Here is a 144,179-nt window from a genome sequence, read left to right on the forward strand (position 1 = left end):
GCTGCTTCCCTTCAACACTCCCTTCCCTCTTGTTTGCCTTAGTGTCTTTTCCTTAGCTAGAACAGTTTTTTGCTCCTCCATTTCTTCTAATTTCTCTCCTTATTGCTTTAGTATTCCTGTTTCCCCCCTTTGCAAGTTTACTGTCTTTACCTCCCCCCTCCCAGGCAGCCTCCTTTATCTCTAGCGTCCCTTATCTCTCTCCCTGATCGGCAAACGATCACCGGCTTTGTTTCAACACCCACTTCCCTCTTTAAAAAAAAAAAAGCATGATCTGCTTTTTGCCCCTGGGCAATTTGGCTCCAGGGACCTCACATTCGCTCCATAAGACACACAGACATTTCCCCTTACTTTTTAGGAAGAAAAAAGTGCGTCTTATGGAGTGAAAAATACGGTAACTGTCCAAGGGTCCTTCACCTTTTGACCTTTACATTAGGAAGGACCATAGCTCAGTGGCAGAACACCTGCTTTGTATGCAGAAGGTCTCAGGTGCAATCTTTGGCATCTCCAGTTTGGACTGAGAAAGCTCTGCCTGCAACCCTGGAGGCTGCTGCCAGCCAGTGTAGACAGTGCTGGTGCTAATTGGACCAAGGGTCTGAACCACCATGTGCACATTACGGGAAAGGACCATTGCTTAGTGGTGGAGCAGGTGTTGGGCATGAAGAAGGTCCTGCGTTAAATACCCAGCATCTCCAGTATGGACTGGGAAAGTCCCCGGCCTGAGAACTGCTGCCAGCCAGTGTAAACAGTACTGAGCTAGACAGAGCCATGGTCTGACTCAATGCAAGGCAACGTGTGTTGCAATGACAGAAAACGCAGCTGAAAAATGCCCTGGGGAGGAGATTCCCGCCCCCTCTTTGTTCCTCTTACAGATCTGTGTGTAATGCAGACGTTGGCCGAAGGCCGGCGATTCCACAATCACTCCAACCAATTCTTCATGCTTGCGCTGCCAGCTCCCGCATCACCCTGAGAAAACGCCTTCCCTTGGCATGCCATTGCACTTTCTTGGCATGGCGACCCCTTCCATTTCGTTAGAGCTTTTTGCTTTTTCAAAAAACGAAGAAGGAAAAAATCTCCCTCGTATCAAATCGCAACCCCAACATCATCTTGCGGTGAGAATTCAATCCCTCCTTTCCCTCTTTTGTTTATTCTGTGGTTCGTGGAAGAGCCAGCGTCCCCTTCTCCTTGACGCTCCCGGCATCCCATAGATGATCCACGCCCCTCTCTCCGCAGAGGACGGCAGAGCAGAAATTAAACGCTTTCGGTTTGCGCTTGTTTGCAAAAGCCGAGCTCTGAGAACAAATAGCTCCCTTCAGCCAGCTGCAATAATCATATTTGTTTGCGCTTGGCACGTGTCCTGTCGCCTTCAGGGCAAGTTCGCTGGGGCTCCCGAGACTTTGGGAAGGATCTGGAACCAAGGGGGATGGACAGAGGGTTTTTCTGCAGGGACAAGCCTCTCAGGATGGCTTCAGGACAAGAGTACGGAACTGGTCTCCCTCGATACGCTGCGTGGATCCCTGTGAAGGTGGTGAAGGTCCTGTGTGAGTGCCTGGAGGCGATTGGAGGATGGATGGTGGCTAACAGATTGAGGTTGAATCCTGAAAAGACAGAAGCACTGTTTTGGGGGGACAGGAGGCGGGCGGGTGTGGAGGACTCCCTGGTCCTGAATGGGGAAACTGTGCACAGCCTGGGAGTCATTTTGGACTCACAGCTGTCCATGGAGGCGCAGGTCAATTCTGTATCCAGGGCAGCTGTCTACCAGCTCCATTTGGTACGCAGGCTGAGACCCTCTCTGCCCACGGACTCTCTCGCCAGAGTGGTGTATGCTCTGGTTATCTCCCACTTGGACTATGGCAATGCGCTCTATGTGGAGCTACCTTTGAAGGTGACCCGGAAACTACAACCAATCCACAATGCTGCAGCTAGACAGGTGACTGGGAGCGGCCACCAAGACCACATAACACCAGCCTTGAAAGACCTGCATTAGCTCCCAGTACGTTTCCAAGCACAATTCAAAGTGTTGGTGCTGAGCTTTAAAGCCCCAAACGACCTCAGTCCAGTATACCTGAAGGAGCGTCTCCTCCCCCATCGTTCTGCCTGGACACTGAGGTCCAGCGCCGAGGGCCTTCTGGCGGTTCCCTTGCTACAAGAAGCCAAGTTACTGGGAACCAGGCAGAGGGCCTTCTTCGTAGTGGCACCTGCCCTGTGGAACACCCTCCCATCAGATGTCAAGGAAACAAACAACAATCTGACATTCAGAAGACATCTGAAAGCAGCCCTCTTTAGGGGAGCTTTTAATGTTTAACAGACCACCATATTTTAATACTTTGTTGGAAGCCGCCCAGAGGGGCTGGGGAAACCCAGCCAGATGGGCGGGGTATAAATAATAAATTCTATTCTATTCTGTAGTTCATGCATTGAACATAAGAACATTAGAACAGCCTAATGGATGAGGCCAGTGGCCCATCTAGTCCAACTTCCTGTTTCCACACTGGGAAACCCGCAAGCAAGACTCGAACGTGAGGTTTTCAGCAACTGGTCTTCTTAAGCACTGCTGCCTGTGACCCTGGAGGCAACGTGGCTGGTAGCCAATGATGCCCTGCTGTCCCATCAGCTTGTCCAATCCATAGCACATCATGTGCTCCGAAGTCCTGAGTTCAATACCCCACATCTCTGTTTTATTATCATTATTTTATTATCTGTATGCCGCCCACCTGACTGGGAAGCTTCCAACAAATTGCTATAAACACAATAAAACATCAAACAGGAACAAAACATCAATATCAGGAAGGGTTTCTGATTGCGGCGGGGGAAACTCCTGCATGACTTCTCTTTTTTTTAATAAAAAAATGATATTTATTAGAGTTTCAAAAAGGGTTACAAAATAAGAAAAAGGAAAAAAAAGAAAAAATACAAAGTACAGGAAAAAAACAGTTAAAAACATATCAATCTTTTCATGTCTTGTCTTTCATTTGCTTGTTTCCCTGACCTCCTCACACCTCCCTTTTTTTGTATTCCAGTTCAGTTAGTTGATTCAGCAAATCCTTTCCCTCCTTGTTTTTATCTTACTCCTTTACCTTAATGTATTGTAACTTTGCATTCTCACCTAATAACAGTTCATTTTTACATACTCCTTTATGACATTGCTGCTAAAAACCACTTAACTTCATTCCGACATCATTCTAACATTCATTAATTTTGCAGTATTTAGGTAAATAGTCTTTAAATTTCTTCCAATCTTCTTCCACCGACTCTTCTCCCTGGTCTCGGATTCTACCAGTCATTTCCACCAGTCCCATATAGTCCATGACCCTCCTGCATGACTTCTCAAAGAGCTTGTTGGATCGTGAAAAACTTTAATAACAATCTCATTTTAAAAAACAATTCAGAGACACAGAGATGGCTCCTCCTCATTGCATTTCAGGAGGGAGACGGAAATCGGCGGGGGGGGGGAATCTGTGCAAGTAAATTTGATGTCAAGACTTTCAGAAAACCCCATCCCTTCCCATCATAGTGGGGGAGACTGTGACCAAGAGGCCTATAGCACCCGTTCACATTATTATTATTATTATTATTATTATTATTATTATTATTATTATTGTTATTGTTATTGTTATTGTTATTGTTATTGTTATTGTTATTGTTATTATAAGTAACTTCACAGTCTCCTCTCTTATTGTTCTTTACCAGGCGCCGGCAACCTGCAGCCCGTGGGCCACAGGCAGCCTACAGGGGTTGTTTAAATGGCCCACAAGCCCCCCCCCGAACCAAGCCACCTGCTCGGCAAGTCCCCCCCCCCACTGCTCTAAACTGGTACAGCGCAGAGCAGGGACTCGCTTCCGCAGCGCTGAAAATTGCGTCTGCGCATGCCCCGGAAATCGCATCTGCACAGACACGGGAAAACGCATCTGCGCAGACACGATTTGGATTAATCTCTGCAGGAGTGAACTGGTCCAGGTGAGGGAAACCTTGCCGATCCCTGTTCTTTACCATTAAACCAGACAAACCTTAGAATAGAGGGTGCTCTCAAAATTGGCTGCCATTTTATGGCAGTCAGTGTGGCGGAGTGCGTTGAGTGTTAGTCTAGGACCCGTGAGACCAGGGTTCGAATCCCCTCTCAGCCAGGAAGCTCACTGAGTGGTCTTGGGCCAGTCACTGCCTTCTCCCAGCTTAACCTACCTGACAGGCAGTGGCGTAGCGTGGGTTGTCAGCACCCGGAGCAAGGCAAGTAATTTGCACCCCCTAACCCGTGGATTTGCGCCCCCTAACCCTAACCCCCAGATGTTGCGCCCGGTGCGGCCGGCCCCCCCTGCACCCCCCACACTACGCCACTGCTGACAGGGTCATTGCAAGAATTAAAGGAGGAGGTGGAGAACCGTGTGCGCCACCTCGATGGTGATGGTGGCGATAGTTTTCCCTACAAGACCCTGGAAAGATACAATGACCAAGGCATTGTGGGTAAATAAAATGGTGGCCTTCCGAAGGAGCCACAGAACTTATCTCTGCTGTAGCTCCCACTGCCAGGGAGACAAAAGACGCCCACTGCCATCAGCCAATGGCACGAAATAAAACAAATGGGTATCTTGAATGGGTGTTCAGAAATACCTATTCTTTCATCTGCACAATCTTTTTGGGATGGATAAAAAGTGGACCAAAGGGGAAGCAAGAATAAATATTGACAAAAGAAGAATGGCAGACAAAATTAATGGACTACGCAGAATTGGATAAAATGACAGGAAGGATTTGAAACCTACGGGACCAGAGATTTACAGAAGATTTGAAACAAAAAAAATTCCTTCCAGTAGCACCTTAAAGACCAACTAAGTTAGTTCTTGGTATGAGCTTTCGTGTGCATGCACACTTCTTCAGATACACATCTGAAGAATCTGCATGCACATGAAAGCTCATACCAAGAACTAACTTAGTTGGTCTTTAAGGTGCTACTGGAAGGAATTTTTTTTGTTTTGACTATGGCAGACCAACACGGCTACCTATCTGTAACTAGAAGATTTGAAGAAATAGACGAACTATTTGAAGAGCTACTGTAATCAACAAATTGCGCTAGTAGGACTACAAGAAGTTTTGTAAGGAGAAATATTTGAAATATTGCAAAAAGAGAAAGATGAGAGATATTAGTTATGAGTTTTAAATGTAATAGTGAGAATAAGAAATATTAATCAAGTAAATAGATTGGAAAATTTCCAGATGTGATTGATGGAAGTAAAAAAAATTGTATAAGATGTTAAAGTATGTTTAATTATTGTTGAAAATGATATGTTGAAAATTAATTTTTAAAATTTTAAAAAAGGAAAGTGGACCAAAAGGGGTGCCCTATGGCTCAATTCTACCTTCGCTTCAGATGTTTTTAAGTAGACCCTCAACAGTCGTCCATCAGGGATTTTGCAGCAGTGAATTTCTCAGAAATTCCCGGTCCCTTCCACCTCTGTGATTCTGCAAATGCACACCCCTAAGTCAGTCCAGACGAAGCTGCCTGAGATGGGCACGTGGCCTGACTCTGTACCCTTCGTGTGTTCCCCTCACAGAAAGCAGATTCCTCTGAGCTCGCAGGCAGCCCAACAGTGCCCCCTGTCGCCGGTCATCCCACCCCACAGCAGGCTGTCATCTGGAAGGAGCCTTTGGACTTTGCTACGGACAGAGACAGCTGTGGAGAGAAAATGCGCCACGTCAGGCCCGAGGCCTGCTGGGTATTTGCTTGCTTTCTTTAGGCACAGAGTCTGAGGGCTGCGTGGAATTTGTTTGGGACGCATCCCTGGACATTTGACCTGCCTCTTGTTGAGTGAGGAAACATCAGCTCTGGGCATGCTGGCGATGATCTGCTCTTTGGGAAATGTTCAGCGGAGATGTTGAACTTCCTCCCGGATGGACACCAGAGAGAGGTTTTGGGTTTAATGGCCCAGATGGAGTTACTCATAGCGGAGCTTCTTGCAAGGGTGGGCAGGCAGTGGAAGGGAGGCCGGGGGGGGGGAGAGAGAGAAAGTCCCAAGTATTTAGCTTGCATTGTACCAGTGGGGTTGTATACCTATTATTTGAGCGCGTTCCGCCAGACCGGCAAGAATAGAAATTCTGTGCTGGGGGACACTGAGAGACGGAGAGAAGCACCTTGCCCCAGGGCAACGAGGGAAAGCCACTTCCGCTTACAAAAGAGGTGGTATTGCGAGCTACACGCCCCACCACCACGCGTGCGGCGGCTAACTCTCAGCCTCCATGCGATTGAGGGAATCCCCGGCAGCGTCATTCCCTGGCCAGCCAATCAGCTGTCTCAGGGGGAGTGGCCTGCTCTATTTAACGCAGGTGCGGCTGGGGATCTCCCTCTTTTGCCGCCCGCCAGCTGTTCTGGTTTTTCCCACCCTCCCGCCCTTTAAGGTTTTCGTTCCTTGACCTTGCTATGGACCTTGGTTGGTCACCGTTGAGGGGCCTGGTAGGAATTTTTCCACTTGGCAAATTGGCACCAGCCACTTGGTTTTCACCTACCCTCGTAGCAAATCGTCACAACTTTCTTGGTATTGGTGGTTAGGCAGTGATATTGGTATTGTTATGTCGATGGAAGAGGGAAGGTAGTCCGATAAAGGATTCTGGGGGGCATGGCCCTGTCCAAAGCCTGGGGAGTTGAGGGCCTAAGGCTCACCCCCTATCAGTGACTCTGGCGGAGTTCCTAGTTTATGTGCATCAGCAGGACTCCCCTTACTGGTGGTTAACCCTTCCAGGACTTCAAGCAGACGGCTGAAGCTGGATAGTTGGTTAGGACCAATGCCTAAGCCAATACCACTCATCACCTGTAACCAATAAAGTTGTGGCTATATTTAGCCCATTAACCTTAAATAATTGTGTCATGTGTCTTCATTTCCACTGGGGGGGGGCGGGAACTCGCCACGCAATGCTTAGTTCTCCTTTGGGCCCATTAGGCCCATTTTACAGATGGGGATCACTAAAGCCAAGGAACTATAGCCATGGCAGGGGGTTCTTACGCTGCCCAAACTGAAAGCAGTCCTTGCTCACAGCATGGATTGACTTTGTTTTAACAACAACACAATCAGGTGTTGTCTTAATTATATTTTGGGTTTTTGAGAGTTTCAAAAAATGCAGTTCCTTATACAATATCTACATGCCCAAGGCTGCAATCCTGAGGGCATACACGTGACAGTAAATCGTATTGGACTCAGTGGGTTTACTTCTGAAGTCATATGGATACGGTGGTGCTTTAAGCAACCCTTTAAGTCCAGCTGGTTTAAAATGGTATCTGACAGAGCAAGCCTGTGCATTGTTTACTCAGGTGTAAGACCTGCTGAGTTCAGGGAGGCTTTCTCGCAGGGAAAATGTGCACAGGATTGCAGCCGGAACTTAATACAAGTAGCTCTATTCAAGTCTGTATTCATAATTTCTGAACTTAATCCGCAACTCGCTATGTATCAGACACGTTGAATTTGAAGTCTGCTTTTCTATGCAAATAGTGAATTGGGGGCAGAAATGCCCAGCTCTGGAGGCCATTATACATACAACACAATGGAGCTCAAACTGTGTGTATTATTGTGTAAATTATGAATATTTAGACCCCGTCATCCAAACAGCGCTCACTTTCAATGGATAAAAAGTATGTACTCCAAAGGCATGTGGAGGGGGAAAATCATTAGAGCACGCTTCCTCAACCTTGGCCCTCCAGATGTTTTGGCCTACAACTCCCATGATCCCTAGCTAGCAGGACCAGTGGTCAGGGATGATGGGAATTGTAGTCTCAAAACATCTGGAGGGCCGAGGTTGGAGAAGCCTGGATTAGAGGCTTGGGACTATACTCCCAAGGGCCTGTTAAGTTGCAAGTAGATGTGTTTTAGTTGTTATAGCCATCAGTTTAGAGGTTAAATAAATGACATGCATTGTGTTGGACTGAAAAATCCTATTTTGCGCAGTGCAGTCTTTGGATCGCCTGAGTGCAAAACTGTCCTTTCAGTTAATTTTTGTGTGGGTGGCGTTCTCACAGAACTTGTGGTTGATCTCTCATCCAGGTGTAGAAGCTGTTCAATAGTGGAAGGGATTCCCTCAGAAGATTGTGGACTCCCTTTCCTAGGTGGTTTTTAAGCAGAGGTTGGATAATAATAATAATAATAATAATAATAATAATAATAATAATAATAAAAATAAAAATAAATTATTTATACCCCGCCCATCTGGCTGGATTTCCCCAGCCACACTGGGTGGCTTCCAACAGAATATTAAAATACAATAACCTTTTAAACATTAAAAGGTTCCCTAAACAGGGCTGCCTTCAGGTGTCTTCTAAAAGTCTGGTAGTTGTTTTTCTCTTTGACATCTGCTGGGAGGGCGTTCCACAGAGCGAGTGCCACTACCGAGAAGGCCTTCTGCCTAGTTCCCTGTAGCCTCACTTCTCACAGGGAGGGAACCACCAGAAGGCCCTCGGAGCTGGACCTCAGTGTCCAGGCAGAACAATAGGGGTGGAGACGCTCCTCCAGGTATACTGGACCGAGGCTGTTTACGACCTTAAAGGTCAGCATCAACACTTTGAATTGTGCTTGGAAACATACTGGAAGCCAGTGTAGGTCTTTCAAGACCGGTTTTATGTGGTCTCGGCGGCCGCTCCCAGTCACCAGTCTAGCTGCCACGTTCTGGATTAGTTGTAGTTTCCGAGTCACCTTGAAAGGTAGCCCCACATAAAACGCATTGCAATAGTCAAAGCAGGAGATAACCAGAGCATGCACCACTCTGGCGAGACAGTCTGCGGGCAGGTAAGGTCTCATCCTGCGTACCAGATGGAGCTGGTAAACAGCTGCCCTGGACACAGAACTGACCTGCGCCTCCATGGACAGCTGTGAGTCCAGAATGACTCGCAGGCTGCGCACCTGGTCCTTCAGGGGCACAGTGACCCCATTCAGGACCAGGGATGGCCCTCTGCCAGGGATTCCCCATTGCTGGAGGTAGCAAGGCTTCTGAATCCCAGTTGCTGGCAACCACTGGATCGGAGAGTTGCTCCTCAGCTCCTGCTTACTGGTTTCCCACTGGGTCATCTGGTTGGCCACTGTGCTAAGACTAGACGGGTCATTGGACTGACCCAGGAGGCCCTTCTCATGTTCTTAAATAGTAGGGACAGTTCCTGGAAAATAGGGGCTACTGGAGCACGTGCAGTTCAGAGACCCCACCCCATCTAATAGCATCATCGCTTTAAAAAGAGATGACTCCTTTGACCTCCCCCATCGGCCTTGTCTATCAAGTTCCTTATAACCTCCATCCGGCTGCTGTTTCCATATCCCAAGCAGCGAGAGAGAGTTTGTATACAACGCTGTCAACACCCGTACGAGTGGGCGGATTTTCCAAATCATCAGTAACCCGAGTGGCCCTCCGAGCCCGAATTCTTTCTTCCTCAGTGTCAACAGCACACGGCCCCGGGGGTATCCCGTTACAAATGATCTCCCGTCCACTTGATGGGCAGAAGGGAACCCTGTCAGCGGTAACTGTGACAGGCTCGGGTGTTTTTATAGGCGCGGTAGTTAATAGGCTGGATAATGTGAAAGATTATCCCCTTTAACCCCAAGACGTCGGGGGCAGTGGCAGTCGAGGGAGAACCCTGTCACAGAAGCGCCTTTAAGGAAGTGGTGGCCAAAGAAACTTCCGCTCCCAAGTAAGAAGGGGCGAAATTCCCCGTTTCAATTTCACCCAGTTTCTCATTTTTCAGATCTTAAATTAGGTCCTTCACGTTGCCACGCCAGTTTTGTAGCCATTCATTTATTTATTTTTTTTAAAAAAATGTGTTTTATTGCTTATAAATGTAGTGCAATATGCAACAACAATAGCAGCCGGTCTGTCGCTTCTTCTCATTCCATTCGTTTATTTTTAAAGTCCTTGTGAAAGTTCATCATCATCATAATGCGAGTTTTCCCCAATACAGTGGTACCTCGGGTTAAGTACTTAATTTGTTCCGGAGGTCCGTTCTTAACCTGAAACTGTTCTTAACCTGAAGCACCACTTTAACTAATGGGGCCTCCTGCTGCTGCCGCGCCGCCAGATCCTGATTTCTGTTCTCATCCTGAAGCAAAGTTCTTAACCTGAGGTACTATTTCTGGGTTAGTGGAGTCTGTAACCTGAAGCGTATGTAACCCGAGGTACCACTGTATACACATTTTTCCCCAGGGTGGCGTGGTGGTTAGAGTCCTGTGCTAGGACCTGGAAGACCAGGGTTCAAATCACCATTTGGCCATTGGGTGACCTGGGGCCGGTCACTGCTTCTGTCAGCCCAACCTGCTTCACAGGTTTGTGGAGATTAAAGGAGAACTTGAGCTCCTTGAAGAAAAAGCTGGGATATAGATGCAAAAGCTAAATAACGTGCGCTTTTTGTAAAGCGATTTCCCCGGGTGCAATACATTTTTCTATGTCAATGTCACAAAGTATATTCACTGTTTGTGCACACTTGACCCCAGTTCAATGCAATCTGTCTTCTCATTACTTGGCCTTGTCTCTTCCCATGGCTAGCAGAATTAAGGGAAGCCAACTATGGAGGTGCAAATATTCTTAAATTGCATGATTTGCACAGGATGTGGAGCTGAGCTTTGGATATTTTGTGATGGATTCAAATTACAAGAAGGGAGATTCCAAGTGAACATTAGGGGGGACTTTGTGCCAGTGAGAGGTGTTTGACAGTGGCACAGTCCCCCTGTGGAGGTTGTGGACTCTCCTCCTTGGAGGTTTCTAAGCAGAGGTTGAATGGCCATCTGTTGTGGATGCTCCAGTTGAGATTCCTGCATTGCAGGGGGTTGGACCCTCTGGGACCCATCCTACCCTACAATTCTATGATTCTGAGAACATAAGAAGAGCCTGGCTGTTGGATCAGGGCCAATGGCCCATCTGGTCAACCAGAGCCAGGGCCTTTTCAGCACTAGCCCCGGACTGGTGGAACGCTCTCAGTGGCGTAGCGTGGGGGGTGCAGGGGGGGCCAGCTGCACCGGGCGCAACATTTGGGGGGGGCGCTTGCACTCGCAGCTCTCTGCCCCTACCTGGCTCACTCACTCTCTCACACTGCAGTGCTGGCTGTGCGAATCCGATCCGAGCTGCCGGGTCGCCGCCCACTGTGGAGGGGGAGGGTGCCAGGCATGCGTTGCGGTGCGGAGCGGAGAGAGAGCGAGGGAGGGACTATCTGGGGGAGGGACAGTGCAGCGGCCGCCCAGCGCAGCACTGAGTGCAGGAGAGAACCACACCCGACCAGCCCAGGCAGCAGCAAGAAGAAGCTGGCAGCGGCGGCAGGTTAGGGGTTAGGGGCGCAAATTACTTGCCTTGCCCCGGGTGCTGACAACCCACGCTACGCCACTGAACGCTCTGCCTCATGAGACCAGGGCCCTGCAGGATCTGATTTCTTTCCGCAGGGCCTGTAAAACAGAGTTGTTCCACCTGGCCTTTGACTTGGAATCAACTTGATCCCCTTCCCCTCTTTCCTTTTTCCTTTCTCCTTCTATGATGGAACTCCTATTTGGGGACTTCCCTGGCTTTTTCCTGGCCCACGTAGGACCAGTCTGGATAGTTAGCCTTGGTGAAGATTTGACGTTTTCATCCTCAAAAAGTTTTTGATTTGCGTTTCTACTGAAATGAGGCTTCATTTTAATGTTGTATTTTAATCTTGTTTTTAAGTTGCATTTTAATCAATTGTTTTTATACCTGGTGTTAGCCGCCCTGAGCCCGGTCTTGGCTGGGGAGGGCGGGGTGTAAATAAAATGTATTATTATTTATTATTAGTCCAGCATCCTGTTGTCACAGTGGCCAACCAGATACCTATGGGAGGCTGACAAATAGGACATAAGATCATCAGCTACTCTCCCCACTTGTGGTTCCACCTGGCATTCAGCAGCAGAACATGGACTTATCCTCCAAACATTTGTCTAATCTGCCTTTTAAAGTCTTGAAAGTTGGTAGCCGTCACTATCTCTTGTGGGAGCAAATTCTACCAGGTAGCCATGCACTGTGTGGTAGGGCTCCACAAATATTTTAGCCGAATTGGCTTTTGAAAGCATCTAATGGTGAGTTTGATTTTTATTTTAAGGGGGGGGGGCTACTGAAAATTCATCAAGAGTTAAGTGTGAATTTCTTAATGTGCGTTGCATGCAATTTTGCATGATTTTTGCAAAGCAATTTCCCCATCTAAGATGTATTTTTGGTGCGTTGTTTTCATGAATACTTGCATTTTAATGCACACTTTATAGCCTAGTATATGCGTTTATGTACACATTAGCTGGGGGACGTGGGTGGCACTGTGGGTTAAACCACAGAGCCTAGGACTTGCCGATCAGAAGGTCGGCGGTTCAAATCCCCGCGACGGGGTGAGCTCTCGTTGCTCGGTCCCTGCTCCTGCCAACCTAGCAGTTGGAAAGCACGTCAAAGTGCAAGTAGATAAATAGGTACCTCTCTGGCGGGAAGGTAAACGGCGTTTCCGTGCGCTGCTCTGGTTTGCCAGAAGCAGCTTAGTCATGCTGGCTACATAACCCGGAAGCTGTACGCCGGCTCCCTCGGCCAGTAAAGCGAGATGAGCGCCGCAACCCCAGAGTCGGCCACGACTGGACCTAATAGTCAGGGGTCCCTTTACCATTACACATTAGCTGGAGAATGGCATTGCAAAATTCAGAGAAGAGCAGATTTCGAGTAACAGGAGTGTTTGGGTTCACATATTGTTTTAGAAGATGCCAATTCGGTAGCCTTGCCTTCCATTTCTCCTCTATGCCAAGGCTCTTCTCTCTCTCTCTCTCTCTCTCTCTCTCTCTCTCTCTCTCTCTCTCTCTTTCCTTCCTTCCTAAGATCTGGGTATGCTTTAGGATAATTAGGTAATGAGGGTTGTCAATGGCTTGGAGCCGGTTTCTGCACTCTTTGCCAAGGCTAGTGGAGTGGGAAAGAACTAGGAAAGAGAAGATGGGGATAAATTTGTCCCATCAGGTTTTAATAAAAGAGCCTGAGGCCGGGTGAGAAATTGGTGGGGCAATTGCAGCAACTCGCTTGATGTCATCCCAAAGCCATCGCCTACAATTTGAGGGAGTTGGAACGCTCCCTTTGATACAATTTTTGGACCTCCCTCGACAGGGTGGGAGAGAGGAAAGTGTGGGCATGCAAAACGGTCAGGGTCACATATAGTCTCTGCTTAAGAAGAGGGGGTGCGAAAGGAAATGGGTTTGCTCCCGAAATTTCTCAGAATTCACCTTTGTCACTTTATTATTTTATTTATTGCAATTATATACAGTGCAACCGCCCTGCCTCATCTATCTAGCCTTTCTTGGTGCTACAGGACCGCCTCTCCTGGTATGTCCCGCAGAGGACCTTAAGGTCCACAAATGATAACATTTTGGAGGTCCCAAGTCGCAAGGTGGTTAGATTGGTCTCAACTAGAGCCAGGGCCTTTTCAGCACTGGCCCCGACTTGGTGGAACGCTCTGTCACAAGAGACCAGGGCCCTGCGGGACTTGACATCTTTCCACAGGGCCAGCAAGACAGAGCTGTTCCACCTGGCCTTTGGTTTGGACTCAGTCTGACCCTTATATTTCCCTCCCCTTATGGTTTTGATCTATGGGCTACTTTTAAAATGAGGCTGCATTTTAAATTGCATTTTAACCTCTATTTTAAATTGGTTTCTGTTTTTGATTTTTCCCCTATTATGTTTTTACTGTAATTTTACTGGTGTTAGCCACCCTGAGCCCGGCTCTAGCCAGGGAGGGCAGGGTATAAATAAAATTTATTATTTATTATTATTTTTATTCTGGCCTCCACTTCTAGGCGATCTCTGCTACCAATGAGAACCTCAGCATACCAAACCAAACTGTGCCTGGACACAAGCTACGGGCAGTGGTCTCCCCACTGGTGCCGGCCATGGTGCCAGCCAAGCTAACTTCCAGAGGCAGGCAGACTCTGGAGATTGAAGCCAATCTAAACTGGAAGAAGTCTGTCTGGAAGAAGACTGTCCTTTAGATACAGTGGTGCCTCGCAAGACGAAAATAATCCGTTCCGCGAGTCTCTTCGTCTAGCGGTTTTTTCGTCTTGCGAAGCATCCCTATTAGCGGATTAGTGGATTAGCGCTATTAGCGGTTTAGCGGCTAAGCGGCTATTAGCGGCTTAGCGGCTTAGAAAAAGGGGGGAGGGAAAAAACTCGCAAGACTCGCAAGACGTTTTCGTTTTGCGAAGCAAGCCGATAGGGAAATTCGTCTTGCGTAGCGCCTCGAAAAACGGAAAACCCTTTCGTCTAGCGGGTTTTTCATCTTGCGAGGCATTCGTCTTGTAGGGCACCACTGTAGTCTGGGCCTATGACATCTACGGAATCTAAAGCAGAGATGGGTAATAACTCTCCTGCTCACCTAGAAGTGGCTCAAGACTTGTTGAGCATTTGGTGAACCCTGAGAAAGCTCTCCTCCTCCTCTGCCTCTCCAAAGGCCCCAAAATTTACCTCAGATGGCACATCCTTCACCACCCAGTGTCCCAGAATCCCCAGTAGGAAACAGACAGACTTTTCATCAGGGAAAAGGCAGGCGGGAAATTGAAACTGTGCCCATATATAGACAAAAATAGCGAACCTTTTCAAAACTGAAATTAGTTTCTTTCAAAGCAAGTGGGTTTTTGTTTTGTTTTTTAAACCCAATTCTTTGAGAATTTCACCTCTTTCTAATCGCAAAAGGTAAAGGTAAAGGGATCCCTGACCATTAGGTCCAGCTGTGGCCGACTCTGGGGTTGTGGCGCTCATCTCGCTTTATTGGCCAAGGGAGCCGGCGTGCAGCTTCCGGGTCATGTGGCCAGCATGACTAAGCCGCTTCTGGCGAACCAGAGCAGCACACGGAAACACAGTTTACCTTCCCGCCGGAGATGTACCTATTTATCTACTTTCACTTTGACATGCTTTCAAACTGCAAGGTGGGCAGGAGCTGGGACCGAGCAACGGGAGCTCACCCAGGCTTGGGGATTTGAAACACCGACCGTCTGATCAGCAAGTCCTAGGCTCTGTGGTTTAACCCACCCACGTCCCTAATTGCAATATTTACGGGCTTGCATTTAAAAAGTGTGACCCTTCTTTATTTCCTTTCACCCACGAAAGATCTCGAAGGAGGATCCCCGGTGGAAAAAAATATCCATCTTGACTCAAGCGAGGAGGTCCTCTTTGGAAAAAGTCACGTCACGTCGGGAGATATGGAGCCTCCCTCCCTCTCTTGGTGTTTGTCCTCCCACCTGCTCCAGGAGGTGCAAAATATTCCATGGTCTTTAACAGAGGCATTCTCCACAAAGGGAGAATGGGCTGGAAATCTCTTTGGGGGAGAAGTCTGTCATTACCGACGTGCCGAAGGGATGGAGTAGGAGGCAAGTTTGGCAGGCAGTTCAAGGGACAGGAGAACAATAGACCAGGCACGCAAGTGGAAAGTCTATTTCATTTTATTCCCTTCTCTCTTTTTTCCCCTGGTCTTGGGCTGCCCCGAGCGTTCTTGGGGGCTCGAAACACAACTGGCGTGCCTTAGCATCAAGGCAGGAGTGATATCACCGCGCTGATTCATCTCTCTGCAGTTGTTCCGAATCTGAATGGAACTAGGGTTTCCCATCCTCCGAGGATTTGGGCTAGTCAGACAGGATTGCTTGGTATGCAGGGCACTTTGCCAGCCCATCACAAGTGTTTGCGCTGCTGGCTGCTTCGTTCCCGGACCTTCCCCCCCCTTCTTTCCAGAGAACCCTCGCCTTGCAAGCAATATTGGATAATCTTTAATTAGAGCTCTTTACCGCTCTGTGCTTCAGAGAGAGGGGGAGGCTGCCATGACTTGCAGCGTAAGCCTAAGCTGTCTAATCAGAAGGCCTACTGAATCAATGAGGTTTCCTCCTGGGTAAGTGGGGTCTCCTTTCTTGTAACTTGAATTCATTGGTTTGGGTGCTACCCTCCAGGACAGGAGAAAACAAGCTTGCTCCATCTTCCATGAGACAGCCCTTTGCTTGGCATCCATCTGTCTCAGGAGACAATGAGCCTTTGTGGGTGAGGTCAAGCTGTTGGAGGGTTGCAGCGCCTGCTGTGGCTGTAGAGCTCAATGTGGGAGAGTGAAATATACTCGGAGTTGAGAGTGGATTTCATGCTCTTTATTCAGCTCATAGTGTTGAGGAGGAATGGAAGTTCCCCCAGAATGTCTGCTTTATATACATTGTTTACACAATGGGCCCCAGATGATTGGCTTAATTCCAGGATTCTCCTGTAGGCCAATCAGGTTGCGGATTCACTTCCACCTGCAGCTGTCTTGGGTGGCTCCTGTGGACCAATCAGACTGCAGCATTCTGTGTCCTATTGTTCTAGGACCAATCAGACTGCTGCATTCTGAATCCTATTGTTCTAGGACCAATCAGACTGCTGCATTTTGGATCCTATTCAACTCAGTACATAACAGAGAGACCTGTTTTGTTGCGGCTGGAGCAGATGGAGACGTCTGGTTGTGCTGCTTAAGTTGCAGCATGTCCTTCCTTCTCTCTGTGTTCCTCCCAGTGGTCATTTGAAAATGGCTAATGTATATCCTCTCGTCTTTCCTAGACTGAACTCCTTCAACCTTGCCTCCTAAGGCTTGGTTTCCAGACCCTTGATCATCTAGGTTGTTATCCTCTGCACACCTTCTGACTTGACAATATCCTTCTTAAATTGTGGCACCCAGAATTGGACTCAGGACTCCAGGTGTGGTCTGACCAAAGCAGAATAGAGAGGGCCTATTACTTCCCTTGATCTGGACACTATACTTCTGCTGATGAAGCCTAAAATAGCATTAGGGTTTTGGGTTTTTTGCTGCTGCATCACACTGTAGACTCATGTTTTGCTTGTGGTGGACTTCAGAATTAAAAAACAGTTAAGCAGAGTCACGGTAATAAGGTGGCCCTGGAATCAAACATCTCAGGTGTCGCAGGTCAGGTACATTCTTAGAATTCACTGAAACCTGTACAATGAGGAAGGATTTCCACAATTTAGGGACTGCCGCAGAGAATGCTGTCTTCTGGTCCACCACCACCCAAATTTCTGAGGGAAGGTAAAACTAGCAAGAGGGTCCCTTCTGCTGGTCTTAGCACCCGGGAGGGTCTGTAGGGAAGGAGGCAGTTTTTCAGATATCTGGGGCGTACGTTGTGTGCCATTTTCTGCCCCAAAAGATGAAATTCATTCGCACAGCACAGAGCTTAACTCTGGAACTTGCTCCTACAAGAAGCGGCGAGATGGTTTAAGGTGCTGGTTTTAACCTTTAAAGCCCTATACGGCCTAGGACCCTCGTACCTACGGGACCACCTCTCCTGGTATGTCCCATGGAGGACCTTACGGTCTTCAAACAAAAACGTCTTGGAGGTCCCGGGCCACAGGGAGGTTAGGCTGGCCTCAACCAGAGCCAGGGCTTTTTCAGCTGTGGCCCCAATCTGGCGGAACGCTCTGTCACAAGAGACTAGGGCCCTGTGGGACTTGACATCTTTCCTCAGGGCCTGCAAGACAGAGCTGTTCTACCAGGCCTTTGGCCAAGGCACAGTCTGACCACCTCTCCCCTTCGGTAATCCTCACAGAACTCTAGCCCAATGGTTGCCATTAATTTGACTCTGAATTGATTTTAGAATGAGGAGTTTGGATTTGATATCCTGCTTTATCACTATCTGAAGGAGTCTCAAAGCAGCTAACATTCTCCTTTCCCTTCCTGCCCCACAACAAACACTCTGTGAGGTGAGTGGGGCTGAGAGACTTCAGAGAAGTGTGACTAGCCCAAAGTCACCCAGCAGCTGCATGTGGAAGAGCAGCGACGTGAACCCGGTTCACCAGATTACGAATCTACCGCTCTTAACCACTACACCACACTGGCTCACTGAATTGATTTTAGAATGCATTTCAATTAATTGATTGTGATTTTATGTAAACTGTGTTATTTTTACTGTTGTTAGCCGCTCTGAGCCCGGCTTGGGCTGGGGAGGGCGGGATATAAATAAAAAATTATTATTATTATGGCCAAAATGGATGTCTTTGAAAGAGGATAGATAAGTTCACAGAAGAGAAGAGCATCAGTAGCTACTAGCCACAAGGGCTATGTTATGTCTCCACTGCATCTGAATATCAGTTCTAGGGAATCACAGTGCTGTGGCACTCAGGTCCAGCTTAGCGGCTTTCCAGAAGAGATGCCTGGTTGACTGCCGTGGCAACCGATTGCCAGACTAGATGGACCTTTGGTCAGATCCAGAAGCACTCTCCTTCCCTCGACGCTACCAACATCTCAAGCGAGAGCCTCTCATAAATCGAGAAACTTTGTCGTTGCTGCTCTCCGCTGCTAACCCCCGCGGGAGCATCGACCCTTTTCGTTCCCCGAGAAAAGCATTTCAGCTTAGATAACATGCTTTGGATAGTTTGATACTGAGCGTCAGTGTTTCCAATTACATCTCCCCGTTTTTATCTCCTTTGTAGAATCTATGCAAACCCTCCCGCTAATTGGATCCTTATTTTCCATTTTTAAAAAAGAAGGAAAAGATTGATTTATTTATTTTAAAAATGCAATGTTTACCCTTCATATTGTTCCTCGCATCTCAGCTGAGCTCCTTGTTATCTTTACTTCTGAAAGATACATTTAGGTTTTATTGGCACAGGCCGGCGTTCAAACCCTCCAACTATTCATCAGAGACCCCGCAATTTTCCATAGTAAATTTGCTAGACAATCAAACACCGATCAACGTTCGTTTACTTTTTTCATCCCATTCCACATACTTTCAAAGATGGGTGGCGGGGGAGGACAGATTCTTACCTTTCATTCGCAACATGCCCTTAGGATTGGTTCGTATCTGATGATATTCCAATGGCAGCGTGCCCAGACGCTTTCTTTTGTATATCATACTTGGCTGTCTCCTCCAGACTGCGTCCAGGCTATCCTCTGATCTCTCAAAGGTTGTTCAACAAATTCTATAAGGGAGACGAGTTATGTTATGTGGAGAGATCTGACATTAAATCAAGGGAGTCGAGATACAGCCTGGTGAGTGATTCTGCAATTTAGTATCCTCTCCAATATGCATATAAAGCAAAACTGACTGTAACATCTGAACTTGAGCAGTAATTGTGCCAAACAAATTCAAGCGCATGCGTGCGCATGCACACAAAGCGCGTTGTGGGAAGGAGAGGTTGTGTTTATTTCACACCCAGAATGGTGCACACACAATTGTCTGCAGAATTCTGCACATTCTTATCATAGAACTCCTCCATCTCCTCCAAACCACTGCAATGCAGGAATCATAGCTAGTTCTCGTATACTAGACCACACCTCCCCAACTAGGGATGGGGGTAGATTTGATTTTCATGAGAAACTGTTGGGAGCAGGTGCCTGGAGCACGTCAGCAATAATAATAATAATAATAATAATAATAATAATAATAATAATAAAAAATTATTTATACCCTGCCCTTCCCGGTTCAAAAACCGGGCTCAGAGCAGCTAACAACTAATGTAAAACACCTGAAAACACTTAATTATAAAAGCAGCATAAAATACAGTATAAAAACATGAATAACAATAAAAATCAATTAGATAATCCCCAGGGCTAGCTGGCTGATTTGGTCCTTCTTGGGCAGGGGTCTGCAACCTTTAAGACAAAAAGAGCCACTTGGACCCGTTTCCGAAGGAAAAAAAACTGGGAGCCGCAAAACTCGTCATTATAAAAATAACTTTTTTGTCACTTTTTTTTATTTCTTTGTTTGACCCCTCAGAATTACTCCTCCTCATAGAAATAAACGTTAAATTAACAAGTTACCTTTTGTGTGTGTGTGTGTGTGTTCTTCACTCCACTTCAAAACAGTGACCAGTGTACATGCCCCCTTTTCAATGCGGTGACCAGCGTACATGCCCCTTACAATGTAGCGGGCGGGCGGGAAGGTGACGTCGGGGCGGTGCGTGACTAACGCACGCACCGCCCCCATGCAACGTCACAGCCAGTACAGTGCCCACCACAGTGGGGAGTGTCGGGGCGCACAATGCGCCTCCTCCCCTCGCTAGTTTCCACCCCGGAGCCGCGGCAAAGGTGTAAAAGAGCCACATGCGGCTCCGGAGCCGCGGGTTGCAGACCCCTGTTCTTGGGCCAGCGAGGAGGCCAGGGGAGAATTAGCTGTAGGATCTCAGAGTGGGTGGTCTTCATAAAAGGGGAGGGGGAGGGAAGAGAAGGGAAATAAAACATTAGGCTGAATTCAAATTAAAGGCCAGGCGGAATAGCTCTGTCTTACACGGAAGGAGGTTAAGGCCTGAAGGGCCCTAGTCTCCTGGGACAGAGCATTCCACCAGGTCGGAGCCATCACTGAAAAGGCCCTGGCCCTGGTGGAGGATAGTCTGACTTCCTTAGGGCCCAGGACCTCTAAACTATGGTTATTCATGGACCTTAAGGTCGTCTGCAGGGCATACCAGCAGAGGCAGTCCCGTAGATACGTAGAAATAACTCACACAGCTTCAGCGAAGTTACGTAACTCTTTATTCAAAGAAACATGACAGCTCAGGAGACCAGGCCAAGAGAGCGCAGCAGCTCTCCCCAGTAGATCTTGCCCCAACGAGGCTGTTGTGGGGACGGAAGATCCCTAGCTTCCCAGCGCTGCCTAAGTCCTCTCCTCCCCTGGTTCCTTCCCAACCAATCTGAGTCTCTGCCGTCTTGCCTGTCTTTACTCCGCTCTCTTCATACCTCTTTGTGTTCTGGGAAGGGAGCGGAGCTGGTCGCAGCAGGAGGGAGAGACAGCCTGGCTTCTTCACCAGCCAGACTCATCTATGCCTCTCGGCCTCCCTTCTCTCCAGCCTCCGCTTCTGCCTCTAATTCTAGACTGCTCTCTGCCCCAGCCTCTCCCAGCTCACTAAGGACACCCCTAATGATAAGAAAAGAATATTTTTTATATGCCACGGCTGCTGCCAGGTTGTTGATAGCTAAAAATTGGAAAGGGGATATCGTCCCCACAATAGAGGATTGGTTAAACAAATTGTATGAATTTATAAGGTAAAGGGACCCCTGACCATTAGGTCCAGTCGTGGTCGACTCTGGGGTTGCGGCGCTCATCTCGCTTTATTGGCCGAGGGAGCCAGCGTACAGCTTCCGGGTCATGTGGCCAGCATGACTAAGCCACTTCTGGCGAACCAGAGCAGCGCATGGAAATGCCGTTTACCTTCCTGCCGGAGCCGTACCTATTTCTCTACTTGCACTTTGATGTGCTCTCGAACTGCTAGGTTGGCAGGAGCAGGGACCGAGCAACGGGAGCTCACCCCATCACAGGGATTCGAACTGCCGACCTTCTGATCGGCAAGCACTAGGCTCTGTGGTTTAACCCACAGCGCCAACTGGCTAAAATGACAGCAGCCATTAGACGTTAGTCGAATCAAAAACTTAAGAAGGAATGGAACTGCTTAGAAGAATCTATGACAAAATATCGTTCCAAAACCAATTTAATGATATGCATGGAGCGAATGCAGGCTGTGCAGCTATCCCAGAAGCCAGAACAGCGACAGGGACCGCTGCGCAGTGCTCCCTCTCACTGTTCTAGCTTCTGGTATAGCCACGCTCTGTCCCTTCCCCCACCTCCCGGAAAAGCCCCCAAGAGCCGCGCTCTCTTTAAAGAGCCGCGTGGAGCATGTGTGCGGCTTTCGGGGGCTTTTCCCCGAGGAGGAGGAAGGGCAACCCGTCAGTGACAGGCTGCCCTTCTCCATCCTCAGGGAAAAGCCTGCAAGCGGCACACACACGCTCCACGCGGCTTGTGAAAGGGAGTGCTGAGCAGAGCCTGGGATGCATACAGGCTTTGCTCAGTGCTCCCTTTATTTTTTTATTTTTTAAAAAATAATATTTATTAAAGTTTCAAAGAAGTTACAAAAATGAAAAGAAGGGGAAGAAAAAAACAAAAAATACAAAATACAGAAAAATAAAAACAATTAAAAACAAATCAGTCTTTCCATATCTTGTCTTTCATTTGCTTGTTTCCCTGACCTCCTCACACCTCCCTTTTTTGTATTCTAGTTCAAGAGTTGTTTCAGCAAGTCCTTACCATTTTTGCTTTTATCTTGATATTTTATCTTAATATATTGTAGCTTTACATTTTCACCTGTTAACAATCCATTTTTACATACCCCTTTGTAACATTATTGCTAAAACCACATAACTTCATTCCAGCATCCTTCTAACATTCCTTAATTTTACAATGTTTCTGTAAATAGTCTTTAAATTTCTTCCAATCTTCTTCCACCGACTCTTCTCCCTGGTCTCAGATTCTGTCAGTCATTTCCGCCAGTTCCATGTAGTCCATCAACTTCATCTGCCATTCTTCCCGGGTGGGTAAATCTTGTGTCTTCCAATACTTTGCGATGAGCATTCTTGCTGCTGCTGTTGTTGCATACATAAAGAAAGTTCTATCCTTCCTTGGCACCAATTGGCCGACCATGCCCAGGAGAAAGGCCTCTGGTTTCTTCAGGAAGGTATATTTAAATACCTTTTTCATTTCATTATAGATCATCTCCCAGAAAGCCTTAATCCTTGGGCACGTCCACCAAAGGTGAAAGAATGTACCTTCATTTTCTTTACATTTCCAACACATTATCGGGTGCTCAGTGCTCCCTTTAAAGAATATTTTTTTTCTTGCATTCCCTCTCTAAAAACTAGGTGCGTCTTATGGAGCGAAAACTACAGTGCCCAATTCCCACTTTCCAAAGCAATGTGTGATCCGGAACACATCTATGTTTTTAGATCTGCCACACACACACACACCCACTGTTCCTGGGCTTCTGCCTGAGGTGACTACCTCACCAAGGCTAATGGGCCCTGCCCCTGGCCATTGGCTATGGCATGATGGAATCTGGAGCCTCACAAGATCTGGAAGGCTACAGGTCCCTCGCATCTCGCATAAGGATGTGCAGGTGGGCCTGTTCTGTGCATCCTCGCCTCTGTTGCATACGCCAGAGTGCCTTCCTTCCTGCTTAAGCCTCCATTGTATCTCAACCAGGAATATTGTTTGCTGGGTGAAATGTCAGGAGATTAGCGTTTGCCTAGTTGAAATTGGGAGGGGAGCAGCCAGCGGACAGAGGAGAATTCCCACCAGATGGCACGGCCGTGTTTCGGGGACAACGGCCCTCCAGCAGCTCAGACCTCTAGGCTCTCTCGCTTTCCCAAAGCCAAGGCAACGTTGGACATTGTGAGAAGGTCCTCTTTTGCCTCCTGATTAAAACAAGCAGAGCGTTTTCCTTCCCTTATTGAATTCAGTTAGCAAACACTCTCCCAAACAAAATCTCCAAGCCGGGGACCATTGAGGCCTGCACTGTCTCTCGCATTTGCCAAATGGATTAAGCTACTAAATTGCCGGCTCCGTCAAATACTAAAGGGTTTTAATGCATTGGGAAAGGGATTTTTTGAATTATTATGATGTTGTTTTCCTTTGTGAGGCCTCGAGATCTTGTTCTTAAATCCCCCTTTTTCATTAGGAAAAGCAACAGGGCCTTAAAAAAACCCAAAACAAAACCGCCACTGATTTGGGGAACTGAGTTATTGCTCTGGAAGGTTCTTTTAGTGCTGCATTACAAGGAATAATCCCACATTCCACAGCATGTTGGGAAATACATTTAAAATAATATAAGTGAGGGCAAAGATCAGATCAGACATTGTGCAGAATTTACATAGGGCAAAAGAAAGGAAAGGAAGGCAAGCAGTAAAACCAGGCCAGAGAGACAATCAGCTTTGGTTTGGATTTTGCTATGAAACTATGTTTTACAGGGACATTTCTGGAAGGCTGAACAGTCTCTCCAGTGAAGGCTATCATCAACTGCATGGTGCAAATGGATACATTCCAATTAACTAGGGGCAGAGGCGGAAAACCAAGGGCCACAATCCCTTCTGGGCAACTTCCCCGAGGCTACAGGTTAGTGGTTGGTGGGGCCGGAGGCAGGACAATGAAGATCATGTTTGCCTTTGAACAGCAGGCTGGTATCCACAGACGTTCGAACTCAGCTCTGTCCTCCATCTAGGCAAGGAAGAGGCACCTTCAGAGTCCAAGGATGCCCCCCAGCCAAGCAAAAACCCTCAACGAGGGTGAGAAGCATTGCCAGTAAGGTTGCCACCCGTCGCTAGGAAAATGGGATAGGACCGTTTTTGTGTGGGATGTGAAACACAAGAGCAGTCAAGTACAACATTCCTAGAGTGAACATGTTTGCACATGGGGAGGGATGTTTGTCCAGCCAGCAGGTAAACTTCCTGTTTCCTTCTGGGCTGGGACAGACGTCTTCTGCATGTGACTAGAGGTGGGTGTGGCCTCACCTGTGCAGGTAACAACAAAAACACAGGGCAGGGCAGCCATATCTCTCTCTCTCTGACTACATTCGTCAAAGAAGCAACATCTGCTTAGCCAAAGATGCTCTCTTGGCTTCCAGCTTCCAACCAAGAGAGGACAAAGGGCCTGTCTCCTTATGAGATAGTTTCCAAGTGTATGTTATTTTTCTCAGCTAAGTCTGCCTTCTGGGATCCGATTGTGAACAGAATGTGAGTGAGTAAACTCTTTTAATACTTTTACAGAAGACTGTGTTGTGTCTTATCTTTTATGAGGGAATAAGGGGGAAATACCAGAACAGTTATTATAGAGGCTTTAGCGAGCCTGAGCAAACGCATCCGCTGTGAGTTTAAAAGGGGGAATGTTACTCTGCTAAACTGTGAACTTGTTTACACAAGTTGGAAAGGCTAAAATCAAACAACATATCCTCTCCTGCATCGCTGAACATTCCCACATTTTGAACAAAAGTGTGCCCTGCCTGGTTGCACTTCAAACAGGACGCCTTTTCCCCCCAGAATGAAGCTTGGCCAGCCCAAAATAGTGGTTGTGTCTCTGTTGGTGTGGCTGACAAGGAGCCCAGGCTGGCATGAGCAACAATAGAGCAAAGGCGGAAGGAGCAACCCCCTCTCCCTTCCTCGTTCCCCTCCTTCCTTCCCTTTCACTGGTGCTCAGCCACCACCGCTGGTCTAGCATGGTGCAGGGCCACCGCTGCTTCACCCATTCCATGACCCCAACGTGATTTCTCCTCCTTCCTCTTGCCTCACCCTCCACGCTTGAGTCTCTTCTGGCGTCAGCATGGGCAAGAGACTAAAGCTGCAGCTCATTGTGCCTGTGGGAACCAGCCATCTACCCTAACGCATGCCCATCTACGTGAGTCATGGGCTTTGAACTCAGGATGCAAGGGAGAAACGTGCTAAGAGGAAGGCATGCTTGGCAAATCCTCACCGTGATCAACTCCCACCCGGAAACCAATGTCCCCACTGTGGAAGGATGTGTGGATCCAGAATTGGCCTCCACAGTCACTTACGGACTCACTGTTGAAACTGTGTTTATGGAAGACAATCTTACTCGGCTACGAGAGATCGCCAACGAAGAAGAAGACGTGAGTTGAGGGGAAGAACAGGGCTGGTAAGGTGGTAAGGGAGGTGGGAGGCTTAATGTGGGGAACCCCCCTCCACAAAGGGGAGGGAGGATTTGGTGTTGTGAAAGTGTGTGTGCCCCCAATTCCCACCCCCGACCTGTCCTGTATTTTGCCCAACCTTTTGTGGCAACCCTAACTGCCAGCATGGGATATGACTTGAGAAGAGATGCGAGGGCCAGACAGAAAGCCCTGGGGGGGCGGGCGCATCTGGTCGCCAGCCCCGACGTTTCCTAGCACAGACATCAAGCAGACCTCCCTCCTTTTAATTAATCCACTATTAATAGATAAGTAGCAAATCAGGCTCACTTCCCTTCATGGAGTTTTGCAACAACAGGTCTCTGGCCTGTTCCAGTTCTATGAAAACTGAGAGAGGGTTACAGGAGGGAGCAGATTAAGTTGCCATCCTTTGGGAAGGGTGCGACGGCTGGCAAAGATCAGTTTCCTCTGCCCTAAGCACTTTTCAGAGAGAGGAAAGGCGGGCAGTTTTTCAGCAAAGAACAACAGGCCTTATCTTGACCCGAAAATATTATTCTGAAATCTCCCCGGATTGTTTTGCTAATTTCAAAAAAAAAGACAAGAAAGACAGAGAAGGGCGGATGATCAAATAGTGAGCGATTCTTCTTCGTCTGCCAATATTTTTAATAAGCAACTTAGTCAATGTTAGCACAGCTGTTTGTCCAGATCGGTTCTCGGGATGACTCACTTTTGGAAGCGGGCGGCTTCCCGGAGTTTATCTGCTCTTTTTAACACGTGCGGCGAATATATGTCCCTGTCTCCCGTCGCCCAGAAGAGCGAGAGGTGCTACTGGATCCAAAGCACACAGGCTGCAAGGCCGAGGGCGAGGGAAAGTGGATCGGAGCAAGTAGGGAAGCAGAAGGAAGGGATCTGGCTGAGGCTCAGTCTCTGGATTTCGACGGGACGTCTGAAACTGGGTTGCGTTTCTCCAGAGGCCACCGTGGCTGCTTTATTCATGGGGAGCTTTGCATCACCTGGTTTCCCCTCTGAGTTGTTGTTTCCAACGAAGACGATGACTTCCTGAAGCCGCGCCAAGAGAAATCTTAGCTACAGAGGAGTTTTCAAACGAAACAGGAAGGAGGAGTCTGGGCGTGGCGAAGAGCGGAGTGGGGACTTGGCTCCTTGGTAGATGCTGGCTGAGGATCCAGAGATGATTCAAGGCTAAGAAGGGAGAAATGTGTGGACGCAAGAGGTAGCCCTTGTGGAAGAAAATGCAGGCGGGCAATCAGAAGAAGTTGCGCCGGGGGGATTTGTGTAGTTGTTAAGAGCGGTGGACTCCTTATCTGGTGAACCGGGTTCGCTTCCCCGCTCCTCCACGTGCAGCTACTGGGTAACCTTGGGCTAGTCACACTTCTCTGAAGTCTCTCAGCCTCACTCACCTCACAGAGTGCTTGTTGTGGGGGAGGAAGGGAAAGGAGATTGTGAGCCGCTTTGAGACTCCTTCAGGTAGTGATAAAGTGGGATATCAAATCCAAACTCTTCTTCTTCTTCTCACATAAACAGAGAAGGGCGTAGCTCAGTGGTAAGGCATCTCATTTGCATGCAGCAGGTCCTAGGTTCAATCCCCGGTCTCTCCATTTGGGATGTGTATAGATGGTAAGGGAGGATATTTTTATATTTTTATACTTTTCAGGTTTATACATTTCATTAATTTTACAATTATTTTAACATTTCAAAGCTTGACTTCCTCCCCCTCTTTCTGCGGTTCCTTAAATTTATTTTCACTATCTTCTGCCTGGGACGCGGGTGGCGCTGTGGGTTAAACCACAGAGCCTAGGACTTGCCAATCAGAAGGTCGGCGGTTTGAATCCCCGTGACGGGGTGAGTTCCCGTTGCTCGATCGCTGCTCGTGCCAACCTAGCAGTTCAAAAGCACGCCAGTGCAAGTAGATAAATAGGTACCGCTCCAGCAGGAAGGTAAACGGCGTTTCCGTGCACTACTCTGGTTCACCAGAAGCGGCTTAGTCATGCTGGCCACATGACCCGGAAGCTGTACGCCGGCTCCCTTGGCTACAATAAAGCGAGATGAGCGCCGCAACCCCAGAGTCGTCCGTGACTGGACCTAATGGTCAGGTGTCCCTTTTTATCTTCTGCCTACCCAAATTCATTTAATTTGCTGATTTAATTATTTAATTCAAATACTGGATATACTGCTATGACACTGCAGGTTATTACAATAATCCTGCCAATGTTTTCCATTCTTTTATAAAAAAATTATTATCTTGATTTCTTATTCTTCCAGTAAGTTTTGCCATTTCTGCATATTCCATCAGTTTTTGTATCCATTCTTCCTTTGCTGGGACTTCTTCTTTTTTCCATTTTGGGGTGAGTAACATTCTTGCTGCTGTAGTAGCATACATAAATACATTGCTATACAATTTACATAGTTCTGTCCCTATAATTCCCAAAAGAAATGCTTCTGGGTTTTGTTTTGTTTTTTTACAAACATTTCAAACATCCTTTCCAATTCGTTATATATCATTTCCCAGTAAGTTTTAACCTTACTACAAGACCACCCCATAAATTAAAAAGAACCTTCTTTCTCTTTTTCTTTCTAAAATCTAATAAATATCTCCTCTCTTAAAGAAAAAAGAGGATATATTTATTAGATATTATCCTCCCTGCCTCATGTTTGCGAGCAGCAGAGTGTATCCCTTTGCAGCTTAAAAGGGGAAGTTTAGATAGGCTAGATTAAGACTTTCGGTTTAAGTAATTCAGGATGCTTTAAGACAGACTGGGTTCTCATGACATTTCGTCCTTTTCTCCCCCTTAAAACAATAATCACACAAACGGTCTTGTAAAAGGTAACCATAACATTTACTCAGAACACTTGCTGAAGAATAACAGATAGCAGCAGCTTTGTTTAGGCAGGCTTAAAATGGTTTACAGAGATATCCTTTAGCTTAAAGTGGTGTCTGAGCTATGGAGCTCAGACCTGCAGATGTTCTGCATTGCTAGCATGAGGTGAAAGAGCAAAGAGGAACCTGCCCAGGCAGGTGAGGAGATTGTATGTATGGCTTTGCCCTCTCCCTGACAGGGCACAGTGGGAGTGTCTCTCAGAGTCCTCTCTGGGCTGATGCTGGAAGCTGGAGATACTGAGACATGTCTGCTCTGTGGTGGAACCCAACCTGTGACTTGGGGCTTCCCTGGAAACCGAAAGGTGAAGCAAAATCTGCTGGGGTATTAATGCTCAGAGATGCTCCATCCTATGATCAGGGTGTGGGTGGGTGGGTGTTTAAATACAACCATGTATGCTAAAGATACCACGTTGACTTCCATTCAAAGGAAACTGAGCCTTGGGTAAGTGTTGGAACCCCTGGTGTGTCTTGTCACTTGGCGATTGGGGTGTATAAACATCATAGGAACTTAAGACGTTGCCCTACACTCACTCAGACCACCATTCATCTAGCTCTATATTGTCTATACAATATGGCAGCGATTCTTCAGGGTTTCAGGCAGGGAACATTCCCAACCCTTCCTGAAATGTCGGATGTTTACGGTGCAGTCAAACCAATAATGCATGCTTGCTAGATAGGCATATGATAGGAGCTGAAGTGCAGAGTTTTCTTGTAAGTTTGCTAGAGAGGGGGAGTGTCTCCTGATACAGACATATGCCAACAACATCAATAGAAGAAGAAGAAGAAGAGTTTGGATTTGATATCCCGCTTTATCACTACCCAAAGAAGTCTCAAAGCGGCTAACATTCTCCTTTCCCTTCCTCCCCCACAACAAACACTCTGTGAGGTGAGTGGGGCTGAGAGACTTCAAAGAAGTGTGACTAGCCCAAGGTCAGCCAGCAGCTGCATGTGGAGGAGCGGGGAAGCGAACCCGGTTCCCCAGATTACTAGTCTATCACTCTTAACCACTACACCACACTGGCTCTCAATAGAATACAAAAGGCCAGTTCTGAGTCTTCAGACAAAGTTTTGCACTCCCTAATGGCCACACCCCAAAACTGAAACAGTACATCTCTTAAATTCAGGATAGTGTGGGAAGGAATATAGGAACCTACAAAGCTGCCTTATATTGACTCCAACCACTAGTCTAGTTACCTCAGCATTGTCCACACTGGCCAACAGTGGCTCTCCGGTGTTTGGAACACCTTTATGGGTCATAACTACAGATACAGGGTAAGAATTGGGGACCATTCAAACCAGCCTCTCTTCCACAGAGCCACAACCATTCCCTCAACTGGTGTGGCCACCCGTCTCATGCCATTCCCTCATTTGACCAGAGCCACATGGTGGCACGATTCCGTTCCTGTTCCCAGGTCACCGCTTGGAGACCTTGCGAGCGCCTGGCCTAAGAACCTTTTATGTTTGGAATCACAGCTGCAAATCCTGCCTGCATTTAGGCTCCTTAAATCCCATTGATGTCAACAGGGTTTAAGGAACTTGTGCTGAAGACTGTGCCCCAGTTCCCTAATGGCCGGGCTGGCTCTGTTCTGACACACGGACAGGAGGGAACTTCACAAGGCTTGAAATCCTGGCCCAAATCTGTCCTTTGAAGCCAAGTCCCATTACGCATTCTTTGCGGGCTACGATTTCCTGCATTGATTAATCAAGTCGTATCCCACCCACCCCCCGGGCCGGCCACTGTTTGAAGTGTCAGCTGTGTAGTATTGATTAATAGGTCTTCTTCTCTATACGGAAAAGAGCGAGCGGTCCCAGTCTCGACAGTCACCAATGAAAATAAAACCCACACTAACTGCTGCTCTCAGATTTATCTGGAGAATTCAGAAGGGGCTGGCAGGGTGTGGCAGAGATGGGGATCTCGAGTGACAATCGAAACCTGTAAGGAAAACCAAAACAAAATCAAAGTTGGATCCTTCCCAACAAATGGAATAAGCCTAACACGTTGAAATGTCGAAGGGGCAAGTGGAGGGGGGGGCAAGGAGGGAACGGCAGACGTTATACTTTCCAGGAGTTTAGAAAAAAAAAGGACAGGTTCTTTCCACAGTGCGAAGGGGAAACGGGTTTACTAAACAGTGTGACATAACTTGTTTGCCCAGCGCTGAGGCGACAGCTGCTTTTATTACCCTGCGCTACCTCGCAGAGTACACCCCCCCCCTCGAGCCTTTTCGAGAGAGGGGCTGGAAAAAAGGATAACGTTTGCGTGGAGCTGGGTGGCATCACCGGGAGCAGGGAGGGAGCCCCAAGCAAAGCAGACCCACCCGCCGTGTGGAGCGTAAACAAACCCCGCCGAAAAGGGAAGGGTGAGGTGGGGGGGGGAGAGAGAGCGAAGGGAAGAAACGCCATCTCCCTTTGCTCCATGCCAGCGAGACGTTGGGCATAACGTCGACTGACATATGGCAGGTACGCCCAAGTTGAATTTGCCTTCCCCATGGTGGTCGCAAAGCCGGTGGAAAGATGGCAGCCTCATCAATGCCTCCTTGTTTGGGTCCCAGAGCTTTTTCTCTTTTTTTGCAGAAAGTATGCACACCAATTAACGGGGGTTGTCGAAACAGGCAGATGTCTGCAGCTACAGCCTTTGATGGGACGCGGGTGGCGCTGTGGGTTAAACCACAGAGCCTAGGACTTGCAGATCAGAAGGTTGGCGGTTCGAATCCCCGCGACGGGGTGAGCTCCCGTTGCTCGGTCCCTGCTCCTGCCAACCTAGCAGTTCGAAAGCACGTCAAAGTGCATGTAGATAAATAGGTACCGCTCCAGCGGGAAGGTAAATGATGTTTCTGTGCGCTGCTCTGGTTCGCCAGAAGTGGCTTAGTCATGCTGGCCACATGACCCGGAAGCTGTATGCCGGCTCCCTCGGCCAATAAAGCAAAATGAGTGCCGCAACCCCAGAGTCGGCCACAACTGGACCTAATGGTCAGGGGTCCCTTTACTTTTACCTTTACAACCTTTGATGCCATTAGAAGGGCCCATCGTAGAGGATTTGTCTCACATCTCAAAGCTTCCAGGTTTGAGTCTTGGCATCTCCAGTCGAAAAGGATCTTGGGTAGCAACTTTCTCTGTCAGGAGACAAATCAACCAAACTGTTGGGAGCTTTTGATCCAGATGTGGCAAGCTGCTGTCCTCCAGAATCTGGGAGCAAAAGTCACTTCAAACCAATGGTCCGTAGCTCAATACTGGCTACAGTGAGAGCTGCCAAGGGACGTGGGTGGTGCTGTGGGTTAAACCACAGAGCCTAGGACTTGCCGATCAGAAGGTCGGCGGTTCGAATCCCCGTGACAGGGTGAGCTCCGGTTGCTCAGTCCCTGCTCCTGCCAACCTAGCAGTTCGAAAGCATGTCAAAGTGCAAGTAGATAAATAGGTACCACTCTGGCGCGAAGGTAAATGGCGTTTCTGTGCGCTGCTCTGGTTTCGCCAGAAGCGGCTTAGTCATGCTGGCCACATGACCCGGAAAAACTATCTGCAGACAAACGTCGGCTCCCTCGGCCAGTAAATTTGGATATTTAAGGCCACTAGTTTAGATACCCCAAATCTATAACAAGGGTCAATGGCTTTCCACAGTTTCAGACTGATTTTATTTAGTAAGGGTTGCATCCAGACATTTCTACATGCAAAGAACTTTTTCTTCCACCAGAAGCATTCACCCAGGCCTCAGCTGACAATACTGGAATCTAGTGTTGATCTAGATTTTAGAAATAGTGGTCCCTTTTAGGGGGAGGGGTGTGTTATATCTCTTCTGATGTACAGTGGTACCTCTGGTTAAGAACTTAATTCATTCCGGAGGTCCGTTCTTAACCTGAAACTGTTCTTAACCAGAGACACCACTTTAGCTAATGGGGCCTGCCGTGCCACCGCTGCACAATGTCTGTTCTCATCCTGAAGCAAAATTCTTAACCCGAGGTACTATTTCTGGGTTAGTAGAGTCTGTAACCTGAAGCGTATGTCACCTGAAGCGTCTGTAACCCGAGGTACCACTGTATAAGAATGCTGCAGTTGGACGCAGCAAAACTTCTGAATGTGTCTGAAACCGCAGGAAGGGAGAAGGCTCTTGTGTTCAAATCCTTGCTGGTTTCCCACAGGCATCTGAGAACAACATGCTGGACTAGATGGGCCATTGGCCTCATCCAGCAGCCTCTTCTTATGCTCTAGCTTCTATTCTGTTTCAGTTTTAGATTAGTTGTAAATTTTGTACTATAATATAAGACACATTGAGCTATCTTTTTATTTAAAAAAATGACTAATTCATATAAATGAATGAATGAATGTAATAATGTTTCTGCTACTGCACCTGACCTCAATTTCAGGGTACGTCAATGGATTCCATCAACAAATGAACTTTTTTTCTGGGGGAACGCATACCCCTAATCATTTTGTGCACCTAAATTTGGCCTCATTGAGGGGCAGTGTTTCAATATGAGTCGGAAAATGAGAGTACCCCTAAATATTTTTTAAGGAAAAAAAGCACTGCGTATGTGTACAAACTTCCAGCTGCTTTTTAAATGAAAAAAACCCAGCATCTTGAGAACTGATCCAATCTCTCTCCAGCCATTCTGATGCTACGTTCAGTAAAGATACAGGAAAGATTACAGCAGGCATAGGCAAACCCCAGCCCTCCAGATGTTTGGGACTACAATTCCCATCTTCCCTTGCTAACAGGACCAGTGGTCAGGGATGATGGGAATTGTAGTCCCAAACATCTGGAGGGCTGGAGTTTGCCTATGCCTGGATTACTGCCTTCGCCACAATCACTCTCACCACCCTCTATGATTTGGGGAGGGCGCTGTCCAAAGTGGGGACCTTTTCATACTCGTGAACATGCATTTTAGAAGGTGTGAGTTTCTAAAAGACACAGGGAGCCTCTGAAATTGCAGGGGGCTCCCCGCTTCAGTCATTTATTCTCCAGTCTACGGAAAGTCAGGCAACCACTGCAGAGAAGTGAAAGAATGAGAGCATGAGAGCTGTGGTTGTGTCCTGATTAGTGTTGGACTAGGACCTAGGAGACCAGGGTTCAAGTATACAGTCATGACATAGGAATCATAGGAAGCTGCCTCATACTGAGCCAGACCATTGGGTCATCTAGCTCCGTGTTTCTCTACACTGACTGGCAGTAGCTCTCCAGGATACCACGCAACGAGTCTTTCCTAAGCTCACTGAGTGACATTGGGGCAGTCACTGCCTCTCAGCCCAACCCACCTCAAAGGGTTGTTGGGGTAGTGATTGAATGAGGAGAACCTAGAACTCCTTTGAGAACTCCCATCATCCCTGACTACTGGTCCTTCAAGCTAGGGATGATGGGCGTTGTGGTCCAACATCATCTAGGGACCCAAGGTTGAGAAAGGTTGCTCTAGGGCCAATCCACAGCCAACCAATGTATGAGGCCTGTGGAAGACGCTCAACCATCTCAATGGTTGCACCAGGGCTGCGGAACTCCTCCAGGTATTACGGGACTACAACTCCCATCATCCCTGAACATTGCTGGCGGGGGTTGATGGGAGATGTAGTCCAAAGCTTCTAGTGGCACCAGGTTAAGAAAGGCCATAGACATTCTACACAGCCCTCTAGATCAGGGATGGGGAAGCTGCTGTCCTCCAGATGTTTCTCCACCGCAGTGTCCATCTTCTCTGACATGCTGGTTAAGGTTGATGGGAGTTGGAGTCAGCCAGAGGTTCCTCATCACTGCTCTAAGGTGGTAGCCAGCTACATAGACCAACCACCACGAGGAACTGAAATTCATTAAAGGGTTGAGTGATCCTGTTCCCAGCCTGCACTGGAAGGACTTTTGTTTTGTTTTAAACAAGCACATTTGTGGTTTGTGAAATAAATAGGGTGTTTTAACATCTCGGCAGTATGAGGCCCATATGGCAAAAGCCACATTAAGGGAGAGATGGGTGTTGTGCGTCTGTTGTCTTAGTCAAAGAGCCAAAGTAAACAAAGGCATCGCAATATCGGCCTGGATAAAGGCAAGACAGCAAATGACAGAATCAGGCCTGGATTAAGGTTTAGGGTAAGTACACTGCAGCAACGAAGTCTCGATTTAGGGTCAAAATGGCCTTCACTTTCAATGCATAAATGGATATTTGACCCAACTCAGTCTCATTATGCAGATGAAGATCAGCTGTTGGGAGTTGTGGGGAACCTTTGGCCTTCCAGAACTACAACTCCTTTATGATCATACTACATAGACAGTTGCTCTACCGGTGGAAAGCACTCTGTTTTTGGAGACTTCTAGAAATCTTGGAAGACCCATGGGACCCACACTCCCTCCCCACCCCAGGGCCATCATTCCACCTCAGCAAGATATCAAGACAGGCTCCATGATATAATTTAAAATACATTTATTGTTTCATTTGTTCTCATTTGTTATACAAAGATGTTAAATAATTTAAATACATTCTCCACAGTCACTCAAGAATCAGATTTATACCTAAACAAAGCTGTACATATGAGGTAGAGAAAAATAATTTAGGCTCCCATAAGACATTAACCACCCCAAACCCGCCCCCTGGAAAATATAATAATAATACATACTACAAATCCTTCATATGTCAGAATTTGCTCCTCACAACCCTTCCCAAAAGGAACTCAGTTTGCACAACAAGTCCCTGTTCATGCTTCCTAGATGAAAAATGGAATCAGAGACCATTAATGAGCTAAACAATACTTTTTTTTTTACTAAAAATCGATACACCCAAAACAGAAACGGAGGATGCTGATCCAATTCAGATGGCAATTTTTAAAACTTAATCATTCATACCCAAAGGCTGGTTTTGTTTGTTTGTTTCCTATTCAGGGAGATCACCTCTCCGTGTCTTTCTCCAAACCAATAAATAGAGGCTAAAACGATGAACCTTAAAATTTAAGAAAAGTGCTGCTGAACACATCTCCTGCAAAGTTCTCCACCTCCCCTTTTGCATTGGCTTAGGTAAACAGGAAGCTCTCTTACGCAGACTCAAACCTTTGGTCCATCTAGTACAGTGCTGTCTACATGGACTGGCAACAGCTCTAGAGCATTTCAGGCAGAGATGTTTTCCAAACCTACCCTGAGATGCTGGAAATTTGAGCCTGGGAGCTTATGCATGCAAAGCAGACACTCTACCACACAGCTACAGCCTTTTTGACACCATTTTAAGACTCTCTGCCCCTACAATCTCCACTCCAAATTGTGACATGCAAGGGAAAGAGATCCTAACAATTTTTGGCAGGGAAAGAAAACCAGTTGACATGGGGGTGCCATTTTGGCAGTACTTTTAGCTTCAAAAGGGAAGCATTGTACTTCCCCCTTTCTTCACATCTCCAAGCTTGGAAGTAAGACCCTAACAGGGCCTCTGTTCATAACCCTTTTATTACGGCACCTGATAGGACGTTGACAACTTTCTATGCACACCACTGACTCTTCCACCTTCGGCCTAGCCTTCCCCAAGTTGGTGACCTCTAGATGTTGAACTACAGCTCCCATTGTACCTAACAATGGGCAAAGCTTGCTAGGGTTGGTGGGAATCGGAGCCTCAATACCACCTAGAGGTCCACAAGTCAAGGGCTGCCTCAGGCAGTCATAGAAGATAGAACCTGGTGTGGTGTTTTGTGGGTTTGAATGTAACACTGGAAAACCTACCACAAAAGGTGTCTCAGTTACGTCAGGTTGGGAAAAGTAGTTTTGTAACTATATTATTGAATAGTAATTTATATAAATAATGGATGCACCCCACTAGAGGAAGAATGTCGGGAAGACAAGGTTGATTGGGCAAGGAGAACCTATTATTATTATTATTATTATTATTATTATTATATACATTTATTTATAGCCTGCCTTTTCTGCTGATAGGACTCAATGTGGTTTCCATCAAGATTGAGAGAGAGGAATAGGAAATCAATGAGATGCAAGATGGCCACCACAGCAGTCCAACTCATGTACAATCCACTGGTGCTGTGCTCAACCAAGTCTGCTTTGTGTGCAGAACATTCCAGGTTCAATTTCTAGCATCTCCAAGAGGAGCTGAGAATGTCTGCCTCATCTGAAACCCTAGAAAGGGGCCACCAGTTAGGATAGACCATGCTGAGCTAGATGGACCAAGGTTATGACGTGCTATGTTATGACTTGCCTATGTTCCAGCCTTCTCCATGAATGCCCCTAGCTTGCCCTGGGCTAGCACAGCTGTGGCAGGTTCTTCTCCATTCTCTCCCCTTCCTTGGTTAGCTTTCATGTGGAGTCAGATTTACACTTTGCCTGGAAAAGACTGGCAGTCAAAGTGTACTGTCGCTCCATGTTTGACAAAGGAGCCAACCCTTATGATTGTCACAACAGAACCAGTTGCCTTAGATTGAAGCAGCAAAAAGTGTTCTAGGAGACCAGGAAAGTGTCTACCTTAAGGCATAACCAATATGTTAAAACAACACAAGATCATTTTCAGCTTTGGGTCAACAACTTACTTTTGGGCTACAAATAGGAACAGCCCACTGCTAGGTCATGGAACAAAAAACCCATTAAGAGCAGATATTTCTTGGACCCAATGAGAATTTGGCAGATGATGAAAAACCCATCTCCATGAACACCATGATCATGACCCAGTACAATTCAATAGGGGAGCAAGAGTCTCAACATGCCCATTTAAGTCAATTGGTGACTGCATGGGCGATCACAGGTTCTTTGCAACTTCAGTAGGTTCAACAAAACACATTCTCCTGGGTTTGTGTCATTTTGTCTTGCAAAAAAACACCCTAACGCTGACTCTCCTGGCTTTCCACAAAACTGCCATAAATATGCAGAAGGCAGATGGTCACAAGGGCACTTGCTACAAGGCACCATGGCTGAGCAAAACATCCTCTGCAGTGTGTGCACCCATATTGCATATATATTACTACAAAATATCGTTGTGTGTACATTAGGAGCATTTGCTAAACATGTTAACTTATGAAACAGCCGCAAGAGATTAAGCAACAAAGAGAAGCAAAATGGAAGGTGTAGAATACAAGGGATCTGCTGGCCCTCATCTACTAGAGCAGTGTTTCCCAACCTTTGGTCTCCAGCTGTTTTTGGACTACAACTCCCATCATCCCTAGCTAGCAAGACCAGTGGTCAGGGATGATGGGAATTGTAGTCCAAAAACAGCTGGAGACCAAAGGTTGGGAAACTACTAGAGGACACTTTCATTAAAACAATGGAATTTAATGCCTCTCTTCACCCACCTGGTACCCTCCAGATGTTGTTGGACTGCAACACCCAGCTGTGGCTGATGTGAGCTGCAGTCTAACAACACCGAGAGGTGGGTGAAGGCTGGATTGAGGACTCTCCCTCCCTTGTTCTGTTTCATAGGGAGCATCTAAAGAACCAACACGGCTAGCTAGTTACGCAGAACCCGGCGGGCTTTCGACTTGCAGTTCCACAAACAACAGAAACTCCCTCGCCCATCTCCAGGACACAAAAAGGTTTTTTCAGAAACCAAGGAGAGTCGAGAGCAGTTTTGAGATTCAGCTCAGGGGTTAAACTCGAAATCAAAAGTCTCACTGGACACAAGCCAACCTTTGGAAGCTTCTCCAAAGGGTAGCGTGTTGGATCCTGGTCAATTGTCTCTTCACCAACATTGATAGCAGGGGGAGCCAACATATTGTCCTCATATTGTGTAGAGACTCATAACCCTCACCACACTCAGTCTGCATGGGCCAATGGTCAGGGCTGGAGGGGAGTCTGAATCCTACATAGTACACAAGACACCATATTAGTTTCCCAGAATTTAAGGCAAGGAAAGCACTCACACTAGCATCACGTTTACTGGGGAGGACAACTTGTAATATGGCCTTGGGTTGATGAAAGCCCCATAAAAGCTAGCCCAATCTCAAAAGGGGAATAATAATAATAATAATAATAATAATAATAATAAGTGTATTACACCTGCCTATACAATTCAATGCATGTGCCTCAATACTATTTATATATATATATTTAAAAAACCACAGGAGAATAAACCTTACTATTTACAATATATATATATAATCTATATAACATGAAAGCAATAATATTTGCATTAACATAAATACATTTTTAAATACTTACAGAAACACCCGGGCTTCAGTGCGCGAATTATTATACAAAGAGGAGTTTCTCCCACTCAGTAGTTCACTCACTCCTTTGCCTCTCAGCTCAAAGGCCACAATCCTACACACGCTTTACTCAGGAGGAAGTCCTATAGAATTCAGCAGGACCAATTTCTGAGCAAAGGTGGGTGGAAGAGATGCTCTGCTTCTCCTTTCTTTGCACAGCTGCACATAAGACAATGTTCACACATCAGGGTAAGCCATGGTTTACTGTGCATAAGCCAATTGTGTTCATTTTACACCTCCCTGCAAGAGGTGAGGAATAACAAACCATGGTTGTTGGCTTGCATTCATTCAAACCAAGGAAGAGGGTTTATTTTGCTCCCCAAGCAAACCATGATCTGTAGCCAATTGTGGTTTGTTTGAGTGAGATACACCATGATCCCTGGGTTTAGATATAACACCAGGCAAGGAGTTCTCTGTATGCAAGAATAGGTGTGTTCATGCAAGATCGCTGACTGTGGTTTACTGTGATGTGTGATCTGGGACAATGTTTCAACAAGACAAACATGTACAAAAAAAATGGGGGCCACATTCTCTGAATGTACACCTGCAATTTCACTATTCTGCCTATCTGAAGTCCTAAAAAGTTGGCCTTTTACTATTGCAATGCTCTCAGTTCAGAAGGTTGAGACATTTTTACCCACAAGGGAAATCCATCCAGGATTTGGAGCCTAAGACATTTTGATGTTGGAGGCAGAAAATGCAGAACTTCTCCTTCCCCTTTACTGGGGGTAAAATTACTAACCTGAAGCTGCAATCGAATGCACACTTACTTGTGTAAGTATCTCAGTAGGGCTTACTGAGGAGTAACAATTCACAGGATTGTCTTTAACGATACACTCAAATTTGCCACCCAGTTAGAGGCTGACCCACTTTGAGATGCAATATAATTTAGGGCTGTGATCCTAAGCGAGCCCAGAGATCCGCTCCTTTTTAAATTGCACAGGACCAGTGATGGATTCCCCCACGTTTTGAGAACCTTTTTGCAATAGAATGCAGGCATTTTGCAGGTTCCCAACTCCAATTCAAACTGGCATATCAATATTTGCAGCAAAGCTACAGTCAGTTACAGCGCCATCCTACCCATACGGGAAAAAGCTCATTCACACTTGCGCTTTCTGGTGAACACAACATTTAGCCAGATCCCCAATGGCAAAATACAGCAGTGGCATACAATTACAAGGGTTTGATTCCTTACAGCTAGGTTTATCACCAGTGGCAATCCATTGAGTGAAACTAGCTCAGCATTGTCTGCCTGGCAGCATCTCTGCCAAGTATCAGACTGGAAATTTTTCCAGCCTGACCTGGAGATATTGAGGATGGAACCTGGGATCTTCTGTAGGCAAAGCTCTGCCACTGAGCTACAGCCATGAAGACTATCACCTAGCCAATGGCACTTGAGGTGGGGCTGCCCCTTCTTCCACTTAACTTAAAGCCAATTCATTGCATGCTGGTCTTAATCAGGATGGTTTCACTCTAGAGGAACCCCAGCAAATGCAAGAAACGTGTGTGTGTGTGTGTGTGTGTGTGTGTGTGTGTAAGGATGTCTGCCTTTCGTCAGCCAACCTGGGCAAAGATCCAGAAAGCAAGGTCATCTACAGCTGATAAGGGGGACAGGCCCAGGAAGGCACAAGGCTACCCCAATCATGGGGGCTGCACAGGGCAACAGAGTTGTGGACAAAGTTGTTGGCTCGGAAATGGGGGGAAGAAATCCCCTCGCTCCCTCTTCAACACAGATCAGTGTCTTTGGCAAAAAGTTTCCCAGATTATACACTTGTTCTTGCCAATTGCAAGTTGGGAAACACTCCCTAGGGAGAAAAACATAAATGGTGGCCCTCCCCAACTCAACACGCTCAAACAGGTTTCACCTGGGGCAGCAAAATAGTTCAGTCTGGCCCTGCCCCCAGTTTAGAATGGAGCTCAACTGTAATAGTTAAGGTACCATAGGGAGATCAGGCATGGATGAGTCAGTACCCATAGCCCAGGCATAGGCAAATTCGGCCTTCCAGATGTTTTGGGACTACAATTCCCACCATCCCTGACCACTGGTTCTGTTAGCTAGGGATCATGGGAGTTGTAGTCCCAAAACATCTGGAGGGCCGATTTTGCTTATGCCTGCTCTACCTCATATCAAATTCTTAAGAATCAATTCCTATATCTGTTTGGTTCTATCCCATTTTTGCATCTGGAAATACATATTTTTTTTCCCAATCTGGAGATGGGCAAGAGCCAAAGGAAAATTATGTTCCAAGTCGCACATCAAACCCAGGGGGCGTAAATTCAGGTCACTTCAATGAAAAAATTGTGGACTGGCCTAAACTTTCCTCCCTGACTATTTGCGATCCGTTCTTCCAGTGAGCGAGGACTGAGCTGAGTAGTCCAGATCCCACACACAAGAAGAAAATCTGGAGAATGTGGCATGCGGCATGCATCTTAAATTTTGTCCAAGAAGTAATGATTTGGATAAAGTTATGTGGGCGTGCAAAACAAGGTGGGGAGGAGAGATCAAGCATGCTCAAGAGAGGACTGGACATAATACCACATTGAAACCATAAGAAGGTACTTCTGAAAGACTTAATAAATAAATGTTCCATATTTATATTTAGGCATATATATATATATATATATATATATATATATATATATATTTATATATATCCACATTGAATAATAGGTTTCTATTCAGCCTTTTCTTAAACCAATTTGCACAGAACTTCAGGACTGGTCCATCTGGTGTGACACCCAAGGAGAGAGTTCAGATTGAGGAGTCTGTTGCATGGAGAGCCACCAGGGCAGAGAGGGAGGGGAATATGTGTCTTTGAGGTTCAACATCTGTTGCAACCGGTCTCATCTGGCCTTCCAAAAGATGGACAAGAAGTACCGTCTTCCAATTTTGCAGAATCCTGGGCCAGCATAAGTAGGCCTTGCCTCTTGACCACCCTCAATCAGTTTTCCAATCTGACAGTATACAAAAGCCAGTCAAATCCATCCCCTCCCAGTAGATGCACAATAATATAGCTTAGATACGAGGCGAGTGGCTACTATTTTTTATTATTTTTTTAGAGAAGCGGCAGTAAAGGGGAAAAAAAGATAGAGAGGGCATCCTTCGAAGATTGGACAGCCCCAGGCACACAAACGGAAACTATGCAGAAGGTTTTTTTCTTATCCAGCTCCCCACTGAAAACCAGGTCAACAGGTTAAAAAAAAATAGTTTGTTTTTTTAAAAAAATGCTACTACTGGAGAATCAGAAATGCTTAACGCCAATTATCACTGCCTACAGTAGGCACTTTGCCAAGTTAGCTAGCCACTTCTGATCCAAGTAGTATTGTTGAAGGAGGAAAATTGTCGCAGCCCAGTCATCAGATTTGTAACGTTCCAATTCTAAAAAGCAATGGAAGAATCGCAAGTAGCCCAGAACACCCTTTGGTTTTGGTCACTGCTGTTGGGTCTTCTCTGGCTTCCCTTCCCCTCTTGATGGTCGCCAGTCAGTCACTCAGAACCCAGTATTTGCACTGCTGTTGTATTTGATTTCTAACACACATGATGCCTCAATCTAGTGGCTTAAGGAGGGAAATGTTACAAAGATCTTTACAGAGATCTGTGCCGGTATAAACCACTATCGCTGTTGAGTGTAACTGGAATGAGATCCGAAGAGACGTAGAGTAAGTTGGGTTGTGCGATCCGGTCAAGAACGGCTTATGAGGAAAAGTCAAAGCAGCATTGCAGCCTATAAGGCAACAGGGTTTCTCCATAAAACCAGGAAGGCAACTTGCCTAAACAGCATGTCCAGAAGTTAGGATTTCAATACGTACTGGAATTTAAGGCAGCATCCACAGGGTGAGTTTTGAAGCAATAAGAGGTACAAAATAAAAACAATAATAATAATAAGGAGTTATAGAGTGCTGGTGTGTCCCTGGGAAGGTTTAAGAAGGCCTCTAGTGGTTTTCATCATTTACAAAAGTAGATCGTGAAGGTGACAAGAAGTGAGAGGGAGATTGAAGTGGGGCAATGCAATGGGACGTCTTGACATCTGGAAGGAAATCTCACAATGTCTGCTTCAAAGTGGAGGTGGTCAAACCAAACCCTCCACGTTGAGGAACCACAACTGCCTTCCATCAAGCAGGCCACATTGAAACATCCTATTTTAGGAGATCCCAGTATGTAACTTTTTAAACCTTGACTCTCCTCCTTTCAAGAGGTGCTGAAGTCCGACATCACCACCCCTTCCCCTTGATACACTTTTGGTATCGAATTCTTCATAAAATGGGGTGGTGCTTTTTCCCGTTCCTCACCATGGATCTCAAGGCAGCCATGGAACAAATAGGACAATCCAGATTACAGGCCAGAAGGTTCTCTAGCCAAAAGAGAATGCCTGATGTAGCCAAAGTTTCGTGAAGGGCAGTGACGAGGGAAAACCGCTAGGAATCCCATCTCAGTCGTCACCACAAATTATTTTGTTGCATTTTTCGCAACAGCGCACAATTGACACGGACTCCATGCAATAGGCACTTGTCTCCAGAAGCGTCAGCTGGGTTTGCAGAGAAGGGGGCAGAAGGTCAAGGAAACAAGAAGACAAGAGTTGGGGGGTCACCTGTACCCTACAAAGTGCTTACACCATCTTGGCATCGCTTCTCAAGTCAACCGTGAAAAACACCCTTTCAAACCCTGTTTCACCTCCCTGGGTGGGCCCTCTCCCGTCATCAGCAAAGGCAATCGGCTGGTGTGCAAGACCCCTCTCGTGCGCTACATCAGTCCTTGCACGTGTAGACCTCCTCCCTCTGCGTACACTGTTTGCACTCCACGTAGCAGCACCAGCGGACCTGGCACTGGCAGGGCCTGGTCACCACGCGGCTCTGGGTGTTGTGCCCCCGGCCACAGCAGATGCTCTCACAGTTCTTGTCTTTGTAACACTTCCTGCCCGACGTGCCGGGCGAATAGCGGCTCACCAGGCAGAAGCTGGGCGAGTCGTCAATGTAGACGAGGTCCGTAGTCCGTGGGATTTGGTCGCCATGGCCCGGGATGGACTTCTTGGGCGGGGAGATGTCCCCCTCGCCCGTGGCCTCGTTGGTTGTGCTGCCCACTTTGAGGGCCATCTCGTACCTCTGCTTCAGCTGCTTGCCAATCTCGTGGAACGGGGAGAGCTGCCGCCAGCACGTCCGGACAGTGCAGGATCCAGAGACGCCGTGGCACTTGCAGGTGGTCTCGACACCAGCTTTGATGACCTGCAGGTAAGGAACTGAGTGTTAATGACGGGCAAGGCAAGCGAGCCAGCAGCAAAATGGTGCTGCAGGGAGCGGCTGAGTTCAGGCTTCCAGGCAAATGAATTGTGCCCTCTTTCCTTTTAAAAAAGAGCGTTTCTAAAAGCTAAAAAGACAAGCGTTCTCTGTTAACATTGACAAGAGGTTCCCAGAACTCTACACATGAGAAGAGGAGCATAGCCTTGGCTAGATCACGTCAATGAGCCATTACGTCTAGCATCCTATTCTTACAGTCACCAACAGGGTTGGATTTAGGTTGGATGAGGCCCTAAGCCAGGGATCAGCAAACATTTTCAGCAGGGGGCCAGTCTACCGTCCCTCAGACCTTGTGGGGGGCCAGACTAGATTTTGGAGGGGGGAAATGAACGAATTCCTTAGCCCCACAAATAACCCAGAGATGCATTTTAAATAAAAGCACACATTCTAATGTAAAAACACGATGATTCCCGGACCATCCGCGGGCTGGATTTAGAAGGCAATTGGGCCAGATCCAGCCCCTGGGCCTTAATTTGCCTACCCATGCCCTAAGCTACTGAAGGTAATGGGGCCCTTTATATGTCCAACTGTCCCTGTCAACAACAAATTGTCACAGTTTTTTGTGTTGAATATATGCTATATGGCAATTTATGGACCTAATAGGTTGTTATTGTTGTTTAGTCGTGTCCGACTCTTCGTGACCCCATGGACCAGAGCACGTCAGGCACTCCCTAAAGCCATTTGCACATGCAGAATGTAGGCACCCTATATACAGAAATGAGCAAACCAGTGATATTTTAGGGAGCAGGCTAGCAGGCGGGGCACATGACTTACATCATAGGAGCCTACACAACACAAAACACTGTTGCTGCATGTAGGTTTTTATTTTATTTGTTTTTTATCTTGTATTTTGGAAATGTACATCCAGTTTCTTTTCCTTTAAATTTTTTGGGGGTCCCAAGAGAGTGGGGCCCTAAGCTTGTTTAGCTTATACGTAAATCCAGCACTGGTCACCAACCAGTTGTCTCTGGGAAAGCTCAAAAGCAGGGCTTGAAAAGTTATCCTGCCCCCAATGTCTTGACTATTCATTTAATTGGTATAATTCGTATGATTCCCATTCTCTTAGAATACTTGCTCCTCTTTTGTAAGAAATGAGTATTTTTGTGGGAGCACCCACACTTTGGATGAAATTCAAAGACAATTCAACTAATTCATAGAGGAGAGGGCTGTCAGTGGCTCTGCCTCCACGGTCAGAGGCAGCAATGCTTTTGAGTACCAGCTGATGGAAACCGCAGGAGGGCAGAGGGCTCTTCTGTTCGAATCCTGCTTGTGGGTTTCCCATAAGGGGCATCTGGTCAGCCCCTGTGAGAAGAGGAAGCTGGGCTAGATGGGCCCTTGGCCTGATACCAGAAGGCTCTTCTCCTCCTCCTCTTCTGATGAAGCCAGCAAGACTGGGATGGGCAAACATGGATATTATCCTGACCAGGGTAACAGCCTCCCCTTTCATGGTGCCCCTCAGATTTGTAAGACACGCTTGAACAGACATACCTCACCGGGGGGGCGGGGGCGGGAGGTGGAGTGGAAGGGAACGAGAAAGAAAGAAAGAAGGGGTCAGCTCTTTGGGGGATTAAGGAACTTAGCAACGCTCCGGAGAGGTAGTCAGAAAGTTATGCTTAATGATACTTTGCTGAGAAACATGGGCAAGAGGCCGGGGGGGGGGGGGGTTGACGGAGAGGCAGATTTAATTAAAACATCACTTAACTCCGGCCTGGTGGAACAAAATCAAGTGTGCTAACACTCTGACTTTTCATTAATGGGACACAAAAGGGAGAATTGCAATCGAGGGGAGTTTTGGTTTTTTTTCAGGGGAGGGGGAAGGTACCATATGCAGAAGAGAAGGGGGGGCATTGCTGGAATTATACAGCAGCTCGTTTTTAATATACATGAAAATCATTCAGCAATCTTAGAACATGGGAGGCCTGGAGGGTGTGTGTGAGAGAGAGTAGTCTTTGGTTTCTCCTGCTTCTTTCTCCACTATCCCATTCCCAAGAATAGTTGAATGAACTGGGATGGATCTGGCAGGAGCCAGGGGGGACACTTCCATTTTCTTTTTTTAAAATAAGCTGCAGAATTCTTAGGCTTGTTTTTTTTCTTCCCCTCACCCAGAAAGAAAAAGAAGGAGATTGGCCGAGTCCTTCTGGCTAATTACCTCAACCCCCTGTGCCAGACAAGCTGGCCTTGTCACCAGGGTTGAGGTCATATCGTAAGCGCTTGAGCGAGGCATGAAATGGGTGCAAGAGGGTCAAAGAGGGCGATTCTTGCACTCTTCTGGGGCAAAGAGGTGGGTGTGAAAAAAAGGAGAAATGAAATCCTCAACGGGAAGCAAATTTTTAAAGCGGTGGCAAAGGGGTGGGCTGGACGGCAAGCGTGGCATTGGAAGACTTGCGTCACTCAGAAATTCTCCAGCACGGGGTCAGGAAAAAGGTTCCCCTTGTCCCCAAAGCAGCAAGCAATCTCGCCTGCCAATAGCTTAAAGGGTCGGGAGGGAGAAACCCGTCTACTGACCCTCAGGAGAGCTGTTATGATCAGAAGCGCAGCAAGTGTGTGTGTGTGTGTGTGTGTGTGTGTGTGTGTGTAATGGAAAACACAACATTCCAGACCGCTGAGAGACCACCAAGCCAGGGCAATGGAGAAGACACTTTCACAGGGCCCAACAGACCAGCCTATTTCTAGAGTGTATTTCTCAACCATCACAAAGATGGGGAAGACCATTTGATGCAGCTCACCTTTAACGGCAAACCTACCAGATCTGCACTCCCCGAAACAATACAAGAACCAAACAAAACACAGCCATGCTTGGAAATGCACACTTCTCCGAATTTTGCAATGCTGTTTTCTAGCCAAGTAACATCCATAGAAATGCGTATGTGTGAGGTAAAAAGTGAAAACTTACAAAAAATGCATTCTATTCCAGGAAACAGCTTTGCAAAAGGGTCGTTTTAGGCAACGTTACGAAGAACGGGTGGTTCTAGGAGAAATTTGCACCCAAAGGCTGGTGAATTTTCAGGACTTAAAAAATAAATTGCATGCTAATGTGGAGAACCAAATTTAAGCTTAGAGAAATTGACATAGACTCCCTAATTATCACCTGGGAGTCATACAGTGGTACCTCTGGTTATGTACTTAATTTGTTCCGGAGGTCCGTTCTTAACCTGATACTGTTCTTAACCTGAAGCACCACTTTAGCTAATGGGGTCTCCCACTGCTGCCACACCGCCGCCGTGCAATTTCTGTTCTCATCCTGAAGCAAAGTTCTTAACCCGAGGTACTATTTCTGGGTTAACAGAGTCTGTAACCTGAAGCGTATGTAACCCGAGGTACCACTGTAGTTGTGTGTGAAGTTACAGAGCCACAGAATTCCTCAGTCCCCTCAAGAGACAATGCCCAGGATTCTTTGAACAGGGAAAGTTCTGTTAACAGATAAACATTTGAAGTGGGATGGGACCTGGCCACTAAGTAAGCAGAGCAAGAGGCCAACAGGGCATGGTTCACCAAGCCACCATGGGCCCATCGCATGGCAGCCGCAGGTCTAAGGAAACAGATTTGGAATGGAGAATTGTGCTGGAATGGCAGCAAAGCCTAGGACAGCTCTTCTATCTCCTTTGACTGTTTCTTGCACCCCTAGATTAGAATTTAATCTGCGCATACAGCAACCATCTGTAAATCACCACTGCTCAAATTCAGGGTTGATCTTGGAGGGAAACTTAGAATAAACTCTATTGAGCGCTTGTTATCCATCTCTCTGGCTAGTCATGGGCTGGGAGCTATGCGGGATTATCCGAGGAAAGTCTATTCATACATCCATCTGGTAATTTAACCAAGAGATGTCCAGCCCACTTGGAAGCATCACTCTGTAAACTTCAGAACTACAAACTTGCCTTTTTAATACCAACAAAGAGCCAAAATCCTCAAAGTACACACTACCACTCCCCCCTTGGCCTGCCATACTCCCACAGAAGTGTGGGGTGACAGGTATAGGGTCACCTGGGTCCTAGTTTCACAGTTAAGGAGCTAGGTGGGGAGGAACCAGCATGGTATAGGGGTAATAGCATCAAAACTGGTCCTGAGAGTCCAGAGTTCAAATCCACATGAAGCCACAAAGCCCACCAAGTGAGCTTGAGCTGGTCACTCTTCTCACCTAGCCTACCTCATATAGGACATGCTCTGCATCCACACAAGTCCTGAGCTTTGAGGCCAGCCTTCCCTATCTGGAAGATGCTTTGGCCCACAATTCCCATCCATCAAGACGCTTTGGCCCACAATTCGCATCCATCCCAGCCAGTGGTCCAGAGCACTCTTATTTACCATCCCAGGCCACCCATCTGCGGCCACATTTTTCTTTCTATTATCAGATCAAAATGATCAGACAACAGCAAAGGTTGCTAGGTTTATCGAGGGTGCAATGAGATCAAGGGCCACTATCTGAACGATAATCTTGGTCATTTGATTGCCTTTTTTACCCATTGTTGTCCTTTTAATTGTATATATTGCTTGTTTTGTGTTGCTATGGCCGTTGGCTAATGCGAATAAAGTTTATCTATCTGGAGGAGGACACCAAGCCAAGGAAGGCTGTGCCAGGAAGGGAAAAAAATAGGACAGAAACCCAATCAAGATCCTTGTCAGAAATGCCAACTTTTCTGTTCTGCAAGAACCTGCAGATTCTAGATCTGCCCTGCTCAATGTGCATGCACAAAACATTTCCGACAGCTCTCTGTCTCAGAAAAGCTGCACAGACACCCATGCCCACCCCAAAGCCATTCCCATAGCAACACTCCTGCGAATCTTCTCAGGTCTGATTAACACACTGCTCAAACCCAAATCTTATTAGTGTCAGCTTACCATGATCAGTTCCCCTCCCCTTTCTCCCCCCAACCCAATGGAGGCTCTCTTGGTTTGCACTGAAACAGAATCTCAGCGACTTCAACCAGCTTATAGCAGCCTTTAAGTTTGGGGTGCAACTGCACTTGTTGCGAAAGCCTAAGTGGCAGCAAGGCCTTTCCGATACAGGACGCCACTTTTTTTGGAGAGTTACACAGCAGGGCCAGGGTGGAAATAAGGTGAATGATCAGATTCTCAAGTTGTTGGAGTGCGATCCCTTTCATTCTCCCCACTTGAACTGCAACAGATTTCCATAGTGCTTGTTCTTTTCCTGCAAGAAATCCCATTTGGGAACACTACAAAGTTCTCTCCAAAGTAACACCTCAAAGGCAAGGGAAGAATTGGCCTTTGATGCAAAACCTGACCTGCCAACTCTGGCTAGACCAGCGGTTCTCAACCTGTGGGTCCCCAGATGTTGTTGGACTACAACTCCCATCACCCCTAGCTAGCAAGGCCAGAGCTCAGGGATGATGGGAGTTGTAGTCCAACAACATCTGGGGACCCACAGGTTGAGAACCGCTGGTCTAGAGAGTGGGAGAGCCACATTGACCAACAAGATACCTGCAAGCAGGACTTGAGCACCTGTGATTCCTAGGAACTGGAATTCAGTAGCATTACTGCTTCCAACCTTGGAAACCATCATGGCTAGAATCCATTGATAGCTTTCTCCTCCATGAATTTGTCTAAACCTCTTTTAATGCTATCCATGTTGGCAGTATCAGGACCACAATAACCCAAGGACTGCTTCTCTCCATAGGAACCTACCCAGACCCTGTGATCATCTTCTGAGGCCCTTCTTCATGTCCCTCCTCCTCGAGAGGTCCAGAAGGTAGCAACACGAGAACAGGGCCTTCTCTGCAGTGGCTCCTCATCTGTGGAATGCTCTCCCCAGGGAAGTTCGCATGGTGCCTTCATTATACACCTTTAGGTGTCAGGCAAGAACCAGACCTTTGGTTGATCTGCCTGACATGCTATGCCCTTTTAAAATGTGGCTCTTTCTTGGGGAAGGGCTGTTATTGGGTTGTTGTTTTTATTTTAATTGTATATATTGTAGTTTTTCTGTTGATCTTTTCTGTGAACTGCCCTGAGACCTCCAGGTATAGGATGGTACAGTGGTACCTCAGGTTACATACGCTTCAGGTTACAGGCTCCGCTAACCCAGAAATAGTACCTCGGGTTAAGAACTTTGCTTCAGGATGAGAACAGAAATCGTGCTCCGGCGGCGCGGTGGCAGCAGGAGGCCCCATTAGCTAAAGTGGTGCTTCAGGTTAAGAACAGTTTCAGGTTAAGAACGGACCTCCGGAACAAGTACGTAACCAGAGGTACCACTGTATATAAATCCAATCATTCAAGAAGAAGAAGAAATAAATAATAATAATAATAATAATAATAATAATAATAATAATAATAATAACTATCGCCTCCATCACTCACACAGCCTCACCTTCATGCCGACCAGGTTGTTGTGGAAGTCCACCCTGGCTCGCAGGTCCTTGTTGGACTTCTTTCCCAGGAATTCTTTGACAAACTTGTTGCTGTACTTGAGGTTGTCGCCGCAGCCACCCCATTGCCAGGCCTCCCGATTCTCTAGGTCGGGGGCCTCGTCGCAGGTGCATCGCTCCATCCGCCCGGCGCTGCAGGCCTTGGCCATGGCATGCGTAAGTCCTGCCGAAGAGATGGCATAAAGGAAGGCTGTCTCCTTGAAACCTGCAAAGGACAATGGCAGTGTTACCCAGAGGAGGGTGGCACCAGTTAAGCCTACAGATACACACACACACACACACACACACACACACACACACGGGTTTGGGTTCACATCTTTTAAAATCCTCGTTGTATGTCTCTAAGGAGCATCTCCACCTCCATTGTTCAGCCCAGACACTGAGGTTCAGCTCTGAGGACCTTCTGGTGGTTCCCTCACTGCAAGAAGTGAAGTTACAGGGATCCAGGCAGAGGGCCTTCTCGGTGGTGGCGCCCGCCCTGTGGAACGCCCTCCCATCAGATGTCAAGGAAATAAACATCTATCTGACTTTTAGAAGACATCTGAAGGCAGCCCTGTTTGGGAAGTTTTTAATGTTTGATCGCATTTTAAATATTCTGTTGGGAGCCGCCCATAGTGGTTGGGGAGGCAACATGGGCGGGGTATAAGTAATAAATTATTATTATTATAATCCTTGTGGCCCACAGAGTTTGTACGGAAGCATTAGGCCAGTGTTTGCTGAAAATGAAATTCCATAAGCTAGAAAAGGCTGACTAACGTAGGTCTTCTAATAACTGAAGGTGAGACGTTTATGCACTGTCTAGCTTCTGCCCCCCTCTAAATGGCAGACAAAACCAGAATCATGAAAAAAGAGTATTCTCCAAGCACACAACAGGAACCAGCTTTTGCTTAACATGGTGAGTCAGGTGACGTCTCCTCAACCTTTTAATCCCCTGGGAGATTAGGGGAGAGGGGAGCTTGTTGCAGCAGGAGAGGGAGACGCCTGTGATTCCTCACCAGCTGGACTCCTCCCTGCCTCTTGGCCTCCTTCTCGCCTGCTTCAGCTTCTGCCTCTGATTCTGGGCTTCTCTCTACCACAGACTCTCCCAGCTCACTAAGCCCTGTTGCCTCTGCAGCTTCTGATACCTCCTCCTCTGAATCTGTTCCCTCTTCTCCCTCTGAGCACTCAATGTCACCCCACCACCAACCCCTGAGCTGTGAGAGCCCTGAGAGCCAGACACAGACACTTGGTGTGATGGCCTGGGAATCCAATTCAGAGGCTGAACCGGAGGAATCCCAGCCTGCACAGGAGTCCCCGCCTCCAGGGCTGGCTGAACTGGGGCAGGGCCTTGATTCTGAAGCGCCTGCACCTGTGCCGGATCCTCAGGAGCAGGCACCAGGTGAATCCACTCTGGCTCCAGAGGTGGTTGAAGACTCAGTGCCTACAGGTGAGCCTCCCCCAGGGCCCAGTAACCCTTCAGCCTCTCCTGAACTGCAGAGGCTCAGGGCAGAGAGGCGAAGGGAACTGGTTTCTCCCAGGAGTGCTCGCCTTAAGGCCAGGAGAGGCGGGTCTCCTGGGGGCCGGGACCGCCCCTGGCCTCAGAGAAGATAAAGGCCAGTCAGCCCGGTCCCAGGTTGCGGGAGCAACATCGTTGAAGAGCTGTTTCGGTCAGCATCCAGTCCTGTTTCCCCCAGAGTTCCTGTCCTTGCCCAGCTTCCCGCTGTGGACCCCGCTTCGCCTGTGGAGGACTGTCTGCCGACTCTCAACTCAGGTCCTGGACCTCGCCCCACGGTAAACTCCCCCCTGGACCAGCACACCTGGAGGGCCACATCTGGCCCTCGGTCCAGAGGCTCCCCCACTCCCGTTCCTTTGCCTCCCTCCTCCGACTGCTCACCTCTCTTCAGAAGGCTGGCCCGATAGCGCCCCTCGAGGGTGCAGTTCCACCGTTCAAAGCGGAACTGGTACTGGCACTCGAGGGCACTCATGCTGATGGCCTCCATCAGGGTCTCGGCCACACCGGGATCTCGCCGGCACATCCTCCGCTGCTTCTTCTCCAGTTTCAGGCGGTCACAGACTTTGTAATGGGCTTTGACGGCAGCTTCCTCCATTTCTGAAGTCAGAGGGAGGATGGTCAGGGGTTCATTCCCAGTCAACCTTTGGAGAGGAGAAGAAGGCGACCCACGTCAGTGATCTTGAGGCTCAGACACAACACAGCCACAAGCAACAACCTCCCATCATGTATGCCATATCCGTGAATGCCAAGGGGTGTGTAGTATCGCGCCCGCTATTTCCAATGTCCAAGGCGTGTGTGCCATTCCTTAAATAGCCTTAACAGCACCATCCATGTTCAGCCAATTGGTGGTAAAGAAGGATAGAACTTTCTTTATGTATGCCACAACAGCAGCAAGAATACTTATTGCAAAGTATTAGAAGACACAAGATCTACCCACCCTGGAAGAATGGCAGATGAAGGTGATGGACTATATGGAACTGGCGGAAATGACTGGCAGAATCCGAGACCAGGGAGAAGAGTCGGTGGAAGAAGATTGGAAGAAATTTAAAGACTATCTGCAGAAATATTGTAAAATTAATGAATGTTAGAATGATGCCGGAATGAAATTAAGTGGTTTTTAGCAGTAATGCTATTAAGGAGTATGTGAAAATGGATTGTAAACAGGCGAGAAAGTAAAGCTATAATATATTAAGATGAAGGATTAAGATAAAAACAAAGAGGGAAAGGATTTGCTGAATTAACCAACTGAACTGGAATACAAAAAAGGGAGGTGTGAGGAGGTCAGGGAAATAAGTGAATGAAAGATAAGCATGGAAAGATGGATTTATTTTTAATTGTTTTTATTTTTTCTGTATTTTGTATTTTTTTGTCTCTTTTTTATCTTTTTATTTCTGTAACCTTTTTTTCTGAAACTTTAATAAATATCTTTAAAAAAAAAAACAGCACCACCCATGCACAAAGAGGAAGGCAGCAGCAGGCTTGTGGAAATGCAGAGGTTTGAGTAAAAATGAACCAAACCCTTGGAAAAACGGGTTTTTAAAAACCCAGTAATACTAATAATAATTTATTATTTATACCCTGCCCATCTGGCTGGGTTTCCCCAGCCACTCTGGGCAGCTTCAAACAGAACACTAAAATACAATAACCTATTAAAACATTAAAAGCTTCCCTAAACAGGGCTGCCTTCAGATGTCTTCTAAAAGTTTGGTGGTTGTTTTTCTCTTTGACATCTGGTGGGAGGGCGTTCCACAGGGCGGGTGCCACTACCGAGAAGGCCCTCTGCCTGGTTCCCTGTAACTTGGCTTCTCGCAGCGAGGGAACCGCCAGAAGGCCCTCGGCGCTGGACCTCAGTATCGGGGTAGAACGATGGGGGTGGAGACGCTCCTTCAGATATACTGGACCGAGGCCGTTTAGGGCTTTAAAGGTCAGCTCCAACACTTTGAATTCCGAGCATCTCCAGGTTGGCTGAGGAAAGACTTATTGTTTGAAACCCTAGGGGTGTCAGTGTAGACCAGGACCCCCAACATTTTCGGACCAATGGGCACATTTGGATTTTTGAACAAGTTTGGTGGTTATTTTTCTCTTTGACATCTGGTGGGAGGGCGTTCCACAGGGTGGGAGCCACCACCAAGAAGGCCCTCTGCCTGGTTCCCTGTAACTTGGCTTCTCGTAGCAAGGGAACCGCCAGAAGGCCCTCAGTGCTGGACCTCAGTGTCCGGGCAGAACAAGTGAGGACTAAGCATCCTTAGCAGCCATGAAATGCAATTGCTGGGATGAAAAGCCTGATGCAAAGGGAGATGATTAGGGAATGGATTTGAGTGGTTGGACTATTGTATAGCAGCACTCCACAAAACAGTTGCAACTTTAACGTAACTAAGGTTTTGCATGGCGTGCCCCGTTTCAAAACCAACCTCGTTCAAAATTAAAAGCTGGATTTCAAGCTTGCATGCCCCTTCTTGCAGTGAAGTCCCAATTGCCCAGTATGAAATGTCTGCATCAGCCTTCCCCAAGCTAGTGACCACCCCCACTCCAGAGGTAGTTGGCCATAACATCCCTGGACATGGGCTGCACTTGCTGGGGCTGATGGGAAACATAGTGCAAAACATCTGGAGTGAAGAAAGTTGGGTGGGGGGGAGAAGCCAGTGGTTCCCAAAGGGGACAGTATTATCCCCTGGGGGAGTGATGGGATTACCTGCGGGCACTGGAAATGCACACGACCATCAGACTTTGAAAAGCTGGTACCACTGATTAAGTTCCATTTTGTCAACTCAATTAAACTAAGTAGCTGTAATTAGATTTAATAAATGAGCAATTCCTTGTTACCGTTTTGCATTTTATTTATCTTCCTTAGTAGGTCGTGCAAGCTGCTATTCTGAACAATGCTCTTTATAGGGTAGAGGGATGAGTTCATGGAACCAAGGGCGCAGTGGCCACAAAAAGATCGAGAAACACTGGTTTTTAAGCTCTCTAAAGCAGGAAGTGCTAAGGAGCCACACATACTGCTATGGACTGAGTTGAAGAAAATCCAAAATGCAGCAGTCTGATTGGTCCTAGAACAACAGGATTCAGAATGCAGCATTCAGATTGCTCCTAGAACAATAAGATTCAGAATGCAGCAGTCTGATTGGTCCTAGAACAATAGGATCCAAAATGCAGCAGTCTGATTGGTCCTTGAACAATAGGATTCAGCATGCAGCAGTCTGATTGGTCCTAGAACAATAGGATCCAGAATGCAGCAGTCTGATTGGTCCTAGAACAATAGGATCCAAAATGCAGCAGTCTGATTGGTCCTTGAACAATAGGATTCAGCATGCAGCAGTCTGATTGGTCCTAGAACAATAGGATCCAGAATGCAGCAGTCTGATTGGTCCTAGAACAATAGGATCCAAAATGCAGCAGTCTGATTGGTCCTAGAACAATAGGATCTAGAATACAGCAGTCTGATTGGTCCTAGAACAATGCAGCAGTATGACTGGTCTGCAGGAGCCACCCAATCCAGCTCCAGATGGAAGTGAATCCACAGCCTGATTGGCCTACAGGAGAATCCCGGAATTAGCCAATCACGTGCAGCCCATTGTGTAAATAATGTATATAAAGCAGATACTTTGGGGGAACTTTCATTCCTCCTCACCCCTACGAGCTGAATAAAGAGCATGAAATCCACTCTTGACTCTGAGTATATTTCACATACGCAAAAAAGCAACCATATTTCAACCATCTATTCCACCCACAGAGCAGTCCTTTCTGGAGAGCAGCCTGCTAGCTCCCCTCCCCAATATCCCAGTACCTGCAGCCCACCCAGATCCTGACACGGCTTAAGGGCCCGACTAATTTTTGGGAAGGAAGCCTTCGAAAACAAACAAACCAACCCACCAGGAACACGGGTCCCTCCCTGTTCCTTCTCCCAGAGCTGCTTCGCAACACATGGCCCGGGCTGTTCTCTCACAAAAACGTGCAGCGAAGTGTAGCCAGGACAGTGTTCCCAGCGCCGGGTGACAACATGCTGGATGGGGACCAGGCTGGCACTGGCACTGGCTGTGGGGGGGGGGGGGAAGAGGTGAACACAAGCAGCAGAAACATCTGTTGGCACTGCGAGCAGGACTGCTGGCCAATCACCCAAGATCCTGGCTCAGGCTCTCCTCTAACCAGGTGTCAGGGAGGGTGGAAGCTGGAGAGTCAGGAAAAGCTGCCGTAAAGTAGCTTGGGTACTTTTCCCCAGCGCTAAAAAGAGGAAACACACACACACACACACACACACACACACACACACACAGAGAGAGAGAGAGAGAGAGATTCACTTCTGGTGCCAGAATTAGGGATTGGCTAAAACTGCCAGGAACTAAGGATGTTGAGGAAGAATCCTGAAGTCATGCTGGATTCTGGTCCTCAAGCGAGGTCTTTGGTTCCGTAAAGAGGCTGTGATCCAGCATGTTCACAAAGGAGGTGGTGGATCAGGCCAAAGACCTGTCTAGCCCCGCATCCTGTTTTCACAGTGGCCGACCAGTTGGAAGCCTGGAAAGCTGGGCCCAAGCCATAGCTGTCAACTTTTCCCTTTTCTTGCGAGGAATCCTATTCAGAATAGGGGGGGGGAGGGAAACGTTGACAGCTACGGCCCAAGCACAGGAGCCTTCTCCCCTCCCAGGGTTTCCAGCAATTAGTATTCAGAAGCGGAATGTCTCTGACAACAGAGACAGAACATAGTCATTGTGGCTAGTAGCCATCTAGAGCTTTCTAATCCTCTTTGAAAGCCATCCAAAGTCGGTGTCAGCCCCCTGTGGAAGGGAGTTCCATAGTTTAACTCTGGGCAGCATGAAGAAGCAGTGTCCGGAATCTCCCAACATTCCGCTTCAATGGGTGGCACCACTGGAGAATATCCACTTTCTCCTGTTCATGCAGAATTTTAATACACGGGTGGTGCTGTAGGGATGCAGGTGGTGCTGTGGGTTAAACCACAGAGCCTAGGACTTGCTGATCAGAAGGTCGGTGGTTCAAATCCCTGCGACGGGGTGAGCTCCCATTGCTCGGTCCCTGCTCCTGCCAACCTAGCAGTTCAAAAGCACGTCAAAGTTCAAGTAGATAAATAGGTACCACTCCGGCGGGAAGGTAAGCGGCGTTTCTGTGTGCTGCTCTGGTTCGCCAGAAGCGGCTTAGTCTTGCTGGCCACATGACCCGGAAGCTGTACACCGGCTCCCTCGGCCAATAAAGTGAGATAAGCGCTGCAACCCCAGAGTCGGTCACGACTGGACCTAATGGTCAGGGGTCCCTTTACCTTTATCATGCCCACCTCCCCTTTAGTAGTCATTTCTCCAAACCCCCAAAGCATTGCAGCCTTTCCACATAGGAAAGGTTTTCCTGTGTTAGGTTAATCTGTGCCTTTTTGATCTCTGGGCTAATTTATTGCAAGTAGTTCTGTGCCAACTATCCTGTGGTGCTTTGAAAGGGTTCAAACAACCCCGATAATTCTTCAACACAGCTGAGCCACCATCTGAAACATCAAAACCAAAGATTACTCCCCCTTCAAAAGATAGAGAGGGAAACACTCTCCATGGTTGTTGTGGACAAAGGTTTTGTGTACATAAGCAGTACGTTTTTGCTATAGGATTTTGATATTTTGTGGCCCAAGGTACTTTCCCTTTTTTTAGAAAGTGTTCGCAAGGACAGGAATTGCAAGCCAGATCCATGCCCAGGGCTTAGGACATTAGTTAGGAGTAGCCTCTGCATGGCACCCATATAATCCCTTAAAACTCTTTTATGCAATTTACGAAAAGGATGGGGAAAAGGTGGGGGGGTCATGTGCGGCCACTGTGTCAAAAGAGACCCAGCTGAGCCCTTTGGCACAAGCTCATCGGAGTCCCCATCTGGAATGCCAAGAGCAGCAGTGTGTCCTGAACGTGCGACCGACACGCAGCTTGCTTTGGTGTTCAAGGGGATTCAGACAGAAAGAGGTCAGAGGGATTCGTCAGGACAAGAGCTGCTCTATCAAAGAGTCAGGAAACCTTACCCAGCCCCAGGGCCACCTTCCCTTCCAGGCAATGTTCCAAGGGCCACATGCGAGGTGTGGAAGGGTCAGAAGCAAAGCTGGGAGGAGCAACAAGGGTTGATTTACTTAAACGTGCCTGTAGATCTAGGAAGCAAGAGGCATCATCAGAGTTCAAGGGGACATTATGGACAAGTAAAACAGTTACTGCAAGATTAGGAGCATCATGCTGCTACAGTCTTGGAGTTCTGCAGAATTAAGGCAGCCTTCACCATTCTGGATAGAACCAATAGGAATTGTAGTCAAAAAAAACCTGGAAAGCACCATGCTGGCATAAGCCGGAGTGATGGAATTCAACAAATTTGTGGCATGCACCTATTTAAGAGGGGGAACCAAATTTGTCACTAGGGGCATCTTTTTTCAATAACGCAAGAGATTCTTGGTTGCAGCAATCCAACCGATTTGCATTCCAGCCCTGCCAACAAACTGGAGAGAGAAGACCCAGCTACAGTGAGGGACTTGGCTGTTTTATCCAAAGACGAATCCTGCGTGTGATGCCTCCTGGCTTTGGCCATGTACTCCTGGGAGAGCAACAAGAACTGTTGTCACGCAGAGCTGCTGAAAGCTTGCTTGATAAATCACTGAAGATAGGAAGGCTCAAGTCCTCATCGCTAGAGGGAGAGGCCAGGCAAGAAGCATGATTTGCCAACAGGAATATAGGAGGCTGCCTTAGACCACTGGGCCCATCAAGCTCAGCAGTGCCTACACTGACTGGCAGCGGTTCACCAGGAAATGCCAGGGCTTAACCTGAGAACTACTGCATGCAAAAAGCAGGTGCTCTACTCGTGAGCTACAGCCTTTCCCCAACAGCAGTGGGGAACTGAAAGGTTGGGAGGGGGAAAGAGGATAAGACTAGCACTGGCTCATAGGCACAATGGCTATGTTCTACCTCCATTGTCAGAGGCTGTATAATAATAATAATAATTTTTTATTTATATGCCGTCCTACTCAGCCAAGGCTGGGCTCAGAGCGGCTAACAACAATAAAAGTAACACAGCATTCTAAGATCAATTCATTCTAACTAGAACACAAAAAAGGGAGGTGTGAGGAGGTCAAGCAAACAAGCAAATGAAAGATAAGCTATGGAAGAATTGATTTGTTTTTAATTGTTTCTATTTTTCTGTATTTTGTATTTTTTGTTTTATTTTCTTTTATTTTTGTAATTTTGTTGAAACTTCAATAAATATTTTTTTTTAAAAAAGATCAATTCATTCTAAAATTAATTCAAAATCAAATTAATAGCAACCATTGGGCTAGAGTCCTATGAGAACTACCAAAGGAGGGGGTCAGACTGTGCCTCGGCCAAAGGTCTGGTGGAACAGCTCTGTCTTGCAGGCCCTGTGGAAAGATGTCAAGTCCCGCAGGGCCCTAGTCTCTTGTGACAGAACGTTCCACCAGATCAGGGCCACGGCCGAAAAAGCCCTGGCTCTGGTTGAGGCCAGCCTAACCTCTCTGTGGCCCGGGACCTCCAAGATGTTTTTGTTTGAAGACCGTAAGTTCCTCCGTGGGACATACCAGGAGAGGCAGTCACGTAGGTACAAGGGTCCTAAGCCGTATGGGGCTTTAAAGGTTAAAACCAGCACCTTAAACCTGATCCTGTACTCCACCGGAAGTCAGTACAGCAGGAAGCAGCAGTCATGGATCTCAGAGATGCTCACCTCCTTTGTGCTGGGACATGAAATTCAGAGTTTGCTCTCCTCAACAAGTCTTTTGGGTTTAGGATGGGGACTCAAGATACAGGACGATTCCACCCCCCCCTCACTTGCAGATATCAAAAGAATGCTTCCCCAATTACACACGAGTTTTGATGTGCCAAGTCCCACCCCACAACATCAAAGAGCAAAAACACCCATTTAACAGCCAGCTGGGCTGACAGGCCTGATGAGATGCTGAGGAAATATTGCATTCCTGTCCCAAACCTCCCACTCTGGAGGAGTCCTCCTAAAGAGTAAGCTTTAAGAAAATCCAGAGAAGAACAACTTGGCCCACATTCACACCACACATCTAAAGCACTATGGTACCACTTTAAACAGTCTGTTTCCCCCAAAGTATCCTGGGAGCTGAAGTTTGTTAAGGGTGCTGGGAGTTGTTGGGTGAGACCTGTTCCCCTCCTCAGAGGTACAATTCCCAGGAGTGATTTAACCATCAATCTTCCTAGGGAACTCTGGGAATTGTAGCTCTGGGAGGTGGCCGGGGGAGGTCTCCAAACAGATCCCTTGAAAAGGAGAAGCGTTTGGTGCTTATTCAAGTGCTGTTTCTTGGGCTAGTTCTGCTCACTTAAGGAAGACACCATGCATGGGGGAGCTGAGGCTCCAGGAGCCCAGATGTTGACGGACTACAGCTCCCATCATCCCTGACTACTGGCCACACTGGCTGGAGCTGATGGGAATTTGAGTCCATCAAGACTTGGAGGGAATGGGGTCAGTTACCACTGCAAGACATGATCTTTGATGACATAAAGCAGGAAAGGGCCACATTCCCTTCTAGGCAACCCGCCAGGGGCCACCTGGTGGTGGTGGGTGGGGCTAGAGGCAAAAGTGGGTGGAGCAATGGATGCAAATTTGACTTTTGCACAGTAGCTTCTCCACACATTCACACGGCTCTCTCCATCCAGCCAAGAGGCATCCATCAGAGTTTCAAAGACACATTCCAATCAGGGGAAAACAGTCAAGGAAGGAGAGAAGGAGGACCAGTGAGGCGTGTGGCTTAGGGAGAGTTCCAAGGGCCAGACAGAGAGCTGCGGAGGGCCGCACCTGGCCCCCAGCCTTGAGGTTTCCCAGGACAAAGGAAAATGAACCATTTTACTCCATGGCAAAGCAGAGTCCACAGCAGAGTTTGGCATGCCAAGAATTCTCTGGTTCAAACTGCTGGCACCTTCAGGCAGTGGAACAGAAAAATGCATCTCTGTCCTGAGACCTTGTAGAACCCATCGGGACAAACAGTCCTGGGTTCAAAAAGTCTGAATTTGTTAAGGCCATCTCACAAGGACAAATCTGCATTGTGAAGGGAAAGAAAGCACTGCTCATACAAGATCCTTTTGCTGGTAGATTTCTGGACTGAATGCCTACAGCCACTTTGCACTAACTATGCGCTTCCTTCCTGGACAACAGCATGGTGCAGTGGTTAGAATGTCAGACTAGAACCTTGGAGAGCAGGGTTCAAATCCCCAGCTGTCCAGGGAGCTCCCTGAGTGATCTGGGGCCAGCCCCTCACTCTCTGCCTAATCTACCTCTCACAGGGTTGTTGTGGGGAGACGGAGAATGTTGCACACCACCTTACAGGAAAGGTGGGATATGGAGGCAATTAAGAAATAATAAGATGCACAGAAAATATGGTTTGGCTAAGAAGGGCTCCCATGGGAGTGTTGCATGAATGCAGCCTCCTCTGCCATCATCACTTCTTCCTCCCCCTCTTCTGGTTTCCTTTATCTCAGAAAAACTAAGCCAACATAGCTGCAAAGCTGCCAGAATTTGATTCTCATTAGAGCTGTGCAGAAATCCGTCCTCTCAATTTCCCCAGAGCTTCCTTCCCCATGTGAAAAGCAGCTTCCATTTTTCTGCCTCATTCTTTGGGTGCTTAAAAAAATTCACCGGCTAAGGGGGTTCGAGCTTCCCTGATCCCACCAACCCTAATTTTAGCATTCCATTAACTGACACGTCACGTTTAAGCCTCAAGGCAATTTGAAAGCATGCAGCAAAAACAACTAAAAGGAGGGTTTTGCAAGCCAACACAAGGAAAAAGCACCCAAGGCAAAGAGACCAATAGAATCATGGAGTTGTAAGGGACCCTGAAGATCATTTAGTCCAACCCCCTTCAGTTTGTTTCCAGAAAGTACAAATAGTGGGGGGGGGGGCTGTCTTCCATCAGTGAAGATGCTGTTCCACAAAAGCAGGGGCAGCCACACAGAAGGCTCTGCTCTGAGTTGCTATGGAGCTGGCTCCTGGTATTTTAGTGATTTTTAGGAAATTCTGCCGCAGGTGGACGAGACTGGGGCGTATGTTTTTCTTTCCAGTAAATATTACCAAATATTATTTCCCAATATTTCTTCCCTGGCTACCCGCACTTCCTGATTTTAAGAAGTCCCTTGGAAAGAGTTAAGAACAGAAGAGCCAGGCTGCCACCATGGCCACTGAAATGGAATTTCTATTGCCCATTATCTATGAAGCCAGTGTAAGGTATGGAAAAAGTATCGTCTGACCACAAAACTTGTAAGAACCAGTTTAAAGGTAAAGGTAAAGGGAGCCCTGACCATTAGGTCCAGTTGCAGACGACTCTGGGGTTGCGGCGCTCATCTCGCTTTATTGGCAGAGGGAGCTGGCGTACAGCTTCCGGGTCATGTGGCTAGCATGACTATGCTGCTTCTGGCAAACCAGAGCAGCACATGGAAATGCCGTTTACCTTCCCTCCAGAGCGGTATCTATTTATCGACTTGCACTTTGACATGCTTTTGAACTGCTAGGTGGGCAGGAGCAGGGACCGAGCAATGGGAGCTCACCCCGTCACGGGGATTCGAACCGCCGACCTTCTGATCGGCAAGTCCTAGGCTCTGTGGTTTAGACGACATCGCCACCCGCGTCCAAGAACCAGTTTAGAAGGACCCTAATATTCACTGTCAAGCTGGAAATGACTCCTGATACAGTACAAGGATGGCTCTGCGTGTACAGTAAAGAAAAATGGGTTGAGTAAGCATTTCCAAGGACTGTGGTTGGATGAGAGGTGGTGGGGTGATGGGGTGACACAAAGTGACTGGGAAGAGACCGAAACTGCCAAGATGACGTATGTTTTCCTATATAGTGTGTTCAATAATGGAATGCTCCCAGAGAATTATGGACTCTGTTGTGTAATGCATTACTGAATAAACTCCGACCAACTGGTGTGAGCTGCCTCTGTACTTGAATCTGCATGAGAAATTTATCCTGTACCACCTAGATGCCTGTGGGAAATGAGTTAGCTCAGGAAGTCTTCCCTTGGGATTTAATCAAAGCAGGGGCGCCCGGGAACAGTGCCAGATTTACGTAGAAGCTAAACAATCTATAGCTTAGGACCCCTTTCTCTTGGGGGAACCCAAAAGAATTAAAGGGGGGGAAACTGGATGTACATTTCCAAAATACAAGATAAAAAACAAATAAAATAAAACCTACATACAGCAACAGTGTTTTGTGTTGTGTAGGCTCCTATGATGTAAGTCAGGGTCCCCGCCTCCTAGCCTGCTCCCTAAAATATCACTGGTTTGCTCATTTCTATATATAGGCTGCCTATATTCTGCATGGCAACATGTGCAAATGGCTTTAGATACCTATTAGGTCCATAAAGTACCATACCTTTATAGCCCTAAACAGCCTCTGTCCTGTATACCTGAAGGAGCATCTCCACCCCCATCATCCAGCCCAGACACTGAGGTCCAGCTCCGAGGGCCTTCTGGTGGTTCCCTCATTGTGAGTAGTGAGGTTACAGGGAACCAGGCAGAGGGCTTTCTCGGTAGTAGCGCCCGCCCTGTGGAACGCCCTCCCATCAGATGTCAAGGAAATAAGCAGCTATCCTATTTTTAGAAGACATCTGAAGGCAGCCCTGTTTAGGGAAGTTTTTAATATTTAATGCTGTATTGTTTTTAACACTCAATTGGGAGCCTCCCAGAGTGGCTGGGGAAACTCAGCCAGATTGGCAGGGTATAAATAATATATTATTATTATTATTATTATTATTATTATTATTATTATTATTATTATTATTATTATTCAGCAGCATATATTCAACACAAAAAAACAGTGACAATTTGTTGTTGACAAAGGACAGCTGGACATATAAAGGGCCCCATTACCTTTAGTAGCTTAGAGCCTCATCCAACCTAAATCTGGCCCTGCCCCAGAAAACTGCAAAGTGCAGGTGGCTGGTGATGCGATTTTGCAGCATGAAAAAAAACCACCTTAAGACACCTCAATGTTGCAGTAGGTGCAATGAAACCCCTGCACCACCACCCCATGAGAAAGTTCCTCTCCCCTTGGTAATTTTTGAAGGCAATGCCATTTGCTCATTTATCAAGGGAGAACAGTCAAAAACCATAGGGTAAAATTCTGGCACAGCACTAGTTATTATAAACAGGATTTCTTACATAATGAGAGCCTCACTCCCTGTTAGCATTACACGCCACTGGGTCAATCTTCTGTATTAGCTGTTAAATATATATTGGCTAAAACGTATAGCTGCATAACTGAGCAAAGCGGCACAATGCACAATAACTTTTTGTGTAAGAACGGCCGATGTGCGCTGCATGAGGACTTCGGCACTTGAAGTCAGCGCTCAGGGGCAAATTCAAAGGGGCTCATGTTCAGCGAGAGAAACCGCCGAGCACTTTGGGCATGTCCATGATTTTGTTTGCACCACCAAGGGACGGAGGCTGGTGGGAAAGTGTTTGCACCTTGCTTGCCAGAGATAGCACTTTGTTTGCACCTGCGATGCTGGCAGCAGCTGCACATCAGATCAAGGGCAAACATGGACTCCATTGCCAACAGCCAGATTAATGGAGGGCCATGGAGGGCATCCCACTGAAAGGCCAACATCTAGTGCATCTTTAAGCGGGACAGGCTGAACACACCCTCCAGTTGACTCCGCGTAATTGGCCAAAGTACACACAACATGAAATGTGTCTTAGCATTTAACATATACTTTTAAAAATGCATCCACTGAAAGGGCACGGATAAATTGAGACCACAGCATGCTGGTGGCAGGGCAGAATTGGTGCTGGGGGTGGGTGGGTGTTAAACTGGCTACAGCTCAAAGGGAAATCCCTCCACCGAAACAGTTTGCTTTGGGGGTGGGGAACCCCACACAGCTACCCCTGGGGGCAGTGGCGTAGCGTGGGTTGTCAGCACCCGGGGCAAGGCAAGTAATTTGCGCCCCCTAACCCGTGGATCTAGGTAGGGGCAGAGAGCTGCGAGTGCGAGCGCACCCCCCCCCAGATGTTGCGCCCGGTGCGGCCGGCCCCCCCTGCACCCCCCACGCTACGCCACTGCCTGGGGGTTTCCTCCCAAGGTAAATAGCACCTTCGGAGGAGCAATTTGTCATATGAGCTGCAGCAGACTGAGATCTTTGCCTTCTAGAACTTAAAACCACTCCTCAGCAAGTGTTGGGAAACGCTGGAAACCAGAACACTGGCCGGGGCAGGCTTTGCTTTCTGAAGGTGGCGGGCCTTTTGATTAAACGGGGATTTGCAACACCCAAGGCAGAGGTGTGAAAAGTTAACCATTTCACCTCCGCCTGTTCTCATGACCTCCCAAGATCAGGACAGTCCAGCGACAAAACGCTCTAACTTTTGGGATCAGGTTTGCAGTCCTGTCGTTCCAACTGCCAAAGGCAGCACATGCCGTCCCGATCAGCAGGCAGATTCATGGCACGAGATCTTTGTCTTTGCATGAGGATGCCTGAGGATTGGCAAGCAATTGTAGCAGTAAGACAACTTGCCCTCCCCGCTGAACATGAATAGAGGGGAACCCAGACCAAATACTATGTGCGTTAAAGGTAAAGGGGCCCCAGACCATTAGGTTCAGTCGCGGACGACTCTGGGGTTGCACTGTTCATCTCGCTTTACTGGCCGAGGGAGCAGGTGTACAGCTTCCGGCTCATGTGGCCAGCATGACTAAGCCGCTTCTTGCGAACCAGAGCAGCGCACGGAAACGCCGTTTACCTTCCCGCCGGAGTGGTACCTATTTATCTACTTGCACTGGTGTGCTTTCAAACTGCTAGGTTGGCAGGAGCTGGGACCGAACATCAGGAGCTCACCCCATCGTGGGGATTCGAACCGCCGACCTTCTAGGCTCTGTGGTTTAACCCACAGCGCCACCCGCGTCCCTTACTATGTGCGTTACAGGAGACCTATCAATGGTCGCAATTCACAAGCCACATGCTACAGGAGCAGGCAGAACGGTTTCCTGATCCCACATATGTAGTCAGATAAAACATTTAGCAAGGGGGGGGGGGCGGGACAAAAAAAAAACAACAGACTGTTTTGGTGACCGAACCAACCTCCCTTTGACCCTCAACCCAGCAGTATTTTTAAAAAATAGCAAAGCACTTCAATCCGATTAGGCTGTGTTCAAGCTGCAGTAATTGGGAGCAATCTAGTTATGTAAAGGGCTCCCCCACAGTGTGCCATGAGGGTTTCCTACCCAGCTAAAAATAGATCCAAGATTTAGGCAGAACTTACCATCCTGATTTAGACTGACCCAAATACAAGCCATAAAGGAGTGTGCATTGTACAGTGAACTGGAAGGGAATGAGAGGAGAGAGAGACCACGATTGCAGGAGCAAAAGACTACCCCATTTCTAAAGCCTGTTAAGTACCCTGGTCCAGAGATTATGGGTGAGGGAGAAATTTTAATTCAGTTTGCACTTTACAGTGGTATCTCGGGTTACAGACACTTCAGGTTACAGACTCCGCTAACCCAGAAATAGTACCTCGGGTTAAGAACTTTGCTTCAGGATTGTAAACAAGATGATAATTTGCTTGAAAAAACTTTTCAACAATGTAAGTGGGAGCAGGAGACGCGAGGAAGTCTAAATAAGTTATGAAATTTTGTTATGATATAAGCAATGTTGTTTATTACTTATGTTTTTCTTTCACAAAAAATCTTAATATTTATATATATAAAAAAAAGAACTTTGCTTCAGGATGAGAACAAAAATTGTGAGGTGGTGGTGCAGCGGCAGCAGGAGGCCCCATTAGCTAACGGGGTACTTCAGGTTAAGAATAGTTTCAGGCTAGGAACAAACCTCCAGAACGAATTAAGTTCTTAACCAGAGGTGTACCACTATACTGAAAACCTAATTCACGCTTCCCAAAAACCATATGCGAACCAGAGGGCGGGTAAGTTTCTCCTTAACAATTTTAATGGCTTATTTTAGCAGGTATGTGGTGGCATCGGAGAAAAAGGAGAAGGAAATAACCAAGAACAATGAAGCAGCCAAAGGGCAGGAGTACAGCAAGTCTACATAAAAGCAATAGAGCTGTACAGAAACTATAGGAGTGTAAAACAGAATCACAGCATCGTAGAGTTGGAAGGGACCATGAGGGTCATCTAAGTCCAACCCCCAGCAACCCCAGAATCTTCTGCCCAATGGGGGCTCGAACCCATGTCCCTAAGATTAAGAATCTCATGCTCTACCGACTGAGCTAGGAAGGCATATGTCCATAACAAGGCTAGCAGAGGATGAAAACATTTCCCAAGATATGTAGGGAAAAGGCAAGCAGCCAGGGCAAAAGTTAGAGGCATTTCCAGACAAACTCATACTTAGCAGGGACCATATTAAGATGTGGGCAATGGTTGACCTATGTCATGAGTCCACCAGACAGCTGCATAATCCTCCAGGTTTCACAGCATCCCGCAAAACACAGGTGGTGAGTTTTTCCATGAAGTGCAATAGGCACAGCCAATTTTCAGTTTTAATGTTTGAACCATCTTTCTACCCTGGGCCAACACCAAGCTGGCAGCTACCAGTGGCTTCAATACAATCAAGTAGACATTGTGACATCTAAAGTCACAGCAGACCCAAAGGTGCAAACCAATAAGTGAGATCACAAAAGATCACAAGTCTATAGGCAGGAGGCAGCTTTTCTTCAAGATCTTCATTCTTCTGAATGGTGGTGCAGCTCTCCAACCCAAAAATCAATTGCAAAAATTGTATACATTGTGAATAAAAATGAATAGTGAAAACAACATACAAAACTCACGGGGCAAATTGTTTGCAAAACTATGTATTGCAAGAAATGTGCCCTAAAACTGACAAATTTTGCTGACAAATTTTGTGAAGGGCATTTTGTTGTTTAAATAATTACAAACTCGATGTTGAAATGTGGTGAACTGAACTAAAAATATTGGGGAAATGAGCAACTGGGAAATTGAACAGCGGCAGGTTCATCAATCCCTAGCAGAGAGATTTCTCTGAATATTAAGGTCCGTATAGTTAAAGCTGTGGTTTTCCCAGTAGTGATGTATGGAAGTGAGAGCTGGACCATAAAGAAGGCTGATCGCCGAAGAATGGGTGCTTTTGAATTCTGGTGCTGGAGGAGACTCTTGAGAGTCCCATGGACTGCAAGAAGACCAAACCTCTCCATTCTGAAGGAAATCAGACCTGAGTGCTCACTGGAAGGACAGATCCTGAAGCTGAGGCTCCAGTACTTTGGCCACCTCAGGAGAAGAGAAGACTCCCTGGAAAAGACCCTGATGTTGGGAAAGATGGCGGGCACAAGGAGAAGGGGACGACAGAGGACGAGATGGTTGGACAGTGTTCTCGAAGCTACCAGCATGAGTTTGACCAAACTGCGGGAGGCAGTAGAAGACAGGAGTGCCTGGAGTGCTCTGGTCTAGCGGGTCACGAAGAGTCGGACACGACTAAACAACAACACAGGTAAAGTCCATGGGAACCAAAGTGGGACTTCATCCTACAATTGCACTGTTCAGAGCCAAACAACACCATAAAAACGCTATTTGAGACATTTATACGGCGCTTCCTCATAAGCATTTCTAAGCTGCGCAAATAAAATAAACCACAGAGAATAAAACAGTAAGATCGGGATAAATCAGAAAGCCAAACACTGCCCTTTTTAATGCCTGCTTGAATAAGAAAGTCTTTGACACTTGCCTGTAGCCTTCCAGAGGTCGCTGGACTCCAACTCCCATCAGCCCCAGCCAACATGCTCGACAGACAGGATCATGGGAGTTGTAGTCCCCAACATCTGGAGTGATGCAGGTTCCCCACTCTAGCTCAAATTTAAGGAATGAGGTTTTCCCACCCCACCCCCAATGCCAAGTTCAATAAGATCAGCAGCCACTGAAGGTGGCTGAAGGAGCTGTGAATTGCAGTGTTTGTAGTTTCTGGGGATCCGTCCCCCCCTTTAAATATGTTGAAACTTGGAATCTTTTTGCTCTTGTCACCATTCACCAGCCTTCAAGCCGAGCGATGGGAGTCAACTAAGAAGCCTTGCTTGCCAAACATTTCTGTGTTGACAGCCAAGTTTTCACTCATCTCCATCCATCCCTGAGAGCAGAGGGGGGGTTTTCTGGGGGGGGGGGGAAGAGAAGGATGGTAAAATCATCTTGCCCAGGAGAGCCTGGAATTTTTTTTATTTAATGAAACTGGAGAGGCCGGCCACAGGAACTGCCCAGGTTTCACACGGCATGTTCCAATGGAATTAGTTCTTGCCAGATTACAACATGCCAGAAGGGGAAAGTGGAGTTATGAGGCAGGGAAAACTGCTACACCCAAAAGGTTTGGCGTGGAATCAACAGATGGGTTTTTCCTGAAGAAGAGAGCCTGGTTTGAACAGGGCAGCTATCACACAGCACTGCATATAAAGACACAGCACCCATGAGTGTGCAAATGGCACACTCGAGGTAGATAATAAATAATAAAATAAAATAATAAAATAATAATAATAACAACAATTTTTTTATTTATACCCCGCCCATCTGGCTGGGCTTCCCCAGACACTCTGGGCGGCTTCCAAAAAAATATTAAACTACTGTAATACATCAAACATTAAAAGCTTCCCTAAACAGGGCTGCCTTCAGATGTCTCCTAAAAGTCTGGTAGTTGTTGTTCTCGTTGACATCTGCTGGGAGGGCATTCCACAGGGAGGGCGCCACCACCGAGAAGGCCCTCTGCCTGGTTCCCTGTAACTTGGCTTCTCGCAGTGAGGGAACCGCCAGAAGGCCCTCGGTGCTGGACCTCAGTGTCCGGGTAGAACGATGGGGGTGGAGACGCTCCTTCAGATTATTAGCATCATTGTTGGTGAACAGGTCCAACATTCAAACACACAACCAAAGAACAAATGTTATAGAGTAGGCAGAACATAAGAAGCTGCCTTAGACTGATTCAGACCACTGGGTCCATCTAGTTGAGTATTGCCTACACAGACTGGCAGCAGCTCTCCAGCATTTCTGATGGGGACATTCCTAGCCCTACCTGGAGATGCCTGGGATTGAACCTCAAGCCATCTGCATGCAAAGCAGATGTTCTAATGCTGAGCTATGGTCCTCCCCACATTTTTCATGCCAAACTTCTGCTAACAAGGAAGACTGTCCCAAGAGAAGTGCACCATATTAAAGACAAAATCAATGTATCCAAGCGCCATTGGTAACCCAGCTTCAAGTCAAGGATTCTCTCCAGGAAGACCTGGGAGTCGGTGGTGTTATGTAGTGAAGTTTCACCCTGGGCCAGCAGGGGGATACTGTATATAGTTTTCACTCAGGTCTGTAGATAGTTTTCACTCAGGTCCACGTCAGTTATTTTAGGCGGGAACTCTGGGCTGTTGTTGCTACAATGTTGACAGCCGGCTGCCTATAAAAGCAGGCCGGCTGAGCTGTTTGCAGTCAGTTCAGTTTTCTGTTCCAGCTTACAAAATAAAGAGCTGCTTGGAGAAATCGCTGTGTCGTCTGCCATGTCTACCCACAACTTAACAGGTGGAATCCAAGCTCTCCCAGATTGGATTAAGACAGAAAACAAAAAGGCATCTAATCAGCATCAAAGGCGTCGTAAGATTTTGCCTTTAGCCAGCCCCCCTCTCTCTCTCTGCAAAAAGCTTGTCAGCTAATGCAAAATACCAGGTTCTATTATATCATTCCCTCAAGGCAAATTCTTTAGAACTCCTCAGCTGGGAATGCTCGCCTTGGAGAACTGCTGGCAGTCAGTGTAGGCAATCTGAGCTAGGTAGACCAATGGCCTGACTCTGTACAAGACAGTTTCCTGCGCTCCTGTTGCAATTTCAGTTTCACCAAAACCGGTACATCAGATGCAGCATGTCAACATTTGTCCTGATTTATGTGATCCCTGATGGGTTGGACTCCAGAGGCGTCAAAGGAGAAAGCAACAGCCATTAAGGGAAGCCCTGGCTTTGAACAAACACTCGTGCACCTATACATTTGTCCAGTCAACACAGTTCAGGGCAAAGTTGAAAGCCTATCAGAGTCACTGGTTACAGCCAAGATCGTTTAATTTTTGCTAGACTCACGAATATCTCTTCTCACTCCTTTGCTACCGCATTTCTCAAAGTGTTCTTACAAAAAATGCCTGCGCCCCAAAGATCTGGCCAATTTCAAACCAATGCAACACCGTTCCAGGTCATGACTCCATGGACCCAGGCCCCAAACCCCATTGTCAAAGGTTTCGCAATAAGGAGGCAATTAGTGTTCACCTAGGAAAGGGTCAGGACACGGGTGGTGCTGTGGGTTAAACCACAGAGCACAGGACTTGCTGATCAGAAGGTTGGCAGTTCAAATCCCCGTGACGGGGTGAGCTCCCGTTGCTCGGTCCCAGCTCCTGCCAACCTAGCAGTTCGAAAGCACGTCAAAGTGCAAGTAGATAAATAGGTACCGCTCCGGCGGGAAGGTAAACGGCGTTTCCATGCACTGCTCTGGTTAGTCCTGCTGACCACATGACCTGGAAGCTGAATGCCGGCTCCCTCGGCCAATAAAGCGAGATGAGCGCCGCAACCCAGAGTCGGCCACGACTGGACCTAATGGTCAGGGATCCCTTTACCTTTTAGGAAAGGGTCAGAGCTCATTGGCAGAACAACTGATCTGAATGAAGGCAGGCTTGGGTTCAAAAGCGGGCATCTCTTGGTAGAACTGGGCAAGACTGCTACCTGCAGCCATGGAGTGTTGCTGCCAGTCAGTGCAGACAGTATTGGGCCAGATTGGCCAATGGTCTGACTCAGGATAAGGCAGCTTCCTTCACTTCGGTGTATACTCATCACACGGAAAACTCTAGAGGGGTAGCAACTCTTCCAGAGTCCCAAGGCAGAAACCTCTTTCGCAGCCACATCAAAATATTTTCACTTGATAATAATATATTATTTATACCCCGCCCACCTGGCTGGGCTTCCCCAGCCACTCTGGGCAGCTTCCAATAAAATATTAAAATACTGTAATACATCAAACATTAAAAGCTTCCCTAAACAAGGCTGCCTTCAGATGTCTTCTAAAGGTCTGGTAGTTGTTTTTCTCTTTGACATCTGGTGGGAGGGCGTTCCACAGGGTGGGTGCCACCACCAAGAAGGCCCTCTGCCTGATTCCCTGTAACTTGGCTTCTCGCAGGGAGGAACAACCAGAAGGCCCTCGCCGCTGGACCTCAGTGTCTGGGCAGAATGATGGCGTGGAGACACTCCTCCAGGTATACTGGACCGAGGCCGTTTAGGGCTTTAAAAGTCAGCACCAACACTGAATTGTGCTCGGAAATGTACTGGGAGCCAATGTAGGTCTTTCAAGACCGGTGTTATGTGGTCTCGATGGCAGGGGCTTGCAATTGACCTCTCTTGCACCCCCTGCCTTGTACAACATCTGCTCTGCCCCTGAACTGCAGGCACTCCCCACTTTTGCAACAAGCAGAGAGAGAGAGACAAAGTGGCTCAATTTGGCTCTCGCCGTGTCCACAGCTCCAGTTTCGTGCTTTGCCTCTCGAGTTCAGAGGCACAAGTCTTTTTGTTGGCTACGCCGCTCCAGTTTTTCTGCATTCGATCCAAGCTGGGTCTCTCCTCTTCCCGCGCCGCTACCCTCCCAGCCCCCCCCCCCCCGATCCCCTCTCTCCCCACATCCCGCACAATCCCCTCGGCTGCTGTTTTGATTTATTCCTTGCCATCTGCATGCAGCAATGTTTTCTAGCGGGCAGATTATACAGGGGAGAGCAAGGACGGCTCTGTGTGTGTTCTCTCTAGTTAATGTTTCCTGTGCGGTTCAATCTGCTCTGCCTACAGGTATGTTTATTTCACTACTCTAGCAAAACCAGCAGACTTTTTAATGGAACTGTTGATATTTTCTCTGGCTGAACTTCCTGGAGAGGAGAGAGAGAGAGAAGCAAGCAGTGCATGGCCGAGGTCCTCTCCCAAGCTGCGGCCTAAAAAACTACAGTCCTCCCCTCCTGGAACTGGAGGTTTCCATTGCATTAGGCAAATTTCTTCCCTTTTACAAGCCGAAGGATACATAAACAGAAAGCTTAGTGGCAGCTGACAAGCAGTTCAGATGAGCCTCGCCTTGCAAGTCAGAGAACACAAGGAAGCCTTGTGGCTCTGTAGTAATGTGCATGCCTTTGCATCCATCATGTTCCAGGTTCAACCCCAACATCTCAGGTATTGGTGGGAGAGACCCTTGTCTATAACACCGATGAGCCTCTTGACAGGTAAGGTGGATAATAACAACCTTCCGACATATAAACCAGCTGCCCATTTACTGCTTCCCCACCCTTGGGCCTGCCAATTGTTCAGATTTCGCCCACCTCATCTTAACAGTTCACCGTATTTTTCGCTCTATAAGATGAACCCGACTATAAGACACACCTAGTTTTTAGAGGAGGAAAACAAACAAAATATTCCGAATCAAATGTTGTTGAAGAGGCTTTGCATGGCTATCCCTGAAGCCAGAACAGCAAGAGGGATTGCTGTGCAGCCTCCATTCGCTCCATAAGATGCACACACATTTCCCCTTACTTTTTAGGAGGGAAAAAGTGTGTCTTATAGAGCGAAAAATACGGGGGTTTTTTGCCATACGCCTGGTGCAGTTGGAGCAATACAAGACACCCAAGCTCCTGATTGCGACAGTCCCTCATCTCAGCGGCAGCTACACAGCCCATAGGTCTCACCCCTAAAAGGGTGTTATAAAGCTTGAGAAAGGCAGAAATGGTTTGGAGGGGTAGGCAACATTTGGCACCAGAAAAGTAAGCTATCAGGGCGAGGTGGGGAGATCAGAGTTGAGGTTTATGCAGTTTTATATTCCATTGGAACAAATGGAGGTAGATACTAACCCCCCACCCACCCAAGCATTAGAACGTGGGTGGCGCTGTAGGTTAAACCACAGAGCCTAGGATTTGCCGATCAGAAGGTTGGCGGTTCGAATCCCCGCAACGGGGTGAGCTCCCGTTGCTCGGTCCCAGTTCCTGCCAACCTAGCAGTTCAAAAGCACGTCAAAGTGCAAGTAGATAAATAGGTACCGCTCTGGCGGGAAGGTAAATGGCGTTTCCGTGCGCTGCTCTGGTTCGCCAGAAGCAGTTTAGAAGCTGGCCACATGACCCGGAAGCTGTACGCCGGCTCCCTCGGCCAGTAAAGCAAGATGAGCGCTCACAACCCCAGAGTCGGCCACGACTGGACCTAATGGTCAGGGGCCCCTTTACCTTTACTAGCCCCCCACCCAACCAAGCATTCGAACTCTGGGTCACCATGTGGCATCAGTGAAAACAGATCTAACTGTACCTTTCAGCTCCTGGTTTCTGGAAGGCAACGTCAAAACAATGCAGCATTATGCAATAGCAAGGGTGGCTTTCAGGAATATAAGAGCATGTCAGACAATTTGCTCACCTAGTTCAGCATTACCTACACTGACTGACAGCAGCCCTCCAGGAGTCCTTTCCCAACCCGACTTGGTGATGCCAGAGGCTTAACCTGGAAGCAGAAACCTTTGGCATAACAATGCACCAGCTCTGCCACCAAGCTCTCTTGTCCTGTGCAGCTGGACATGTGAGTGGGTGATAGCCAAACAGAACTTTCTGCTTCAGAAGGCATTATATTTCGATATACAAAACAATGGACAGAAATTGCCTTCACACCCCACTAAGTGGGCTTCCCAGAGGCAAGTGGTTGCTCAGTAATCTGGAGTGGGAAACTGGAAAACAGGCAGGAGAGGGGTATTATTTTTCTGCAGAATATTCTGCTTTGCAAGTTCATTAGTGACAAGGGATGGACACAACTGGAAATGCAGTTATCAGGCAGGTTCAACAGCTTAAGCATTTAGCTTTGCTCACTAAACACAAGCAAAACATAACATTCCAAATAGGTTCACTCTCTAGGACACTGAATAACTTTCCAATGGAAATTACCCTTTGCAACTTTAGCATCATTTGCGGGGGTTTTGAAAAAAAAAACCCAAATCAAAAATTCCCATCAGGCCTTACATCTCTTGCTCCCAACATCAGAGACAAGATCCTGCACTTAATGGACTTTTGGTCTGATCCTGCGAGGCTCTTCAAAGGAGTGTTAAAGGGAGACCTGCTTATACCCAGTTCTCCATTGTAGGTCTCCCATAGAATCGCTGACCTGCTTTGACTCAGCTGCCTGGCGGGATCACAGCACATAGTGGCGTGGCAATGCGCCACACACAGACATACACACACCCCTCGCTGAAGCTATTTTCATTCATGGTTTGCTCCTTCAGAGAATAAAGCAGCCCAAGAGGCAAGTAACCAAGGTAAATAAGGCTCTAATGACCAAGGTTTAATAGCAGCCCTACACTCTCTATTACGTCCTGTTCGAATCCACCCCAGATAAGGCCAATTAGAGGCAATAGTTAATGACACAGTCCATGGAGTTAACTCCTTTTGCCCTCCATATCCTGGGCAACCCAAGACTATTCTAACGGCCCTCCATGCTCAAGCCCTGTCTACCTTCACTGGGCTTCTCAGCTGCATCAATTGCAATCACTGAATTTTACAGCATGTTCATCTCTGAAGACTCAATCAACAAACTGCAATGGGAGACCTGCAATGGGAGACCTGTACTGGGAGCCAAAGACAATAGATGCACAAGTACGTTTCTGAGTACAATTCAAAGTGTTGGTGCTGATCTTTAAAGCCCTAAACGGCCTCGGTCCTATATACCTGAAGGAGCGTCTCCACCTCCATCGTTCTGCCTGGACACTGAGGTCCAGCACTGAAGGCCTTCTGGCAGTTCCCTCGCTGCAAGAAGCCAAGTTACAGGGAACCAGGCAGAGAGCCTTCTCGGTGGTGGCACCCGCCCTGTGGAATGCCCTCCCATCAGATGTCAAAGAGAAAAACAACTACCAAACTTTTAGAAGACATCTGAAGGCAGCCCTGTTTAGGGAAGCTTTTCATGTTTAATAGGTTATTGTATTTTAGTGTTTTGTTGGAAGCCACCCAGAGTGGCTGGGGAAACCCAGCCAGATGGGTGGAGTATAAATAAATTTTTAATTATTATTATTATTACAAGGTGTCACAACTGCCACAGCAAGAATATAATCCAGTAGCTTCGAAGGGAAATTACTTTGCAAAGATGGGTATTTTAGGACAACTCACACAGAAATGCTGGTGAATCTTCATGTGGATTTTTTTTTTGGGGGGGGGTTGAAGCAAACTGATGGGGATAGCTGAAAAAAAGAGAAGCTGCAGTTGATGGATTCACCCGTGCCTTAAGAGCAACTACTAAGTGTCTCAATAAAGGCATTTCTTCCAGGCTTCCCTGGGAATGCTGTAGATTGAATTCCAGGCCTTCCGCACGGGTTGCAAACCTTTTGCAGGAGAAGGAATATCACAGGGTGTGTGCATTTTTAAGATCAAACTTACTCGATATTGAATTGACATCAAGCTTTCTGTGTGCATGTGCACTCCATGTTTTTAAAGATCAGGAAATTCCAGCGACTATATTTTTCAGATAGCGAGTTTCCCAGCTTCGCTTCAGAACTCAGCAGCATATCTGCTTTAAGTTCATGAACCGACATGGTGGAAGACCTATTGCGTACTCTTAATATTGCAGACGGCTGCCAAATTTGAAGCCAGAGGGAGTAACTCAGACTTTAAAATGCTTTCACACTCCCCAAGTTTTTCTTTATTTATTTTTTTTAAAAAAAAAACCAGAGCCATGAAGTTACCCCACCCTCAACTCTTGCTGGAAAATGAGCGATTTAATATCAGAAACAGAAGCTGAGAACCACATGCAACATGCAAGACATGAAGTTATTTCAACTCCTTGGAACAAGCGCCATAAGGAGATTTTGGTCTGCTTTTTCCATCCGGAGACCAGAAAACCTTGGCATTTGCCAGCCTGTTGAGTCCAGTGTTTCTTTCCCATCAGTTACAACTGTGCTTCTGCAAACAGGGGGAAAGAAAGTTCACTGGAGAACAGACAAGATTTAAAACCAACATCAGGGCTTGCTTGTTGTCCTGTTCCACAGACAAACTGCAGATGGGTCATTCATCCCCTAAAAGGAAGACCCTCAATAGCCTCATCTGCGCTATCTGCCAGAGCTTGGTTGCTTGTTGTCCTTCCCCATGATGTCACTGAATGCTTGCATTCTTTGTGTCATTTCCTGAAGCTTATTCAAAGTACAGCAGTTCAGGTGGCGCTATGCATGGCTGTAACAACCCAGCCCATTGTTAGGCCAAACTTGACACGATGGAGCAGCCATATACCGTATTTTTTTCTCTATAAGACGCACCAGACCATAAGATACACCTAGTTTTTGGAGGAGGAAAACAAGGAAAAAAAATATTCTGAATCTCAGAAGCCAGAACAGCAAGTGGGATCGCTGCACAGTGAAGGCAGCAATCAGTGGCGTAGCATGGGGGGTGCAGGGGGGGCCGGCTGCACCGGGCGCAACATCTGGGGGGTAGGGTTAGGGGGCGCAAATCCACGGGTTAGGGGGCGCAAATTACTTGCCTTGCCCCGGGTGCTGACAACCCACGCTACGCCACTGGCAGCAATCCCTCTTGCGCAGCCTGCATTTGTTCCATAAGATGCACACACATTTCCCCTTACTTTTTAGGAGGGAAAAGGTGAGTCTTATAGAGCAAAACATACGGTATTTCTTTATCCACATGGTTTCCTCGCTCATATGTACAGGTGAAGTGGACATCTGGGCTGCAACTTGAGACCCAGACATCAAGCTGAGGAGGACTGGAAGCAGAGTGGTCCTCCCAGCAGCTTATATAGGAGAGGCTCCCTCTCCATCCGCTCTGCTGAAGACCAACTCCATCAGGCTACTCTTTTAAGCAACATCCACAGCTGCTATTCCACCAGGCTACAGCAGATGAAGAGTCATGGTACTACAGGGCTTCTGTATCTGCTCTGCTGAAAGACCTGCGACTTCCGGCTCCCCTTCCACTCCTTGACACACAAATTTTGAAGGATGACCATGTTTTGGTTCTCAGATCATTTTGGAAAGGGTGAATTAGATATATTCAGCTTTAAACACAAACTGAATTGGTTTCCACCCACCCTTTGGAACGCCCTCCCACCAGATGTCAAAGAGAAAAACAACTACCAGACTTATAGAAAACCTCAGAAGGGTTCAGTCTCCAGACAGGCTCTTGTCTGAAACCTTGGACAGTCACTGCCAGACAGTGCAAACACTACTGAACTAGATGGCCCATTGGCCTGACTCTGTATAATGCAGCTTCTTCTGTTCCTTTGCAACTGCTGCCAGTCAGTGCCCAATGTACAGGGATCCAGTATAAGGCAGCTTATTATGTTCCTATGACAAAATACACACATAAGCTTTTTCCCCCTGCAAATGTATGTATTGCAGTTAACTTCCTCTCCCCTCCCCTCCCCACCCCACTCTGAACACTCAGCCTCCTGCCTTGAATGCCAATTAAATTACCTGCTCACAGGAAATGTCCAAATAAGAGATAAAGCACGTGCCCAGTAATGATTAAACAGAAATGGTTTCCTGTTAAGGGGGTACCATGGAGGTCTGCATATTTCCCCTCTGCGCCTTCAGTCTCATTGCTGCCACTGCGGCATCTACAAGGCTACGTTAATCATTGGCACAGCCACAACTTCGTTTCATTGCAGGTATGCCCCCCCTCCCTCCATCATCACCCTCCCCAAACAACTGCAACCTTGTTGCTTGCGAGCCCCACCTACTACCAGAGTGTCTATGAAAGGGGGGGGATGTTCGCTTTTTATTTAATTATGTACAGTGGTACCTCAGTCGTTGAATGTAATCTGTTCCGGAAGACCGTTCAACTTCTGAAATGTTCAGCAACTGAGGTGCAATGGGCAGTCAGCAAATCTCATTGAGAAAAAGAAGAAACGTGCTTCAGAAGCCATTCGACTTCTGAGGCGTATACAAAAATGGAAGCATTTACTTACAGGTTTTTGGCGTTCGGCTTCCGAAACATTCGGCAGCCGAGATGTTCAGAAACTGAGGTTGCACTGTACAGTGGTACCTCTGGATGCGAACGGGATCCGTTCCAGAGCCCCGTTCGCATCCTGAAAAGAATGCAACCCGTGTCTGCGTGTCATGATTCGCCACTTCTGCGCATGCGCATGACATCATTTTGAGTGTCTGCGCATGCATGAGCAGCGAAACCCGAAAGTAATGCATTCCATTACTTCCGGGTCGCGGTGGAGCGCAACCTGAAAACGCTCAACCTGAAGCAACTTTAACCCGAGGTATAGCTATGGTTTTCCCAGTAGTGATGTATGGAAGTGAGAGCTGGACCATAAAGAAGGTTGATGGCCAAAGAATTGATGCTTTTGAATTGTGGCGCTGGAGGAGACTCTTGAGAGTCCCATGGCCTGCAAGAAGATCAAACCTCTCCATTCTGAAGGGATTCAGCCCTGAGTGCTCACTGGAAGGACAGATCCTGAAGCTGAGGCTCCAAGATTTTGGCCACCTCATGAGAAGAGAAGACTCCCTGGGAAAGACCCTGATGTTGTCAAAGATGGAGGGCACAAGGAGAAGGGGAGGACAGAGGACGAGATGGTGGGACAGTGTTCTCGAAGCTACCAGCATGAGTTTGACCAAACTGCGGGAGGCAGTGGAAGACAGGAGTGCATGGCGTGCTCTGGTCCATGGGGTCACGAAGAGTTTGACACAACTAAACGACTAAACAACAACAACAACAACAACAACTGTATTTTGTGTTTTCCTTTTGCACTTTTATGTTATCCGCCCTGTGATCTTCAGATGAAGGGTGGTGGTGTAGTATGAATTTAATTAATAAATGAACAAACAACATGGACCATGGGCTGAAAACATTTCCCTGATCTAAAGCCATGTAGACACAACCCAAATCTCGCCACAGGCCATCCTGACCCAGTTCTTCCTGCCTGTATTATGACCACTGCACCACCCAGCATGGCTTTGCCGTGGACATGGAAGGGTTATGTCAGCAACTGGAGTAACCCCACTAGCTTCCATAAAAAACCGTGCTGATGTCACGGCATGACATCATGCTGGGTGGAGGCAGCTGTAGTAAAAGTGGAGGCAGCTGCAGGACTTTTGAGGCTTGTGCTGTTTATGGGCAGGGCAACCCATTTGCAAGGCTTTAGAATTAAGAGGCACTTACGGTTAGGGACCAACCCAAACTAGAGTATCTAATAAAGCTCAGCTACGTTTTGTGCATTTAGAAACTGGGAAGATGCTTGTGCCAAAATGTGGGATTCCTCCCTTTTTGCACGCAGGGCAGAGGCAGATGAAAAACTCTCCCAGTCCTACCCCACTATCCACTGAATCACACCGTCCTCCAGACTTGAATCAGCATGGGGTTGGGGACTCTTTAAAGAGCCGAATTTTGCTAATAAAGATAGTAGCTCTAAGCTCACAAAGGAAATCCACACACCCAGCCAAGCATAACAATCGGGCAAATTGCTGAGTATTACGGATACTGTGGTTCAAGCATCTTGCCAAGAGCTGGCTAAACCACCAGGACGACTGACTCGCCGATGCAAAATTGCGTGCTTTGATTTAGATGGGGAAGCTATTTCAGCTTGCATTGTTGAACACCTTTGGAGCAACTACCAATACCAGGGGGCAAGTGGAGAAAGAACACAAGTTAAGCCATTCAGCGCTCCTTCCGAAAATGAAAGCAAATTCTCATATCCTCTTCCAGCCATGGCACAATTGCAGGTTGCATAGACCTTACATGCTTAAAGCTAGGCCTATGTATTGGGAGGGCACAAGGAGAAGGGGACAACAGAGGACGAGATGGTGGGACAGTGTTCTCAAAGCTACCAGCATGAGTTTGACCAAACCACGGGAGGCAGTGGAAGACAGGAGTGCCTGGCGTGCTCTGGTCCAGGGGGTCACGAAGAGTTGGACACGACTAAACAACTAAGCAACAACAATGCACTCGTGTCAAAACATGATGTCTCTGCATCTAACACACAACATACCACACCCTCCCCATTCAGGTCAGAGGAGGGTGTGTTTGTGTGTGGAATATAGCTAAACACAGGCCAGACACAGCACCTTAGAGGCCCACTAAGTGGGGCAGCCCTACAAGGCCAGGCCAGCATTTTGCTGCCCAAGTCTGAGGACATATACAAATGCGTCTAAATAAATGCACTGGATTTTTCTTTAATAATAATAATAAATGACACTCTGATGGGGAAATAGAGCATACCAATCTTTCACACTGGAAAAAACCAAAAAATGGAATTGACAAGTTCCGCTCATTCCTATATGCCACGATATACCTAACCCTACATAATCACTCTCCTTTAAAAACACACAACTGTTTACGGTTAAGAACCTTGAAAATCCCAGTGGGCACATCACCTAGCGAAGACCCTATCCAGGCCTGCTAACCTACCCCAGGAAAGGAAAAAAAAGAGGACCACCTGACGCAGCCTTCTTCCCACCCAGTTGCCAACACAGTCGAGTTGCCAGACAAGCAGCATAGCTTTGGGCTGACACCATCTCATTAACAGGCAACCATGAAAGATTTGTCCCGCTGCTCCAATTCCTGGATAGGCCACACATTTGGAAAGGCCAAAAATTCTTTGCTCGAAATAAAAGAGGGGAAAAAGTTTGGGGTTGCTGGAGATTAGCCCCAGCTGTCTCAATTGCGTCGGCAGACCGTGAAACAGAGCAGCGGTGGCCCAAGCAGGCCGCTTTACCAAAGTGACATCTGTTTAACACGGCTGCTGGTGCCCTGGATGCACAAGAGCCACATTAATAGCTGCTACTAGGAAGGAGTCTCGTTTATCAGGATGCTGTGAAACAGGCAGGGCGGTTTGCCTTAAAACAGCAGAGATCTCCAGGGCGTATATATATACACAGACAGATTGCTTTGCTTGTGAAGAAGAGGAGTTTGGATTTGATATCCCGCTTTATCACTACCCGAAGGAGTCTCAAAGCGACTAACATTCTCCTTTCAACAACAAACACTCTGTGAGGTGAGTGGGGCTGAGAGACTTCAGAGAAGTGTGACTAGCCCAAGGTCACCCAGCAGCTACATGTGGAGGAGCGGGGAAGCAAACCCGGTTCACCAGATTACGAGTCTGCTGCTCACCACACTGGCTCTGACTGACGTGTTAAATCTATTAGAGAGCTGCCATTTACCATGTCAGGCTATCGATCCATCACTGCCTACACTCCCTGGCCGTGGCTCTTTGGGATTCCAGGCAGGATCTTTACCCGGAGATGACGGGGATTGACCCTGGAACCATCTGGACTCAGGCAGATTCTCTACCACTAAGCTACACCTCTTTCTCAAGCCAGGGTCCTCCCTTGTCCCGAATGCAGGCCCCACTTACACACATACCTGCTACTATGATTATTTTCTATACCACCCTCAACCTCTCCATTCTTAAGGAAATAGGCCCTGAGTGCTCACTGGAAGGACAGATTGTGAAGTTGAGGCTCCAAGACTTTGGCCACCTCATGAGAAGAGAAGACTCCCTGGAAAAGACCCTGAAGTTGGGAAAGATGGAGGGCAGAAGGAGAAGGGGACGACAGGACGAGATGGCTGGACAGTGTTCTCGAAGCTACCAGCATGAGTTTGACCAAACTGCGGGAGGCAGTGGAAGACAGGAGTGCTCTGGTCCATGGGGTCACAAAGAGTCAGCCACGACTAAGCAACAACCACCACCAAGACAGTCCTGCTCTTTCTAGCTACCAGCAGAAGATCTTTGTGGCACTTCTGAGGATTTTTTTTATTAACAGACACACGCCGCACCTCCAAGCACCACAACACCAATCCAAACTACCTGCTTGCAGTTAAAGGGTGGAGGGGAGAAAGAGAGAGATATCAAAAGTTTCAAGCACAAGACTTCTGCATCAGGTCAAGCTTGGCTCTCTGCAGTCATAGCACTTTGTATGAAAATTTGTTTTCAGCAGCAGAACCGAACACAGTCCTTTCACACAGAAGTCCACTCCTGGTTATCTTTGTCCGTTTCACCGTCTAACTAACATGAGAGGAGAGAGATCCCCTGAAGATCTACCAGCAGATCCTGATCTACCTTCTGCCCATGACTGCCCTATGAGTAGCCCAGGGTTTCGCTAGCAGGGTCTCCAGACAGCAGTCTAAAGTAGGACGATTCAGCTGGCGCAACCTATACAGGCAGACAGAGGCTTAAGGAAAGCTGACATGCCAACAAGACTCACTGGAAAAGAGCATTAAGCACGTTGCAACAGCTGCTGCTGCTGCAGGCCAAGCCAAAGACTGAGGCAGTGCTGCAGACAGCTCCTGCATTATGGCCGTCGAAACCACACACACATTGCACAGTACTGAGGAAGGTGGCCTATTCCACTAGCTTTAAGCTTTATCAGGAGATTCTGGGGCAAGCTCTATTACCATCCCTCTTAAGATAAGAAGAACCTGATGGACCCATCTAGTCCAGCATCCTGTTCACACAGTGGCCAACCAGATGGTTGAAACAGAGAACTGATTGGTTTCTCCCAAGTAAACAGCACAGCTTCCCCAAGCATTTCCTTTCCGCTGTGTCCAATATTTTGCTGCTGATCATACCAAGGTAGGGTTATCAGATGTCCCTGGTTCCCGGAGACAGTCCCTGGATTTGCAAATCTGTCCCCGGGCAAATCTGCTACCAGGCTGGCTCCGGGCTGCTGACTGCCACTGCCAAAGGGGAACTGGGGACGTTCGGCGGTACAGATCTCCTAGGAAGCTGACTTCTACAAACTCAGTCCAATGAGCTCAGCATTCTTTCCACCAGAGATGGGGCCCTAGAGCCCTCCACTCTTCCTTGTACACCCATTAGCCTTTGCCGGCAAGGGCAGTGGTCCAGAGTGATGGAAGCCATTGTTGAACCAGCCTGGAAGGATCACAGGATCCACCTCCTGTGTCTACACTAGCTAGGAGAGGTTCTTCTCAGGTTTCACACTGGGGTCTTCTCCCCAGCCCTCCCTAGAGATTCCAGGGACTGAAACTGGGTCCTTTTGCATGCGAAGCAGATGTTCTACCATTCAGCTATGGCCCTACTTCAAACTGCCTTGAGATCCTTGGAAGAAAAGGCAGGGATATAAAGATGTAATAAATGGAAAAGGGAAATGCATGGAAAACAGATTTGGGAACATGCTCCAGAACTCTTCACATTTCCTGCATCTGGACCCTAGGTACAAAGAACAAGTTCCCCTTCTGTCAGGATTTTGTGGATTGTGGCCAAGTGAATTTTACTCAGAAAAGACCCACTGAAATTAATGAACCCAAGTTAGCCATGCAGGAGTGCTTTGGATTCGAATACCGTTAGATACAGCCCTGTGACTCCTGGCACATGGATATCCTCCACCATTGCCCCTCCTGGGACGTCAGCATTGGACTGAAACATCTACAGGTGTTCTTGCAAAACTATATCACAGCCAGAAACTGCAGTCTGCTGCTCACTTATCAGCAGTAAAGCGTATCATCCAGCTTCAGAAACAGCACCAGATTGCTGTGCCCTCTGGAACAGATGTCTTCTACATCAGAGTGAGGTTTGTCTTAGCCCAGCCTTCCCTTTCTATCTGGCACCAGTTGCCTCTGGAAATGAGATGCATAAGACACAGTGATGATAGCCATCCTCCTTTTCTACCATGAAATGAACTGATGCCAACACTGGGGACCTCAGTGACTTTGCCTGGGCTAATCCAGAAACCATCTTCCTAACTAGCTGGGACTGTTGAGTCCAGTCGATACTGGAGCTCAGACAATACAGTCAAATATTTGCAAGTTAATTGACAAAGGGTGATTTCCTCAGCTGCTTACACTGGGAAAGTCGTAAGAGGCAACAGTTACAGATGTTTGGCCAGACTGTCCCCTACACAATTACCACCAGGTTCCAAGGGACACTTCCGCGCAATGTGCTCCAAGCAGCTGTGGCCAGAACAGATTTGGTGGAAACTGCAAGCATCCTTGCAGCTTGCTCGTTTCTTTACAAAGCATCTTCCAAAAGGCAACGTCCATGTTAAAAACACACTTTGCCATAGCCGCCACCTTTCCCAAGCACAGAGGATGTAACTTGCCCCAAGTGGTGATGAGGATCTGCTCTGCCCAAGGAATTCTACACAGTCATCATGCCAAAGGCTTTCCCCGTTCCAGCTCCATCACCCAAAAACCTCCTGCCTTCAGGACTCTCTGCCCACTCTCCCATGCCATCCCATCAGCCTAGAACTGCCTCGGCCTTTTATTCCAAAGGCTCAACCTCATTCTAGCAACAAGCCTCTGCCTTAACTCCATAGCCTTCATCCCACGACAAAACCAGGCCTGAAGAACATGAGTCTGGTGGCCGATGGCCCATCTAGTCCAACACCCTCTTCTCACAGTGGCCAACCAGATACAGAATGCATTGCAATAGCATTTACTCACATTCATCCCATGCCAATATCTCCACTTCTCCTACCCCTCCATTCTTAGACACCTACCTCACTGCCTGGGCACTTATTTTTCCTACCTTGCTCCATAAGGCACCTTGAACAGTTGATGCTGCTGCTGCTATATCCAAGCCAACTCACAACATTCTCGCCTGACATTTCATCACACCATGTTGTGACCAAGAACAAAACCCAGCAGGAGGCAAAGCAAAGAGGAGAAGGCTTGATCGCAAGGTGATCAGGACCCCACAGGTTTCTGCTCCAGCCACAGGTGCATGAGGACAATATCAGAGCCCAGCTAGGTAAAGGTACCCCTGACCATTAGGTCCAGTCATGACCGACTCTTGGGTTGCGGCGCTCATCTCGCTTTATTGGCCGAGGGAGCCAGCGTACAGCTTCCGGGTCATGTGGCCAGCATGACTAAGCCACTTCTGGTGAACCAAAACAGCGCACGGAAACGCCGTTTACCTTCCCGCTGGAATGGTACCCATTTATATACTTGCACTTTGACATGCTTTCGAACTGCTAGGTTAGCAGGAGCAGGGACCAAGCAACGGGAGCTCACCCCATCACGGGGATTTGAACCGCTGACCTTCTGATCAGCAAGTCCTAGGCTCTGTGGTTTAACCCACAGCGCTAGACCACACTAATAGTTCGCCAGGTCCATCCATGCCCAGCCTGGTGCTGGCTGGGGCCAATGGGTGCTATACTCCAAGACTTCCAGAAGGCACCAGGCTAGGAAAGGATGGACTTAGTCCAATATCCTGCTTCTGGCTAACAACCAGAGGTATTTGGGAACCCCACAAGCAGGACATGAAACCATCAGCCTCCCTCATCAACGGTGTTATAAACACTAGGCAAGTCAAGCCTTCTGCCTACAGTGGAGACCTTAATAGGCATTAACATTTCTGCAGGACAGTCACTCTCTAAAGGCATGCCCTGAACACCCATTAATGCCCATGCCTGGCGTATTAAGTGACACTCTTTCCCTGTGGAGTTGCAATGCACCCATGCACATCAACTACGCTGCAGGAATCTCTGCAATGCCCTGGCTTCCCCTGTTAAAGGCACAGATAGGTAGCCGTGTTGGTCTGCCATAGTCAAAACAAAAAAAATTCCTTCCAGTAGCACCTTAAAGACCAACTAAGTTAGTTCTTGGTATGAGCTTTCATGTGCATGCACACTTCTTCAGATACACTTCTTCTGTTAAAGGCATCGCACACATGAATTAAGTGGCCTTTTCAACAGTCTTGCATGTAGAAAGGATTCTGTGGGCAAGTGCCGTGCTCTGCACCCATGCACCAATTCCTGCACTGCAGGGGGTTGAACTGAATGAGCCTTGGTGTTCCTTCGAGGAACTGCAAGGGTCATCTTGTCCAACTTTCTGCAATGCGGGAATCTCAGCTAAAGCATCCAACCTCTGCAATCGTATGATAAGCCTTGTTTACCTATTCCACCATATGTGGCACCCAGACTCCTCTTGTCCATGCAGAAAGAGATCCGTGCATGATTGTTATGTGCCTGTGCGCACAAACACTTAGGAGTGCTTCTTTTCCAAGTATGATACTTGTCCAAAACATCCATTAAGAACCGAGGTTTAAGAGGAGGCAAGCGATGGCCACACTTCAAGGAGAGTACCTCAGCAGGTTGAAGAGGTGGAAGTTACAGAGGGAAGCAGGTTAAAGCAATCTCCTTGCATTTTATTCAATTCTTTCTGCACTAAAACAGAAACCTCATCTTGCTATGGTGCTTGTGGGTTGGGGGGGGGGGTGAGAAGCTGGCTATTTGCCTCCGATCCCAGCCTACAGAGAATGGATTCTCCCAGAGAGAAACAAAATAAATAGAAATGAACAAGACGAGGGGAGGGAGGGAGAGTGCAAAAAGAAACTTTCCCATGAAAATATTTTATTTTCTTAGAGAACAGGATACACCTGCGAGTCTTAACACCAGAGGGTAGTTGGGGGTGGTGGGGTTTTTTAAAAACTTAATTCATGGATTAATGGACCCCTCTGCTGGCAGGAGCCTGAACTGCACTTAAAACCATCTGCTCCCCACCCCCCTCAAACTAGAGTGGTTTTAACAAGTGGTAAGGAAGGTCAACTTTTTACAACTGCATCCAATTGCTCCAATTGCCATCAGGCTTAATTAGTAGGGGCAGCAAAACACAGAGCCACAGGGATGCTTTTGATCAAACAGGAGCAGATTGTGCTTCTCTTTCAAACTTCATTAAAACAGGGGAAGATGTAGCAAGTCTTTGGCGGGTGGGGGAGTAAGAAGGAGAGAGCAACAGCAGCCACAACAGGACACCCAGCACGCAATCATTTTGCTCATTTTTCCCTCTCTGGTGGGAAGGATCTGAGATCAGAAGAACAGCCTTTCGACCTATGACAGCTCCCCACCCATTTTGCATTTCCAGAAAGGAAGCTGCAGAAATCAGAGCAGGCACACAGAGGAGGGAGGATGGGGAGGGACTCAGACATACCAGCTCAGAAGGGTGGGGGACCTACTTCCAAGACAGGCCGGTGAGGTTTTTTTTTTAAAAAAAGGGGGGGAGGGCACTTTCCCAGACACAGAGTCTTATGAAATACAGGAAGAAGTAAAGAAACAGCTTATTCTCGCTGTTCTCTTTGATTGCCTGCCCACCAAATGCCAGAGCTTAGAAACACATGGCAGCAGTAATCACTATAGCTGGGGCAGGGTGGGAGAGAGAAGGAGCCACACACACACACACACCAGGGCACCAGAAACGCACATTCCAGACCCTGCAATTGCATCTCGACAAACGCATTCACAGGAGCCCTGATGCCCCTTACAGCAGAAGTCTCACACACCATCTCTGCAGCATCAGTGTACACCCCTGGTGACTAAAGCTCATTCTCACAGCTGGCTTCCAATGTAAGAGCTCACAGACTAAGTGGTTAAGTTCCACCATCTCCTTGGTGGAGCTACCTAACAGTCTCATGCAAAATGCCTCCCACCTGTGAACTCCAGGTGAGCAACAAGTAAAATAAATACTTTGGATTTTCTTGCACGAACCTGTTCTTGTAAGCCACTGCAGGTAAGTATGGAATCAGAGGGCTACATCCTTAATTGGCCTGTAGGGTTGCAGGAGGACCATGCATCTGGCAAAGTAGACTGTTGCCTTCTAAGTTTGTTCTACATTGAGCCAATTCAGCCTCAAAAGGTAGCACAGCTCCACAAGCCACTCCAGCCTACTGCTATAAGGAACAACCAGCATGATCCATCCCATAAATTAAACGTATCTTGCCATTTCCTAACAGAGTCATCTGTAAATTGCATGGCCAGCAAAAAACTCACAAGACACAGAAAGGAAGAGTGACCACAAACATTTAAAACCGATGTCAGCTTGCAGAACCCAGGCTGTTGCCCACCACTAAACGCCACGGAAAAGAAAAATAAATAGAGGGCGTCCAGATCAGCACAATGTTTTATAGCAAAAAAGAAAAGAAAAAAACCCTCTCACCTCACTCTTCCAAGCCTGCTCAGCTTCCAGGGAAATTCAAGGCAAGCCAAGCAATGGATATTCTTCCAAAGCGGAGCGGGGAAAGAGCTCAACAAACTGTTCCCAGCTGACAGCCTGGAACTTCAGACATGAAGTTAACATCGAAAGGGGGTGCAGTTCAAGCAAGCCAGGAGCCATGCCTTGAGCAGAAAGGCCAACTCGCCACCAGCAGCATTGAGACTCAGGCCAATTCCTCAAGACCAGCCTAATGCCAACTTAAAGCAAATCCACAGGGTTTAAACAGGTTGACATCGCCATCATCTTTGCCCAAGACAAGGCTCATGAGTCACCCACACAAGCAGCACCAGGGAGGAAGGGAGGGGTCATTGCTAGAGTGCCAAAGTAGAAGCAAAGACCCAGCCCCCTTAAGCTTAGCCACTTCTCCCAAAACACCCACCACTTTGACACCGGGAGCCCAGGAACAGTGTATTGTTCTTATGCAATCTACCGAAGATTTTCATTGCAGGGTGAGGAAGACAATACAATCTTTGGACATTTCCTAACACGCATTTAAGAAGAGTCTATGTGAGTCTTTGGAAAGAGCATCAGAAGGGGCTACACAGGTAGTTTGCAAGGAGGGGAGGGGAGACAAAAATTGTGCATTTGTGTTTCACACACACACACACCAAGAGAGTCACTTGGTTCTGCGGGAAAAGTGGCACCCCCAAATTACTCCTCTCCCACTTCCTGTCCCTCCCTTCAAATTCAGTGCAATCAGATTCTTAGAAGGGTGACTGCATGGAACAAGGAATCGTTTCCCGCTTGTTGGATGCACCTGACCCCAAATAATTTGGGGAGGGGGATAATAAAGGAGGGGAGGATTGGTCTACATAGCAAACTGCCAGATGCTGCAGAACATCCTGAACAACCTATAATGCGGAGAAGGGAGAGTGAAAACAGGTGGTTCAGGTAAGAAATTCGTGCAAAGTACACCCTTCATGCCTAAACATTCCTACAGAGCAGGGAGGGGGGTCTGCAAAAACTTTGCCGGGAGATGTGGTGGGCTTTGGGTGGAGAGAGGGGGGGAAATACTGAAAAGGGGTTTTAGTAAGGGGAAAATACAGACTGCATAGAGGCTGGGTTAAGCAGCCTGCACGAGATTTTCTTAGGCAGTATTTTGGAGCTGTGCGTTTTACGCGCCGGAGAGAAGCGCTCGCGGGTCGTCAAGCGGGCAGGGACGCCGCCGGAGCGAGCGAGCAACCTGCCGCGCTCTGCTGGAAGGTGAAGCGGGATTATGGGGCACACCTAAGGGAGACAGAGGCAGCCGGATTGCTGCCAAGTCACGCAGGGGTGGGGAGGGGGCACCGCGGGCGCCCTATATGAAAATGGAAGGGAGAGAGAATAGGGAAGGGCGTCGAGGTTTTGGCTTAAATGCAAAAGTTGCAAAACCTCAGGGTTGGAGAAAGGGGGAGGAAGGGGCAGGCTCGACGGTATGGTGATGGGCGCACGCCTCGGCTGCGAGGGGGAACGCTGCTAGCAGGTTGTAGTCGGGGCAGAGAAAGGCACGAAGGTGAACTTGCAAAAGACAAGCCCCGTTTCCAGGGAAGCATTTTAAGAACAAATAAAAAGCGGGCAGCGGGTTTGCTCTGAAGCAGGCCCCTCCCAGGTCGAGGGCGCTTTACTCGCGAGTAAGCGCTGCAGCCCGAGCCACCGCAACCGGATCCCGCTCCCCTTGCTCCTACCGACCCCCGAATACCCAGCGGCGCTTAACTTCCCACTAAGCGCAGCGTCGCTTGCGCGCGGGTGAAGCGCAGCGCGATCCAAAGGCAACCGATCGCGGAGCAACCAGCGGCGGCGGCGGCAGCAGCTCAGAACAGCCCGGGGCTGGCTTCCTCGCGAGCAAAGCGTCGCAGCGCCACGCGATCGCCGGCGCAGAGTCCGACCCCGCCGCGTTACCTCTGGAGAGATGATGAGGGGGGTGTCAGATAAAAAGCAGCCCCCGTGGTGAGGCAGCCGCGCCCGCCGCCGACTTACCCGAAGTAGGCAAGGGACGGTCCCGGGGCGCCGGCGAGCAGCAGCACTAGGAGCGCGCAGGAGGCGGAGGAGAAGAAGAGCCAGCGGAGCAGGCGGTGTCCATCCAGCATTTTGCTGCGGCGCTCGGGCTGACCATCTCGTTCCTTCCCCCGCGGAGCCGGATCAGCAGCCGGGCGGCTGGAGGCGGCCGCTTTATAGGGAGGCCGGCGGCGGCCCGAGCCCAGCTGCGAGCCGGGGGCGGGGCCCCGAGCTGGGAGGCGAAGGTCGGGGGCGGGGCCAGGAGGGGAGTCCCGCCCCCTCCGCTCCGCCTCCCTCCCCCCCTCCCGTGCGCTCCGGGCGGAGAGCGGCGCAAAGGAGGCAGCGCTGCGCTCGGCGAGAGCGAGGCTGAGAGGGGAGCTTCGGGTCCTGAGCTGAACACGGAGAGGTGGATCCAAGAAGGGGAAAGTCGATCTTCGGCCAGGGCAGCAGCAACTGGTCTCTGAAACTCCCCGCCTGTTGCCCTGCTGGCTTCGCAGCCTGCTAAAAACTCTCCTTTCTCCCCAACCCCCTTCCCCTTACGCATCAGGAAGAACTTTCTAATGGTAACTTATCTGGCAAGGTGATTGGACTTACCTGGCAAGGTGATGGACTTGACTTTGTTGGAGGTTTTCCAGCAGAGGTCGGGGGGCCACCTGCCAGGGATTATCCAGCAATGATTGCAGGGGGTTGGACTAGATGACCCGAAGGGGTCCCTTCCAATTCTACAATTCTGTGTTTCCAAGCATTTGGAGGTTTTTTTTAAAAAACAACAGTTGATTTTGCCTATATCTTGATGCTTTTAATATGTGCACTGTTTTTAAAAGCCTGCCATTTTTAAAAAATGACAGATTTGTTTATTTACTTACAGCATCTATTTATTTATTTTACTGAAGGTATACAGTGGTACCTCTGCTTGCGAACGGGATCCGTTCCGGAGGCCCGTTCGCAACATGAAAAGAGTGCAATCCACAGCGGCGTGTCTGCGCACCACGCGATTTGCCACTTCTGTGCATGCGCGTGACATTTTGCGTGCATGCGCGAGCGGCGAAACCCAGAAGTAACCTTTTCCGGTACTTCCAGGTCGCCATGGGATGTAGCCTGAAAGAACATAACATGAAGTAGACGTAACCAGAGGTAAGGGACCCCTGACCATTAGGTCACCAGTTGTGACCGACTCTAGGGTTGTGGCGCTCATCTCGCTTTATTGGCTGAGAGAGCCGGCGTACAGCTTCCGGGTCATGTGGCCAGCATGACTAAGCCGCTTCTGGCGAACCAGAGCAGCGCATGGAAACACCGTTTACCTTCCCGCCGGAGCGGTACCTATTTATCTACTTGCACTTTGACGTGCTTTCAAACTGCTAGGTTGGCAGGAACTGGGACCGAGCAACGGGAGCTCACCCAGTCGCGGGGATTCGAACCGCCGACCTGATTGACAAGTCCTAGGCTCTGTGGTTTAACTCACAGCACCACCCGCATCCCAACCAGAGGTACCACTGTGTGTGTGTGTGTGTGTGTGTGTATATATATATATATATATATATTTGCTTTCGTAGATTTTCACGGGTACAGGAATGCAGGTTTTGGTGTCCTCGGGTGTCTTCCCGTGTAAAAGTTGGGGTGTCTAGGCGACGTTTCGACGAGGTCTCACTCGTCATCTTCAGGCTGGTGCTTTCGGCTTCTTGTTACTGGAACAGAGCGGGATCTCAATGTTTGAGTTCCTATAAATACTGTAGAGGGGGTGTGGTGTCTAGCCTCCAATGTTCTGGGCAGAGAGGAAGTTCCCAGGTTAGTGTGCCTTTTCTTCTTTTGTTCCTTAATTACTTGAGAGATACCTTGAGTGATTTCTTGAGTGATATCCTGAGTACCACTTAGGTGGGTCATTAGGTGTGGATTAGTTGCTAAAGTCTTTGTGTCTTGACCTCTTGAACTTTGTGAAGAGTTTTCCTGAGAAGATGGCTGTATTGCACTTAGTTGTGCTTTGGCTTGGCTTCGTGTATAGGGGCGAGCTGTGGTTTTGTGGCTTGTGTCAGCCAGATCTGTGTAGGGATTGCAGGGGGGTGCAGCATCCGGAGGTGCCACCATGGATTGGCTACTGGATGGTGTCAGTAATTCATCTGTGGAGAGGGTCTGGGTTTGGGTCTGGTGTGGTTGATTGGTGTTGGCGTTCTGTGTGCCTCTGGATCTGGTGTCAGTTTTTGTGGAGAGGGCTAATTTCCAGATGTCTGGCAAGCGGGATGTGTCGTCACGCTTGTTCATGTTGTGAGGGTGTTTCTCTATCTCGATGGCTTCCATGATTATTCTCTTGTGGTGATGTTCCGTGTTAAAGAGCAATTTGGAATCTCCTTCCTTATATCAAGGGCACTACAGATAAAATTAGCAAAATCCTCCATAAACACAATATCAAAACAGCCTTTTGCACCAACCAAAAAATAGCCAATATCCTCAGAAACCCCAAGGATAAAATCCAGTTGGAAAACCAAGGGATCTATGAAATACCCTGCAAAGTCTGCCCAGCCACGTACATTGGACAAACAAACAGACGAATAAATGCACGTATCGCAGAACACAAGAATGCCGTCAAAAAAGAAGAAAAAACTTCCTCTCTTTTCCAACACATGAAAGAAACAGGACACGAAATTAATTTTGCAGATTCCAAATTGCTCTTTAACACGGAACATCACCACAAGAGAATAATCATGGAAGCCATCGAGATAGAGAAACACCCTCACAACATGAACAAGCGTGACGACACATCCCGCTTGCCAGACATCTGGAAATTAGCCCTCTCCACAAAAACTGACACCAGATCCAGAGGCACACAGAACGCCAACACCAATCAACCACACCAGACCCAAACCCAGACCCTCTCCACAGATGAATTACTGACACCATCCAGTAGCCAATCCATGGTGGCACCTCCGGATGCTGCACCCCCCTGCAATCCCTACACAGATCTGGCTGACACAAGCCACAAAACCACAGCTCGCCCCTATACACGAAGCCAAGCCAAAGCACAACTAAGTGCAATACAGCCATCTTCTCAGGAAAACTCTTCACAAAGTTCAAGAGGTCAAGACACAAAGACTTTAGCAACTAATCCACACCTAATGACCCACCTAAGTGGTACTCAGGATATCACTCAAGAAATCACTCAAGGTATCTCTCAAGTAATTAAGGAACAAAAGAAGAAAAGGCACACTAACCTGGGAACTTCCTCTCTGCCCAGAACATTGGAGGCTAGACACCACACCCCCTCTACAGTATTTATAGGAACTCAAACATTGAGATCCCGCTCTGTTCCAGTAACAAGAAGCCGAAAGCACCAGCCTGAAGATGACGAGTGAGACCTCGTCGAAACGTCGCCTAGACACCCCAACTTTTACACGGGAAGACACCCGAGGACACCAAAACCTGCATATATATATATATATATATATATATATATATATATATATATCCTCCAAGGAGCTTGAAGTGGTTCTCTCATATCCTAGTTCCACACTCTAAGCCAGGCTTCCTCAGCCTTGGCCCTCCAGCTGTTTTTGGCCTACAACGGCCATGAATCCCTTGCTAGCAGGACCAGTGGCCAAGGATGATGGGAATTGTAGTCTCAAAACATCTGGAGGGCCAAGCTTGAGGAAGCCACTACACTGCATCATGTTATATACCCTTAGAGGTATATTTTTGGGGAGGGGTTTAATCGAGCACTGAGACCTCCTGGTATAGGGTGATATATAAATGCAATTAATAATAATATATTGTATTTTCTTTGCTGTTTTTATTATAGGTCGTTCTTTTTTGGCATTTATATCTCACCTTTTTTCTCCAAGGAGCTCAAAGTGGTATACATGGTTTTCCTTTCCCCTCCCCAATTTAATACCTGTGTGAGACAGGCTATTGGCTGGGAGCCAGTGACTGGCCTAAGATCCCCCAATGAGCTGCATGGTCAAGTGCAGAAGATTTGAACCCTTTACATTGCCTGGAGACGTGCATGTAGAAGGTGATTAACAATTAATAGCAATTAAATATTGCATAAATCTTGTGTGGCAGCGGCTGTCGGGGGGGGAAAGGCAATCTCAAGGCCGCTTGTAGATAAAATAAGAACAGCTAAAAACATAGAAAAAAAACTGTAATTAAAAACAAAAGTATGCAGACAATCTCAACAGAAACAGAATGACCCTCATTAAAAGTGGCCAGTTCCAAAAAAACCCTTCACCTGCCAGCAGAAAAAACTGCTGTAGGTGATGATTAGATTAGGCCTGCTCTACAAGGGCACCTAACGGAATGAAGGGGTAGAAGAAGGAAGCGGGGAAGTTCCTTGAAAGTTTAAAGTTCATAGAGTCATAGAAAGAATTGAAGAGCTTGAAGGGACCCCAAGGATCATCTAGTCCAACCCCCTGCAATACAGGAATCTCAACACATGCTCCCCCATCCAATTTGTAACCAGACCAGACTCTGCTTAGCTTTGTAAATGTGCTCGCGGTTTTATTGCTGCACCAATAAGAGGACAGTTCTGTTTCCTGCTGTGCTAGATTTCTTATTTCAGGGAGGTTTGTTTTTCTGGGGTGGGAGGTAATGCAAGGAACCGTTCAGAAATGGAATCTCCCGAGACAATGCATGTAAACCAAGAAAATCTTTAATGAACATAATTTTTAAAAAAGAAAGAAATGGAATCTCCCCCCGCAGCCTGGTGTGGTACCATTTGCAGAGTTTGGACCCAGTTTATTCATTAAGTGGCTTCGTTTGCAGCATGTTTCATTCATGGTTGCTAGCCATGATGGCTATGCTTTTCCTCCACAGTCAAAGGCTGCTTGCTTCTGAATAGCAGTAGCTGGAGACCACAAGATATTTATTTATTTATTCATTCATTCATTCATTTATACATACATACAAACATACATATGGGACATACATATGAAACACGGGTGGCGCTGTGGGTTAAACCTTCTGGCAGTCCATGGGACTCTCAAGAGTCTCCTCCAGCACCATAATTCAAAAGCATCTATTCTTCGTCGATCAGCCTTCTTTATGTTCCAGATAGATAAATTGAGGGTCTTTACAATTTTATAATATGCAGAGAATAACATGCGCTGAGAAACCAGAGGGAGGAGCTGAGGAAAGTCGGGGTGGGGTGGGAGGGCGGGTTTTGGCTTTTTAAGCGGGGAGGGAGAAATGGGGGGATGTGGATGATGTATTTTTGATAAATTGTTGAAATCCCTAATAAAAAATATTTATTAAAAAAAAAGGTTTGGTCATGGTATCTCATGAGGCTCTGCATGCCTGGCTATGCCTCTCTACCTCCCTCTTCTCTCACCATAGAAGGCCAGTTCCCAAATGTTGGCATCTACCAAGAGGCCATGACAGAAGATCCAGCAGATTCTTGTATTGCTGATTGGTCTCCTCTAGCCCTGTTCTTCCACAGGCCCTGCATTACTTCCTATTCACAATAATAGCTTTGGATTCTGCGCTACGTGACTGGAGCTTGCTCCATGGTAAAGGTAAAGGGACCCCTGACCATTAGGTCCAGTCGTGACCGACTCTGGGGTTGAGGTGCTCTTCTTGCTTTATTGGTCGAGGGAGCCGGCGTACAGCTTCCGGGTCATGTGGCCAGCATGACTAAGCCGCTTCTGGCGAACCAGAGCAGCAGCACACGTTTACCTTCCCACCAGAGCAGTACCTATTCATCTACTTGCACTTTGACGTGCTTTCGAACTGCTAGGTGGGCAGGAGCTGGGACTGAGCAACGAGAGCTCACCCCGTCATGGGGATTCAAACTGCTGACCTTCTGATCGGCAAGTCCTAGGTTCTGTGGTTTTAACCCACAGCTCCACCCACGTCCCTTGCTCCGTGGTATCCTCTTGAAAAAGAGGGAGAAGAGAAGATGGGGACAGGGCTCTTGCACTGAGATCCTGTTCGCTGGATTCATACAGGCATCTGGTTGGCCACTGTGAGAACAGGTTGCTGGACGGATGGGCCATAGGCCTGATCCAGTGGGCTATTCCTTAATCAGTTGTTGATTCCCAGCAACTGGTCTATAGAGGAATTCAGCCTCTGACAGTACTTGACGGAATCCCATGCCAAATCTTTACATCCATAGGCTAAATTTTCAGAGAAGGAAATAAAGGTCAACAGCCCCCGCACTTCAGACTTTTCTCCTTCCAAGAGGAGCATGCATATATATATTTTTTATTTCTGCATGCCATGCAGTTGTGAAAGGACGGTTCTACGCAGCCAGCAACCCAAAATTAAAATGCATTTCATTTTCGGAAAACAATATCGCCCTGTTTTTGGAAGCCGTCCCTCTCTGTGTGCCTGGAATTCAAATATTTGTTTCCTTTACCAAAAAGAACTGAAAGGGTCTCAAATATTTAACCTTTCAGAAATTTGCTATTGTGTGCTCAAAAGAGAGAGGTTTGCCTCTTAGGATGATTAGGCGTAATTCAGTTTGAACGCATTAATTTGATTTAACTCTAGGATTGCTTTCATAGGCAATCCTAGGGTGAATGATTAATGATTTGGGCTGAACAAACTCCACCGGGGTTGAACTTGCTTCTGATAGATTTTTGAGCTGGCGCAATTCACTTCAGCCTGATTTCTCTTCAGATTGTGTCGGGCGGCCTGTCTACACCGGTTCCCCTTTGTTGGATTTAATTTGATCAGGTAACGCAGTGGCGTGGGCCAGGCTCACTCAGCCAATAGCTGAGCTTGATCGGTTGCCAGTTTAAACCAAACATCCACGCAATCCAGTATCGGCCACCAACAAATTCCACAAAGGGTAGCCTGATGCCTACATCATCAAATCAAAGGTGTGTCAGCTGCTGATGTCTTGATCTGTGGCGTTGTTGCAACGGAATTGGTTTCGGAATCTCAGGCATCCATGCTTGCTCCATTTTAAGGAAGAACTTTGGGTTAAATGTAAAATCTTCCAGTCCAGGACTTGAATCTGTTTGGTTCAGGGGGTGGGGGAGATAGTTTTACAAGTTGTGTGTCCTTGTTTCTCAATTTGATCCTTTAACATGGTTTTGTATGTTTTGTAGTATTTTACGCATTGTGACTTGCTGTTGTTTTTATTGATTATAGATTGGTAATTCTTTATTGTGGCTGATAAGTGTAAACTGTTTAATTATTATTTGCTGATGTTTAATTTTACTCATTTAGTTTCTGGTAGTTGAATGTTGCTTTGTCTGATAAAAGTTGTTTATTTTAAAGCTATTGACACTTTTTATATTGGACCAGATTGTTGCTGTCTGCTGTTTGATTGTGTTTTTTGTATGTGTTGGAAGCCGCCCAAAGTGGCGGGGGCAACCCTGCCAGATGGGTGGGGTATAAATAAAAAATGTAATAATACTATAAGGTACATCTCATTAGTGGATAGGGCTGAGGACACAGATGCTGTTCAGAGATGTGGGAAGGCTCTGGTCACTTAGAGCCTAGGGGTCGGAAGTGGAGGGGGTCCTGTAGTTGTTGAATGCTGGGGGAAAGTGTATAAATCCCAGGTCAAAAATAAAAACTGGATCAGGCCAGTGTCCCATCTAGTCCTGCATCCTGCTTTCACAGTTGCCAGCCAGATGCCCCGATGGGTAGCCCAAAAGCAGGACCTGAGTACAACAGCATTCTCCCCACATCTGGTTGGAGGAGAGGATAGTCAGTGCTGCATTTATGTATAAGCTAAACAAGCTATAGCTTAGGGCCCCACTCTCTTGGGGGCCCCAAAAAAATTAAAGGGGAAAAAAACCTGGATGTACATTTGCAAAATACAGCATACCTTACAGATGCTTCAGGTTGCGAGTTTTCGGGATACGGATGCGCCGGAACCCGGAAGTACCAGAACGGGTTACTTCCAGGTTTCGGCGGTTGCGCATGCGCAGAAGCACTAAATCACACTTTGCGCATGTGCAGAAGTGCCGAATCGCAACCCACGCATGCGTAGATACAGTGCTATGGGTTGCAAACGCTGCAAGTTGTGAACATGCCTCCCGCACGGATCACGTTCGCAACCCAAGCATCCACTGTATAAGATAAAAAAAACAAATAAAATAAAACCTACATACAGCAACAGTGTTTTGTTTTGTTTTGTGTTGTGTAGGCTCCTATGATATAAGTCATGGGCCCCACCTGCTAGCCTGCTCCCTAAAATATCACTGATTTGCTCATTTCTATATACAGTGGTACCTTTGTTCTCAAACTTAATCCGTTCTTAATTACCATATAGCATATATTCAACACAAAAAGTGACAATTTGTTGTTGACAAAGGACAGCTGGACGTATAAAGGGCCCCATTACCTTCAGTAGCTGAGGGCCTCATCAAACCTAAATCTGGCCCTGAGGATAGTGGATTGATCCAGCATGGCCTGATCCAGCATGGTTCATCTTATGTTCTTTATAATAGTGGTGGGGGGCATTTTTTGAAGTATTAACGCCAGGGTATTTTCCAGTGAGGGACGCGGGTAGCGCTGTGGGTAAAAGCCTCAGCGCCTAGGGCTTGCCGATCGAAAGGTCGCAGTTCGAATCCCCGCAGCGGGGTGCGCTCCCGTTGCTCGGTCCCAGCGCCTGCCAACCTAGCAGTTCGAAAGCACCCTCAGGTGCAAGTAGATAAATAGGGACCGCTTACCAGCGGGAAGGTAAACGGCGTTTCCGTGTGCAGCTCTGGCTCGCCAGATGCAGCTTTGTCACGCTGGCCACGTGACCCGGAAGTGTCTCCGGACAGCGCTGGCCCCTGGCCTCTTGAGTGAGATGGGCGCACAACCCCAGAGTCTGGCAAGACTGGCCTGTACGGGCAGGGGTACCTTTACCTTTACCTATTTTCCAGTGACTTGGAAGAGTAAAAAAAGGAACAACGCATGTGTATTGGGAGCACAGTGGTGGCTGCTCAAAGGCAGATACTGTTTAAATTGAAAGACCATACTGCTTGGCTGCCCTCACCCCTCCCTAGATACCTGGCTCCACCCACCCCACCCACCCCGGAAGGAGGAAAGACAAAAGAACACACCCAGCATTGTGTCTGGGATTCAATTACTCCACTGCCACTCTCCCACTGGCTGTTGAAAAATCTAATCAATAAAGACCTGAGGAAATTTAATCATGGATATTTCACAACAATGAAAAGCAATGACAAACCTAGACAGCATCTTAAAAAGCAGAGACATCACCTTGCCAACAAAGGTCCATATAGTTAAAGCTATTGTTTTCTCAGTAGTGATGTATGGAAGTGAGAGCTGGACCATAAAGAAGGCTGATCGCCGAAGAATGGATGCTTTTGAATTAAAGTGCTGGAGGAGACTCTTGAGAGTCCCATGGACTGCAAGAAGATCAAACCTCTCCATTCTGAAGGAAATCAGCCCTGAGTGCTCACTGGAAGGACAGATCCTGAAGCTGAGGCTCCACTACTTTGGCCACCTCATGAGAAGAGAAGACTCCCTGGAAAAGACCCTGATGTTGGGAAAGATGGAGGGCACAAGGAGAAGGGGACGACAGAGGACGAGATGGTTGGACAGTGTTCTCGAAGCTACTAACATGAGTTTGACCAAATTGAGGGAGGCAGTGGAAGACAGGAGTTTGACCAAATTGAGGGAGGCAGTGGAAGACCAGTGCTCTGGTCCAGGGGGTCACGAAGAGTCAGACACATGTAAACGACTAAACAACAACAACATTTCACAACAATTTGTGTTTCACCTATAGTGGTACTGTTTTGCCTTTAGGACACAGGAAGCATCAAGAGATGTTGAGCAAAAAAGAAATGCGTCTCAAATATGTCCCCCCCCATGGGTTTAGTTTAATTGTTAAATATGCTCAACATATTTTGGCATAAAATAAAAAAAAATCATTCCAGTAGCACCTTAGAGACCAACTAAGTTTGTTATTGATATGAGCTTTCATGTGCATGCACACTTCTTCAGGTACACTGAAGACCAACACAGCTACCTACCTGTAACTAGTATTTTGGCATGACGGCTTAGCCTTAAGAAATAATATTTATTTATTTATTTATTTATTTATTTATTGCATTTGTGTCTCACTATTTCCTCTCAAGGCGCCTGAGGTGATGCATATGTATCTCCTTCTCCTCATTTAATCCCCACAACAGCCCTGTGAGGTAGGTCAGGCTGTGAGGCAGTGAGTGGCCCAAGGTCACCCAGCGAGCTCCATGGCCAAGGGGGAATTGGTCTCCCAAGAGATAATAATACCAGAAGTGTTCATATTGCTTGTGTAAAAATTGCAACAATACAAGAATTGCTAAATCACACATATAACAAACCCTTTGGAATTTTTTTTTTTAAATACACTAAAAAGAATCATATCCAAGTGAAATTATCAATAAGAATCTATTTAAACTACAACCAGCCATATTTTACATGGCCCGTGCAAACACACACTCTTTCTTTGGTTACCTTGTGAACTGGTCAAGCAAATCTGTTGTTTGTTTGTTTGTTTGTTTGTTTGTTTGTTTGTTTTAAAAAACCTTGCTGGACAAGAGCTTCTAAGAGACTCGCCTGGCATTACAGAACTAGATACTTAATGCCAGACCCAGGTGTCTTAATAATAATAATACAGTGGTACCTCGGGTTACAGATGCTTCAGGTTACAGATGCTTCAGGTTACAGACTCCGCTAACCCAGAAATAGTACCTTGGGTTAAGAACTTTGCTTCAGGATGAGAACAGAAATTGGGCAGCAGCAGTGTGGCAGCAGCGGGAGGCCCCATTAGCTTAAGTGGTGCTTCAGGTTAAGAACAGTTTCAGGTTAAGAACGGACCTCCAGAATGAATTAAGTTCTTAACCCCGAGGTACTACTGTAAAGGTCAATGCTACCTTCCTTAACAGCCCCCGAGATACTGCTGTAGTAGTAGTAGTAGTAGTAGTAATAATAATAATAATAATAATAATAATAATAATAATAATAATTAATAATAATTTATTATTTATACCTCGCCCATCTGGCTGAGTTTCCCCAGCCACTCTGGGCAGCTCCCAACCGAATATTAAAAACACAATACAGCATTAAACATTAAAAACTTCCCTAAACACGGCTGCCTTCAGATGTCTTTTAAAAGCAAGATAGTTGCATATTTCTTTGGCATCTGATGGGAGGGTGTTCCACAGGGTGGGCGCCACTACCGAGAAGGCCCTCTGCCTGCTTCCCTGTAACCGCACTTCTTGCAACGAGGGAACCGCCCGAAGGCCCTCGGCGCTGGACGTCATGGGCACAGAAGGAAAAGGAAAAGGAGCATCACCAAACTTCCATATCCCTTATAAATAACCCCTAAGTGCACCTTGAGAGCCAGCGTGGTATAGGAGTTAGTTTCTGGCTTCCACCGCCTACCCCTCTGAGCCACCCCAGACCAACTGCAGTCAGGAATATTGCCACCCTGCAGAAATCAGTTATCATTGTTATACCATACATTCTCCAGAAGAGCTTTTCTCCCTTTTTGGAAAATAATAATAATAATCCTCATGTGTGATTATTATGTTTTGGCTGTTGCAGAGCCCTCAAGTGCCCTCCCAGCAGGGTGGACCAGGAAGGGACAGTATCTTGTGTGCAGCAGTTGCTGTGAATCACAACAAACTCTGGAAACTCAACGTGACGTGGCTGGAAGCGGGTAACGCCGCGGAAGGCTGCCAAGGCTTTGCGTTGCCCTCCGCTGCAACCCCAGCCCCCCTTGGGTTTCCTTGTTGTTCTTGGATGGCAAAGGGGACCTTAGAAGAGATGGAGGGGACTCAGCCAGGCGGGAGGGAGACCCAAGAAGGAGGAGAAGGAGGGGAATTATCCAAGCAGGGAGATCACAGAATCAGCATGACCCCGGCTCCATAGCAAATGCATGGCATTTTTCATTAGTACTCATTTCTAGATTGCCTAGGGAAAGTCAATTCGGTCCATGTTTTAATGAGAAACGACCTAAATCGCACTTCTCGGAGTGATACGCAAACCAGACTGAAGCCTTTCAAATTTGCACAGCTCCAAATTTTGCAACTCAGTTCTCCCGCCTCAGTAATGGGTATTTACGGTATATTTGGGGTCAGTGTGGGGCACAATGCAGATGATATTATTATTATTATTATTATTATTATTATTATTATTATTATTATTTTATTATCTATACCCCGCCCATCTGGCTGAGTTTCCCCAGCCACTCTGGGTGGCTTCCAATCAAGTGTTAAAAACAATACATCATTAAATATTAAAAACTTCTCTAAACCGGGCTGCCTTCAGATGTCTTTTAAAGAGAAGATAGCTGCTTATTTCCTTCACATCTGAAGGGAGGGCATTCCACAGGGCGGGCGCCACTACCGAGAAGGCCCTCTGTCTGGTTCCCTGTAACCTCACTTCTTGCAATGAGGGAACTGCCAGAAGGCCCTCGGCGCTGGACCTCAGTGTCCGGGCTGAACGATGGGGGTGGAAACACTCCTTCAGGTATACTGGACCGAGGCCGTTTAGGGCTTTGAAGGTCAGCACCAACACTCGGAAACGTACTGGGAGCCAATGCAGCTCTCTCAGGACCCGTGTTATGTGGTCCCAGCGGCCACTCCCAGTCACCAGTCTAGCTGCCGCATTCTGGATTAATTGCAGTGAGGATGACATACAGAATGCGTTGTATATGGGGAAATGGCTTGCAAGAATGTGTGTATTAATAAAAATCAACAAAATGTGAATATTTGGTTACATTTGTGTTAAAATGTTGACAAATTTCCGTGAGGATATTTTTTTAAAAAAAGAAAAACACAGATTGTTGTGGAAATGTAGAGAAGTAAATTTAAGGTTGGAAAAATGAGAAATTGAGAGAACCAGAATTGACAGACTTGTCCATCCCTACCTAAAAGCATATGTAATTGATGTAGGTCTGTGAGAGAAGAACTTCAGATTTTCATCAGTTAATCTGCCTGAATAGTCAAAGAATGAGAAAACAAACTACACTTTAGAAACACCTTTGTAAATTAAAAATGGGCTGTAACTCCAGAAGTACTCAGATCCATCACTGATCTTGGCAAGGAGTTGTTTTATCTTCTTTGCAGTACAAGAACTCTGATTTCAGAACCTGTCTTTGAGGTTGCTCTTCTGTCTTCCCCCATGCACCCACCCATTCCATTTTCCTAGCATGTCCTGTCTTTCTAGATCTTAAACCTGAGGGCAGGGACCATTTTAATGCTAATTTTCGTAAGCCTCTCCGGGAGCAGTTTTTTGGCTAAAGGGTGAGGTTCTAAATGCTATCAAGAAATAAATGATAAGTAAATCAGTCCAAATTGCAGCCCTTGTATTTGCAAATCAAGCTATTCATGCATACATCTGTTTACTTTTGCAAAAATTGCTTGGTTTCTTAATGTCAATCATGGAGAACATGATGCAGTGCTGGGCAATGAAACCTCACCCTCAGATATACCCCCTTTGTTCACGATCTTGGCTTCTAAAATTTGCCATACTTTCAAATTGCCCACACGTTCTCAAGGTTACCACCATAGGCATGAGGGACAGAAACCCGCTAATAAAATTTGGGGTTCATTTGGATTTCTGTACATTGTGAATTTCCACTGGTGTGATCCTGGCCCTGGCAGTAGCTCTCTTACAATGAATTGCCTTTTCTTGGTGTGCATTCATTCATTAACCCATTCTTGTTATTGTGCCCCTCCCCCAAAAGAGGGACTTGCATTTTAAACTATAACCACAAAAATCTAGAATAAAAAGAGAGGTTTGAAAACAAAAATAAACACTAATAAACTGATTGAACAGACAAGCTTTTTGACAGATGAAACGGTTGATCCCAAGCAGTTGGACAGCACATTTTTTGTAATTATTCGTTAATGTTTTAGTACAGAAACATATCACAATAATATGAATAGCTTACTGCGACTGACAGGCACCATCTCAGAAGAGGCAGTGCACCAGTGGTCTCTCCCATGGGGCAAGACACCTCTCCTGAGATGAGAGGCCTCTGAAGCGAAAGGTAAGGTAAAGGGACCCCAGACCATTAGGTCCAGTCGTGACCGACTCTGGAGTTGCGGCACTCATCTTGCTTTATTGGCCAGGGGAGCCAGCGTACAGCTTCTGGGTCATGTGGCCAGCAGGACTAAGCCGCTTCTGGCGAACCAGAGCAGCGCACGGAAACACTGTTTACCTTCCCGCCAGAGCGGTACCTATTTATCTACTTGCACTTTGACGTGCTTTCAAACTGCTAGGTGGGCAGGAGCAGGGACCGAGCAACGGGAGCTCATCTGTCGCGTGGATTCGAACCACCGACCTTCTGATCAGCAAGTCCTAGGCTCTGTGGTTTAGACCACAGCGCCACCTGCGTCACTTGAAGCGAAAGGTAACATCATCCCTAAACCGAATACTGTATAGGGTGAAAGTCAACGTCTTACAATTGTAAATGTTCCCTCTGCAAAGTCTTGTAGTTTTCCTTTCCTCCCACACACCCCCATGCACCCCTGTTCTGGTGATTCTCCTGACTGTCTCAGAGCCAATTGAGATGGGCACAGTGGAACCCCCATTACACAAATGTAAGTCCTTCCACAGCGCTTCCACTCACAGGGCACATTAGATGAATCCATCCTGCTCATCTCCTTCAGATCTGGGGCTTGAGATGTGTGCAATCTGGCAACCACCCTCTTTCAGACTCATGAGTTTCTACTCTACAGTATGTTTCCCATGGGCTCAATCCAGTTCCAGTTGCAGCGATGGATGTTAATGGAAATACACACACACACCCCTCTTATCAAGTTCAGCACAGACTGGATGATCAGGTCATTATGTACCTATGCCAGCATGGGTGTAGCCAGGGGTGCGGTGGAGCAGCTGCCCATCCTAAATCAGTAAAAATACAAATCTGAGGTTCTGCCTCCCTAACAAATGCCTGCCCCCCCCCCAACAAAAAATCCTTGCTATGCCCATGCATGTGAGCTATCTGTGGAGATCTCTGCAACAGATCAGAAAACAGCTGTAGAGACAGCCACAGCAGCACTGTTATTACTATTTACAAATTCATGTAACAGATACAATCTTGCTTAAAATGTATATAGGAAGTGCAGTGTAAGCAATGGAAGTCAATCAATGAAATTTTATTATTATTTTCATATTGAGTAGAATCATAGAATCATAGAGTTGGAAGAGACCACAAGGGCCATTGAGTCCAACCCTCTGCCAAGCAGGAAACACCATCAGAGCACTCCTGACATATGGTTGTCAAGCCTCTGCTTAAAGACCTCCAAAGAAGGAGACTCCACCACACTCCTTGGCAGCATATTCCACTGTCGAACAGCTCTTACTGTCAGGAAGTTCTTCCTAATGTTTGGGTGGAATCTTCTTTCTTGTAGTTTGGATCCATTGCTCCGTGTCCGCTTCTCTGGAGCAGCAGAAAACAACCTTTCTCCCTCCTCTATGTGACATCCTTTTATATATTTGAACATGGCTTACCCCTTAACCTCCTCTTCTCCAGGCTAAACATGCCCAGCTCCCTTAGCCGTTCCTCATAAGGCATCGTTTCCAGGCCTTTGACCATTTTGGTTGCCCTCCTCTGGACACGTTCCAGTTTGTCAGTGTCCTTCTTGAACTGTGGTGCCCAGAACTGGACACAGTACTCCAGGTGAGGTCTGACCAGAGCAGAATACAGTGGCACTATTACTTCCCTTGATCTAGATGCTATACTCCTATTGATGCAGCCCAGATTTGCATTGGCTTTTTTAGCTGCCGCGTCACACTGTTGGCTCATATTTGAGATATTTGTAGAATAAATTTGGAAGAAATTCTTCCAACTTTGCTTATTCTTTTCTCTTTATTTTTTTCTTCTTCTTTTTTCTTTTCTTCTTTTTTCTCTTTTGTTCCTTTTTTATATATGTGTGCTTATTTGAAATATATATATGTATGTATTTGCAATATTTTGCTTATATTTTGTAACAATTATGTTAAATAAATTAAAATTTAAAAACAAAACATAACAAAACAAATTCATGAATCACCTTTTATCCATGTCTCAAGGCGATTTACAAATGCACCATAAAAACAATTTTATTGATTGATTGATTGATTGATTGTACAAAAAAACTGAAGATACAACGAGCACCTATGGCAGAAACTGTTTTGCATATCATTATCATTGCCAGGGATCAGGCTATCTCAGCTTCTGCCAACCTGCCTGGGACAATTTGGCATTGTAGTGCAAAGCTCACTGGAAGGACAGATCCTGAAGCTGAGGCTCCAATACTTTGGCCACCTCATGAGAAGAGAAGACTCCCTGGAAAAGACCCTGATGTTGGGAAAGATGGAGGGCACAAGGAGAAGGGGACAACAGAGGACGAGATGGTGGGACAGTGTTCTCGAAGCTACCAGCATGAGTTTGACCAAACTGCGGGAGGCAGTGGAAGACAGGAGTGCCTGGCGTGCTCTGGTCCAGGGGGTCACGAAGAGGCAGACACGACTAAACGACTAAACAACAACAACAACAGTGCAAAGTGGCTGTAGGGCTGCTTCACGCATGCAACAGCTGCCAAAAAAGGTCTCTGCCCTCAGGAGCATGCAGCCAAAATTATGATAGCTGGAAAGAGGTAACACCTTAGAGCAGATGGGAGAGAAGAGATGATAGTAAGAAGGTGGTAAACGAAAGCAATTTAGGTTGGGAGTTTGGAGGCATCCGAAACAGCCCCCACCCCAGTTAGAAAGCCTTCCTACGTGGTTATTGGGTCGGCAACCTCTATTGCTTTAATGGTTAATCATCTATCCACGTGGTTCAAGTGAGTTAACCCCCACCTCCAGATGAAGCTCTGGGTGTCTATGGGTCATGACAAGCCCCACTGGTTTGTGAAATGCTACTGACCAGGTGTCTTATTGAGACGCGGTTGAAACTGGAAAAACCAAACCAGGAATATCTTGGAGAAGTAGGGTGTGTTCACTTCCTTCAAGTGCAGCAAATTTGTGGCTGGTTTCAGCGTGTTGAATCACCCCTTCTCCACTTGCTGCTCACATCAGCATGGCTTCATTAGTGACCAATTTGTTCTCCATTGGTGTCCATACCAGGAAACACTGATGGGGGGAATGTCTTTACCCTACACAAAGGTGTTCACACCTTGGCTAGGAGGTAGGACCAGATGACCCTTATTATTATTATTATTATTATTATTATTATTATTATTATTATTGGCACTCTCACCCTCCTGGAGATGACCAGGCAAACCTCTTCATACCTGGAGGTCTGGCAACTCTACTGGAGTGAGCCAAGCAACCCAGAAGGAAGCTTTGGCAATCTGTTGCCCTCCAGATGTTTCTGGATCACAACTCCTTGGGCCCCCACAAATTGTCATAGTCTATGAAGAAGAAAGGGGGACGCAGGTGGCGCTGTGGGTTAAAGCCTCAGCGCCTAGGACTTGCCGATCGAAAGGTCGGCGGTTCGAATCCCTGCGGCGGGGTGCGCTCCCGCTGCTCGGTCCCAGCGCCTGCCAACCTAGCAGTTCGAAAGCACCTCCGGGTGCAAGTAGATAAATAGGGACCGCTTACCAGCGGGAAGGTAAACGGCGTTTCCGTGTGCGGCTCTGGCTCGCCACGCTGGCCACGTGACCCGGAAGTGTCTCCGGACAGCGCTGGCCCCTGGCCTCTTGAGTGAGATGGGCGCACAACCCCAGAGTCTGTCAAGACTGGCCCGTACGGGCAGGGGTACCTTTACCTTTTATGAAGAAGAAGAGGAGGAGGAGGAGGAGGAGTTTGGATTTGATATCCCACTTTATCACTACCCTAAGGAGTCTCAAAGCGGCCAACATTCTCCTTTCCCTTCCTCCCCCACAACAAACACTCTGTGAGGTGAGTGGGGCTGAGAGACTTTAGAGAAGTGTGACTGGCCCAGGGTCACCCAGCAGCTGCATGTGGAGGAGCGGGGAAGCGAACCCAGTTCACCAGATTACGAGTCTACCGCTCTTAACCACTACACCACACTGGTTCTCAGGTTGGCTATGACAAGGGTAGCCAACCTGGTGCCCTCCAGACACTGTGGACTCCAACTCCCATTAGCCCCAGCCAGCATAATCAAGAGTCAGGACCGATGGATATTGCAGTCCCCAAAACATCTGCAGGGCACCAGGTTAAGAAAGCTTGCATAAAGGGACACTGGTGCCAACCGGTCCACAATACAGAAATCTGCCCCATGATTTTGGGCAGGAAACATTCGAGCGCTGCAGCTTTATCTCGACTTTGAATATTCCATATTGAAGATTTTTATATTTATATTCTGCAAAGTGCCCGATATCCTCCCTGAGCCTGGGGGAATCGGACAAGCTTTATATATATATAAGAAAAGAAAAGAAAACCCTAAATAAATAAATCGACACGTCCTTCCAGCCTCGGCTTGTTTACATTACTAGTTTATCGCAGGTCAGTCCTGAGTTGAAGTTGATTTAGCCTGCAGGTGACCCACAGCTGGTGCACTGGAAACATCTGGAAATCAGTACAGCCAGGGCCTAGCAGAGAAAGAATGCAGAGCTGCTGTGTTGCTTGACGTTTTTAGGGAAGAAAGGAGACAGTGCCTCACCCTTCATTGGATATTCTTAATAAATGGAGAGCAGGGTTGACATAGACTGCTGCTCTCTTGAACTGACAGATCTTCAGGGCAAGAATGGGAAAGCTCAGGCCCAAATGCGGCCCTCCAGGTCTCCCTATTTGGCCCTCAGAACTCTTCCCAGAAAACACCTCTTGTCCCCGTGCCACACCCCTCATGGGCCCTGCTTTACACCCCCTTCAAGTGTTCCTATCTGAATAGAATGTGCCTTTGAACTCCGATAATGGCTCATGCTTGCCAGAAGTTAATGTAGTCGTCCATCTGAAAAAGGGAGTACCAACCACTGCTGCTTGAACAGCTGTTCAGCCTGCTTTCAGCACAATCCGTTTGGATTTTATTAGATCCTGCTGTCTTTTATCTTGTTTGTAGAGGATAATATAGATTTCTGTTTTTTGCCCCAAGTTTAGGCTTTGTTGTTGTTGTTGAGTCGTTTAGTTGTGTCCGACTCTTCGTGACCCCATGGACCAGAGCACGCCAGGCACTCCTGTCTTCTACTGCCTCCCGCAGTTTGGTCAAACTCATGCTGGTAGCTTCGAGAACACTGTCCAACCATCTTGTCCTCTGCCGTCCCCTTCTCCTTGTGCCCTCCATCTTTCCCAACATCAGGGTCTTTTCCAGGGAGAAGTTTATGCTTAGGGTGGGCTAAACATTTCAATGAATGTAAAACAGGGGTCAGCAAGGTTTATCTTGCCTGGGCTGGATCGGATCCCGCAGAGATTTTCGGTGAGTCCCCAGTTTAGCACAGCGCAAGAGTGGATGGCTCAGTTCGCGGACTGTTCGGGGGCCGGTCAAACTACCTCCATGAGTCGCTTCTGGCCCATGGGCCTTAGGTTGGTGACCCTGATGTAAAAGGTAGAGTAGCCCCACTGAAGTTAATGGACATGACTCAGGGTTCATTAATTTCAGTAGGTTTACTCTGAGTAGAACTTAGTTGGAGACAACCCTGAGGCTGCAATCCTGTATGGTACACTTATCTGGGAATAATGGAACTGAGTTTGAAGGAAGCATGCGTAGGTCCCCCCCCATTACTGTTATTTCCTGCAAAGATGAAATTCATTCATTTACAGAGCAATTTTATTAATGTTTGCCCCAAAGTAAGTCCCATTGAATTCAATGGGACTTACTCCAATGTAAGTAGCCTTAAAGAACCATACATATATGCTCTCCAGCACGTATATTTTTAATTAATCGGTGTAGCTGAGACCACAGGGACCTCCATTCACCAGGAAGCACTACAGCATCAAAGCAAAGCCTTATTGAGTACTGTAATTACTTACAAGGTATTTTGGCTTTGCAAAGCTTAGACCACTTTAAAACCAGCACAATTATTTTGCTCCATGGTTTGTGAACCCAAGCACAAAGCAGTTTGATTTGAACCCCCCGAGAGAGCAGGGATCTGGCTGTTGTCATCTGTGTATTTGGAAAGATTGACTGCTGCAATCTGCTCTGTGCAGAGCTGCCCTTAAAGTTGTTGCTGTTGCAAAAATATATATATATATCCTACCACCTACTGCTTTTCAGGGTTTACCAGGAGCCAGTGGCGTAGCGTGGGTTGTCAGCACCCGGGGCAAGGCAAGTAATTTGTGCCCCCTAACCCGTGGATTTGCGCCCCCTAACCCTACCCCTAACCCCCAGATGTTGCGCACGGTGTGGCCGGCCCCCCCTGCACCCCCCACGCTACGCCACTGCCAGGAGCACAGACCTGAGTTCTATAATTTCCACCTGCTGTGTGTTGGTATCCAAGCACAATTCAAAAGTGCTGACAATTACGTATACAAGCTGGGCTTATAATAGACTTGGGGTGGATGGGATGTGGCCTGTTCTGGATGGAGTTATGCTCCCTCTGAAGGTCAGGCAAATAGACTGGAAATGTGCACTTCTGGATAAGCTACTGTTACTTAAGGTTCCTGTGGCCTCGATGGCACAGTGTGCCTTCCATCAGCTTTAGCTGGTGGTTGAACTGCTCCCCAATCTATACAAGGACAGCCTACTTTCAGTTGTCTGTGCTTTGGTAACCTCTAGGCTGGACTTCTGCATTTCATCATACATTGGGCTACCTTGGAAAACAGTATAGAAACTGCAGGAATTGGCAGCCAGATTGTTGTTGTTGTTTTTTTAAAAAAATTATTAATAGTTTTGTTAATACAGTAAAGAAAAGAAACAGAATACACAGAAAACAGACAAAAAAGAAACAAACATAAAATTTGACATCTTGTGATAACCATCTTTTCTTCATTTTTGGACTTCCTCACATCTCTCGCTCCTGCGTTCCAAAGTTATAAAACTTTAGCCAGCAACTTATCACCTTGTTTCCATTCTTATTGTACACATTTCCAATATTTTGTCCCTAACTTTGAATACTTTTATCTAGGTCTTAAATACCTAATTTTGACATGATATTTATTCAAAATTTATTTTTCTCATAAAATTCACTCATTCTCATAATCTTTTCAACTAACTTTATGATGCCCTGTTATTTTCAAATCTCTCATCCTTCTCAACACTCATATAATTTACAGTGTTTTTGTAGATAGTCCTTGAATTTCTTCCAATCCTCCTCCACTGCTTCCTCTCCCAGGTCTCGGATTCTGCCAGTCATTTCTGCTAGCTCCATGTAGTCCATCAGTTGCATCTGCCATTCTTCCAGTGTGGGCAGATCTTGAGTTTTCCAATATTTAGCGACAAGTATCCTTGCTGCTGTTGTTGCATACATAAATAATGTTCGGTCCTTCTTTAACACCCTCTGGCCAACAATGCCCAAAAGGAGGACCTCTGGTTTCTTAGGGAAGGTATACTTGAATACCTTTTTCAGCTCATTATATATCATTTCCCAGAAGGCCTTAACCCTAGGGCAAGTCCACCAGAGGTGAAAAAACGTTCCTTCAGTTTCCTTACATTTCCAACACTTATTATCTGACAGGTGATATATTTTTGCAAGCTTGACTGGGGTCATGTACCACCTATATATTGGCAGCCAGATTGTTGACTGGCTCAGAACCATCCAAACATATATCACCAATTCAAACACAATAGATTTTGACCTATAAAGCATCTGGTTGAGGACCCTTGTACCTCAAGGACCACCTCTTCCCACATGAACCAACCCAGACCAACTTCAATCATCATCTGAGGTCCTTCTTTGTGGGCCTCCTTCATGGGAGGTTCAGAGGGCAGCAACGTGACGAGAACAGGCCTTTGGAGTGTTGGTCCCTAGCTTGTGTAATCCAATGAGGCACATCTGGAACCACATTTATCCATTATTTATTTATTTATTTGAAGGGTAGTACCGTGGCCTTCCAGCTGTATAGCTGTATTTTAGCTTTTTGTTGGTTGTTCTTCATTGCTTTTAAAGTCAGTTGCTTTGGATCACCCCATGAGAAAAGCTACTGGAAGACCTTTTTCTCCCTTATAACACACCCACCCTCTAAGATTTGTGGTGTCATCTACTAAGGTTCTCTATACTCTGGCTTCTTCTCACTTCACAGTGCTTTTTTTCCTGGGGGGACGCAGGGGTACTCATACCCCTAAACATTTTGTGAATCTAAGTTTGGCCTCAAGCAATGACAAACCTAGACAGCATCTTAAAAAGCAGAGACATCACCTTGCCGACAAAGGTCCGTATTGTTAAAGCTATGGTTTTCCCAGTAGTGATGTACGGAAGTGAGAGCTGGATCATAAAGAAGGCTGATCACCAAAGAATTGATGCTTTTGAATTATGGTGCTGGAGGAGACTCTTGAGAGTCCCATGGACTACAAGAAGATCAAACCTCTCCATTCTGAAGGAAATCAGCCCTGAGTGCTCCCTGGAAGGACAGATCCTGAAGCTGAGGCTCCAATATTTTGTCCACCTCATGAGGAGAGAAGACTCCCTGGAAAAGACCCTGATGTTGGGAGAGATGGAGGGCACAAGGAGAAGGGGACGACAGAGGATGAGATGGTTGGATAGTGTTCTCAAAGCTACCAACATGAGTTTGACCAAACTGCGGGAGGCAGTGGAAGACAGAAGTGCCTGGCATGCTCTGGTCCAGGGGGTCATGAAGAGTCGGACACATCTAAACGACTAAACAACAACAACATTTCAATATGAGTAGGGAAATAAGAGTACCCCTAAACATTTTTTTCCCCAGAAAGAAGGACTGTCAGATTGTATAAATCTTTCACCATTTAAATAAAGGGAATGTGTGTGAGAGAGAGGGGGGGGGACATGCTTTTTAATAACATACACTATGCATCATATTCCAAAAAACATAAACCTCTGTCTTTCCAATTTTTCTTCAATAAACCCTGGGCTCACCATATGATATATTATGATGCTGCAGACTTTTGTAGCTTAAGAAAATTAGTCATAGGGTCTTCTGCAGAACAGCAGTGTGCAAGCCCCGGTGGAAAATATTCCTTCCAGGTTCTTTCCTGTGAGCATCTAATCTATGAATTATTATTATTTTCCTGGAAAACATTTTGATAGTTCAGTAGTTGCTTCACTTTGCTCTGCAATGTCTAGATGGATGGCTTTGATCTGTTTTACATCGCCAAGTCACTTTGAGCTTCCGATTTTGGATATTAATGATTTTTAAAAATCGAATCCATTCAATAGATTAATAGCAGAAGGGTGTCTGAAAAGCAGCCAAAAGAGTTCAGAGCATTGCAACGTTATGTGTCCCCCATATGGCATTTCTGCAGTGGCCAACAAGATGCTTTTTCTAAGATGCAGCAGCAGCTGTGGGAAAGGCAAATCCTATGCTAGGGATCATTAGGAAAGGAACTGAGAAGACAATTTCCAAAATTATAATGGTGTTATACAAATCTATGGCGAGGCTGCATTTGGAATCTACTCTGTAGACTCCAAAAAGGATATTGTAAGTGTTGGGAAAGGTTCAGGAAAAGGCAACCAAAATGGTCGAGGGGAAGAGCAACTCTCCCATGAGAAAAGGTTGTGATATTGGGGACATTTTAGTTTAAAGAAGTGACATGATAGAAGTTTATAAAATTACGCATGGCATGGAGAAAGTAGATAGAAAAAAGTTTTTCTCCTTCTCTCATAACGCTAGAACTCTTGGACATCCAGTGAAGCTGATGGCTGGAAGATTCAGGAAAGGTGAAAGAAACTATTTATTCACACAGTTCGTAGTCTAACTATGGAACTGGCTCCCAAAGGAGGCAGCAAGGGCCACCAACTTGGGCAGCTGTAAAAGAGAATTGGACAAATTTATGGAAGAGGCTGTCAATGTCTGCTAACCCTGATGGCTGTGCTCTGCCTCTACAGTCGAAGGCAGTCATTTTTCTGATTACCTCTGAAGTGAAGGACATGAGGCAGGAGTTGGTAATGCAGGTGAGCTGCAAGCAAGCTGCCGGCCAGCTCTGTGGAGGCTCCTTTTATTGACACAATATGCAAACCCAGGCAGATACATTTTGGGCTGTGGCCTTTACACATCTTCCAGTCCCAGGATTATGGGGTGGTACAAAGTTATTTTGGCACCTGTTTCCACCGCGTCGTTTCCCCCTTGCTCAATGTATGACGAAGGAGATAAAAGTCTCAGAGACAAAGGAGGTTACAGACAGGACACCGCAGACTATTGAGACCGCAGAAGGTTAGACAGAGGGCAGGATGTTCAGACAGCTGTGGCTTTATCTGTGAGGGGGAGTGTGCCCCGCACCCCAAGGTCATGCATGCAGGCAACTGAGGCTGCCTGCGGGCGGGGAGTGTGCTCCCCACCCAGCAATCACTCCTACAACCTCTTATTGAGGGAGAGCTGCGTTTGTGCTTGGATCCTGCTTACGAGCTTCCCATTGGAGCATCTGATTGGCCACTGTGCAAAGAGGATGCTGTACAACACAGGCACTTGAGCTGATCCAGCAGACTCTTTTGATGCTCTTAGGAGGGATAGCTAACGTGGTCCCCTTCAGCTGTTTTTGAACTACAACTCCCATCATCTCTCACCATTGGCCATGCCAGCTGGGGCTGATGGAAGCTGAAGCCAAATGTCACCCAGAAGGCATCACAGAACCATAAAATTGCAGAGTTGGAAGGGACCCTGAGCATCACCTAGTCCAGGCAACCCCCAGCTCGGCCCTCCAGATGTTTAGGGACTACAATTCCCATCATCCTTGACGATTGGTCCTGTTAGCTAGGGATGATGGGAGTTGTACTCCCAAAACATCTGGAGTGCCAAGTTTGGAGATGCCTGATCTAGTCCAATCCCCTGCAATGCAGGAATCCTGTCCACAACCATTCCTGGGTGGGCTCGAACCATCAACCTTCTGGCTTCAGCCAGACACACTGACTCATTGTGCTCTATGGCTACTCCTGCCATAGAGAAAAGAATCATATTCTGGGTTGCTCCACTGGATTTATAACACAAATGGGAAGCTGTGGTCCTTTGGATGTTGTTAGGACTCCTCCTCCCATCAGCCCGACCCAAAATAGGCAATGGTTAGGGGTGATGGGAGCTGGAGTCCAACTGGAGCCATAGTTCCCTACCTATGATTTATCATCACTGCCCAGTGCTCACAGTACCTTGCAAACCACAATCAGTAGTTTATTGCAACCCTGGCCCTTCTTCTGCATGATAAAGAGAGACATCTAGTGGTTATGGAGATGATGGCAATTTGCAGTGTTGGGGACACCTGTTCATTGCAACTGGGCTTTGCTTTACATAGAGAAGGCATATTAATTCCTCCAGAAGAGGGTTCTTTCTTCCCCTATATCAACATCAAAAGCAGCCCTCAGAAGATCTGGTTGTGCTTCCTTGTTTTCATGGGTTCTGCAGGTATGGAAGGAGGGCAGGTCCCGGTGGGATTCAATCAGTAGCATGTCAACCAAGGCCTGGGATTCAATCACTGTGTGTGCCAGGTAGCAAAAACCCCCTGTGATTTCAATCAAGAAATATGCCGGGCAGTGAACGGCCTGTAAATCATTGCTAGCAACACATGCCTGCCCACCTGGGTCCAAAGGTCAGGGACTAGCAAATGAGGCGTCCCATGTTTGGAAAGCTGAAGAGCATGATGGACTCAACCACACATCTGCATTTTTAAAATGGAAAGGATCCCCCCCCAAAAAAAAAAATTGGATGAGATTGTTCTATCCAGTCCTCAGCGCCCCATTCTTGAGGCCACACACCCCTCTCCAATCACATCCCTGTTTCGCACCCTCTTGTCTGAAATGTGTCCTTAACTGTGACCATGACTCTTGCTTACATTTGTGCGTATAGTCATCTCTGGCTTTTGCCTGGCAAAGAATGTAGCTTACTTTACAAGGGTCATATGCCTTAGGCCCCTCCCACCATGGCCAAGTGGCCCCCAGAAAACTGCCCCTGTGGGAATGTGGCTCTTGGCCTGAAAAACCTTCCTAACCTCTAACCCTACAACTCAGAAAGTAGGTTCTATATTCTGGCACAGACTTCAAAAAAGATTTAAACTGGACTTTCCATAATTTGTTACTATAGATCATTATCATCTACATTATCATTATTTCCATTTTTATGCAGCCCTTTCTTTTATATAAGCCAATGGTCGTGAATACCATCAATATGCAAATATGCAATCTATACAATAAAGCATATTTAAAACACAACCTTAAATACAAAATATAAACAATGTGAACTGCTGAAATTGCAAGGGCCACGTTGTTATGTGTTCCATATGTCTTTTGTCTTCATTGGAAATCCAACCATGTAGGAGGTAGACTCTCTCTCTCTCTCCCTCCCTCCCTCCCTCCCTCCCTCCCTCCCTCTCACACACGCACAGCAAAAGCAATTCCACAAACAGGGTGCCACCTTGAAGAAGGCCTTGTTACAGTTCACCACCTGTGGGGCCCAAGCTCATTGGTAACACCATCAACAGGACCTCCCCTACAGAACTCAAAGCACAGGTGGGCTGGTATTGGAAGTTCATAGAATAATAGAATTATGGGGTTGGAAAGGGACCTTGAGGGTCATCTAGCCCAACCCCCTATAATGCAAGAATCTCAGCTAAAGCATCCATGACTTCCTCGGCTTTAAAACCTCCAAGGAAGGAGAGTCCACAATCTCCCAAGATAGATTGTTCCACTGTCAAACAGCTCTTACTGCTAGGAAGTTCTTCCTAATGTTTCATCAGAATCACCTTTCTTTTAACTTGAAGCCATTGGTTCGAGTCCTACCCTCCAGAGCAGAAGAAAACAAGCTTGCTCCATCTTCTATGTGGCAGCCCCTGAGATATTTGAAGATGGCTCTCATATCTCCTCTCGGTCTCTTCAGTCACATCTTACAGGATGTGATCCTGTAAGCACGTGGGTCCCAAACCATATAGGACTTGGTTTGTGAATGCCAAAATCTCAAACTGAGTCAGGTAGCACATAAGCAGCTAGAATGTTCCCCTCTTGCCCTCCACAAACCTTGCAGGCTCCCTTCAATGGCAGAAGAGCCAAGCCACTTCTCTCCATAGAGATCAACATGTTCAAAGTTCTTGAGTGCTAATTCCATGGCTTGGAAGCAGGAACTCCTCAATACATCTGCCACAGGGTTGGATCAGAGCATTTTGATGCTTGAGGGAAATGTCTCCTTCTCCACCTCCTCTGCAGCACCAAAGTGACATCCCTGGGGCGCAAGCCTGGGCAGTGCGTCTGGAGGTCCTGCCTAGGTGACAAGACCCACCACCTCTCAGCCTTGCTGATGTGGTCCAAAGGAAAGCACAGCAAGATGTTTGGCTCCAGCTTCGATGCAGGAGTTGCTGGAAGAAGGCGTACAAAGTGCCATCCCACCGTCTCAGCGACTCCAGTCTGGAGGGTGTAGGGTTTGGTCCTGAGCCTTTTCTTCTCCTGAAGATATCCCTCAAGGCAACGTAGGTTTAGGATGAGAGTTTTCCTTTCCTTTATTGAGAGCCAGTGTGGTGTAGTGGTTAAGAGTGGTAGACTCGTAATCTGGTGAACCGGGTTCGCTTCCCTGCTCCTCCACATGCAGCTGCTGGGTGACCTTGGGCTAGTCACACTTCTTTGAAGTCTCTCAGCCCCACTCACCTCACAGAGTGTTTGTTGTGGGGGAGGAAGGGAAAGGAGAATGTTAGCCGCTTTGAGACTCCTTCAGGTAGTGATAAAGCGGGATATCAAATCCAAACTCTTCTTCTTCTTCTTCTCCAAGATGGGCTACCTTCCAAGGTTGACAAGCCCAATCTGCCCCTTAAACATCACTATTATTACTATTGCTATGAACAACACCCAGGTTTAGAGCCCAACTGTCCCTAGGCCCTTGACAACATGTGGCTGGGTCTGTCAGCTGCCCTTTGAATGTCCCACAGTGCCTCAGAGTGGGAAATTCCAAAATACTGCCTCAGAACCATCTATAGCTGGGGTCCCACCAACACAAAAGAGGGTCTCCCTTAAACATGGATTGTGGCTTGAGGCAAAATCTTACTGGCAGGCAGCCCAAGCTTACAGTCTTTCTGATTTTGGTTCGGCAGGGAGGAATGGTGCTGACCAGTCATGAAATTGAGTCGAGGTTGACCTGCAACCCATTTGGTCATGGGGTTGGCTTCAGAGGGCTCTGCAGCACTGCCACCCAACATGAGCATTGAAAACATGACTGAGCAAGCTTAGAGGATGGGCCTGGCTTCCTTCAGCATGACAGAGTTCTCTTCCCCCGACGGCTACCAACAGTTCAAGCTCAGGCCGCTGAGGAAACCCTCTGTTCTCTCGTGTTTTCCTCAGCTTGTCCTTAGGAGTGAGATTCCGCAGACTTTGTTGGCAGGGCAGGAAAGTTAAAACTGTAATGTGGGCCTCCTCGGTAGGCCCTGCCTGGAAGAGAAGGTCATAGCCCAGGTTTGGCCTTGGCCTTCTCCCCTAACAGCCGACGTCAAAATAATTCAGTCAGATGGGGCTACAAGGACCAGAACTTCTTCAGGTTGGGTGTGTTCAGTGGAGCTCACCTTGTGTGGCCCAATTTGTTGGGGCTTTCATCAAGTATGTTTCAGTTGAAATAAATTATCACCATCCCCCTCATCATCATCATCATCATCATCATATTCATTTATACCCCACCTTCTCCCCAGAAAGGCACTCAAAGCAGCTTACAGATGAAATAGGAACAGCTAAAATTATTTTAATTGGTTTGTTTTTGTTTGTTTTTTGTTATGCATTTTTGTGTTCTCATTTTGTATTTTTATGTTGTGAACCGCCCTGGGATCTTCAGATGAAGGGTGGTATACAAATTTAATTAATAATAATAAATAATAATCTTTAAAAACAATTAAACATCAATAGAATAAAAACTATAGGTATATATAAAATATATTAAAACATACAGATAATTCAATAAAAACAGCACGCATCAGCCCTTTCATTACAAGCAGTCAGTTCCCAAAAACCTATTGGAACAAGGTCTTCACCTGCTGGCAAAAGGTCTACAAGGAGAGAGCCAGTCTGCCTTCTCCAGGTAGGGAGTTCCTGAGTCTGGGAGCAGCCACCAAGAAGGCCCTGTTCTGCACCTCCACCAAGGTCCAAATAAATAGCCTGTAGTGAGGTGTTGAAGGTGGGCAAGGCCTCCTCAGCTCTTGCCTGGAGGTTGCTGTCCAGGCATCAGCTACACACCAACACTTCAAAAGGATCTGAGGACAATCAGTCAGATGGGACAAGTAGCTTAGGACAAGTAGCTGCCTTCTACCAAGCCTGGTCCACCTAGCTCACTGCTATTGTTCTTCTCCAGAAGTGAATTTCATCCCTCAAGACTTCCATATCTGATCCTTGGGACACTCCCTTCCGAGGCTATACATCCATCAGTGTTCCTACTCACTTCCCTCCAGGCGTTTTTGTCTGGTTTGAATGTGTACTTGAGCTGTGATCCTCTTTTTTAAAAAAAAATAATATTTATTAGAGTTTTAAGAGTTACAAAAAGCAAAAATAAAAACACCATATTAAACAAAAGCAAAAGAACACATCACAATAAGTAAAAAAAAGAAAAAGAGAGAAAAACGCAAAAATACAAACAATTAAAAAACACATCAAATCTTCCCATAACTTATCTTTCATTTTCTTGTTTCCTTGACCTCCTCACACCTCCCTTTTTTGTATTCTAGTTCGGTTAACTAATTCAGCAAATCCTTTCCATCTTTCCTAATTTTTGTCCTGTAATTTATCTTAATATTAGTGTAACTATGCTTTCCCTCCTTTCACCAATTAACAGTCTGATTTTTCCTAAACCTTTATAACATTTCTACTAAAACCACATAACTTCATTCCAGCATCCTTCTAACATTCATTAATTTTACAGTGTTTCTGTAAATAATCTTTAAATTTCTTCCAATCTTCTTCTACCGACTCTTCTCCCTGGTCTCGGATTCTGCCAGTCATTTCTGCCAGTTCCATGTAGTCCATCAACTTCATCTGCCATTCTTCCCGGGTGGGTAAATCTTGTGTCTGTACTTGAGCTGTGATCATGCCTCTTGTTTCCTTGGGGTGGAGAAGTGTGTGTGTGCTTGTATAGAAACGTAAGACCATAAGAAGAGCCTGCTGGGTCTAGCCAGTGGCCCCCATCCAGCCCACCATCCTCTCCTCACAGTGGCCAAACAAAGTTGCCTGGCGTAAACCCACAAGCAGGACCCGAGCGCAAGAGAATCTTCCCTTCCTGGGGTTTCCAGAAACTGGTATTCTGCCCAATAAATATTGACCACCTTCCCATTGACTTCTGCTCTTCACCTTGCAAGGGATGTGTGTGCTAGAGCCATTTATGTTATGCTGGCATTTATGTTTTCAAGGGGGAAGCAGCTGTTAGGGAGATCTGGGCTCCTCTCTTTATCAGGCATGGCCTAACCCATGGGTAGGCAAACTAAGGCCCGGGGGCCGGATCCAGCCCAGTCGCCTTCTCAATCCGGCCCGCGGATGGTCCAGGAATCAGCGTGTTTTTACATGAGTAGAATGTGTCCTTTTATTTAAAATGCATCTCTGGGTTATTTGTGGGGCATAGGAATTCATTCATTTTTTCCCCAAAATATAGTCCGGCCCCCCACAAGGTCTGTGGGACAGTGGACCGGCCCCCTGCTGAAAAGGTTTGCTGACCCCTGGCCTAACCAAATCAGCCTGCTTTCACATTCAGCCCGGAGAAGTGTGCAAGGGGCCCCTCATGTTCTCTCGCTACTTTGTAACATTTTAATAAATGCTAACGAGTTTATTACACTGCTGTCACTTTGCAGCTTTCTCCTGCACACTTGGCCATCAGAACTATGCTTGCAACTTTTGTGTGGATAGCTCAAAGAGATCTATCGCCACCTTGTGGCTGCAAATGCATTTATGCTAGGCTGTGTTGCTGTGTGTGTGTGTGTGTGTGTGTGTGTACTTTCATACACTGCTTCTTCTGGGGGGACGCATACTCCTAAACATTTTGTGAATCTAAGTTTGGCTTCATTGAGGGGCAGTATTTCAATATGAGTAGGAAAATGAGAGTACCCCAAAACATTTTTAAGGGGGGGGGAAGCACTGCTTTCACACCTGGGCCAGAGACAGTGTCAAAATGTGCCTCTTTTTTAACTTGTAGTCATGGGAGTGCTTTGGTGTTGCCTTTTTTATTTTGGTATGGAAGGTAGTCTAAGTTAATTGTGCTGTTTCTCTCTCTCTTTTTTATAATATTTTATTAAGTTTTATCAAAGAAAAGGGTTACATAAAGAAAAACACAGAGCATATAAACATACAAAAGACATCAGAATACAAAAAACAAGCAATTAACATATAAGAAAAAAAGAAAAAAGAGAAAAAGAAAAAGTTAAAACACTAAAAAAGGATTCAAAAAGTTAAAAATGAAAATCCCTCTCTTTAATTTCTTACCATTCATAAACTTATTTTCTTGACTTCCTCACACCCCCCTTTCTTGTATTCCAATTTGAAATTGATTAGCAAATTCCTTCTTATTACTTTTATCCTTGATTATCTTTCTTCACATATTGTTTGTTCCTAGTTTTCATCTAATATCTATCCCTTCTTTCATATTCTTATTTTACCTTTTTTACTAGAACCCATTCATTTCATTTCAATGTCATCAACATTCAAAAATTTTACAATGTTTCTGTAAGTAGATTTTAAATTTCTTCCAATCTTCTTCCACCGACTCTTCTCCCTGGTCTCGGATTCTGCCCGTCATTTCCCCCATTTCCATGTAGTCCATTACTTGCATCTGCCATTCTTCCAAGGTGGGTAGGTCTTGTGTCTTCCAATGCTTTGCGATGAGTATTCTTGCAGCTGCTGTAGCGTACATAAAGGAAGTTCTATCCTTCTTTGACACCAATTGGCCCTGTTTCTCTCTCTCTCTCTCCCTCCCTCCCTCTTGCTCCCAGGCTGTCACTACAGCCTCATGTGACCTCATTGCCTAGGGGGCACCTATGCAGATCTACAGCCATTCCTAGATAGATCCTGCATAGATTATTGCAGTGTGCTCTCTGTGGGACTATAGTTGAAGACCGTTCTGAAGCTTCAGTTGGCGGAGAGAGTACAGCTGCCCATCTGCCAGAGGGTGCAGACAAGAGGAATCACAGCACCCAATACAGAATCTACACTGCACTGGCTGGCAGTGAACTACTGAGCTTAAATTTTGCTATGGGCAGGTGACCTGGGTGTTGTGATCAGCAAGAGATTCCCTACTTGTGGTTCTATCCATAGCAGAAGCTTGGTGGTTGGTAACACCAGACAGGTCATTCTTGGTGGTGGCACCTCATCTATAGGACAACCACATTATGGGTGCCATTCAGTCTGCTCCCACAGGTAACATCTTTAAGAGCAGGCTTAAGACCCTTCTTCAAGAGCTGCATTCCCTTCTGGACAATCCTACAGGGGTCACACCCCAGCAGTGGGCAGGGCCAGAGGCAAAAGTGGGAGGAGCCATGGATGTAAATTCTACCTTTGTACAGTTATGCTAGTTTCTAGACCAGTGGCGTAGCGTGGGTTGTCAGCACCCGGGGCAAGGCAAGTAATTTGCGCCCCCTAACCTGTGGATTTTAGCACTCGAGTGCGAGCGCGCCCCCCCCCCAGATATTGCGCCCGGTGTGGCTGGCCCCCCCTGCACCCCCCACGCTACGCCACTGTTCTAGACACACCCCTCTTTATTCTCTATTTGGGCAAACAAGGAGTATTAGCAGAGTTCAAGGACATATCCCAGCCAGGCAAAAACACTCAAAGAGGGTGCAAAGCACAGCTTTTTTGGGGGAAATTATTCCTTCATATAAGACTATGCCACCCATTCTATTCATTTATTACACTGTTTAGATCCCATATTATGTGTTGGCCATATGAGATGGAGGGTGGGAGTCAGCTGTTTTTTTGTGTGATTTTCCAGCCCATATCAGTGTTACACTAGGCAGGCTTCCTCAAACTCAGCCGTCCAGATGTTTTTTAGCCTACAACTCCCATGATCCCTAGCTAGCAGGACCAGTGATCAGGGATGATGGGAATGGTAGTCTCAAAGCATGTGGAGGGCCGAGTTTGAAGAAGCCTGCACAAGGAAAACATACATGAGAAATGCAAATACTGTAGCCAAATAAATATCATTTGTGAAAGTGACTTTTATAGCTTTTCATCAAAACTGCAATTCCTGGCTGGGAGCAAATAGGCATTCCATAGTTCTGGCCAGGAGGTGGCAGTAGAGATTCATGCGTGTTTATTCCATCACTATGTGGATGCAGGAGGGAGCTTCATACAGAGACAGGCTATTTGTCCTAGGCAGCTTTTAAACCATATATTTTTAAAACAATATTTTACCACTTTAAATAGTCATGGTGCCCCCCAAAATAATTCTTGGAGCTCTGGTTTGCAGAGAGTGCTGAGAATTTTTAGGTGGGTTAAACCACAGAGCTTAGGACTTGCCGATCAGAAGGTTGGCGGTTCGAATCCCCACGAGGGGGTGAGCTCCCGTTTTTCAGTCCCTGCTCCTACCCACCTAGCAGTTCGGAAGCACATCAAAGTGCAAGTAGATAAATAGGTACCACTGCGGCAGGAAGGTAAACGGCATTTCCGTGCGCTGCTCTGGTTCGCCAGAAGTGGCTTAGTCATGCTGGCCACATGACCCGAAAGCTGTACGCCGGCTCCCTCGGTCAATAAAGCGAGATGAGCGCCGCAACCCCAGAGTCATCCACGACTGGACCTAATGGTCAGGGCTCCCTTTACCTTTATTCTTCTTACACAGCTACAATTTCCAGAGTTCCCTGGGAAGAGGGATTGTTTTTTAAACCACACTGAACACTCTCCATTTTCCCTTCCTGCTCCTTATGCCTGGAATTCCATTCTGACATAGACTATTAAGCCAGCGCTCAAACCCCACCAAGAATTTCTATCCTTTGACTTGGACATGCAGTCCTCTAAGCTGTAGGAACATCTGGCAGGATCTTGGTGAACAAGAAGGGAACTCTGCACATGCTCAGAGGTACTTTCTCCCTTGTCTATGCATCTGGGGCATTCCAAACAGGTTTTTCAGGGCAGAGTCTGTGACTCAATTGAAGGCCTTTGGAAGTGGCAATTTGGGGTGACAGGGGGCCACCTTTTCAGCAATGGGAAAAGGTGTACTGAGAAATCTTAGGGTGCCCTGTCAGTTAGGACAAGACAAGTGGGTACAGAGTGCCTGCAGCTTTCAAGGATCAAAGACCAACATTTTAAGGGAGTGCTGGGCCAACCAGAGACCCAAGGTATCACGTAGAAAGGGGTAGTCTGAAATAACAGCTCTCTGGCTATGGTCTAAATGGAGAAAAACGGTGAACAACACAGTGTTCTTGCCTAAATGGTAGCTTTAATGGCCTTAGCTCAGTGTTTGAGCACTCACTTTGAATGCAGAAGGTCCAGGGCCGGATTTAGGTTTGATGAGGCCCTAAGCTACTGGACATATATAAAGGGGCCCTTTATATGTCTAGATGTCCTTTGTCAACAACAAATTGTTGCTGTTTTTTGTGTTGAATATATGCAACATGGTAATTTATGGACTTAATAGGTTCTAAAGCCATTTGCACATAACAAAATATGTATTTTATCAAAGTAATTGATATAGAAATGAGCAAACCAGTGATATTTTAGGGAGCAGGCTAGCAGGTGGGGCCCATGACTTACATCATAAGATGTACACAACACAAAACACTGTTGCTGTATGTAGGTTTTATTTTTTATCTTATATTTTGGAAATGTACATCCAGTTTTTTTCCTTTAATTTTTTTGGGGGGCCCCAAGAATGTGGGGCCCTAAGCTACAGCTTGTTTAGGTTATACGTAAATCTGGCACTGGGAAGGTCCCAGGTTCAGTTCCCAGAATCTCCAAGCAGAACTGGGGGAAACTTCTGCTACTGAAGAGCCACTGCCAGTCAGTGTAGACGATACTGCGCTAGGTGGGCCAATGGTCTGACTCAGTATAAGGCAGCTTCCTATGTCACAGAATCACCAAAAGAAAACCAGACAATTGCCAGAAGCGGCTCTAGTGAGCCCGGTGCAGTAACACAGGACATAGAGCTTCTGGGATGCCAAATCAGGCTCCCCCACTATTACACCAATGAAAGACAAGAGGAGGGGCACCAGATTTTGGCGTTGCACAGGGCACAACTGAATTTCGAGACGCCAAGTTCTGCCACTGCAGTTGTCCCAACAAAGATCTTGACTGAGTTAAGAAAAATCTCTAGCCAGCTTTGCATGGAACACCACTAGGGGGCACCAGCCTGCAGATCAGAAGGCCATACCTTTGTCCCTCTCAATATGGTGGAATCACTGGCATAGTTGCCAGTAATCTCTCTTTCTCTCTCTCTCTCTCTCTCTCTCTCTCTCTCTCTCTCTCTCTCTGTGTGTGTGTGTGTATGTGTGGTCACACACAAAATGACATATTTTGCCCTGAAAGAATCCCTGGGAGCAAAAAATGCCAAGCTAAAAGGCCTGGTGCATATATTTCAAATATTTCAAATTCAAATATCCTTCCGGTCTGATACATGCTCCTGATTAGGAAAGTGGGGTAGTCATAAAAGAAAAAATAAGAGTACTGTATTGTCTATGGCATGTGGGACGCAGGTGGCACTGTGGGTTAAACCACAGAGCCTAGGACTTGCCAATCAGAAGGTCGGTGGTTTGAATCCCCATGACGGGGTGAGCTCCCATTGCTCGGTCCCTGCTTCTGCCCACCTACCAGTTCAAAAGCACGTCAAAGTGTGAGTAGATAAATAGGTACCGCTCCAGCAGGAAGATAAACGGCATTTCCGTGCGCTGCTCTGGTTCGCCAGAAGTGGCTTAGTCATGCTGGCCACACGACCCGGAAGCTGTATGCCGGCTCCCTTGGCCAATAAAGCGAGATGAGCGCCGCAACCCCAGAGTCGGACACGACTGGACCTAATGGCCAGGGGTCCCTTTACCTTTACCTATTGTCTATAGCAGGGAAGTTCTTACTAAAAGGAAATGTCTTTACAACAAGATACACATCTTCCCTTCCAAACACCATTTCATGTTGAGTCCCCCCCCCCCCCATTATGTTTTTAAATGCAAACATTCCATGCATTCCAGTTTTGGAAACCTTCTTTCAAAAAAGCTGTCCTCCTAGTGGTACAACAATAAAACTGCTAGCACATTCGCAAAGCTAAGCGGGGTCCGGTTCAAATTGGACAGGGGACTGTGTGTTGAGATTCCTGCATTGTAGGCAATTGGAATAGATGACTCTTGGGTTCCCTTCAGGTTATAAGACTAAATATCAAGAGGAACTTTCTGATAGTAAGAGCTGTTCAATAGTGGAAGGTGGTGGACTCTCCTTCCTTGAAAGTTTTTATGCAAATGACCATCTGTCCTGAATGCTTTAGGTGAGAATCCTGCATTGCAGAGTTTGGACTAGATGGGGTCCCTTCCAACGAAAGGTGCCAACTTTAATAAAATATTGGAGTGGACAGGTAAGCCCCACCCCACATAATCGGTCACAAGATACGGAGCACAATTACACACCATTTGAATGGCAGTGCTCATAAACTTGGGAGGTGGCCCCTCAAATATTTTATTGGGAAGCTGAGGGACCTCAACCTCTATGAGTTGACTCCTATGCTTCCAACTCTACAGTTCTATAATTCTATGATTCTACAGCGACTGGGCCAAGGTCACTCAATGGGCTTCACGACGCTTCATGGCTGAGCCTATTCACCACATTAAAGGTAAAGGGACCCCTGACCATTAGGTCCAGTTGTGACTGACTCTGGGGTTGCGGCGCTCATCTCGCTTTATTGGCCGAGGGAGCTGGCGTACAGCTTCCGGGTCATGTGGACAGCATGACTAAGCCGCTTCTGGTGAACCAAAGCAGCGCACACAAACACCGTTTATCTTCCCGCCGGAGCGGTACCTATTTATCTACTTGCACTTTGATGTGCTTTCGAACTGCTAGGTGGGCAGGAGCAGGGACCGAGCAACGGGAGCTCATCCCATCACAGGGATTCGAACCGCCGACCTTTTGATCAGCAAGCCTTAGCCTCTGTGGTTTAATCCACAGCGCCACCCACGTCCCTATGTACCACATCGGCCCTCTATAAAGTCTATATAGTGAAAGAGGTTCTTGCTCTGGTCTACAAGCCATTGGTGGTCCACGAGGTCCATTCAGGGTAGATATTGGTAGAACGGTCAAGGCTACCTGTATGTGGCTCTGCATTTTATTGGGCTCTGTTAGGAGAAAGGATGAGATGGAAATCTGATAAACTGCCATTCTAAATAATAATACTAATACTATATTTTTCTAAAGGTGGAGATCGACTTCATAGAACTTTGTACATAAGGACAGGCATCCAAAAGGCAAGAGAATTTGGAATTAAAATATGAGTGGGGTTTGTGCTTTGTTTAGTTGAACAAGAAAATTAAGCCGTTCGCTGACACCCCCAGCAATATTGAAGTGGTTGTTACACACTGCAGGACGGGGAGAGTTTGAGAACCTGATCTGTTCTTTTGACATCCCTGTGTTGAATATTAGACTGTAGGCTCCTAGGGACAGGGGGCTAACCACTTATACTTTGCAATTCATCAGGTGCACTGATGGTATATTAAGGACTTGTAACCTTTCTCAGGCCTATACGATGAGAATAAATTAAATGAATGAATGAATAATATGGAAATGAAATGTGGGGAAAACAATTCACCCACCTAAAGGATGTTGAACTTCACACACACACACACACACACACACACACACACACACACACACCAAATAAACCACAGAAAACAGGACAGGTGCCCATTTGTCAGCAACATTAAGATGTCCTCACTTTTCTCTAATTTGTAAACAGTTGGAAAGAATATCCTCCCTTGCCGGAGAGGGGAAAGCCATCTTTTGAAACCCCCAGGGCTGTGACCCCTTGTCCTCTCTGTTTATGAAGAAGAAAGGGAAGAAAGCTGCGGAAGGCAAGACTTTTTTTCATTGACAAAGTTTTCCGTCTTTTGTGATTAAAATGGGGGAGAGGCATTGTAAATCCTCCCCACTTTCTACTTTCTTCTCCCTTTTTGGCACATCCCTCTTACAGAATCCTTGTTCTTCTCCATTTCTTCTTCCAGTAATATGTTTATTATTAATAATAAGAATTATTTTTGCCAGCCTTTGGGAGGTAAAATAAAGTTCTTGTTATGAATTTAACTTATGGATTACTTCCCATGAGAATTCCCAAAGCAATTTTATAATACTGTACAATAAAAAGGACAATTTCATTTATAAGCAGCTTAAAAACTGCATATATAAAAATGATTAAAATACACACACAAACACACATAATTTAAAATATCAGTACATATATCTGGAGTCAATTCAAATACAATACAAGTAGCAACTTGGACACTTCTTGACTCTCTGTTGTTCTAGAGAACCCTTTGCTTTGTGTGCGTATTTGTGTGTTTGCGTGCTTTTAACACCTTTAGAAATAAGCGTTTTGTTAAAAAGAAAATACCTCCAAATATAACTTTCCTTTCCTGCCCTGAGTGAAAACAACAGTTCAAACAATTCTTGTCAAAGATCTACTCTTAGGGAAGAGGGATTTTCTACTCTAGGGAAGATCTACTCTTGAGAGGGATTTTCAGCAGTTTAGAGATTAGATTCATCCATTCATCCATTTATCTCATATGCTGCCGAAACCAGGACTCAAGGCAGCTCACAAAAATTAAAACAAGCACAGCTAAAACACAGAAAGCTAAAAACCCATAAAAGATAATAACTAAAAAGTACCGTAATTAAACTATAATGGAATTGAAACGATGGAAAAAAACCAAATCTATTAAGAAACAGATAGCAAGATAACTAAAAACAGCACTATTAAAAGCAGCCAGAATAAAACAATCTTTACCTGCCAGCAGAAGGACAGCAAGGAAGGAATCAATCTGACCTCTCTAGGAAGGGAGTTCCAAAGCCTGGGAGCTACCACCAACAAGGCCCTCTCCTGCATCCCCACCAAACATGCCTCTGAGGGTGGCCAAACAGAGAGAAGGGCCTCTCCTGAAAATCTCAGAGTCTGGGAAGGTTCAAATGGGAGAGTATGGCTCTTCAGCTAACCTGGGCCTAGGTCCACTTTTCTACTAAAATAATATTCAGAGTGAAAAATAGCAAATGTACATTTTCAAAATATTCCATATGCAATGCTAGTTGTCAATCAGGGCAAATGGGGAAGGAAGCACCAACCTCAGTCTGCCCTCAGCCAAGCCCCACCTGCCTGCTTTCTTACAGACAGTCCTGGGCATATGGGGACAAAACTAAAATTCGTTGCCTCTACCTGTCACTGGGTCACCTGCTGTTGGCCTCCCTGCCTTCCACCTACCAGCCCAAATGGTCACCAGCCACTGCTGTTCATTACAATATCATCAACAATGGTATGTCCCAACCAGTGCTCTTTTTGCTGTCCTAACAGAGCTTCTTGCTGGAGGAGACTCTTGAGAGTCCCATGGACTGCAAGAAGATCAAACCTCTCCATTCTGAAGGAAATCAGCCCTGGAAGGACAGATCCTGAAGCTGAGGCTCCAATACTTTGGCCACCTCATGAGAAGAGAAGACTCCCTGGAAAAGACCCTGATGTTGGGAAAGATGGAGGGCACAAGGAGAAGGGGACGACAGAAGACGAGATGGTGGGACAGTGTTCTTGAAGCTACCAGCATGAGTTTGACCAAACTGCGGGAGGCAGTGGAAGACAGGAGTGCCTGGCGTGCTCTGGTCCATGGGGTCACGAAGAGTTGGACACGACTAAACAACAACAACAACAGAGCTTCTACTGATATGACTCATATCCTACAAAAGATTTCACACAAAGGGTTGTCTTTCCTTACAGATGGATGTTCTCATGGAATTAAAATTGAGACGTGGGGATAGATACCAACTGTGTTCATGGAAAGGAAGCCACTGACTGCTGTTGCAACAATGCCCTGCCAGCTGTATCATGACTCTAACAGTGACCAGTACATTGAGGTGGAGGCTATAGGGCAGTGATGGCCAAAACTGGCCCTCCAGCTGTTTTGGGACTACAACTCCCATCATCCCTAGGTAACAGGACCAATGGTCAGGGATGATGGGAATTGTAGTCCCAAAACAGCTGGAGGGCCAAGTCTGGCCGTCCATGCTATAGGGCAGTGTTTCCCAACCTTGTGCCGCCAGCTGTTTTTGGACTACAATTCCCATCATCCCTTGCCACTGGTCTTGCTAGTCAGGGGTGATGGGAGTTGTAGTTCAAAAACAGCTGGAGGGCCAAGTTTGGCCATCACTGCTATAGGGTAACTGGCTAAGGAACCAAGCCTAACCCTGAGTCTGATGCTTATTTCTGGGGAGCACTGACCTCAAGGCTAGCAAGGCAGGAGCTCTCTGAAGCACTTCCCATTGCACCAGTGCCAACTTCCCATTGCACCCAGGGCCAACACCTTCAGGTCCACCTTTCTCTGGGCTTGAGGAACGGAGTGCCTCCTGAACTACCTTTCCAGACCAGCAGCATAGGGAGCACACCAAGCAGGAGGCCATGGAGTGCAGGAGAAGGACTGGTCTTCAAGCCAGAAGGCTTTCTGAGGTTCCACTAGTAGGTGGTGCTTCGCTAGACCAGTGTTTCCCAACCTTGTGCCTCCAGATGTGTTTGAACTACAATTCCCATCATCCCTGACCACTGGTCTTGCTAGCTGGGGATGATGGGAGTTGTAGTCCAAAAACAGCTGGAGGCCCAAGGTTGGGAAACACTGCGCTAGAGCAAGTGGCTCATACAGAGCTCTCCGTGGTGCTGCAGGCCTTGCCTTCCCAGCTTCTCCGTGGAATGAAAACAGGGTAGTATGGACGCCAGCAATGACAGCATGTCTTCTGCCACTGTGCTATGGCTCTTCCGTATGATAACTAGAGAGTGGTCTTCCTAGCCCTTCTATCCAAGATCCACTGTAAAACTGGAGGTAAAGGTAAAGGTAAAGAGACCCCTGACTATTAGGTCCAGTCGTGGCCGACTCTGGGGTTGCGGCGCTCATCTCGCTTTACTGGCTGAGGGAGCCGGCATACAGCTTCCGGATCATGTGGTCAGCATGACTAAGCCGTTTCTGGTGAACCAGAGCAGTGCACGGAAACACTGCTTACCTTCCCGCCGCAGTGGTACCTATTTATCTACTTGCACTGGTGTGCTTTCGAACTGCTAGGTTGGCAGGAGCAGGGACAGAGCAATGGGTGCTCACCCCATCATGGGGATTCGAACCGCCGACCTTCTGATCAGCAAGCCCTCGGCTCTGTGGTTTAACCCACAGCACCACCCACGTCCCCAACACTGAGATATGACCTCTGGCAGAGCAAAAAAAGGGGGGTGAAGGGAGCTGAACCCTCTCCCCATAGCAACTTTTCTCCCCAGTCACATTGACTTCTGTAGACCCCAAATCATGGAGGAGAGGACTGTCAATGGCTACTAGCCATTATGGCTGTGCTGTACCTTCACAGTTGGAGGCAGCAATGCTTCTGAATACCTATGGCTGGAAACCAGGGTGCTTGATTCCTACTTGCTGGTCTCCCACAAGCATCTGGTTGGCCACTTTGGGGACAGAATGCTGGTCTAGATGGGCTATTGGCATTATCCAGCAGGCTCTTCTTAAGTTATTAATTGAGGTAAAAGTAGAGCTGAAGGCAGGGGAAGGGTTAAACAGCAGCACACACACACCTGGCACACACTTTCTGCCTTTGATTAGAGGCCTCCACAATGTAGATACCCAACTCTGGGCCAGACCCAGATATAAGATTCCCTTCCACCATCTTGTCTGGTCAGAGCAGTGGTAGTCAATGTAGTTCTCTCTGGGTGTGGTTGATAGGAACCCACAGCATCCCTGATGTTTGACCATGCTGGCTGGGGCTGATGGGGGTTGCAGTCCAGTAACATCCAGAGGGCACCCTATTGGCTACTCCAGTACCAAAGGCTCCAGTTGAAGCCTTTGCTCAAGCTTCCTTGTCAAGCAGATGATGACCACTAGGAGGCACACTTGATTGGAAAAAACACACATGCCAAACATCTCCAGGGATATCCCTGTTCTCTCCCTGTGGTCCATCACCTGCCTCTTCTGCTAAAGTAAGGATGGGGAACTGATCTTGTAGCCCACCTTCCCCAACCATTGGCCATGCTGGTTGGGTCTGAAGATGTCTGCAGGGCCACAGCTTCTCCTCCCTGGGCTAAGGGCTCAGTGGCATTTTTGATAATACACAGCTACATCTGCTTAGCCAACTTCACCAGGGCTAGGATCTCAATCACCACTGTCCCTGCTCATTGTTGTTTGTTCTTGGCATCCAACTGTCTTAGGAGATAATGGAGGGGTGCGCCTTTGGAGGTGAAGTCAAACTGTTGAAAGGTTGCATCGCCTGCTGTGGCTGTAGAGACCAATACGGAAGAGACATGTTCTCCAAACACTGTGGTCATCTGCAAGGGATTCCCACAGACACAGATTATGCAGACATCTTTGTAGACATCTCTGTAAATTGGCAGAGTTGGTCCACCAATGGGTCTGGTGCCTGAAACTAGCTCCCCATACAGCACCTCCTTGGGGATCCTGCCGTCTTCCATTTTGTAGCCATGACCAAGCCAATGTAGATGGCGCCAAGACAGGAGTGCCAACATGCTGGGAATATGGGCTTGGAAGAGCACATCTTTGTTTGAAACTCTGTCCTGCCATGTGTTACCCCAAATCCTCCTATTATGGTGCATGTGGAAGGCAAAGCAGCATTGCTCCTGACAGTTGTAAGTTTCCCATGACTCGCTTCCGTAAAGCAGCATGCTCAACACGCAAACCTGGGTAGACCTTCATTTTGATATCGGATGCAAGCATCTCGCATTCTTTCATACCCATTTGGAGAGGCAAACCATTGCCGTAGCTGCCTTGCAAATGCGTGTGACCAGCTCAGCACTGATGGAAGGGTTGCTGGTTATGGTGGAACTCAGGTAGACAAAACCATCTACAGCCTAAAGCGTGTGGTCACCAATGATGATGTGCACATGCAAAGTGGGTGGAGCAAGGAATATAAATTTTATTTTTGAACATTATGCTGGTTTCTACAAACTATCCTCCATCATCATCATCATAAATTTATATTTGTACCCGTCTCTCTGGCCGGAGCCAGGCTCAGGGCGGCTAACATCATAAAACAAACACAGTATACAAAGAACATAAGAACAGGCAATCAATTAATTAAAATACCTCTTAAAATTAGTTCAGAACAAATTAATATCTGGACAGATGGCAGTCCATGGGTAAAATTGAGAATGGTTCATATTCTCCAGGGCCAAATGTTAAAGGTAAAGTTAAAGGGACCCCTGACCATTAGGTACAGTTGTGGCTGACTCTGGGGTTGCAGCGCTCATCTTGCTTTATTGGCCGAGGGAGCCGGCGTACAGCTTCCGGATCATGTGGCCAGCATGACTAAGCCACTTCTGGCGAACCAGAGCAGTGCACGGAAACGCCGTTTACCTTCCTGCCGGAGCGATACCTATTTATCTACTTGCACTTTGATGTGCTTTCGAACTGCTAGGTTGGCAGGAGCCGAGACCAAACAATAGGTGCTCACCCCGTCGGGGGGATTCGAAAAGCCAACCTTCTGACTGGCAAGTCCTAGGCTCTGTGGTTTAACCCACAGCACCACCCGCGTCCCTAGGGCCAAATGTTACCACTGGTCTTATAAAGGACCTGTGAGCGGACTAGGAGGCCTCTTTAATGCTTGTTCTTATACAGAAAGAAAAGAATCAGACTGAACCCCGACCAAAGGCCTGGCGGAACAGCTCTGTCTTACAGGCCCTGCAGAAAAATGTCAAATCCTGCAGGGCCCTGGTCTCTTGTGAGAGAGCATTCCACCAGGGGCCACAACTGAAAAGGCCCTGGCTCTAGTCGAGGCCAGTCTAATCTTCCTGGGTCCTGCAATCTTCAGAGTGTTATTATTTGCAGACCTTAAGGGCATACCAGGAGAGGCAGTCCCGTAGGTACGAGGGTCCTAGGCCATGCTGTCTGGGGCATGATGAGAGTTGTAGTCCAAAACGTCTGGAGAGCCCCAGGTTGGGAAAGGCTGCCACAGAGCCTTCAAAGCATTTCTCATGCATTACATCATTGCATTCCTTAAAAAGGAATGCAGTCCCATCGGAAAGATGTAGAAGCCCCTTTCATGTCAGCCACAAGACCTGAATTGTGGCTTTACTATTTCATAACTCTAGGCTTTTAACCACATTGTTACATTGCTTCATATTCTCAAAGGTCTGTTCCCTCTGTGGAATGTGATGAAAAAAAAATCAATGCTAGTTTTTTCCTCCAAGTTGTTTCAAAGCCAGCAGACATTTTGCACCTCTCAAAGCTGGGCCAGCTGTGTTCTATCACAAGGGGGCAGGCAGCGAGAAGGCCCTGTTTCTTGTCCATCCCTCCCACCCCACCTCCAAAGACATTTGTTTTCTTAAGAGAGCTTCCACCGGTATAGGGATCATTAAGGGAGTATCACAAATGTCTCAGAAGGGAGAGGATGGCAGAAGTGTGGATTTGCCTTTTCTTAACCATGAGATCCCATTTTTGCAAGCTATTTGCAATTATCATTGCCTCTGAGTGTATGCAGAACACCTTTCCCTCATCATTTATGATCCATATGTGGTACAGAGGAGGGCTTCTTTGTTTTTTCTGGTAGCACAGTTCTATAGAGAGGAACAACTGTTCCATATTATTAATCTATTCCACTCGGTTAATAAGCACCATGTCAGGAAAATATATTTTCTGTGTCTTTTGTTGTTGTTTCGTCATTTAGTCATGTCTGACTCTTCGAGACCCCCTGGACCAGAGCACGCCAGGCACTCCTGTCTTCCACTGCCTCCCGCAGTTTGGTCAAACTCATGCTGGTAGCTTTGAGAACACTGTCCAACCATCTCGTCCTCTGTCGTCCCCTTCTCCTTGTTCCCTCCATCTTTCCCAACATCAGGGTCTTTTCCAGGGAGTCTTCTCTTCTCATGAGGTGGCCAAAGTACTGGAGCCTCAGCTTCAGGATCTGTCCTTCCAGTGAGCACTCAGGGCTGATTTCCTTCAGAATGGATAGGTTTTATCTTCTTGCAGTCCATGGGACTCTCAAGAGTTTCCTCCAGCACCAGAATTCAAAAGCATCCATTTTTCGGCAATCAGCCTTCTTTATGGTCCAGCTCTCACTTCCATACATCACTACATACATCATTTCGTGTCTTTTATCCCCCTACAAAAGTAACAACAGCTTGGGGCAGAGGAGTGGGGGAAATGGCATGAGAAGAAAAGGTTTAAAAACCCAGAGCACCACATCTCTGCTCTTCAGAGGTTGCTGATGAGCAGAGCAAAAAAATGACATTCTAATCGTCTGGGGCCCTACCATTTGCATCATGCCATTTGGGCATGCGTAATACTTCATAACTGAAGGGACGTGGGTGGCGCTGTGGGTAAAACCTCAGCGCCTAGGACTTGCCGATCGCATGGTCAGCGGTTCGAATCCCCGCAGCGGGGTGAGCTCCCGTCGTTCAGTCCCAGCTCCTGCCCACCTAGCAGTTCGAAAGCACCCTTAAGTGCAAGTAGGTACCGCTTTATAGCGGGAAGGTAAGCGGTGTTCCGTCTGCTGCTCTGGTGCCGGTTCGCCAGAGCAGCTTCGTCACGCTGGCCACATGACCCAGAAGTGTCTGCGGACAGTGCTGGCTCCCGGCCTCTAGAGTGAGATGAGCGCACAACCCTAGAGTCTGTCAAGACTAGCCCGTACGGGCAGGGGTACCTTTACCTTTACCTTTAATACTTCACAACAAAGGGACGCGGGTGGTGCTGTGGGTTAAACCACAGAGCCTAGGACCTGCTGATCAGAAGGTTTGAATCCCCGTGATGGGGTGAGCTCCCGTTGCTTGGTCCCAGCTCCTGCCAACCTAGCAGTTCGAAAGCACACCAGTACAAGAGATAAATAGGTACCGCTCCGGTGGGAAGGTAAACGGCATTTCCATGCGCTGCTCTGGTTCTCCAGAAGCGGCTTAGTCATGCTGGCTACATGACCTGGAAGCTGTACGCCGGCTCCCTCGGCCAATAAAGCGAGACGAGCGCCGCAACCCCAGAGTCATCCAAGACTGGACCTAATGGTCAGGGGTCCCTTTACCTTTACTAATACTTCACTAACCCTACAGAGGAGGGTTAGCCAACATGGTGCCATTCAGATGCTGTTGTATTGCAACTCCCATCATCCTTATTACACTGCCTGGTAAGCGCATTATGCTCAGAGGCAGGCTTTTGCACTGGTGGTACCAGTGACGTGCAATGCCCCCCACCTGCTGAAATGCGAGAGGCTCCCTCAGTGTTGGCATTCTGCCATCTCTTGAAGACGCACCTGTTTAGGCAAGCGTTTCCCTGAAATGAACTTCTGGTTTCATTGTTTCAACTGGGGTTAAAAAAAAAGTTTTAATTGTTATACTTTTTAATTGTTTGTTTTATTGTATATTTTAATGAAGGCTGATTTAATGCCCTAGTGGATTTGCTACTGTGTGTTTTAATTATGCCGTAAACTGCTCAGAAGAGGCCATTCTGGCATATAAGTAGCATATTAATTAAATTATCATTATCATTCCTGAACATCCACCAATCTAGCTGGGGCTTGTAGGGACTTGGGAGTCCAACCAATTTGAGGGAGCATTCTCTTGGCTGCCCTCACTTGTGGATAAGTATTCCTATTACCAACAGGGCGAGAGGTGATGGCTTTTCTCAACCCACCTTCTCTACTCAAAGCTAAGGTGACATTTTCACCCAGGATTCCCTTGGCTGTCAGGCAACACATCTGCTGTGTGGGACATATCTGTGTTAAGGGTAAATGCATACCGCCCACAGCATCCTCACACAGGGCAGGGGTGGGGAACATGCTTTCAACCCAAGGGCCACATTCTCATTCAAGGTTACCCAAACTTGGGTCTCCAGCTGTTTTGGGACTACAACTCCCAGCAACCTTAGCTAGCGGGACCAATGGTCAGGGGTGATGGGAATTGTAGTCCCAAACCTACTGCAGGCTCAAGTTTGAGAAACCCTGATCTAGGCAACTACGTGCCAGTGGCAGGCAGGGTAAGAGGGGGAAGCGGGTGGAGCAATTCATGTAAATGTTATCTTTGTAAGGTAAAAGTAAAGGGACCCCTGACCATTAGGTCCAGTCGTGGCCGACTCTGGGGTTGCGGCGCTCGTCTCGCTTTACTGGCCGAGGGAGCCGGCGTACAGCTTCCGGGTCATGTGGCCAGCATGACTAAGCTGCTTCTGGCAAAGTAGAGCAGTGCACGGAAACGCTGTTTACCTTCCCGCTGGAGTGGTACCTATTTATCTACTTGCACTTTGACGTGCTTTTGAACTGCTAGCTTGGCAGGAGCAGGGACCAAGCAACGGGAGCTCACCCCGTCGTGGGGATTCGAACCAAGTCCTAGGCTCTGTGGTTTAACCCACAGCGCCACCCACATGAGGGCTAATTTCTTCCATCCAGACAAAAGAGAGGCGTCACCAGAGTTAAGGGACACATCCCAGCTTCGGGGAGGGGTGGATATTCAGGGTACAAAGTGAGGTGTGTCGTATGGAGAGATATCTGAGGACCAAGTAAAGAGGTTTAGAAGGCCACATTTGATTCCCAGGGCTCAGGCTTCTCTCTGCCCCAAAAAAGAAAACTGATTTAGGGTTGCCATAGGTTCAGATCTTCCCGGACATGTATTCAGAATACTGCAGTCAGCAGCAGTGCCTGGGCGGAAACTGGGAAACTGTATGGGGAAATTCAGATGTATTGCAGCCCATGTTGGCAGTGCCGTTTTTGCCATTCTTCCATAAAAAATAGCTCAAAAACTGCATTTTTGCGATTTTGCCCAATGAGCTCAACAACCTTTCTGTCCAGATTTTCACTGTTTGAAATCTGGCAACCCAACTGTATCAGGTTAGGAGAATGATCCCCTGAGCCACTTCTAGCAAGAGTAGTGGACATTTCTTACATATTTACATTCCGTTGACCACTTGGTCAATAACCCGAGTTCTCTGGGTGCAACACAGGTGGAGAAAGACTTTAAAACCACAGTTTGGAGCATGAGTCAATAACAGCACTAACACACAGGACAGCCACATCCAAGCAGAGCTTAACACTATTTCAGCAATGATACGGAGAGCCACATGATACAGAGAGCCACAAGAAAAAGTTATTTGCTGAGCTAAAAGCCACAGTTCTTAAACCACATCGAAATGCAGGCATTACAGTAATAAAATAATTGTTTTTAAAGGCTTGAAAAGATGTTAAAGGAGGGAGCCAGGTGAACCCCTCTGAGGATAGCCTTTCACTATACTGATTTATTGTAATAATATGAACCTTTCAAAGCCTTTACCACCCTCACAATTAAGTTGTTTTAAATTGCTTTAAATAGTGTGTTGTGCTGCTGTAACCCATCCTGGGACCTTAGGGTGAAAGTCAGGAAATAAATTAATAACAATAATCCACATACAGATCTCAGAGTGTCCTCCAGAATATTATATCATCTGTGTTGAAGAAAACCAAGCATCAGCAGTTTAAAACTTTCCCCACAAAACAGGTAAATAACCCCACACAGCAAACCATTTTCATGGACCAGATTCTAAAACAGTTTTTTGGTGGGGGAATGGGTTGTATGGTCTGACATGTGCAGAGAGAGGGAATGTCATCATTCCACTTTTTACCATATATCTCCCCTTCGGAAAAGCTCTCTCCTCCCGCTGCTTCTGGTTTGACTCAGCAGGCAGTCTTTTTATTGAGCATAGGTCCTGATTTGTAGGGACGTGGGTGGCGCTGTAGGTTAAACCACACAGCCTAGGACTTCCGATCAGAAGGTTGACGGTTCGAATCCCCACGACGGGGTGAGCTCCCATTGCTCGGTCCCTGCTCCTGCCAAGCTAGCAGTTCGAAAGCACGTCAAAGTGCAAGTAGATAAATAGGTACCGCTCTGGCGGGAAGGTAAACAGTGTTTCCATGCGCTGCTCTGGTTTGCCAGAAGAGGCTTAGTCATGCTGGACACATGACCCGGAAGCTGTACGCCGGCTCCCTCGGCCAGTAAAGCGAGATGAGCGCCGCAACCCCAGAGTCGGCCACAACTGGACCTAATGGTCAGGGGTCCCTTTACCTTTTACCTGATTTGTAAATCTGGGAGGAGGTTATACAATATCTCTACACTTTCCAGTGCTTTTTTCTTTCGTTTGGAAAAGATTTGTTGCCAGGAAGGTGTTTCCAGATAGGTTTTATTATGGAACGGATGCTCTTAGTACATGCACATTTTATGCAGCGTTCTATATGCATGCACATTTTTTTAGAAAGCCTGTTGCCAATGACCCATTTGCAATAGCTCAGTGACCTCCGTACATTATTAAGCCCCCATCTGGAAGTCGCCAGAGTGCTTGTTATTACTCCAACATACCGGTAATAAAATACCTGGGAAAGGTAGCCTACTTAAAAGGAAAACTCTGGTCCCAAACCTCCTTGCAGGATCTTCAGGAGAAGAAAAGTCTTAGGAGGCCTAAGGCAGTTGGACGGCACTTTGTATGCCTCCTTCTGGAGACTCCTGCAGCCAAGCTGATGCCACACATATTCCTTTACTTTCCTTTGGGCAGCCCAGGACCTCCAGACACACTGCCCAGGCTTGCGCTCCAGGGAGGTCACTTGGGTGCTGCTAGCGCAGCAATTTGACTTCACCCCAGAAGGTGGACTCCAGTGTCTCATGAGACAGAAAGGTGCCAACAACCAGTTTTCCTGGGGGTGGGTTATGAAGCTGGTCTTCATTGCTTGAAGGACAGGGGCCAGCATCTAACTGATTAAAAAAGGTAAAGGTAAAGGGACCCCTGACCATTAGGTCCAGTCGTGGCCGACTCTGGGGTTGCGGCGCTCATCTCGCTTTATTGGCTGAGGGAGCTGGCATACAGCTTCTGGGTCATGTGGCCAGCATGACTAAGCCACTTCTGGCGAACCAGAGCAGCGCACGGAAACGCCATTTACCTTCCCGCTGGAGTGGTACCTATTTATCTACTTGCACTTTGATGTGCTTTCGAACTGCTAGGTTGGCAGGAGCAGGGACCGAGCAACGGGAGCTCACCCCGTCGCGGGGATTCGAACCCCGTCCTTCTGATCGGCAAGCCCTAGGCTCTGTGGTTTAACCCACAGCGCCACCCACGTCCCTCATTTAACTGATTAGGTGAGAGATAAATATAATAAATAATCCATAAACTTTAATTCTCTCTAACCATTGGCCATACTTGTTGGTGTTGATGGAAGCTGGAGTGCATCAGGTTCTAGAGGGCCATGGAGTCCTCATTCTTGCTCATCTAATCCAGTGGCCAACCAGGTGCCCATTGGAAGCCCACAAGCAGCTCCTGAGCATAGCAATGCTCTCTCGCCAACTGAGGTTTCCAGGCATACTGCCTCCAACACAGGTAGCAGAAGGTAGTTATCACGGCTAGTTGTTTTTAGCAATGGTGCCTCTACAATGACTTGGCCATGTCCACAGAATGGAAGATGGCAGGATTCCCAAGGTTGTGCTCTACGGTGACATGAAAGCTGGCAACATCAACTTCACCCTTTGGGAATCCCTTGCAGATGACTGCAGTGCCTGGAAGAAATGCTTGGTGCATCAGCATCAGCACAACCAGACGCCTTCATCTGCCCTGGCTGGAACAAAACATGTCTCTCTTGTATTGGAGTCCACTGCCACAGCACGTACTCCAGCCTTCCAACGGTTTGAGTGCACCCCAAAAGGAACACTCCTCCATTGTCTCCTGAGACAGACAGATGCCAATAACAGTAGGCATGGTGCCTGTTAACTTATACACCCCTTCTTGGAAGCAAATGCCATTGAAAGTGAGAGTTACCTGCGGCGGGGTGCGCTCCCGCTGCTCCATCCCAGCGCCTGCCAACCTAGCAGTTCGAAAGCACCTCCGGGTGCAAGTAGATAAATAGGGACCGCTTACCAGCAGGAAGGTAAACGGTGTTTCCGTGTGCGGCTCTGGCTCGCCACGCTGGCCACGTGACCCGGAAGTGTCTCCGGACAGCGCTGGCCCCTGGCCTCTTGAGTGAGATGGGCGCACAACCCCAGAGTCTGTCAAGACTGGCCCGTACGGGCAGGGGTACCTTTACCTTTACCTATGCCTAGAAATGGTTAGGAGCCCCACTCACAAGTCTGATTGGGCAGCCTAAGCAAGGTTTAACTTGTAGACCAAGATCTTAAGAGACCTGAAAGCAGGAAGAGAAAGTGTATCAGCAACATCAGTTGCAGCAAAAATAGCTCTCAGCTTTGTCAAGTCAAGTCAAAGCAAAGCAAGCCAATGTCTTTCCATTGGGGAGATTCCAGTTTCCCTAAATATAATAATAATAATAATAATAATAATAATAATAATAATAATAATAATAATTTTTTATTTATACCCCGCCCTCCCCAGCCAAGGCCGGGCTCAGAGCGGCTTACAAGCAATAATAAAAACAAGATGAATGATTACAACTTAAAAACAAAAATAAAATACAACATTAAAATAATGGAACATTAAAATATTAAAATGTAGCCTCATCGCAGAAGGAAAAGAAAGAAAGAGGAGAAAAGAAAAAAAAGAGAGAGAGAGGGAGGGAATCAAATTGGCTCCAAGCCAAAGGCCAGGCGGAACAACTCTGTCTTACAGGCCCTGCGGAAAGAAATCAGATCCTGCAGGGCCCTGGTCTCATGAGGCAGAGCGTTCCACCAGGCTGGAGCCAGAGTTGAAAAGGCCCTGGCTCTGGTTGAAGCCAATCTAACTTCTTTAGGGCCTGGGACCACTAGGGTGTTGTTATTTATGGACCTTGAGGCTCTCCGTGGGGCATACCAGGAGAGGTGGTCCCATAGGTACGAGGGTCCTAGGCCGTGAAGGGCTTTAAAGGTCAAAAGCAGCACATTAAATCTGACCCTGTACTCCACCGGGAGCCAGTGCAGCTTGAAAAGCACTGGGTGAATATGCTCCCATGGCAGAGACCCCGTGAGGAGCCTCGCTGCAGCATTCTGCACCCGCTGGAGTTTCTGGGACAGCTTCAAGGGCAGCCCCGCATAGAGCGAATTACAGTAGTCAAGCCTGGAGATGACCGTCGCATGGATCACTGTTTGATCAAATCAAAATTTGAGTTGATCAAATGTTTCTATTTCTGTAAATAGGGCTTTGTTGTTGTTGTTTGTTTGTTTGTTTAAAAAAAGCTCCAACCCAACCCTATGTATATTTGCTCAGATGTAAGCCCCAGCTGGGGACGCGGGTGGCGCTTTGGATTAAACAACAGAGCCTAGGACTTGCTGATCAGAAGGTCGGTGGTTCGAATCCCCGCAATGGGGTGAGCTCCCGTTGCTCGGTCCCAGCTCCTGCCAACCTAGCAGTTCGAAAGCATGTCAAAGTGCAAGTAGATAAATAGGTACCGCTCTGGCAGGAAGGTAAACAGCATTTCCGTGCGCTGCTCTGGTTCACCAGAAGCGGCTTAGTCATGCTGGCCAAATGACCCGGAAGCTGTACGCCGGCTCCTTTGGCCAATAAAGCGAGATGAGCGCCACAACCCAGAGTTGGCCACGACTGGACCTAATGGTCAGGAGTCCCTTTACCTTTACTAAGCCCCAGCTAGCCTCAATTTATGTTTCAAAAGGGGCATCTGCAGCTCAGGTTTAGCAGTGGTAGTCTTAAACCACCTGAACTGATATTTTGCACAGCACGGTTGTCCTCAGTGATGAACTTCAGTTATGATTTCCAGGTTTGAAAAAATCATTAATTTTCAGAGCAGCTTAAAAAGGAGTGGCGAAGATAAGTCCACCAAGGGTTGGTGTCTGTTTGAAGAAGCATCCCATTGTAAGAGGGAAGGAGACACCCCCCCCCCCCGCCATCCAGCCGGCTGTCTACCTCCCCTTCCTCCCCACGTCCCTTTCTTTCTGCTTCGCTCGGCTTGTGTATTAGAAGGACGCGTGTTTGGGTGTGTGCATTTCAGTCTGAAATAGAAGCAATTTCCCTTGAAAAGGCTGTGAAAATCCCCCTGCCTTTGAACACGGAGGCACTCGCTCCTTTCCCTGTAATGCTATAATTGCCTGGGATTTTCACCTAATGCAGAGGGAAAGTCCAAGAGAAGAGCGCGCGGCTGTTTTGCTTCTCTGTCTCCATCACCCCCGCCGCTCTTTTTCCATTATCCCCACCGACAACCATCACCACATCAGATCCTTTTTGGCAGAAGCGCATACAGCAGAAGGCACGGGTGGGGTTCTGGGAGCGTCATCCGAAAAGATGCGAGTAATTGTGGGTCCAAAACTAAGGGAGTCGCAATCGCTGAGACACACCAGACTACGTAGCTGGCCAATCCCACGCCATTCAAAAAGAGCCCCCCGCCATATTTAAGCGCCAGAGGGGCTTCCAATGTGAAACCGGATTGACTCCAGATTGGTCGGCCCGCCGCAGAGATCTAGGTTGTGATCCCAAACACACTTTCCTGGTATGGGCGTAAGCCCCGTTGGCCACAGCTGGATTTCTTTGCATAGGGTTGAGCTGTGAACTAAGTATCTCAAAGTTAAATGCGTCTACTCGGGTGTAAAACCACACTGGTCTGCAACAGAAGCTACTTCCGAGTGGGCGTGTTTAAGTGGCTGACAGGGCAACCGTATTCGCGGGCTACTCAGGAGTAAATCCACTGTGTTGGATGTGGCTTACTGCCGGGTAACCGGGTAGAGGACTGCAGCCTAAAGGGCTGGTTTTCAAAGCATATGTGTCTAGATTCGGAGTCTAAAGCTGATTGGAACTTTTAGTGGATTCAGTTCAAACAAATTAGCGCACAGTCGCGTCCGGAT

The 144,179-nt window shown here is 47.1% G+C and overlaps 1 protein-coding gene across 1 annotated transcript; it reads right to left on the minus strand.

Moving 5' to 3' along the window:
- Nucleotides 1–41,451: 41,451 nt before the first annotated feature.
- WNT9A (Wnt family member 9A) lies at nt 41,452–90,612 on the minus strand. The gene is made up of 4 exons (XM_083704297.1): nt 90,429–90,612; nt 51,968–52,227; nt 50,037–50,299; nt 41,452–43,642 (listed from the first exon to the last, which is right to left on the minus strand). Exons 1-4 carry the CDS (start codon nt 90,536–90,538, stop codon nt 43,169–43,171), a joined length of 1,107 nt encoding a protein of 368 aa, XP_083560423.1. The 5' UTR covers nt 90,539–90,612; the 3' UTR covers nt 41,452–43,168.
- Between the last annotated feature and the right edge of the window lie 53,567 nt (nt 90,613–144,179).

The sequence above is a fragment of the Podarcis gaigeae genome, assembly GCF_964106915.1.
Source record: "Podarcis gaigeae genome assembly, chromosome: 12".
Taxonomy (NCBI): Eukaryota; Metazoa; Chordata; class Lepidosauria; order Squamata; family Lacertidae; genus Podarcis; species Podarcis gaigeae.

Excerpts from the sequence above, each read along its gene's own strand:
- WNT9A (XM_083704297.1), bottom strand. The coding sequence starts at position 90,538 with ATGCTGGATGGACACCGCCTGCTCCGCTGGCTCTTCTTCTCCTCCGCC. Across the intron at positions 52,228-90,428 it reads CCGTCCCTTGCCTACTTCGG|GTTGACTGGGAATGAACCCC; the intron begins GTAAGTCGGCGG and ends TCCTCTCCAAAG. Across the intron at positions 50,300-51,967 it reads GGCCAGCCTTCTGAAGAGAG|GTTTCAAGGAGACAGCCTTC; the intron begins GTGAGCAGTCGG and ends TGTCCTTTGCAG.